General features: G+C 42.3%; 4 protein-coding genes across 12 annotated transcripts; 2 read left to right on the top strand and 2 right to left on the bottom strand.

The window, feature by feature from the left end:
- Positions 1-50,656: 50,656 nt before the first annotated feature.
- On the bottom strand, positions 50,657-105,013 carry arhgef28a (Rho guanine nucleotide exchange factor (GEF) 28a). Of its 9 annotated transcripts, none has more exons than XM_028974538.1 (36): positions 104,920-105,013; positions 101,419-101,462; positions 93,564-93,618; positions 91,487-91,996; positions 86,000-86,183; positions 85,684-85,873; positions 85,020-85,095; positions 81,329-81,372; positions 80,975-81,038; positions 73,830-73,930; positions 73,263-73,540; positions 72,811-72,997; positions 72,373-72,490; positions 71,025-71,111; positions 70,398-70,440; positions 69,346-69,447; positions 68,165-68,288; positions 67,532-67,667; positions 67,398-67,453; positions 67,205-67,259; positions 66,933-67,116; positions 66,697-66,818; positions 66,463-66,603; positions 65,662-65,912; positions 65,118-65,243; positions 64,786-64,903; positions 64,345-64,599; positions 64,149-64,225; positions 63,376-63,551; positions 62,986-63,077; positions 62,421-62,603; positions 61,767-62,020; positions 60,439-60,486; positions 58,926-59,435; positions 54,830-55,142; positions 50,657-52,903 (listed from the first exon to the last, which is right to left on the bottom strand). In XM_028974538.1, exons 2-36 carry the CDS (start codon positions 101,449-101,451, stop codon positions 52,755-52,757), a joined length of 5,442 nt encoding a protein of 1,813 aa, XP_028830371.1. In that variant the 5' UTR covers positions 101,452-101,462; positions 104,920-105,013; the 3' UTR covers positions 50,657-52,754. The 9 variants fall into 9 exon arrangements, with proteins under 9 accessions (XP_028830371.1, XP_028830369.1, XP_028830368.1 ...); XM_028974536.1 differs by having other exon boundaries at positions 66,697-66,815; positions 66,933-67,071; positions 93,468-93,618; XM_028974535.1 differs by having other exon boundaries at positions 66,933-67,071; positions 93,468-93,618.
- A 5,342-nt stretch (positions 105,014-110,355) lies between these two features.
- On the top strand, positions 110,356-114,676 carry ankra2 (ankyrin repeat, family A (RFXANK-like), 2). Its single transcript, XM_028974543.1, has 9 exons — positions 110,356-110,429; positions 111,047-111,429; positions 111,708-111,866; positions 112,320-112,385; positions 112,482-112,579; positions 112,697-112,822; positions 112,934-113,000; positions 113,096-113,176; positions 113,820-114,676. The coding sequence occupies exons 2-9, from the start codon at positions 111,171-111,173 to the stop codon at positions 113,873-113,875; spliced, it is 912 nt and encodes a 303-aa protein (XP_028830376.1). The 5' UTR covers positions 110,356-110,429; positions 111,047-111,170; the 3' UTR covers positions 113,876-114,676.
- Positions 114,677-115,205: 529 nt separating this feature from the next.
- btf3 (basic transcription factor 3) lies at positions 115,206-119,130 on the bottom strand. The gene is made up of 6 exons (XM_028974545.1): positions 119,047-119,130; positions 118,315-118,383; positions 118,109-118,222; positions 117,778-117,979; positions 116,955-117,011; positions 115,206-115,597 (listed from the first exon to the last, which is right to left on the bottom strand). The coding sequence occupies exons 2-6, from the start codon at positions 118,381-118,383 to the stop codon at positions 115,551-115,553; spliced, it is 489 nt and encodes a 162-aa protein (XP_028830378.1). The 5' UTR covers positions 119,047-119,130; the 3' UTR covers positions 115,206-115,550.
- A 3,168-nt stretch (positions 119,131-122,298) lies between these two features.
- foxd1 (forkhead box D1) lies at positions 122,299-123,402 on the top strand. The gene has a single exon (XM_028974544.1). It carries the CDS (start codon positions 122,457-122,459, stop codon positions 123,345-123,347), a length of 891 nt encoding a protein of 296 aa, XP_028830377.1. The 5' UTR covers positions 122,299-122,456; the 3' UTR covers positions 123,348-123,402.
- The last annotated feature ends 20,777 nt before the right edge of the window (positions 123,403-144,179 follow it).

A 144,179-nucleotide genomic window follows, 5' to 3' on the forward strand; every position in this document is an offset into this window, starting at 1 on the left:
TTAATCTCTGATAACCAAATGAGGCTCCTTCAGTAGCTCTTCCCCACTCACTGGAATGGCAGGTTGTCGAGATCAAGCATATCCAGTTTGAATGAACAATGCCATTTCTGAATTACAGGCCTGCTTTGAGGGTTAATGCAGTGCACCCTCCAAGTGTAACCTGATCTTCTCTGAGGTGTGTTGATCCCTGCATGAGTCAGCCCTGATCTCTCACTGTCTGATTGTAGAGCTACTGGAATAACCACTGACAGCGCGTAGACTGCAACTCGGATAAGTGTGCGAGGCAGAAAAATGCTTTCCATGCGGCAAGAGTTGTAAAAATGGTGGAAAGAAAGTGGAGAAGGAAGGTGAACAGTGAAGGGATGGGAGTAGGTTGGCATGGGCTATCTCTGAGGACACAGGTCATCATGCATTTCTCACTTGAGGTATTCACAGTCACTTGACTCCACACAAGGATCTACTGTTGAAGGCTTGGGGCCAGGACGTTGCCCAGCTGTCTGCCCAGGCAGGGGGAGACTCTCCTGGGCTTTCTGCTCACCCCCCACCCCCTTCCAGCTGTCAGGTTCTAGAGAAATGGCCAATTCAGGGACAGGACATTGGGTCAGTGTTCAAGGCCAGTGGAGAGATGGATGAGACATATAAACAGACCCGGGCACATGTGTGCACATGCGAAGACACACAGAGTGCACCTCAATTTAGCAGAGCAAACATTTGGCAGCTGAAACGCCTGATAGAACATATTCAATCAGGCATTCAAATACATAAATACACACACATACATATGACAAGTGCGCTCACGTAAGCAATACATGCTTTATGGTGTGAAATTGCATTCAGCGCTTGCGTATGACCTCAGTAGATGAATCACAGTATGATTATGTGTGTAATTCTATTTCCTCCAGACCCCTTGAACTCTCTACGCTGACTAAATATTTATGAGTGTGAAGTGGAGCCAGTCACTCTGGAGAACATGAGCCGAACGCTTGCTCATCGTCTCCTGCCTTTTAGATATCTGAAATGGATACGGAGGGGCAGCATGGAAAGAAATGGGAACTCCGTCACTAATACCCACGCGGCGCACGCGCCTGATGAATAGCCTGAAGCCGAGACGCACCTGTTTCAATTAGTGCATCTACCAGGAGGCCTCATCACCACTGGCAGATTCCAAAAGCGATTGCTTGACTCCATGAAGGAGCTTGTCATGTCAGATAGGCCCAGAGATCCTCCTGGAAGAGGGAAGATGGGTAAGCCAGAACAGGCAGCATATGCCAGTAGATAAGGCCGTAATATGCATGAGATAAGGATTAATTTATGAGCTCTAAATGAACATCTGCAGGATGGGAAGCAGTTTGTTGGGCAGGGTTAAAGGAGATCAATCATATCTTAGATCAGGGAGAAATGTGCACACACACACACACACACACACACACACACACACACACGAGCACATCATTTAAAGTATGATTTTCAGCCTGGCACTGAGCACAGTGCTATATGCTAAGTGCTACACATAAACAAAAAAAAAATTTGCATGTCTTGTTAGTAATATGTGTCTTGAAGAAGAGAAACAAATTACCATTTAACTTCCTGTGTAATAATTTTTGAAGATTTAACATTTTAAAATCAGAGGAGCCTGAACATTGACAGATTTCACATACACCATTTCCTCATCCTGGGTGAATTAAACTAATGCAATACATGCAAACGTCATTAAAGATGATGTGACCCTCACTTCCAGTTCAGAGATAGTGCTGATGTGAATGGTCATACATGCAAGCAGACAGAAGAGGAGTTCACCACTACACACACGCATTAACACAAATAGTAAAATTAATCACTTACAATGCACACACACACACACACTGTGGCAAGAGAAATACAAATCCTTGCACTGCTTTTCAGAGAAAGCCTTGCCCACATACAGAGAGCTCAGCTTTACCGAGCAGCACAGCATCCCACCACGATATCTGCATTTCCAGCGTGCTGCTCTCAGTGCCGCGGTGTTGCTTGCCCACCCCAGCCGTTTGATGGAATGCTTCGTGTCACAGAGACCCTTTCTGCACACAAATGTTGCAATTGCAAAGTTAATTTGCATCTTATCAGCAAGCAGACATCCCTCCCCAATGTGTTCTCTGGAGCATTGTAAGCCCCTGCCCAATCACTGTCAAGAAAATTGCTGGCAGAATTATTTTCCGCCTTCATCAACAGCCGCTCTTGAATTTTATGGACGCGGTTTATGCATCGTATCGGTATAAATAATCGGAGATGAACACCTTGCCTGGGCGTAGATGACAACCTTAACTGGATCCAGAGTGTTTTAACTAGCACAGATGGCTGTTTATAACAAAGTGGGAGCTTGGTCCAGGGTGTCCCTGTGCTTTTCTGGTCGGTGTGGTGATGTTAAGGCACAGGAATGTAAGCGATGTAAGAACCATGCAGGCAGTGACACGAGGAAGCCCTGCCTGGCCAAGTGTTATCAGTTCTGCAAGGAAATTCCCTCCAGGCTGCAAGCCATAGCTGGGCATGTGAGGTGCCACACAGGGCCTGCAGCGGTGCCCGTGGAGGGCAAAGAACTGTGACAAACGTGACCCATCCAAAACCCGAATACATGCATCCCTGTACAACTGTAAACAGAGGGGACACTGAGTGAAAGTCTCAATCATATTTGATTTATAACAGAATAAAGAAGATATATGAAATGCTACTATTCCATCACAAATATTAGCTCATTTTTATGGCAGCAAAACGACAACATGAAAATATTGATATTGGAAGAATAAAAGTGTGGAAAAATAAGTGAATCTAAAAAGAAACATCTAAAAAGCTACTTAATACAGGGTTAATGCAATATAAGTGAAAGTGAAGTGAAGACACAACGAAATGTGTCCTCTGCATTTAACCCCGCACCCTTAGTGAGATGTGGGCAGCCATGATAAGCCCCCAGCTTGGGATTTGAACCGGCAACCTTCCGATTACAGATCCCCTTCCTTTCCCGTTTGGCCACCACTGCATCTTATGAGGGGAGAGCGCGAACGCAGTCCCCCACCACCGGAGAGAGTCCCAAATTTGGGGAATTTGCAGTGGACCCCCTTCTATATCACGGTAACTCCCCTGCCAGGTAAGTATGAGGATTCTGGTCTTTAAGTGAAAGTGAAGTTTTTATTTTAGTGTGAAACAAAATGTTAATCACCCTTAGTGAGCAGAGGGCAGCAATGAAAGGGGCCTGGGGAGCAGTGTGTGGGGACGTCACCTTGATCAGTGGCACCTCAGTGGCACCTTGGCAGTTCGGGATTGAACCCACAACCTTCCGATTACAGGTCTGCTTTCGTACCCGCTAGGCCAATCATTACCCCAGTGGAATTGAGTGAGTTAGTGAGTGAGATCCATCAAGAAATGTTCAATATTTACGTATAAGAGTGCATGTGTGTGTCTGTGTAATGCTCTACTTGTTGAGTCACTGAAGCCTTCCTTGCAGGGACATTTTGCAGGTCCCCATGAGGGGGAAAAGACAAGACATTTAAAAATAAATATTAAAATAGTCACCTGCATTGCAGTGTCATTTTGCATGGACAATCTGCAGGCTTTTGACTGGATGCAAAACATTTCGTTTTGGTCAGAGTTACATGTTGGGGCTGTGCCTGTGCATTTGTGCATTGTGTGTGTGTGTGTGAATGTGTAGGAACGCAACAATGAGAATAAGAAAATGAGTGTGACAGTGTGTGTGTCTGGGTGGGTGAATATGAAGTATGCTCTCTCTTCCAGGTACCGGCCACATTATCTTTCATCTTGATCTTTGCAGAGATCCAGGATAAACACATGCTTCCTTTGAAATCTGCTCAAGCATGTTTGTTTATGCGGAACGCTGGCGTGTTTCAGAGATTACATCGCTTCTTTCTTCTTCCCTTTTTTTTCATTCCCCTCCGAGAAATTCTTTCTGAGACTTTTTTTCTTCCGGCAGTAGAGTGTTGGCTGGCGTTGACGCTCCAAGAATGGGGCACTAACACATCTCTTTTTGCCTCTTGGCAAGACTTTGGAGAATTACGCCGGCTAAAAACATGGACACACTGATTAACAGAGACCAAAACACAAAAAAACAAAAGCAAATCTGCTTTTTTTTTTTTTTTTTTTTTTTTTTTTGCTTGGGTGTGGTCTGCAAGCAGAACAGCAATATTTCTTCAATATTTCATTCTGGTTTTGAGGAGCTCCACAATATTGATATATTCTGCTGAGACTGAAGCCAGAGGTCCTGCTTTATACATTATTTACTTCCTGCTTCTGCTGTGTCCACAGTGTTCTTAAAAGGTTTTCACATCAACACACCTCAGTGCCTGTGTGAATTCGCTTGAAAAATCCTGTCAGCAAACTGAAAGCTGAAAAGGGCTGGGTTGAAGGGGGGTATACACAAAATACACATGGCATCTGTACGGAAGTCACGTCACAGTCACATTTTTACCCATTTAAGTGATGGCACGTCAGATGATAAGAACATTGTCTGCATCATTTTAACATCGTGAGGTAAACAACACCTTCTAGTGGAAAGTGAAATAGCCAGCATTAATGTATTCTGTACAGTTTTTAATTTCTTCTAATAAAATTTCGAATCTTTACAAAATTAGAACACTTTTGTCTCTATTCTGTTTCTATTTTTTGATCAATATTTCAAACTCTATATGCAAACCATGAGAGACAAATGTAAAAAAAATGTTCTATATATATATATTAATGTTTTTTACAGAACGTACCTTGTCATAGATTGTGTGTATCAATGTCATACTGTGTGCAGCTCTAAAGGAAAGACTTTGTTGCTGTTCTTTTACGGTGAAATATGAGGCTTAATTATCAAAGCAATGACCTCGTGCACTGAGTCAATGAAGGGGAACCTCAGCCATCATTTGTGTTGGGAAAAATTCAGCCCTGCAAATTAGACTTGAATTAGTTTGCTCATGTGGGTGTAAGTAAGTACCACTGAATCAACTCCTATAATTCCCAATTATGGCTACCTTTATTTACCCCTTTAATCATCATTTGCGAGGTGTGGGCCTGGGCTGGCACGGATGAGTTGTCACATTGCCACAGAAATGAACAGAACCTCCTATATGTGTGCTGCTAAATGCCTTCTGGTCTGTGCAAGTGTGTGTGTATGTGTGTTTTTCACATTTATAGCCCTGTAAGATGAGCTGCATCAGGTCAATAAAGAATATCCAATTAGTGTTTCTATAACAAAAACTAAACCAATTGTACTGGGAAAAGCATTCATCTGAAGATGACACCGAACAAATAAGCACTCCTGGGCGCAAGGCCACAGAGGATTTACATGAACTATAATCTCTAACTTTTATACAGCAAACACAGATAAACTATGGCTATTCAATACTGTAAAGCATGTGCAATGTGTTATTTTGCATCAGCTGGAAACATATGTAAGGGCCATTAAGCACCGCAGAACAGCATAGTGCCATTGAGATGGATTATCTGCAAAATGAAAGCTTCTCTGCAAAAACAAACTATTCAGTTACATTTACATTTATGGCATTTACGGCCTTATCCAGAGCGACTTACAATCAGTAATTACAGGGACAGCCCCTCTGGAGCTACTCAGGGTTAAGTAATGGTAGTAACTTGTGACTTGTGTTGAAATTCAGAAATTTAATTTGTTGTAATCTCTTGTATTGTTTTGCATGTTTTGTGTGCACCATACACCACTGTGGCACATGGTTTTGTGACTATCATCTGTTTATCCTGCAGCGGCTCTTGCAGGTCTTGCATGTTTAGCATCTGAAGGCTGGTTTCTTTTCAGCATCCTCCTGTGACAATACTGCAGCTGTGCAAAATAAAACCCAAATTCTCTGCAATGCCCTGAGCTTTGCCTCGTCCTGAGCCACGGCCCTCTGTTACGTGCCCGTCCTGTCATCGCTGCAGCGCCACAATCTCCTGATTGTGTGTCTTTCCCGGATTGCCCTCTGGCATGAGGCAAAGCAGTGTGGATTTCAGTTGTCCTGTGTTTCTATTATTCAGGCCATCAAGCCAGCGACTTGCTTTGCCCTCTGTTCTCTCAAGTTTCAGCCCTTGCACATCTTGCTGCATTATTGCACACTTGTGCACCGCCTGGAACTCGAAGTGTGGAAATGTGAAAAGGATGACGAAATACAAATTATATTTTTGGTAATATGTAGCATTAAGTAGTTGTCAGTATTTACATGTGGCAAGCGGTGCTGAAGCAGCCTGGACCTGCCGGGACCAGTTTTTACTCATGGCTTTGATAAGAGGCTGATTAGTTGAATGGGGTATTCCAATCAAGGATCAAAGCCAACATGCTGAAGGGCCGAGAACTGTGGAGTTGGATAACAAGAAGTCCAAATCAACCGGAGTGGCGCCTTTTGCCATTGTGTCTTCTTTAATGAAACTTTGCTTTATTACCACTTGTAGGGACAGATTGGCCGTTATTCCTAAATAGAGTATTTAACACCTTACGGACTCTTACACTGCTTATTATAATGTGAAAAGTCATGCTATAAACCTTTGGAAGCTGCTCTGTAGTGAGTTTGTTCTACAAAAAAAAAAACTTCATGAGAGGTCGAAATGTTCCATCAGTTTTATTCTCACTCACACTCATTATTATTTACTGCTGAAGTTTAGATTTGGGTGTTGGCCCGGCCCTTTTTACATATTTTTTCTCCTTCCCCCTAGGTTTTGAATGTTACTTTCAGAACTTGTCCTTCAGAGCAGAAGTAAGTATCACAGATGAGGCTTTCTCCTTGACATGCTTGTGCCAGGCCTCCAGCAATTCCTTGTTTCGCAACTTGTCATCTTCACAGTGCTGTCTCCGTTCCAGCTCCCTGTGATGAAGGACCAGCTGCCTCTTCCTCTCTCCACAGCTTCCAGTTTCTTTTCTTCTGCACATGTGCCTGTCTCCCTTTGTTTGAAGATGGGTTTACTTATTTTGGCATTACCCCTATTCAACCCCTTCCATCTTGACCAGTTTCCTTTTTTAACATTTGTGGAAGGACAATGCATTTCTGTGAATAAATAGAACAAACTGATCAATCTCTGGCTCTGATGTGCATCGTGTGCTGTGCTGCTGTGTATCACATGTGACAATCACTTCACTTTCTGATGTCTCAGTACAAAGCTAACAGCTTTCTCCCATCTTACTTTCTTTTACACACAGTATTTAAGATACCTCTCCAGCTCAGGGACTAATTTCCTTGTACTTGTTACAATGACAAGATATTCTGATTCTGATAACCATGGCCTTCAATGCACAGTGATGACCCACTCAGACCCCTATTCATGCATCACCCAGCAGCTTTTCTGCCATATTACTAATATATAGCGCACCAGCATCCCATTCTGCAGATTCTGCAGTCTGCCAGTAGACTTCCCTTTAGGTCATGGAAACTCAAATGTAGACTCCATCTCCCCAACGCCTTTTCCCCACCCCGAAGAAATCATTGCTCCACACTCCTCGCACTCACTCCTTTGTTCCCGTTGACTGCTGTGCTGAGCAGTGTCAGCTTGATCTAGATCTATTTCTTTCCTGTCCCAGACTGATCCTCAAAATTCCCACACCCTTCTTCGGCAAGTTTTGCTTCTGTACCCACATAACATAACAACACATCATGGCTAGTGTGGCCTTCCACAGATTTTCAGCAACACAGAGTGAACACTGGACTTTGTTTTACCCCCTGTTCCAGTTCTCCCCCTACCTGCATTTGTGCTTTTTCACCAAAATATCTGACAAAATATGTGACTTTGTCTAACGGATCTCAGTTTAATTACCTCAGTATCCCTTTGGGATTCTTAAATGATCACATAAACATTTTGACTCAATAACGCAATCACCAATGCATCAATACTATTACTGGTATTCATTAGACCACAGTTTGACCTTATTCCAAAAAAATATTTTGCCACCAAAAAAATGGATTAACCCTTGGTATATTTTGGATGTCTGACTTATGTATTGATGTCAGATGTCAGAAATTGTGTATAGTACAGGCCAAAAGTTTGGACAAACCTTGTCATTCAATGTGTTTTCTTTATTTTCATAACCATTTACATTGGTAGATTCTCACTGAAGGTATCAAAACTATGTATGAACATATGTGGAGTTATGTACTTAACAAAAAAGGTGAAATAAAAAAAACTTTGCTCTGATTACTGCTTTGCACAATCTTGGCATTCTCTCGATGAGCTTCAAGAGGTCGTCACCTGAAATGGTTTTCTAAGAAGTTCCCAGATGTGTTTAGCACTTGTTGGCCCCTTTGCCTTCACTCTGCGGTCCAGCTCACCACAAACCATCTCGATTGGGTTCAGGTCCGGTGACTGTGGAGGTGACTTTTGTTAAGTACATAAATGTACATGTGTTATGTGACCGTCCCCTGTCATGGATGCCCACTGCTCACCAAGGGTGATGGTTAAAAGCAGAGGACACATTTCGTTGTGTCAATGTGTGCTGTGCTGCAGTGTTTCACAATGACAATCACTTCACTTTCACTTTCATGTCAGTCGTTGCCCATGTTATTTTTTGACAAATTGGTTAAGGCATGGTAAAAAGAAAGGTCAATGTGAAGAAAGGTCAATCTGTAAAACTTTGCCAAAGTCTGGATCACTGTAGTGCAGGCACAGGTCTGATATCATGCACGGCTGGCCTGAAGGTCAATTGTTATTGCTTTTTCCTGAAATTGGCACAAATCACTATCACTATCATAATCTATGTTTCTTCTTTAAGAGAACCCCTGAACAATTGCATGCTTCTGGCCACTGCATACCATAGTTCTCTGCCAGGTGTGCAGAAGCAATTCAGATTTTTTTTTTTATGTCGTCTGTTACCTTAACCAGAAAATCTTCAAAATTCTTCACCTAGCCTCAGCATCGTGATGAACAATGATGCAGGCCTACCAAGAGTTTACAGCAGAAGTAAATATCATCTACACACACTATTAATTTTTGTCACGACCCAAACTGGTCCTGGCACTCCGGGACAGATTTTAATGTTTTTTTCTCCAATGTGTGTCTGATTGTGTTATCTGCTGTATAATACCTGCTGTATTGGTATAAATGTAGAAATGTATCCTGAAGGCCTCTAGTTCCATGCCTGCATTAGCTCGGTCACCTGTTGAGTGGTCCCTGCTGTGTTTCCTGTATTGTCATTTAATCCCTGTTTTCTGTGTCCTCCCTCCCCCGGGCCGTTGTGACAATTTTGTAAAGTTGGTTTTGAAAAACATCATGTTTAGTTAATTTAACTTCTTTTTTGCTCTCAATCACATCTCCTTATTGTATCCGTACAACAATCCAAGTCAGCAGGTGGTCGGATAGAGATCAGATTTCTGTAATTTTCATTACACAATGCAAAAGCATGATGACATTTGGCCTTAAATAGACATTTAAATAAAATAAATGTGCCTGAAAAACAATTTGTCTGCAGTGGTGTAATAAAAGATTTAAAAGATTATAACATTTTTTCCCCCCGTTGACATTAAAGAGCAAGCTGTCATCAGTTTTCTCTCCTTTAATTCGGTGAAATGACATGTTGAATCCCTGGTAATAGCCCTCCGGAGGCGAGGCTTTATGAGAGGATAGGAGTACAGTGTAATAAGTCTGGCCTGCCATCAAACACACATTGAAGAACTTCAGAAGCTCACAAGCAAAATGAAGCATTAGGCGCTGATAAGTGTTTGTTAGGCTAATGCTGTGGATTGCCCCATGCTCTCCTACTAAATGTCCCTCCTGGGCCTATTCCACTTTGATCTTGGGTTAAGAGCTGAAAATGTAATGTGTGGAATTTTTTTCTGACTTGCCATTGTAGAAAAAGCCGATTTTGTAATTTTGTAAATTATCTTATGATTTCTGCAGTTTCACAATGAAGAAAAAATCATTTAGACTTTTGTGTCTAAATTTATGTCTATCCATGCTTAAGCAAAAAATGGACATTATGCAAAAATGACTTATAAGTCTGCCCTGCACTGCCTGATTAGTATAGCACATATAGCACATTTTGCCCTTAGTGTTCATTATTTAGGCCTAGCAAAGATAAAGACCTTCAGCATAATTAATCACAGTCCAAATCATCTCAGCGATGCAGACTTCTGATCAATACACCTCAGAAAACCATTCATCAGACTTATTGAAAAATGAAAGAGCTGCTGTGGGCTGAGCTGTCTCATTATACCACCAAAAATATGAACCTAGGTGTCTTATTAGAGTCTCACAGACATGGTGTAGGGAAGTTGTTGCTCTTTCTCGAACGTCCCCTGAGTTTTCTTCCAGCATTCCATAATTCCTCTGGATGAGATTAGGTGTGGTTATGCTCCACTGCGTTCATTCCCATTAGCACACAACAGGAGTTTCCGTATAGACTGTCTGAGCCTGCAGTGGCTCTTGACCTCTGATGACCCTGGCTTACAATAACACCTGCTCTGCTGCAAAGGTTGAGCGTTTGACCAAGACCTTGAAAAGGACAGATTTATAATTCTGCTTGGCATGTCTCCACCATCTTGATGTCTAGTGATCTTCTCACTGTTGTTTGTAAGGTATGTGTGTGCAAATTTACATAAAATGAATTCTCTTTTTGTTTTGTTAGGTACTTGAAAAGTGCTCTGTAACATATTTACTACTGCTAAAAGCACAGAAAGGACACAACATTTATTTAGCTGTTAGAGCGGTAAATTATTCATTATTTTCTGTGATTAGTGTATTGCAGTCATGGAGGCTAAGATCATGAGCTCAGATTAATTACACTTCATTAGAGAAATCGCTCAAATTTGTGATAAGGACCCTGATATTTGTAAACACATGATGAGGTCTTAGGTTCGATAATTAGGCAATTCGAAACAAGTTGCTCCTAATTAATTTGAAATCGCTTGAAAAAAAAAAAAACATTCAGGGTTCATTGAATGATGACTTTGCAGTATGAGAGATATTTTTCCAGGGTGGTCCTGCGTTTTACTCACACTGTGGGTAATTCTCTGGTCCTGGCTTACTGCAGCAGGCCTGAGAATGTGTTTTTCCGTTGCTCCCATGGCAAATAAAAGAAGGGATGGTAAGAAGGAGAAAGCGTAGGTGGGGAAGTCACACGCTTGCGAATACTTTTGCAACCAGTATCATTGTCAGCAGGTCTCGCTGTGGTTTTTAGGGCCATCAGAGTGTAGACCTGCTCTGTTCTTCAGAGATGAACTGTTTTCGAACTTGTTTAGAGGCAGCCCTGTTATCTTGCAAGTAATCTACAGGCATCTGAAAAATGCCTAAAAGGAAGTCCGCAAAAAAAAAAAAAAAGTGTCCTCGTCTCACATTCGTCTTGCTTCCTAAGAATAGCTGAGAGGGTGGAAAACACCTGAAGATCAAGTGTGCAATCAGGAAGGAATGCAGGTAAGTTTCCTTCAACCTTTTTTTTTTCCCCAAAGGTTCAAATTCATTTTACCAAATTCACACCTCTGAGTAAGAACATCGGGACAATGTTGTTGTTGGTTTTTTTCTGATATTACTGAATAATTACTCTGTAAATCGACCACTACTGCAAGCCACATACACACAGCTGTGGACCCACACAGCATTTCAGAAACATTTTGCCGTATGTGCCCCAGGAGACTGCTGACATAATTAACGAAATGTTATTTAGAGTTCAATTTCAATAGTCGACACCCTCCCATATTTGACCTCATCCCATTTGCTTGTTTTGTAGACTTTCCCTTCAGTTTGCTAATGGATGCAATTTTACCAAATGCTAATTAACTTTGCTATTTGGTATAATTTGTGTTTATGCCGGCGAGGCGTTTGCACATTTTTCTGTGTAAAGTATATGGAGGCATGGTGCTCATTTTCTCACCATGCACTAGATGTGGTCTAGGCACATTTTTGGCACGCAATGCTCATTTTTGGCATTAACACCATGTCACAGCATGTTACACGTTATAACTTGTCACACCCAAAACACACCTCTGAATAATTAAGGGAGTTTGAACAACCACTTTCCAAGTTCTATATTTTTCACCCTCAAAGAAGTAAATTGTTCATGTACATGGCCAGACATATAATTTGTGCTTTTTGGTCTCCAGTATGTGGCAGATTGTCAGAATTGAGCCCTATATGATGGAAACACGGTGATCCAATGGACATGAAAAATGGACATGTACAGTCGTGGCCAAATGTTTTGAAATTGACATATTCTGGTTTTCAAGTTTGCTGCTTCAGTATTTTAAAGTCTTTTAGACAGTTGTTTCTGGGGCGTAATGATATATAATTAAACGTTTCAAGTTTATGCAAAGGGTCAATATTTGCAGTGATGGCACTTTTTCTCTGCATCTCGCAATGGCATGCTGTCAATGATCTTCTGGGCCAAATCCTGACAGATGGCGACCCATTCCTTCATAATCAGTGGAGTTTGAATTAGTCAGAATTTGTGAGTTTTTGTTTGTCCACCCACCTCTTGGGGACTGATCACAAGTTCCCTGTTGGTTCGGGGAGTTTCCTGGCCATGGACGCAAAATTTCAATGTTTTGTTCCCGAGCCACTTAGTTATCACTTTGGCCTTATGGCATGGTGCTCCATCATGCTGGAAAAGGCATTGTTCTCCACCAAACTGTTCTTCAATGGGAGAAGTTGTTGTTGAAGGATGTTTTGGTAGCATTTTCTATTCATGGCTGTGTTCTCAAGAAAAATTATGATTGAGCCCACATCCTTGAATGAGAAGCAGCCCTCAGGATGCTTTACTGTTGGCATTAGACAGGACTGATGGTAGCGCTCACCTATATAGTCCTGATGCTTTCTTGGGCACCCTGAAGCCTTCTTCGCAACACTTGAACCTCTCTTTTTTAAGTTTTGATAATCTGATTAATGGTTTAATTAGGTGAAATCTTACCTGTGAATATCCTTGCCTTTTTATGCAACGCAATAATGACTGAACGTGTTTCCTTGCAGGCAGCCATGGTTAAAAGACGAAGAACAATGATTTCAAGCATCACCCTCCTTTTAAAGCGTCCAGTCTGCTATTCTAACTCAATCAGCATGACAGAATGATCTCCAGCCTTGTACTCCTCAACATTCTGTAACAGGAGAATCAATGAAATTATCTGAGAAGGTGCTTTTGTGGTAGGGCTGAAATACAGTGAAAATTAGCTTTTGGGGATTAAGTTCAAAGGGTGACTTTGTAATTCCTCTGAACACTCTTCATAACATTCTGGAGTATATGCAAATTGCCATAATAAAAACAGAAGCAGCACACTTTGTAAAAACTTTTGGCCATGACTGTTGGTGAGTCTAATGTATTGAACCAATGTTACTCCCAAACTTCTAAAATGAAGCTTTCACTGAAAAGCTCATTTTCTGATTATTCGGCAAAAGGCATGTAATTATTTGAATAAACCAATTTGAACTTTAGCAGTGTATCTGCAGTCCTAGCCATGATGTCACCCGCATCTTAGCCACCCCCGATGCAGCGCTGAGCTCACTGATGCTCACTGAGCATTTGTTAACTCAGTCAACTCATTTAAATGCAATGAGTTTATGTTCCCGTGCTGACGAACAGTTAATTTATAATCTCATTAGGCTCCCATATTCTCCCACTGTGCATATAGAGGCTGTAAATCACTCTCCCAGAGGCCTCCTCACACACCATATTGGGTCATAAAATTCTGCAGTCCACCTGCCATGGGAACACAATGTGGTTTACACATTTTTAATATTTAAATCAATGTCATCTTTTGAGTGTCAATTTCTTCGTTCTGCTGAAGTGGCAAAAGTGAAGCAGTGAATGCAAAGCATGGGCAAATGATTTCCAAATGGTCTAGTTTGATATAAAGTAAACATTAAAATAGTTAGGATGCTCTTAAGTTTTTATATGTTGTTTTGATGCTATAAAAACTCATGGTGTGTGAATCAGCTCTAGCTCTAGGTGGCCTAAGGTAATGATTAAAGTTATATGGGAAAATAACTCAAGCACTTCATGGAGGTGGACCACCCGAAGTATATACTTTACTGTTGCTATGGAAACAACTTTAATGTGTGCAGCTAACATATGACTAAAGCAGAGATATGTATAAATGAAATTTTATTTAAATGTTTTGATCATACAGACTTTAGCCCAAGGCTATATGAGTGTATGAGAACACATTGCCAGGATGCTAAGGGGAAAAATCCATTGAATAACCATCGCTATAATATCTTGTGCAAATTACAGTAAATGTGGCTGTAATGGTAATAGACTTAATGATTCAGGCCTGTGCCATCATTGTAAGCGCTGAGTCAATAAGCACCAGATTTACGCGAAATCATTAAAAATCGAGATGTGCCATGAGATGCTAGTAATGGAAAACTATTTTATCAAGCCTCTGATAGTTGCTACCTAGATTAGAGAATGCTCTGTTTGAAAGAGAGAACTGATTGAGGAGGTAACATTGATTGCAGCATTTGGAGCCCACACAAAACTAGTTTTAATCAAAGAAGGAATATCTGACCATTTCAGTTTCAATTCTTACATAAAATGTACAATACATTCATTAATGATATTCACATGTACTGTTACATGTTACATATTTGAATTGGTTGGTGCGTCTGATTTGGCACTGTCTACAGCTACAGCTATAATGGAAAAAATACATGCATTTACACTGTAATCAATAATGACAAAAATGAGAGGTCTATCAATGACTTGCACAATAACTTACACACGCCTTATACACACACACACACACACATACACTCATATATATATATATATAAGAGAGAGAGAGCGCCGGCTCTCTACTATTCAGCATCCTCATTTCTCACAGGTTTCCAGTAGTTTTGCCTAATGTGGGGCTACACTCATGTGGTGATGTGGCAGCAAGACCAACTGAACACAAGCACACACACAACAGTGACACTCTCAGTGACACTCTCATGGAAACAGCTACACATCTGACATTTGCTCAAATAGCGTCTTGGCTATTTGAAGTGTGTTCATTAACAGACGTCTGACACTCACTGTGGGACGAGGCTGAGGAATTCTCAGCCCTGCTGTGATATTTTCTTAGCTGATACTCGACACACCAGTTCTAGGAAAAGCAACTCTGAAGCTGATGTGAACAGGACACGAAAAAATAAAAGAAGCAGTGTGTGTCCAGTGAATTACTGAATACTATTACTTTTTGGTGTTGAGGAAAAGCTAAAGGAGAAAACACAAAAAATGTGTTAAACAAAGTCCTGTCCACTACACAAAGAAGCCCATCTCAGTTAACTGATGCTTGCCTCCCCTCCAAACTGGCCCTTTTTTGGCAAAAATTTAGAAGCAGCTCTACACTGTTTCATTGTGCAATATACAGTAGTTTTGACTGCACACATGCAGCCTAAATCATACATGCACACAGACAAAGGGTGAAAAATTACAGTTGCACGCTTACAATATAGAGCATGTACAGGGACATGGCTGCAAACACACACACACACACACACACACACACACACCGTGCATGCATACACCGGGTCAGACCCCAGAGGGAGGTAGATTTGAGTGTGAATGGGCTTCTTTGTGGGTGCCGTGTGTGACTGATTGCTTTGTTTAAACAAACCAGTGCGCGCTCAAGGCCAAAACGCTGCGGAGCATTCACCAGTGATGATGCCCAGCTCTACATTATGCAGACGGCTGAAGAGAGAGAGGCAACTGGACGCATGCGACATGCTTTCCATCTCATTCTCTCAAAGAGACCGGAACCCAACCCCCGCCTCTCCCAAATAAACCAAATTCAGCCATTGATATTAAGGCTGTCATCTCTCCCCATGGCCATATGCTCCCCTATGCTACACCCCTTGTGCCTGATCAAAGTTCCTGTTGCAATATTCTGCCCATGCCTAGACATCAAAGCCTAGCACATTATCAACAGACTTAGTTAACACACACAAAATACAGCCACACCATTTTCGCCATCCCTCCACGATCAAACGCAAACACTTGTTCACAAAGGCGGTGATGAGTGCAGTGCCAGCAGTTCAACATCGAACTGGGCTCAACAGCTCCAGATGGACCCATTTCCTGTTCAGCCTGGAGGTTTAAAAAAAGAAAGAAAGAAAGAAACACTGGGGTGGTGTTTGTCTCGACCAGTCACAGAGCTGATCAAATAATTACTGCTGGATTGGGACAAAGGGAAAGAGCAGTTTTATGTCCTGCCCAGAGTCAGCGGCATCCTATAGGATTGTACAGAAGGTCCGGGGCAGATGATGGATGGGAACCCAGTGCGACTTTCTTTCGGGTTTGCTGGAGCATTGTGGAGTGGAGTATTAATCATTTTTATTATTAGCCATTAGACTACTTTTACAGAAAATGTACATGCTGATTTAAGGGGCCTTTGATATGTTGTGTGTGACTGTGTGTTTTGTGTGAATACTTGTTACTTGTGTGTGTTCGGTTTCTCTGAATAATAAATATTCCACAGCAGGCTGGGGCTTTGTAAAGCTTCAGGGTTGAGAGATCAGAGCCCTTCAGATCAGAGAACAGTTTACAGCCTATTCCTGTCACACACCCACCCACACACTACTTCAACAGACACACACACATACAACACAGATGAAAGATAAAAAATAATAAATACATACATATAAATACAAAAATATAAGAGATTGTTGATCTAAACTGATCACTAAAACCCAAAGACATACAGCAACACAGATAAAAGATGCTAATTGGTATTTGCCTTCACAAGAGCCTTTCATACAGAAACAAACTGACACACACACACATACTTAATATCATGTACAAATGTGTCTGCTAATAAGCTTCTATCAATGCAGCAGATTCTATTATCAAGCACTTGTGAGGCATATGTTCTCTACACCTAGGTCTGAATGAACATCTGAAAAAGGCACACACACACACACACACACACACACACTGATCCAGCAGCTGGAGGTTTTATTCACTCTTACGTGAGTGACTGAGACACTGTGGCCACATTACATTTTATCCCTGGAGAAGTGTTCACATCTGCTTTTGATCTATAACAGATTCTGGGCATCTTTAGTAATCACTCAGTGATCAGGACAGAAACACACACATCTAGACAGAAAGGAAGAGAATGGAGAGACTGGTATAGTCTTCCTTTCTTTATGTCCTGATATTCAAATTTGCTCATAAAAGGGGCAGAAATGATGCTCCTTATCTGAGTTATGAACAAAATATTTTCCATCTCAACAGAATTCTTAAGATGACAGATTAAACAAGTGAGAGAAAGGCATGGAATGGGTGTGTTTTTGTGTGTAGCAGTGTATAACTGGCCAGAAAGAGAAGCAGCTGATAGCCAGCCACTGCTACAGTTCTCTAAAAATAATAAACAGCCCACCTCAGGGTCAGCCACTTTAAGTGATGGCTGTGCAGAGACCCTTAAACCCATCCCAGAGACATCTGAAATTACCAGCAAGAAATGTAGAGACCTTCTGAAACAACATGGTCTTGAAAACACGCTCTGATCCTTAGTATGGTGTTAAGAAAGTGCACTTGAGTGTGCATGCTGTGAGGCAAAATATATTTGGGTCTACAAAATCTGCATTCAAAGCATACACCTCTGACTCTATATCGCTTTTACAATTCTATATTTATTAAAGCACATGAGCAGCTTTTATGCTGCTTTTTATATTTCCTGACAACTATTGACTGTTAAAAATTACACATATTGTGGCTAATTGGAAATGAATTAAGCATTTTAAAGTAATTATGTGCTCATCTTGCCACAGATTTCAATAAGCAGTTTTATAAAGACGGATTATGAGTAGGTGGATGATGATGGATCTATGTATGGATGGATGGGTGGCTGGCTGACACCCCATTCTAATGAAATTGTCATTGCTAAGCACTAAACAAATCATATGGACTGAATAAGTGGAATTATGTTATTGTATAATTCATGCCAGCAAGGTCCTGAAACTAGAACAGGTCCTGTATGTACAGAAAGAAAAGAATGTGAAAACTGCAGACATGCGGTGGAACTAGGGAGCAAGGGGCTTCCTCTGCTGAGGGGGGCTGTGCACGGAGGTCTCTTCTGGAAGCTGTCATCTGCCCCCTAGCCCACCATCCATCAAGCCTAACAGGGTCGGAACAGAGCTGCGCCCACCTCCTCCCCTCCCTCTTCCTCTATTACCCGACGAGTGCATTGGAATAAATTGCATTTTCAATAAACAAGGATTTGGGCGTGGCGGGGGGGGACTCAGCGTAGCCCCTTGGCAATTGGGGTGAGAGTGGGATGTTTTGATGAATGGCGGCAGCGTGTGTGGACCCTCTCCAATGACTTCACACGTCCACACATTTACACGTTCACACCTGGGGCGAGAGGGGGAGACCTTATTACACCTGGAGCACATTTGGAAACGTTATCCTCAGATATGCTTCCTCAGAACTACATGGTTATTGTTGGTGTGTGTGTGTGTGGGGGGGGGGGGGGGGGGGGGGGGGGGGGTGAAAGAAGGCGAAAGAAGAGGGAGATAAAGGAAGCACTCAGCACTGAGAAGGGATGCAAGTCAGTCTAAATGACCAAGCCCTGGTACATATTCATGAATGTTTCATTTGTTTTGATTACATTTGCCTATTGTTCACATTCATTTTAACGCTGGTCTGACAGTGGAAGGCTGGCGCTGCATGGAGAATCTTTGTTTATCCAGGCACCAGCGGCTACAGGAGCAGGTCAGATGAAAGAAGTGACACATGCCGCAATGAGCCAAACATTCTGGGAGTAAAAGGTAATTAAGGGTAAACAAGGAAACAGGAAGAGCATTTCTCCTGCTCGGGCAGCCAGGGCAGATTCCTCATGCAAATATTTTCTCACTGTGCTCAGATAACTCAGGTGAAACATCAGTAGGGTAAGCAAGTCCGTTCCATCTGAGAATCTTTGCCCACTCATTCAGGCCACAATAAGCTTAACCCTTGACCTCTAAAACATTCTGGTAGATCTGCAGTTCTCAGGTTTTCTGTTGCATAGAACATCACACCCAGGTATACTAAGGACTTGATGATGATCTGAATAGGTTAGTTGGGGCCATGGGAATTGTGAACTTTGATGGATAAGGTTAAAACCAGGTCAACCTCTAACCAGGCCTTTTACATGTAGTGACCTTTCACAATTTGAAATGCCTGGATGATGTCATGTTCCAGTTCTTTCTGACCCCAGATGTATGACTGGCTTCATTGTTTTTCGCAAGTTAATCATCCAGCATGGTGGGGCCTTGCCATGATTTCTCCAATACATCAATCTGTTTCTCAATTTTTCTCCCTCTGAATCGTGGGGTCAGACCGCCGTTCTTTTCTCTGCAGGGCGTAGCACTTTTGCACAGCATGTCAAACTCGTTTGGCGTGAATGAAGGCCCGCTTTATTATTTTTTCAGCGGAAAGCCCAATCAGCTCATCATGTTCCATTCTCAAGATCCACTCTGTTTACAATGACTTCATATGGCTGACATATCCATTTGGAGAGGTTCCCAAATAATGAAACAATGATTTAATCTAGTATGTTTTAAATTATCTAAATATTTCACAAAGGCGTTTGAACAAAGAAATTTGCAGATGGAGGACTTTGTGACATTGCCCATGTGTGACAGATGGGTACATCTGACTTTTTCATTCAGGCACCTCTCCCAGCCTGACTGTATATCTGTGGGCTGAAGCACCATTCTGTGGCGCCAGCAGTCCATTAAGAGAGCACCCCAGGAAGCACATAATGCTTTCGTAGGTGCACTGAATTTGTCGTCCCACGTTTGCAATCCATTTTCACACTGTGATTGGACGGGCCTGATAATAAACAATGAGCCCAATAAATGGCATCAAGACAACCATAAAGACTTTTTCTCACCATTAATATCCCAAGATGTCCTGTTGGCAGAGGTTAATGGAGTTTCTGAATTAAAGTGCCATATATTTCCTTTGACCTTGTTCATACCAACCAGACTTAAAATTAAATAGACCTTACTGACTTCATCTAGAGTAAAACGCCGTTGCTGTATATGTATACAACATAAATGTTTATCTCTCTATACACACATGAATGAAAATATAAAATAAAAATAATATGGGTGCATACATACACAGTGGGAACTGAAAGTATTCAGACCTCATTTAATTTTTGTTATATTGCTGGAGAAGGTTTCAAGTTTTCTCCATACATGCCACTTAGAATTAAATATCAGACCAGAGAATTTCTCACCATCTTTGTGTCCTTCAGGTGCACTCCATGTGGGTTTTCATGTGTCTTGCACCGAGGAGAGGTGCAGTGAAAATAAAGCATATGAACGCTTTAAAAAGTAAAATGTAAGTAGGAGTAACGTTTCTAATTCATAAATGCATTCAAGTAAAACATATAAAGTAATTTATATTCAAATGGTTACTCAAGTAAATGTAACTGTGACCAGTATCACAAAGATCGATGGAAATTTTTTTTTGACAAGTTGGACGCTTATTTTAATGCAAGTTTTCAGTAAAATAGTAGATGGAAACGTTTGGGGTCTACCATTTAAGACTGGTAAACCTGATAAGGTTCCATAAAATGACCAAAGTTTCAGTTATAAAGCAGCATGTTGATTTGGTGGAAAGCAAACAACAACAACAACAACAACATTTATTTCTTATATAGCCCAAAATCACATACAGTATGTCTCAATGGGCTTTGACAGGCCCTACAGTTGACACCCCCCACACTTGACCCTTCTGCACACAAGGAAAAACTCCACACAAAAAAACTCTAGGAGAGAGAAAAAAAAGAGAGGAAGAACCCTTGGGAAGGAGTGATACAGAGAGGGACCCCCTTCCAGGGTAGAGTGAGCCTGCAAATGGTGTCAGTGCAGGGTTGGATATGATATAATGATAAGTCCTACGGTTGTAGGGTTGGAGAAGTCCAGGATGTAGTCAGTGTCATGGTCTAGATTACGTCTCCATAATGATGTTACTGGTCCATTTGAAGATCCCTGAAGCTGTAGTTGTAACGGTGGTGGTGGCTGTGGTGACCCTCTGGTTTGTTTCATGTTTTGTCCTTGTAAAGCAGTTGTCAGTAACCAGGATTTATTTGCTGGTCTGATCACTGGGGTCTGCCAGTAGTCTGGTACCGGTACCCTAACTAGGACAGCCTAACTGGTGAATTTAACTGTGACCAGATGAGTGTCACAGACTTTACCTGTGCAGATACTTGGTTTTCAGGCCAGGCAGCTTTAGCACAACTCATGTGACCACGACTGGAATCTGGTGGTCATTGATGATGCTCAGAGGTCAGAGGAACAATGGTAGAGTAATACTCACCAATTGTATTTGCCTACCTGAATCATAAATAATTTGCTATAAATCATACTGTACCATTATAACATACCGTAAGTACAATAGACAGTGACAGGACAGTGTCTTGTTCTACCATGTTCTGTGATGTTTGGTTGTCTCCCTGTCTGGGCACAGATACCTGTTGTTACACTTACAGTGTAACAAGTGTGTGTTTGTGTGTTTCTCCATAGCTAAATCACAATACCTACGTGACATTACACAAATTATACTGAAAAGGCTGCCAGAGTGCTCTTTGTGTGTGTTACCATGGTGACTTCTATGGATAAGAGGGTATTTGACAAATCAGGCGCCAAGATTCCCATCAGTGTGGACCCGCTGCTCTTCAGCGTACACTGAGGATGAGCACTAATTTGTTGAACAAGGTTTAGCCCATACTCCTGCACACACTCACAAACAAACACACAGACACACACACAGATATGAAATATTAAATGGTATGGCAGGAGGTCCGTGATTGAATCTGGATCCAAACAAGTATTTTTTAATAATGTACTAGAAAGATGAGAGAAAGAGAAATGAGAGAAAGATGAATAACTTAACTTAGCTAGTGGTATCTGGTGACCTCTGAGCATCATCAATGACCACCAGATTCCAGTTGTGGTCACATGAGTTGTGCTAAAGCTGCCTGGCCTAAACACCAAGTATCTGCACAGGTAATGTCTGTGATACTTATCTTTGCTTTCCACCAAATCAACATACTGCTTATTACTGAAAATATGGTCATTTTATGGAACCTTATCAGGTTTACCAGTCATAAATAAAAACACTATCTGCAGAGAGCTGGATATACACAAAACTCAAACAGCTCCCACATACATTTTTACCAGAATATTTTCCACAACGATAGTTCTTTCTTTCTTGTTTTTTACAATATACAGTGCCTTCTGTGCAATAGAGTCTGGCTGTACTGTTGGTCCTGCATCTTCAGGCCAAAAACATCAAATAAAATAGTGACAGAAGGCTTATATATTGACCAGACAACGTTATAACAGTCAGTGAAGCTGCAGTAAATGGCTTACCAGCCTCCCCACCCTGGGCTCCAAACACAAATAAACTTGCAGAGCCACAGGGCTTCTGTTCACAGGCTGAATGCAGAGCCTCTATACTCCACTGACAATAGCAAGTTTGCCTCTTTAAAAGTATTCTATTTGACACACAGGAGCAAGATGAATAATTAAAAGTGAAAAGCTTGCCTTGGGGAAAAAAATAATGGAAAAGAGATTGGTTCTTCACAGGAGGATTGGGGAGGCGCTGAACGCATACTTTGTGCCATGAAGTAATTTGAATGTATAAACACATCGGTGTGTTCCCAGTGTTGAGTGACTTTCCCTTGAGCTGTGAAAAGTTATGTAGAAATTATTTCTTCTGTAACCATTGTAAGTTACCGGTGTAGGTCTTGAATATTCTGATGAAGGAATGGAACAGGTAACTGGATCTCGGAAAAACAAAGACAAAGGGATCAACTGTGTTTCTTATACCAATATAAAGTAGTGTCACGGCTAATGTACCATCTCCAGCCCACCAGAGGGAGCAAGATCAGCCGGGGAGACAGCGACCCCGAAGCGGAAGTGAGAGCGGGCAGTGCCCAGTATGAAAGTCAGGTGGCCAGGGGGACGCTGCCTGCTCTGTGTTCCCAGAGATGCTGGCCTTCTTTACAAACATCTGATTGATTCTGCCTTTTGACCACGACCTTTGCCTGCCCTCGACCTTGAGTTTGCCTGCCACGGCAATACCATATGCTACCCCACCTTCCTGCCACCCATAGCCAAGCAACGGCGTCCATCTGTGCCACCCAAGACGGCCTCCCATCCAACCCACGCTCCCGGACTGTCCTCAAGCCAGCCATCTTCCTTCTTCTGCCCCGGTCCACCCGAGCCTCATCCCCTCGCCTCCTTCCCCGCTGCTCCCCACGGAGCCAGAGCTCATAAATAGATAATAATACATAATTCTCTGCATACATTATTTGTCCACTTCCCACTGAGCAGTATTACACATTGTGTACACTGTGACGTCCCGTGGCGGAGTGTGTGAATGTTCTGTTTGTGTGTGTGTCTGTGTTTCGCTCTCTCTCTCTCTGTAATGTCGCAGGGTGGCTCCTCATCAGCCAATGATTGGACTCCTCCCCCTTCTTGTCGTGATTGGTAGGCAGAAATAGGGCAGAGGGCTCAAAATGGCATCTTTTGGGGACAAGAGAGAAGTGGTGTGTGCAGAAGTAATGTGACCAGAAGACAAGCAAGAAAAGAACTTGAAGAAAAGAGACTTGAATCACAACCCAAATTACAAGAACCGCTTTGTGTGTGTTTGTTTATCTACATTTTTTGTAAAAAAAAATTATAAAAAGACCAGGGAGGTAAAATACACACACAAGGAGGTGCTAAAATCAGACGATTGCAACCCTGTACATTTTCGCTGCGTCCAGTTGAGTGGTTCCATGTTCCGTCTATAATTCTTTCATTCATTTTGCTGAGTCAACATCAATGATTTACTACGCGCTGTCTTGAGGAACGCGAACATGAAGTAATCGAGAAAAGGTTGTGTGACGGGTACTCCTATTTCCTTCCACAGTCCAAAACCAGGCCAGTTAGTTTGATTGGTACATATGAATCGGTCTGTTTATTTTCTTGAAATAGGGTCCTGCTCCCAGAAGTGGAAAAGCGGGTTTGCAGAGATGATTGCCTAAACCCAGAATGTGTTATCTTGGAATCTCGAGATCATTTTGCTGTTTATCACTGGGAAAAAATGTTTTGTCATGCCACGTTTATGACAGTAAATAACTCAAGATCTGAAGAAAACAAAAGGGATAAGTCATCGTCATGAGAAGCTTTGGCTTAAGAACCGTGAAAATGCTTAAAATGTTAAAAGCACATGAACAAGCCCATTGCCTGGCCTACTACCAACTAATCAACATAGTTAGTTAGTAAGGCAGGTTCGTTATATAGAGTTATTTGGAGAACACAGACTGAACTCTAGTAAGATGCAGGTGGCTGCTCTGGTTACAGAGCAGAAACACATTCCTGCTTGTACATTCCTCACGGCCAGGCTAACCGCAGGCATGCAAATCCTCTTAGGTCATTAGGGACACTATCGCACATGGGAAACAGTGACAGTGTGCATGTAATAACCGCTCTCAACCCGAGCGTGGTATTTACTTTCAGGGTGCATCACACAGGTACACACAGCCTCATGCCTTCAAGTGTCTGTAATGTTGTCCCATGACCTGACTGCCACACGCAGTCATACCTTCAATTACCACCAGACCCATTTATGTCTGTATTTGGGGGAAACGATGCAGCCCTTTGGCACCCCAATTTTTTTTACACCCTGTATTTGTTATATTAACAATTTTTTATTTAATTATTATTTTTAAACTATGCATACATGCAAACATGAAGGAACAGTGACAGTATAATGGGACAAACACAAGTGAAGTATTGAGATATGGGGCATTATTTATCAAAACAAGCATACATTACGGTGGAAAAATCCAATTCATAAAACGTGTACCTGTGCCAATCAGTGCGTAACACATTTCCGTCTTGAAATTGTATGGCTGAAATTTAGTGTAATGGAAATTGAAGTTATTGCAACTGAGGCAGAGAATTAAAGGTCAATTTTTTCAGGTGGAGAGAAATAAGATGCTGCTGTTTGGCAGCTTAAAGAGCAGAGTAAAGGGGGATGATAAATTGCGTGTATGGATCAGATCACCGCCGCTGTGAACATAGCTCTGCGAATTCCAGTTATGAATATGCAGTTTTCTCTTGCGTTTAGCAGTTTTAACTGAATCCTAGTAATGTGTTTAGCTTAACTTGATTCAAAAGGATTTACATTTAGGTAAAAAAAGAAGTGGTCAGAATTAAAGATCACTATTATTAAAGATATTTTAATGTGTTTCTTCATCAAAGAGACAAATGTAAACTTGATCAATTTTAATTTTATTAAACCGGATGATTCAGCGCCAAGCACAAGTGGCCTCAAGCGCACCACCATTGCCCGTGTGCAACTTTGCATGATATCTCCTCTCCCATCAGACATCCGCGCAAGATCCACCATCGCTGAATATGATGACTGTCATTGCTTTTATATAAGTCGGTTGGTTAATATTTAACCTACAATGTTACATCAATTAAACTGTGATTTCATTCATCCTGAACGTGTACTTTTTGTTGTACACAATTACACTCAAGGTAGTTGTGAGGGAAATATAATGACATAAAACATGTAAAAAATAATGGTAGCCAATGGCATGTCTGTAATAACATAACTACGCGACCTATAATCTCACAATAAGATAAGTTGATAAAGCATGTTCATTAATCATATAAATGAAAGTGAAGTAATTGTCATTGTGATACACAGCACAGCACATGGTGACACCATGAAATGTGTCCTCTGCTTTAAAACATCATCCTTGGTGAGCAGCGAGCAGCTATGACAGGCACCCGGGGAGCAGTGTGTGGCATTGCTCAGTGGCACCTTGGTGGTTCGGGATTTGAACTGGCAACCTTCTGATTACGGGGCCGCTTCCTTACCTGCTAGGCCACCACTGCCACCACTGCTAGCCAGACACTGAACTAGCCAGGCAAGTCCTGGCTGTTTAACATCAAACTAGCTATGATGTAATTTATTCTCTGTCGACTGGATTTTTCCATCGCAAGCTCTTTTCTGCAAAATATACCCATACAGTGGTGGCCTAGCAGTTAAGGAAGTGGCCCTGTAATCAGAAGGTTGCCGGATTGAATCCCCAAGGTGCCTCTTAGCAAAGCAACGTCCCCACACACTGCTCCCTGGGCGCCTTTCATGACTGCCCACAGCTCACCAAGGGTGATGTGTTAAAAGCAGATTACACGTTTTGTTGTGTCACCGTGTGCTGTGCTGCAGTGTCTCACAATGACAATCACTTCACTTTTCACTAAATAGGTGGGGTTGTAACAGAAAAAGCGGTAATTCCAACAGTCACCCATATTTTTATCTCTCTTTCGTGTGACTGAGGTGCAGGTCTGGGTAACCCATCTGTGAATAATTCTGTCCTGCACAAACTTGCAGCCTTCATACTACTTACTGTTATCAGCCACTCCGACTGAAACTAGATGCTCCAACGGCAACAGAAATGAAACAAGAAGAATAGTTCAACCCACTAGAAAGAAAGGGCTGTCAAAAAGAATTAATATGATACAGATGAACGGCACAGGTGGAAACCACATGGCTAGATAAGGTTCCACAACCAATTCTTCAAAGCATCCAGCAAGTGCCACTACAATGCATTGTGCTATAGTGATGTGATTATGTTAATTATACCAGTTGCTGGATGTGAATGTGTAATAAAAATCCAGCGTTACTGGAGGCGACAGTGCTGTGTTACGTGAGAGTGCTTTTATAAACTGTGCAGGGTGAATTTATTATGCACAGGTTCACTAAACAAAATGGAAAATATGTTCGTTCATGGTCGGCGTTTCTGAAAAAAAGGGGTGAGTGACCGGCGATGAGCTCACATTACCCAGTTCCGCCTGAAGGAAGCAAGGCCATAATCAACAGCCAAACCTACACCTACAGTGATGCACGTGGTCCATGTGCGTGCGGCATCATTTGTGCTAAAGCATGTGATTGCTCTACGTGTAAAGAGTTCAAACACAGCGCTAGTTTGAGGTTTGTGTGCGTGTAGAGCGAGCGAAGCTGTCTAACTGTTCATTAGCACTCCGAAGATTACAGACATGGGTTTGGCAGCCCACGTTAATGAGCAAACTAACGCTTGCAGCAGCAGGAATACTAATAACAGGGACAGAACCTTTCACTGGAGTGAAGAGGTCATCGTTTTCTGAATGCAATGTCTAGGCAACATGTATTTACAATACTGTTAACAGGGTCTTTTAGGCAAAGGATGAAAGAAATGCTTTCACTGAGGGGGACAGAAAACTGGCATGGAAACATTATAAATGATGTGGTTTTGTAACAATATTGCCTAACTAAGTCTCTGCCTCCGTTTACATGGGTTACCTCCCACTGTGGTGGGCCGCAGTTACTAGAGAGCTGAAATGCAGTAATATCTTGTAAATCATTTCATTTTGTAATTATAATTCTTCCTTCAAGTGATGTTGTTAATAAACAGATGCCAGTTGCTTAGCAGCAAATCACCAAAAGCAACACGAATACATAAATAAAATGAAATGCAGTCACAGTCAGAGGTTATGAGCGAGTTTCTATTCTGTGCCTTTAACGTTTTTCAAAATGTATATGGTATAGGATTTAGTTTATAGGATTTAGTACTTTCTACTGAATCATTGTTAAATCTATTAGCTCTGTTGTCTAGACACCACACTGCTGTGTTTTGTATATATATCCATCTAGCCTTAAAAATTGTGGGCTTCCCTTCAGAAACCAGGAAAATCATCAAGGGGCCACCAGAAGTTCCTGGAAGTCACTGGAAGACAGCGTCATTGGGGGTTTGAACTTGCCTGAAACTTATATGGATCTTCTTCTCCATTATTCAGGTCTGTCTGGTCATATTGGAATCTTTCTACATGATCCAATCATCCTTACTACTCATAGTAATAGTTTTACTAATGTCTGTTGTGTCATGATTCCGTATGTCTTGTTTACACATGGAGAGCTCACATTCATTACAAGGAATTTCAACATAACGTCAGCGTCCCAACCTTCGCTCACTGGTCAGATCACATGATTAAGCTGGAAACAGGCATTTTAACATCTAATTAGCAAACATGAAGCTTGAGATTAAAATGTTCTCTTCTAGGATAAGATAAAAAACTCATAGCACCCAGCAGTGGAAACTGTAGAGAAAGCCGATATGGAGGTATAAAAATGTAACTTGGGTTAAGGGTACCAGCAAACAAAGAGACTTCAGCAGAGGATTATTTCCGATGTTTTATTCACTTCTGATATGGCCTTTAGTAAGAGCTTTAATTGCATCCCTTCCTATTACTGTTTAATGGGCGGAATTTCCCTTCTCATTATAAGTTGTGGACCCTGGTGGATTTTTTGCTCCAACTTGCATTTATCAGTACTTAGGAAAGCAAATAAAGTGCTCTGCTCTGCTGCAGTGTGTGTGTGTGTGTGTATATACACTTCATGAAGGACATACAGAGCACTGGGCTTTGCAGACACATACACATGCTCTCTCGACTTTTGAAACACACCCATACAGACACCCAAGGTTAGCCAAGGACTGGTGCAGGGGAACTTTCTGGTTTTGGGCTGTTATTTTTCCTGGTTGCGTTTTTGATTTACAGCAGCCTGAAAACAGTGTAAACCGGGCCAAGCAGCACAGGGAGATAAAGTTCCTGCAATATTACATCCTCTGTCAGACTCTGCAAATGAAATAGATTTATCCTTAAATCAGTAGACTATAGATCTAGGATGAGTCATTGCGGATGCAGCAAGAAAAGGCGTCTGAAAAACATCCATCACAAGCATTCACGTGTCTGTTCCAGCACACAAAAGATAAAAAAACACCTTTTGACCTCCTTATCCTACATTGGGGATCTTCTTTTGGATTCTTTTGTATTCAAAAACACTTTTTTGTCTTTTATGAAGTACAATCAGTGTGGACCACAGTTCTCCACACTGCATCAAACATCAGACCAGTGGAGGTGAGTGGCAGCATAAAATGGATGGTCCTATCTCCCTCCACCTCTCCATCATGAAATATGCGCCCACCACCTGTCCATTTATTCATTCCCACCGACCTGAAGGATGAACTCATACAGGAGAGATAAGCACATCACAGATGTGCATCAGCACCTGCATATATCACGAACGTTTGCCCAGCCGATGGCATAGGGAACTCACCATTGAACTCACCAAGGAACAGGCCACTTCAGTCCTTCCTGACAGAACAACAAGAGCCAGGAGTTTTGACAATGGAATAATGGGACGTAGACATTGAGGCAATTGACATGCAGGTCATACATGTCCATCAGACAGATTTCACACAGTGTTGCACTGAGAAAACCAATTTTATTCCAAGACAGACTGTGGCTTTAATAAAATCAAAGGTAGGTTGATAAAAGACAGGGGGAGAGAAAATGGGAAAAGCAAGTTAGAGAGAGAAAGGAGTCAAGAGAGGGTACATGACTGCAGCGATGATATCTTTAATCTAATTGGCTGAATTGACAGAACTGTTCTGGGTGGAATAGTCTTTTGAAGGCGATCTGCTCTGCTCATATGTCTTTGGCCATATAATACAATATGTGCTTAATGGATATGAATATGGATATGAAAAAATAAGGAACAGAGCCCAATTAAAACTCTTTCTCCAAAACAGCATGCTGGAAGATTAAAGGTTAATACACCCAAATCTTTCTGCTGTCCGTGTTTTTTTTTTTTTTAATCATTGCTCATATGTCATTTGACCTTACTGTATTAATGGCTTCTAAAGGTATGTTTCTCATGCAATCGATGTCCATGTACTGAGATATGCGCTTCTAACTGCTGCTTACACGTTTGACGGCTAACTAAGGCAAATGTGGCTGGAGCCAGTGTTCCTAATGACTACAGAAAGTCTTTCTGCTATAATTGCCATCAATACTCAGAAGGAATATCCTTTTAGTGCAGACTGCCTATTTTTCACTTACTTGCAGAATAATTGCATCAACCATAGGCCACCACACCACCTTGTTAAATCAGATTTTTTTTCAACAGGGAGAAAGACATTTATAAAAGGTTGCAGCATAGGGCTTATATTCAATCTCATGAAGTTTCTAGCCATGGAAATTGCTGCATAAATGTTAGAAGAAGTGTTCAGTTAAATAGTCAGTCTCAGTTGAGTTGTGAAATCTGAATGATGAAACCATAACCATTGTATGAAGTCAGAATATTATAGAGATGCAACAGTTGAAGTAGGTGCTGACCTTGAGCAACCAGGAGCAGTCTATTTGCAAATGTTTACATTGTTCTGGATATATTCAAATATACCAATATCAAAAGTTTCTAAAAAAAACAGTTTACTGAAAATGATGTACAGCACCTGCACCCTCTACATTTTAGGATCATTTTTTTAAGCATTGTAACATTTTGAAAAATCTGATCCTAAAAATCTGAACTAATTATAATTTGTAAAGAACAAAATACCCTATTTAATTCTATATTATTATTAACATGTACATTTTTTAACATGCCCCAACATCACCAAATTTCACATGACACATTGTGACTACGACCCGTTAGGTAAGCTAGCATGCTAATATGCAAATTAAAGTCCAAATATCTACATTTTCGACCAATTTTACAAAATTAACTAATTTAACAAAGATTTCACCTTTTCTCTTCATCCTTTCTTCTTCTCAACTCTTAACGTTTAACAATTTTACCCATTCCACAAAATTATCTAATTTAACAATGATTCCACTTTTCCAATTCATTCTTTCATCCTCTTGTCTTTTGACCTTTACTGCTTTACAAGCCAAAATCAAACTTTGTTCAAAAATTTCCTTTTTCTAGTTATTGTTGTCATATTCTGAACATTGTTTGCCAATTGTTAATGTAGCCAATGCAGAGAAGAAATAACACATATTAGAAAAAATGATTATACTAAGCATTTAAGTTAAAAATAAATAAAATCTAACTGTAGCTTTATGGTATAATAAAGTGTGCTTCACTGTGTGTATTCTTACTTGTAATACACTCATATCAGGAAGGCTTGCAAGTTGTAAACATTGTTTTTAAAAACAGGATTATGGTTCTGTCTATGAACTGATTTTGAAATTATTAACTGGGATTATTAACTGTAAAATACATACATTCTAGACTGGAAAATTATTCATTAGATGTCTGCAATGATGTTCCTTTGTATGAAAAGCTCAAATGTCTAGACTTTGAACAGCCTGCTGTCATATAAATATCATAATGACTATTTTTGTGGAAACATCCATGAAGCCAGACGCCCTTGGGGAGGCAGACCCTGGCTGGGTCTGAGAGTGTGACTGTCTGCTGTGCTGCTGTATGAGGGGACAGGCTCTGAGATGAGGCCATAATACGGAGATCATCAACCACGTTGTCTGACAGGCCGGTGGGGCTGTAATCAGTCAGCAGCAGCAGCAGCTCCGAGCATCCCTGGTGCCACAGGCAAAGATGCCACAAAAGCCCTCCTGCCTCCTCCATTTCACTGCCTCCCTCTGCATACTTGCTGTGGCTTCGCTTCAATGTTGATTACAACATATGTTTAAATATAGTGTGTGTGAAATTGAAATGAATTGAAATGTAAGGGATTCCAGAATAAATGTCACCATACAGTTCAATATCTGATAATGTGTGGAAGGATTTTTTTTAAACATTGCCTAAAGAACACATTACTCACATTACTTAACACTGCATAAAGAACACTGTACTCACAGGCCAACTACCCTCAGATTGACAAAGTTCTGTGGATGCAGAATGAAACGTCTCTGCCTTAAAGAAAGAAGTCCAGTTGCCATGACTCAACTTTCAGACAAATTCACCTGAATGACTGAGAATCTTCACAGACATAAAGAACACACTGTGTGTATACAGATATAAGCAAAAATATAAGCGTTCTCATTACGCCAGTAAACTAGTCACCAAAAATTTCTGTTTGAAAAATGGGATGCAATTTTTGAAATACTCTTTTCTTACACCGCTACTGTTTACTAGCAGATACAAGCAAAAAAAGGAGCAAATATCCATTTGAACTTCTGTAGAAAATTTCCACCCAGTTCAGAAAACACATCAAAAGTGTTCGCTCCAAATCCTGACCCCGAAAATGATGCTGTATCTGCGGTGTGAGTGACGAGGAGGGGGCGGGGGTTGGGATGGGTGGGGGGGTTGGTGATTGACAGTGGCTGGATAAGAGGCATGCTCTTCCTTCTCTCTGCTCTCGTCCTCGGTGGATTCGCTCATTAAGCGGTGTTGGCGTGACAGATCTGCGGTGATCTACTGCTCAGCTCTGACACCCCGGCACAGTCACTTGATTTATCGAGTCATAAAAAAGGTCTTCTTGCCCCGTCTCACCTGTGGAAAAAAATAGCGGGAAGGGGGGGTGTTTGAATGAAAGCGAGAAAGATGAATTAAAGTGAGTGGGAAAGAGGTGGAGGACGATACGGTCTCAATAACAACGAGGGCAAGCAGGAGACGGCAAGTGAATTTAACCCTCCCTGCGCCCGAGGAGCGTTACTGATTTTCAAAGATCAGAAACTTTGAAACAGATGACTCTTGGCCACGGTGGTAAACAACAGAACTGAATCCCATCTGTGGTTGCCATGGTGACTCATGTACTGGCCTGGCTGTTGTTGTTGTTGTCTCGCTGGACTCGGGAGTGATGAGGTGACAGACGTGTCAGGATAAAAGGCTCACGGGCCTGTTGCTGCCCTACAACCACTAATTACAGGCCTGAGTCTTCCTGTGTCCTCCTCCCTTCCCTTCCTTGTGAGAACAGAGCGCTGAAATAAGAAGGCTGAGGCCCTTCAAGAATGAACATATGGCCAAATGCATCAAGAGCTTCTGGAGCGCGCACGATTACCCACGATGCCCTCAAAAATGGCAACTGAATGTTGATTCCTGAAGGCTTTAGCGAAGGTGGTAAGTAAATGAGGCAACAGTCACTCCGCCCACTAACTCATACCTTAACAAAATCATTATTTTTCTCCAATATTCACTGTTTCCCACCCACAGCCTGCTGCACAGTCACACATCATATCCAAAGGAGACCGGCAAGAATGACAAACAAAGAACTAAAGCAAGTAAAAATTACTGAAACCACAGAATATACAAAAACAAAATTCTTATATTTAGGTCTGATATTACCAGTGTGGGTGTTTTTCAGTTATACTTTTCATATACTGACATGAAGATTCAGGTTGGAGACTGTAGGAATTGATATTCAATATTATCCACTCTGATTATGGTGCACTGTTCATGGCTGCTTGTCCAGAGTTTGTCCCTGGAATGGATGTCATTCATGACTGTCATACATTATGAATAAAAACGCAGTCACAATTTGTATTTGTGTTCTCTCTGGCAATTTATGTAATGCATGACCTTGGAAAAAGTTCTTTTCAATTGAACTGATGTACATTAAAGAGAAGCTTAGAGTTTCATATGGCATGAACATCCTGGTAAGGGTGCAAATGCAGGTCTTTGCAGACAGCTCAGTATAAGCTCCCCTGGGACTGGTTTGTGATGTGAAACATGGTGATGTGAAACAATAATGCAGTGAACAAAGGCAAGAACTCAAGAACAACCTACTTGTTCTTGAGTTCTTGTCATTTTGCGCTGTTCCCTTTTCCTTGTGTATCATCAGTACATATGAAAATGTTTTGCTCATGTCCTTCGGATTAACCTCATTAGCCATTAAGCCTGCTGGTGCACCTATGGCTAGTTTGTATGTTAATGTGTTCTGCTTCTCCAGGGATTTCTTTGGGCAATATTTAACTCCAAATTATTAAATGTTTGCATGGTGCAGCACTATGTATTTTCTTTTCAGCTGAGAACAAATATTGGGCTCATAAGAGTTTGTACCTGTTTGTACCCCTCCTTTTGAAATGCAGAAATTATTATTATTATATTTTCTTTGTAAGAGCAGGTTGTCATTGAAGTCACCATATATTATACTAAGTGAGCTTCCAAAAGAGCATTCAGATTTGGCATAAACTCTATTGAGCCCATAATTGGGTGAATGATAAACAGTAACAATAACCTATGTTTGGGGGCTTCCACATTCTAGCCCAAAAATTCTAGATCTGTTATATTTAGTATGTGATACACAGGATTTGCCTGAAAAATCCATGTTTGTCAAAGTGAACTTGGATTTTTCAGGCACATCCTGTGGTAAATGGTAATGGTAAAGACCACTTTTTTAAATCCTTATTTGCACTTCAATTTACCCCCACTCATTTGTAATCTTAAACCATTAATCTCTTTTATTGTGAGTGCAGGAATATTTACTCGCTTTTGAATATTTTCCATGAAAGGTAACTAACTGTTACATTTATTATACTTTAAGATACGATGAGGCTGTGCAGTTATAAGCAATAAAGCAGTTGGACTGATTGTTCTATTTTTATTGTATATTTGCACTTCAAAAAAGCATGTTTCGGCCAACCTGAATTTCGTAATATGAAATTGACTTTTATCTAGTTCTTTTTCAGGGTTACAATTCTCAGTTTTTCTCAGGACAGTGGCTGGAAAACAGAATGAAGACCTTGTGGTGCCCTGTAGTCGTTGGTGATTGGGTGGTAATTTGGGACTCAGGAAATGGGCAGTGGCTGTTTGGGAGACACTGTGGGGGTGAACTGGGACACGCCTGAGGGAATTTAGTCTTGCGGGCATGAATGGGTCATCTGAGTTGACCTTTGGAATGTTAAGGGGACAACAGGAGTATCGAGTAGAGGCAGAACTGTGGTAGATGCACCTGTCCCAGGTCAGAATGGTCTGAATGTGCCTGTGTTGGTAGGGTGCTCTCTGGATTGGCCTCAGTGTATTTTTTCACCTCTGAAATGTTCTAATCCCCTGCCTAGGGATATGCTTAATGCATGTTTGTCAAGGTTTGTCACCAGCCCAATTTTATATTTGTTCTCTACAGGTGTGGGTACTTTTACTCCCCTCCAGTCCAACTGTCACCTGGTAAAGTACGCAGATTACTCCTGTCCCTGCTGTCAGGCCCCTCTCTTAACCATAGTCCTTTTATGCAGGAGTTTGTGTACTCGTGTGACACTTCACATCTGGAACTGAACGTCAGCAAAGCCATAGAGATGGTGGTGACCTTCCCCAACAAACAGAGGGACATGGCTCCTCCATCCACGGGCAACCAATAGAGCTAGTTGAGGAGTATAAATACCTGGGCACCATCTTTGACCACGTACTGAAGTTCTCCTCAAACAGAGGAGATCCTCAGTAAGTGTCATCAGCGGCAATACCTCCTTAGGAAGTCCTTTGGAGTCAGAAAAAAACATTTTACAGACCTTTTACCACTCCTTCATACAGAGTGTCATATCATTCTCCATCATCTGCTGGTTCCATTCCACTAGTATACAGAACAGAAATCGGTTACAGAGCACTGTCAGCGTATTATTAGACTGCCTGTGAGATCCTCATCATACATCTGTGACCAGCAGACATGCAGGCTGGCACTAAAGATCATTAGAGACCCCTCACACCCTCTGAGTGGCTCCCCTCCAGATGCCGGCTCTGATGCCCCAGCTGCAGGACACAGAGGAGGAAGGTCACCTTTGTTCCTAAAGCTGTCCTTCTATTGAACTCTGGACATCCCCCCAGAACAACCATTATCACCTCACACACTTTTTAAATGATGCAACTTACTGCTCCTGTAATGTACAGTTATTTATCGTTGTTCATAGTGCAATACAAGGACCATTTTATTCTGTGTCATGTGTTGTATCTATTCTAACAAGTGTTATGTGTGAGCTGCTCCACTGTGCCTTCTAAATTGTCCCTCCGGGACAAATAAAGTTCTTTGAAATTGAAATTGAAATAGAAATTTTATGCCGTTTTACTGCCGCAATGTGCAGTCTGTGATTTATCTCCAATTGTCATCCCACTCATCATCTCCCATCTCAATGCCAAGGTCAGTTTTCCATTCATCTTTAATTTGAGCTGTGCTTTCTTGTATTGTGCCAGAAAGTACTACATAAAATCTTGTCATCATCTTGGCTGAATCCTTACTATAAGTAAAAATTTGTTCCAAAGGGTGGTAGATTGCAACACAAAAATTACACTGTTAAGCACAGATATATTCTGCATAATTGGAAGTTGGAATTTAGGACCAAAACATTTCCTAGAATATCCTTCAGTGTATTAATACCTTTGTCAGACTAAAAAAATCTCTGCTCAAGACCAGGAGGAAATAAATAAAAAGAAAATAAAAGGGCACTAGTGGATATACCACAATATCTAGGTCCTCCATCTTCCATGTCATGCTCTCAGTTAACCTCAACAGCCAGGTTGACACATTTCCTAGAAAGTAGCTCTATTGTCAGGGCAAATATCAAAGGTCACAGTTTTCAACCTTGAGCAGCACCTTGAAGATCATTTAACATTAGTGATTACAAAGGCTTTTGGAGAAGCATAAAGCTACTTTTTTCATTTAGAAAAATTATCACCAAGTCCAAGGTTCGAGAGAATATGAAATAAGTACACCAATTTTATCCTATCAAATGCTTTTTCAGCATCCAGTGTGACCATTAACACCTTGCCGCCAACACTGGCACCACACTGTATTATATTTAATAGCCAACATATGTAATTGCATGTATTACATCCTTTTATAATCCCAGTCTGGTCAGAAGACACGAATTGTGGCATCAAATTCTCAAAGACCTCACTAGTATTTTGGTGAAGATTTTCAGTAATGGTTGAAATGACCATCCTCCCCTTTTAATAAATCAAGAAAATGCAGGCCTGTCCTCTTCAAAAGCCCACCTCCTCTTGTCCTCTTCAAAAGATTTATACAATGCATCCAGCAATTTGACAGTCTTTGAATTCTTTATAGAACTTTGTTGCTCCGGAACTCGCTTATTGCAATTTTTCTACGGATACACATGGTAAGTAAATTTTTGATATGAAGTTTAGCATATTTTCTTTGGATTGTTGTATTGTCTCAGATTTGTACAGATCTTCAAAAAACGACTGAAATGCTGCATTGATATTCTTATTGTGCCATCTATTACCAAGGTGGTTTAGAGTTAAGATAGCTTGAGGTTGCTATCTTTCATAAATTACACTGGCAAGGTGTCTGCTTGGCTTATTTCCATATTCATAACTTTTTTGTTTGCAAAAGACCAGTGACCTTTCCACTTCAGATGTAAGAATGCTTTATGGAACTGTTTTAACTGCCTACAACTGCCTTTAACTAATATCAGTTCATCAGATGAATTGGCATTATGTTTCTTTTGTAAATCTAATAGCTGTGTCTAACTGTTCCTTGTATAAAGGCTGTCCCAGAGCAGATATGGTTTTACCTGGGGAATTTTCTTTTCAGTGATATGTGTGGGTTGCCTGAAATATGTTCTGAATGTGGGGTCTTTTAGTTAATCATCTTTAAATCTCCAGCTACAACATTGTCACTCTGCTGAATAGGACAGATTAGATAAATATATGTACATGATCAGAATCATGATGTTATCAGTGGATCATGAAACCACTCTGTTTAGTGATACCTTTGGTCAATTCTGAAAGAAAGTCAATTCTGGAAGAGGTCTTGTGGACTTTTGAATAAAAAGCAAAATCTTTATTATTGGGCTGCAAAACTCTCCAGGTATCAATCAAATCCAGCTAATCCTGACACTGCCCAAGGGACTGATTTAGCTTTTAGATGAACTGTAATTTGGCATGATATTTATGCATGATAAGACGTGATAAATCAATGGTGAATGATTTGGAGCAACATTGACATTCATAAATGATACATATTCCCCATATACGACATGTTTATCCTCTTTAATCTTGATTTTGGTTAATGGGAGTTATTTATGAATGAGAACTTTGTTTAAAAAAGCATAGAAAACTTTGCTTATCCAATCTCTTTTTAGTTTTAGACATTCCAACTCAGTTAAGTGAGTCTCTTGCAGCAAAGTTGAAGTTTAGGTGTCCTCAATAAATTTTTCAAAGAGGCTCATCAGATTAGCCAGTGTCTGTTCTGCAGTTGCCACCTTCACTCATAGTTTCACGATCAGAAGAATCTTTTTTTTTGTTGCAGCAATTAATTTCAATAATTGGAGGATTTGGTCTACATATTTACATTTACAGCATTTGGCAGATGCTCTTGTCCAGAGTGACTTACATAAGTGCTTTAAATATCCACCAATTAGAAAGTGTCTGTAAGAGCTATTTTAGTCTTATTGTATTTGTAAGAGTTTTTCTAAACAGGTTTTCCCCCCAGTGGGGGAACGTAGCACGGGAGTGGTGTGGGAGAAATTGGAAGAAAGTCGTGCTGCAGCGTTCAGGATTGGCTGAGGGGGTCGAGTAAGAGGAAAGGGGGCGCTAAGAGGAAGACAGAAGTGAGTTACAGTAATCCAGTTTGCAGATGACCAGAGATTTGACAAGTAGACAGAGAAGACTGAGTTGATAGAAATGGACAAATCCTCCTAATGTTGTAGAGAAGGAATCCAACCGCTCTCCATGCTTGACAGCACTCCAGGTTTCAGATTAAGAGAAAATTCTTGATTTTAATGGTGATTCTGTGGTATCAAATGAACACAACTAAATAAAAATGGTCAATTTCTTTGATAAATCTGTTTTTTTTTTCTATTTAAATCAATTTTCATAATATTTCTATTTTGCCCAGAGAACCAGACAGTCTTCCTCAGCTCTGCCAATGATACTGTAACTTCATTCCTAATCTTCTCTCAGACTTCTGATTTTGTAATAATGCTTGAGATCCCAGGCCCTGATATGACTCGTCTGTTATGTATGTGTAATGTACAGAGACCTACGCGCAGCTTTAAATCAAGAGCATGACCTCATCTCTCAGTCAACGTATCTTCTCGGTTCTTAAATGATACACAGCCACAACCACACAATAAAACAACACCCGGCAACAACTGAGTCAAAACCTTGTAATAACTAAATGAGAGTTACAGAACTCAATGTGGTTGTGGGCAAGTCCATTCTTCAAAAGCTTGTTTTAGGGTTCTTTATGGTGTTTCCCACAGTAAGTGCTAAGTCTTTTTTCCCCCACTGGTTTCTGGACAGCACAAAATATGACCCGGCGCTCCCGTGACTCACACTGTTTCACTCACACGGTTTCATTGTGTTTCCAACACCTCCAAGCACTTTCCACAATAAATCTCCACAGAAGCAAACAAACGTGCAGGCATAAAGCAGGCGTGCCTGAAACACTTGCATGTCTTAAAGCGCTTTCCCACCACGGAAAATGTGCAGCTTTAAAATGTGCAATGCTCTTTCAGTTCCAAGGACCATCAGGATTTCATTATCACAAAGCACAGATGCCTCAACCCTGCTTAATTGTAAGAAAAAAATCTGTAATACCTTATTGTAAAGCTCAATTACTAAAAGATTACATTATGTATTCTATTTAGTTTAAGGCTGTCAAATGTAACTTCTTAATCATGGCAAATTGTCCAGATGAACTGTTGAGAAACCCAGAGTAGCTTGCATTTAATATTTGAATTTAATTTACCATCAGAGTCTGCAGGGTGATCTATTTTTTAAAAAAAGAGATTGTCAGAATTAATTAGTTGCTTAATTCTAAGCACTAAATTAATAAAAATGTATTTATTAATTGCATTCATATTACAGTTAGAGCAGCAGTCAGCATACTGACCTGTTTCCTTTCATGTTGCTGCAGAATTCTGAGGACCAGTTCTCTATGACAGCGTTCCAATTTTCACAGTATTTCAACAAAAAAGGACCTATTGTCTCATGTTCTGTATTCGTATGAAATATTCATCAGAGTTCACTGGGAGAACTTTGATAGTGATGGCAAGAGACTAAGGCCTCGCACGTCTGTCACCATTAGCACTTAGTGGTGACAGCCGCCGTACAGGCGACTGATTCAGGAACCCCTGCTTTAATTAGGACCTGAGCTGCTTCAGGCTTCTTAAAGAGTACTGCTCAATGGGTCACTGATTTTGCTTGTTTACAGCTGCTGGGGCTTTTATTAAAATGAGTTAAAAGAGAGATTTTATTCCTGTCCAAGCTTGTTTCTGCTCTCCTGAACAGGGCTAAGATTTTTCATTTTCTCGTTAACATGTAAAACACGCAGTCTTTTTTTAATGGGAAAAAGTACAACAGACTCCTGCTTGCTGCCTTTGAAGTGTGAGTCTTCGAAGTTCAATTAAAGCCACGGCATGGAGGATGGTGTTATGCAGTTTGGCAGGAACCACAAATGCAAGCTGGAATGGATTAATGCTACCACCTCTGCCCCATAAAAAAATCACATGCTTGGCACTGGGTGTGAACTCTATATTTCCATATTAAAATTGTTTCCTGTTATGGGTCTGCAAGGAAGATCGCCATACATCGGTTAACATTATGTTAACCGATGTATGACATATTCATGCTCATGCACTCTGCTTTTACTGTTTAAAATATTTCAATATTGAAAAAAACTGACTAATTGAAAAGTTCTACCAAAGCAGCATTTCACAAATCAAGAATTCTGATCAGATCTGATTTATTGATTTATTTTGGCATATTCTGATTTGTCGCTAAAATATATAAAAGTATTACATCAGATAATTCATAATCATTCATAACAGAACATTTAGAGCCATTGAACAATATCAGCCCACCTGCATGAAGCTTAAGGGGTGGGGAATGACGTTGCTGTGATTTTAATGCGTAATGACTGTTTGACAGCCATGAAGACGGTGCTGATATTGTTGTAATTATTGTGTAGATCCTCAAGTATCCGTAGACAGTCAGTATGGGGCTGCTGTTTCCCATTTCCTTCTCATTTCACTAGACTCGCCACCCAATGACAGTCATGGCTAGAAACTATTCAGAAGAACAATGGTTCACAGGAACACAAACACAAACCTTGTTTCATCCTTGTTGTCTCCCAGCCCCCTGCAACACAAACATGGCCCAAACTGGAATGGGTCAAAATGTGCCGAAGGGCCCAGATTGACCTTTTGGCGGACCCGGTTTGACTCCTTCCTGCTCAATCACTCCATACTGATTTAACATTTTCAGCAAACTGTTTCCTGACTGGCTCTTTTAAGGGGGAGTTGAGGCTGCTGACTAATTTCTATGAAGTTGCCCACACAATACCTCACACTGCCAGGAGACAAGGCAAATATTTCCCCTGTCCCTGTCTCTGGTCTTTCTAAGATTCATTCGCCTTGAACTGCAGCTGATTTTGTAGTTCATATGTAGAGATACAAAGCTTGTATTATACTTTCTGCATCTGATGTTCTTCACTTTTCTCTTTTTTCCATAATGCTGTATCCACTGGATGCTGTCCAATGTATCTTTGCAGCCAGCCTAAAAATCAATTTGCATTTACTTTGATTTATTTTTGATACCCTGTAAGGAGGCCAATTTTGGTGTAATTTGCGTTGCTTATAAATGATGTGCAAAACATTCCTAAACTAAGACAAATGCACAGACATTCAGGTGTGGTATTAATGTATAAGCTACTTCCAGGAAATCAATGGCAAATTACTGCTTCATGCATCTGGTTCTTTGTGGGATGTGCATGTCCATATATACCCATAATTGTATGATTGCTGATGAATGATAATAGTTTGTCCATACTTTAATGCCAATTGTGAATTAAGTTATGATGAATGCACGTAGTGTAATGATTCTACATTTGTCATACAGCTATGAACCCCCAACTAGTGGTTGCAAAGGGAAATGAAATTCCATTGATTACTATATTTGTATGTACAAGGGCATTGTCTTACCCTCAGACAAGCGTTAAATAGAGCTATTGCACTCAAACATAATTTCTGGAATTTTATTTGTGCTGAAGAGGTCGAATGTGGTGTGCACGTGTGTGTCTGTACAAAGCTGTGTGTACTGAAACAGGGGAGCTGACAGCAGCGTTTTTTCTGCCTTAATCAACATTGTACAGCCAGAGGCAAGTACTAACATCAAAGGTTTAAACCACAACCATCATCAGCATTAGCCATAATGATCATTTGACACTTGGGAAGAGTGTAAAATCGAGCATCAGAAGAGACTTGGCCGTCTGGCAAACTCTCGCAATGATTAGTTTGGTCTGTGCATCAAATTCACCAGCATCTTTTCAAACATACTGAGTGAAATGACCAAGTAGAGCAAAAATTAGAGCAAAAGTTTCAAAAGACATTTTTTAGCATATTAATCAACTATAAATATGTAAGAAGTACCACAAGCACTGAGTCCTGGTCTATTTATTTATTTATTCGTCTACTGGTCTTCACAAAGTCTTTGGCTCTGTTTGATGAATCATAGATAGCCCATGGATCTTCTTATCCAAACTTTGTACACTGGTTGTCCACAGCGTATTTTGGATGCATTCTAAAATTTGGGAAGTTTCGTCTGCAGGGGAAACTACAACCCATATGATCTGAAGACCTGCTTTACATGAAAGTTTTATATTTTTGACATCATCCATGGTCAAAACATATGCCAATCCCCAAAGGATGCAATGATCAACTGGCAAGCCATTCATTTTTTTTTAGCAAAAGCAAAAGACCTACTTAGTAGGACGTCAGTGTCCATGTCCAATGTATGTATTTAGCAAACCAAAAAATGTGGACCCAAAAAATCAGATCAAAGTTGGAGAGTCAGTGTTGGATTTTTTGTGAGTGAGCCATTGTAGAGACATGGGCAGTTGTGGCCTAGCGGGTAAGGAAACAGGCCCATAATCGGAAGGTTATCGGTTCAAATCCTGACACCTGCCAAGGTTCCACTGAGTAAAGTACCGTCCCCACACAGTGCTCCCTGGGCACCTGTCATGGTTAATGTGCTGTGGTGTGTCACATGTGACAACGATTCACTTTCACAAATCACTTTCACTTCACTTCACTTAAATAGCGGTCATTTGTATTGGTTCTAGGTGAGAGCCCAGAGCTATAGAGGCTGGGATGAAATAACAGTGAACCTCTCAGTAGAAAACTGTTCTTAAGAAAACAGGTCCTGTTTCTGTTCCGTCTACCCCCCTCTTACATAAGCATTTGCGAGCTGTCAGTCACTGCTCAGCACCACATCTGAGTCACACAAGGCTACACGGGGGATTTTGATGTAATATTACAATCAAAGCATCTTTACATAAAGTAAACATTCAACATAATACACAACATATTCAAACAAAACCAGAGCACTGAAGTATAATTTATAATAATTTATAATACTATACTCCGTGGTATACGAATAATCACTTGTCATGCTATACTTACTCAAGTCCTACTCTTTGTTGTTGCACATACACTGCACAATGAACATACATTGTTATGATCTTGCTAATACTATTAATATCAAGAGGCAAATTGACATTTTGTTGTATAACCCGCCTGTTGTGTGTTATTGCATTGTTGACCTTTCAAGATGTCGCAGAAGGTGAATGATGAGGCTTTGTGAAGGTCACAGCATCCACAGGGATGAGCACATACATTCACACAACCTGACCTAAACTATATATAATGTGATTTTATTTGTACAGAAAATGACCCCAAGACATACATTTTCATTTTTTGGATTTTTGATCTATAAAAAGAATGACTACATGACTAACTTTAAAAGTCACTATCAAAATAATATCATTCACAGATACTGTATTTTAAAAAAATAGGTAAAATAAGAAAGACTCAGTTGCTGATGGGAAAATTTCCCTCAGCTGCCGATAGAAAAGAAAAATGAAAGTGCCTCACCACAAGTGGACAATCCTTTATACATTTGGCTTACAGGAAGTTTTCACTGACCAATCAGAATGTGTTGTTTCTGTCTTGTCCTGCCCCTGTGGTCTCCCGTCTGGGGCAGACAAAGGCAGGGCGGGGTATCACAAGAACCTGTGGCAGTCATTTCACACCTCTTGCCATTTGACAAAGATATGGAAAACGGGGGTGTTGAATCTCCATGCACAACAAAAGCACAGAAATGTCATGGCTCGGCGATGTCCCACCTTACAATTTCATTGAAGGCATTTCAACATTCAATCAGTAGTCCCACTGAAGCAACTCAGGTACACAATGGTAGTAAGCAATGTTTGAACCTGTGACTTTGAGTTCATCCAATTTGTAAGCAAGAGCGTTATCTGCTAGGTTACTACAACCATTTACATGTAAGGCTGACAATGACCATTCTATTTAATGCTGACGACTGGCTTTAATTGAACAGAGTGAAGGGCGGGTGAAAATCTCACAGTAACACAAACACTCATACTCAAAAAAATTCTCTGAATTTAATATCAGACTGAATTATACTAAAATTCGCCTATCTATTGTTTTGTACACTGAATAAAATACATTTTATAGTGATACACCTATGATAATATAAACATGATTATTAGATGGATGAGAGATGTTGGTTCAGTCGTAATAAATCTGTGTTTGTGAGTTTCGGAATCCCATCAAAAGGTCTTTCTACAAGATTTCCATGTGAAGAGACTTTTTGCACCAGCATGTCTGCTAAAGGGGCCATCTGGTTGCTTATCAGTGGATGACGGTTTATAATTCTTGGGTCCTTGGTTCTTTGTTTGGGAAAGATCACCCCTGGCCAGAAGGTCATAGGAGTGAGGGCCTTAAGTGCTCTGGAATGGTTCCAGATGCAAGATTTTATGAATAAAGAATGCAAGTAGGGCTGGATGAGCTGTGCAGGCTTTTGATCAGATTTAACCAGCCTGTTTGTCCCCTACAAAGCATATGTCACAGTAGTCTGATGGCATGTCACAAAAGCATTTAGGAGAAATTTCAGTTTGGAGACTTTAACTAATAACTACATTTTTAGTCAAGGCAGAATTTTACAAAAAACAGAATGGGCATAAAGTGGTCAAATGTTCAATGTATTACAATAATCAAATGTTTGCACTACAAATGCATCATTTGTTTCTGCATTATTGTGGAACGTTGCAGATATATTAATATTAAATTAAAATTCGGAAACGCATCTAATTTTCTAACTGATTGTAAACTTACTACGGTTTTCATGATTAGCACTTTGGAGGACAACGTCAGGATAACTCAATTTTGCCTCAAATTATGGACTTCACTGGACTAAAAGTCTACATTATTGACTTGCACAGGCTTGTTTGTGCAAAACTTCTTGGCAATCCATCTTGTTCAATCATGATGTGAGTACTTTCTTCAGTGACAAAATATTGAAATCTGACCAGTTAACATGGTCGGCATTGCAAGTGTGTCAATCTCCATGTTTAACTTAGGAACCAGTTATATAAGTGCTGCTGCCAGGCACGGCCTACGGTTTTTTAATGAGGGAGTCGTTGTCATGCTGACAGCGGCATCCTGACAGCGCCATCCTGCAGCATATTGTCAGTTGCCACTGTTGATGCTTCTACAAAAAATCTATTATCTGCATCTTCTGATGCAACCCCTGTGGAAAAGACTGGCCACCTACTTAATTTAATGGTGCCAGACAGCATCACAAAGGCGGACACGCATAGGAGGATAGGGGATAGGGGCACCGTCTCTCACACACACATTATTACACAGAAGGACATGTAATTTAGTTACACAAAAGACCCCCAAAAGGCAGATTGTGTTTAGAGGCAGGTGGTTGGGAAGGAGTAATGAGCGTCTCTGTCCTTCAGCATGAACCCGGTGTCACTGGTTCAGACCAACTAATCTTCCCCAACCATTGCCTCTCTCTCTCTCTCCATCGCCTGTCCTTTTCTCGAGTCTCCCCATCACAGGTATTTTCTTCTTTCAGCCCCAAGCCTTTTCAAACAATAGGACAGACTCCCGCTCATCGTGACAAAAACACCCCCACACCCCCCTACTGCTAGCTGTTGAACCTCACTTCCTTTAATCCACCCCCGCAATCAGCCTCTTTTATGAAGAACTCCTCCCACCCCTTAAGCGCTGACACACGCATAGTTGACTTTGACACACCGGCACACACACAGCCCTGTCATTATTTCCTAAATTGCTGTGACCTTCAAGTTGCTTGCATTGTGATGGTAATTTACTCAGCTACACACACATTCTCCTCAAGCTGTCGCCCCTGTCCCCCCACCAACCCCCCGACTCGCCCCGTGCTCCTCACCTTTCCCTATCTGTCTCTTTCCTCGGGCAGCTGTGAGCCTGAGTGGCATTGAGATGTGCTACGCTTCACCTCTCTCCACTCCCAAAGGCCCATTAACACACACAATGCAACAATGACAGGGCGCTGCACCGCTGTGTGCTGTGCACATGAGCTTTTTGATACCCCGAAACAACTTGGCAATGCTCTTTTGTGTGTGTGTGTGTGTGTGTGTGTGTGTGATGGTTATCAATTTCTCCTCTGCTCTCTCGGTGTATATCACTGTGCCAGTGACAGGGGCTGCACATAACGTGGCGCATTGGCTGGTGACATTTCCATTCCCCTCGCGAATAAACTTGCAAAGGCAGTGTTCCATAATGGAAAAGGCCATGAAGTGACAGCCATCGGCTGATGCTTTACTCGGCGTCAGGACTCGAAGACGCAGGTGCACCGTGGACCCGTGCTAAATGAATATTTCATTACATTGTAGCAAATTCAATACACATCTGCCTGTCACAACGTTTCAGCAACAGGGAAGCTGCAGATGGACCATTGGCAGTCTGATCTCACACTGTGGCCATGCAAAATTCATCATGTGGCGGTATGATACTTGTGAACATCCAAGTGAGGAAATATTTCTGATTCAGAGTTTATTTCTAATTTACATATGTTAATTACAGAGTACATTATCAGCAGGGCAGTCAAAGTCAATAGCACTTTGACTCCAACTAGCATCCAAGGTCTGCTAGACTATCTACATACTATTCACGCCCTAATAATAGATGCAATAAAATAATTTTATTCTGTTATTTACACACAAAGGTTTAAATAATAAATACCCATTTAAGTGTAGTAAATGACATAGACGTACACACTTTCTTTATAAGTAGTCATATCAAGATGAAGATCAAAAAAAAGGTTTAGATGCATTTCCAAATTTCTCCGTGCTATGGTTCTTACCTCTGTACCATGGCATATTAGCGTGTGTTCTTCAGGGTGTGTGTGTGTGTGTGTGTGTGTGTGTGTAATTCTAATGTGTGTTGCGGCTATGGTTCAATTAGAGAAATGACACGCACTGATGAAATCAGCACGGCTTTAGAGCTAAGGGGGTTATTTTTCCCAGGTGTGTGCGTATGCTTAACCACACGCTCAGCCAGCCCTAATTACTGTAATCTGGCGTGATTCACGGCCGTTCCTGCTTCCTCTGTGTGACACTGGCATGTTGGGACACTCATGCTCCAGCTCACACATGTTCTCACCTGCAGGAGAAATTGAAACACTGGCATTAGCCTCCATTCATCTCTCACCTATTATTAGCTTTGCCTCTAAATCTCTGGCTTTTGTGTCCCCGACTCAGGTAGGCGGTTCGGGGACACTCGCGCCAACAAACACGCACGAATGCCACTGATCCCATCACGGCCACAGAAACTGCATTATTACCCTTGCTGATGCAATGCACTGGACACAGAATGGGGGAAATCTTTGTGTTGAGAAAATGACAGAAGGATGATTAGCTATGCAAAAGCGTGACGTCCGATGGTATCGCCCCTCTTTGATTTTGAAAGACAGCTAAGAAGAGGTGATGAGATGAAATGAAATGAAATGAAATGAAAGGGTGCGGTTAGACAAGTCCAGCTGGCTCTGTTCAGTGTTAAGGCATTTTCATCTTTTGTGCCATCAAAGGCAGTGGATGTGTATATCATTACCCTCTGTTTAGTAAACCTATCTGCACCATGCGTTGACAGCTGATGAAGGGTGCCTGTGTGTGTCTGTGTGTGTGTGTGTGTGTGTGTGTGTGCATGTGTGAGAGAGAGAGAGATTTTCAGTATTCATGGGCGAGTGACATGAACTCTGAAGGACAAAACTGTCATCTCAGGTTCGCATCTGGGAAAGACAGTTCCAGTCCTCGATTCTCTTATACTAAGAATACCTAAAATGCTGTTTATTACTTCTTATAAACTAGGACCAAAACAAACAGTTTTGAGTACAGTTATAGTTTAAATGGATCTCATATTCTGTGGTGTATTTGAATACATCTAGCCCACATTAGTTTAAGCATTTTGAAGTACTGAAATAAGTAGTGATGTAATACAAATACTGGCCACACAGTGGCCCACTGTGGTATCACCATGGCCCAAAAACAATGTCTCTTGGTGGACTAGTGACGAGTGGGACTGGTAGAGTCCCTGCCCTGCATCTAATTTCTCAGGAAGTTTTCTGGCACATACGACCATGGCTGACTTTGGATATTGAGTGAAACAGTCAGTTCAGTGTTCTCGAATTAACACCTTTAAGTACACTTTAGTTGAAAATTAATTAAACATTGACTAGACAAGCTAACACCTATAACTACATGCCAAATACACATAAAGTTAATGATACTTTCTCCAGGTTATATCAAAATATTTATTACAAGTATTGACTAAATATACCTTTTAGTATAAGCCAATTATAATTTTGGTTTGGTATGTCTTACAAATAAATTAAAATCATAGACTATTAGTTTAACAGAAGAATTCTCACAATACATTTTGACTCCACCCTTTTAACTGTGTGCTCATATTGGAAAACTTTTCTATGCTGTGGAACTCTTTAAAAACAAAATAATAAATGAAACTTAAAAACGTTGTGCCGCCAGAAAGAGCTCCTCAGGCTGGAGGATGATTTCTGTGGCACACGCCGAGAAGGAGATAAAGTGTGCCGCTCTGTTACCGTAATTCAGAGCTGGAGAAATCCAATAAAGACGGTATACTCTGGATATTGAGGTTTCCCATAAAAGTGCGCCGAACAGGATGCGTTTTAATGGCAGTTATATATATTTGGGGTTGACAGCTTTATATTGCGATGCCCACTAAAATAATTACTGTACCCCAGGGAGAGACCTTGCACTTTTTATGGTGCCTCTCAGACACTTTAGTCAGCACTATTGTACATTTACACTTGTACCTCTCTACCTTGTGTGTGTGTGTGTGTGTGTGTGTGTGTGTGTGTGTGTGTGTGTGTGTGTGTGCGCGCGCCCATGTATGTGAGGGAGAAAGAGAGAGATAGGGAGAGTATATAACCTTAGGACTTTTTTTAATAAAAGAAGAAATGTGAAGATGAATAAAGTGGCAGGAAAAAGAAGAAAGAAAGGTGTGAACGTTTTGACAGCTGGAGATGAGATGAGCCGAGACAGCGGCTGGAGGGAAAAAAGACAGCGTTACGCCAACAGAGGGAGAGAAATTCAGGTGAGAACGGAGTTAGAACGGCTAATGAGGGAGCATCGATAATCCCATTACTCAGACAAAACAAAGCACTCAAGTGTCCTACTGGGACCTGAACACAGAAGAGGACAAACTGAAGAATATTAAAAAAAAAAAAAGAAATTCAGCTTACTCCTTACTGCTATACAATACAGCAGCACAGCCTCACTCAGACTTGCGATCTATCATTCTACAGGATTTAATGAGCTGCAATAATGTCACTCACCTAATGCCACTTTTCATTTCCTAATGTGTTTTCGGAGACAATTAAGTGCAGCAGAGCTGTAAGGGTGATTGAACCAACACCCTGTATGATGGTAGAGCATGAGGACTGGGCCTTCAAAACTTATGCATGAATTAAATTTTCTTCTTTGGATTCTTAATTCACACGAGGGATTGTTCTACTATTGTGTAAGCAACACTAGTGTGTTTTGGTGTGCAGGTACCAAGGACAAAAGGCCTCGTGCTTGACCACACCATCAGGCCAGTGAGAGGAGAATATGTACTTAAGGCAAACAGATGAGCAAAATTGGCTCCAAGTCTCATGGGTAATTTTTGCTGAGAAGTGCGAGAAGGCCAATTTGACCCTAGTGATGTGAGTCAATATATTAATTACATGAATGAAATTACTTAAAGACCAGGTCACATGTGCACATGTGCAAATTTCATCTTTATTTATATATTTAGTTGTTAATAAAATACTTGTTAAAATTATCCGTTTCGTCTTAGTAGGTTTACGTTTGTGTCCTTTCTTTTGTTATGGGCCGGAGCCCCTAGACCGGTTCGTAACAAACGTGATCTGTGAATGAATGGGTTGTAGTAGCCTAGTGGGTAACACACTCGCCTATGAGCCAGAAGACCCAGGTTTGTATCCCACTTACTATCATTGTGTCCCTGAGCAAGACACTTAACCCTAAATTGCTCCAGGGAGACTGTCCCTGTAACTACTGATTGTAAGTCGCTCTGGATAAGGGTGTCTGATAAATGCCGTAAATGTAATGCGTCTGAAGACGTTTCTCAACATTTCATTTGTGGTCCTGATTTTATGCATGTGCAGAATGCACAGCCTTGAAGACCATTGTTCTTCCAGGGTGTGTGGGTGTGTGTGCATCTAGAGCTCATCCACAAACCCTCTTTGTACAGCTGTTCACCACTTGCACACCACCGCACCACTCCTGACACCTGGGTTACCATGGTGACAGCCAAAAGCTCGGACTCAGTTACAGACAGGGAGTACTTAAAAATAACCTTTTTCTCAGCTCCCCATCGAGATGCAGTTATGAGTAATGTAATAACGGCCACAGCGAGAGGTGAAATCGAATTCCTTCAAAAATCAAAATGCTGTATTATGTCAGCAGAGTTATATGATCCATACAGCTACAGATTTTTGAATTCAGGAGACAAATTGGTATATCAAGAGAAGGACAGGGACAGAGATTTGAGTGTGGGAAGGTTATGTATGTTGTAATTAACTCGCTGAGTCACAAAGAACAAGAACATCCACAGGTTTCAAGCATAATACGGTCATGTTTCAACAAATTACATGAACACACAGTTACAATTGAATACATGAGTAAACAAAATACCCCAACAATAAAATGTTCATCATCACACATAACCGGATGTGCAATAAATAAAAAAAAAATATTCAGAACAATATTATCCATGAGCTGACAAACACATCCTATACATAGATTTTTTATTTAAATTACACAATTATACACATCTGAAAAGGAAATGATGCGACAGATAGTGTTCATTACAAGGCAGAGACAGAGTTACACCAATCATCCAAAGGGTGCAAAATGCACTGAACCTGTCAAACATATGTCCCCTAATGAAATCAAACAAGGACAACTTAACCAGAAATTAAGCCAAATAAACCCAGATGGGCAGACATATGGGTGCCGTATATTGTCAGGGCTGAAATGTTCGGTTAGACGCATCTGGTGTCAACAGTGGCAGGGCCCACCACGGCTGCACACACAAACACAGACAGATAAGATGGGAATATGTACAGTGCGTTACTGAAGGCAGGCTTTTCTTCACCCAGAATACTAGTGCATCTAAAAAAATAGTAAAGGTTCTATTTCTTGTAATATAATTCAAAAAGGTGAACTTTCAACCCTTTCAGGAGATGGAATTGTTTTTATTGATCGTAGGAAATATTGTAATAATTTGAGATACTGCATTTCTAAGTTGAAATAGCTAAAAAGATCAGCCATAATCATTAAAGTAAAAAAAAATAATTAGCATGTAATAAATATGTACTTTATGAAGGTTTACCTTTTTGAATAAAATTATAAACATTTTGGAGAATGCACCCTAATCCTTAAAAAGTTTAGTTGAACAGACAGCAGAGAGGCAGAAACAAGCCTTCAGCGAGGGACAAGAACAGAAACGAAACGTCTCTTTCCATCTGCAGAAAAACAGACCCTACATACACTTCACCTCACTTACGCTGCCTAAAATCACTTGGCTGCGCTTTTAATTTGTCTTTTTGTTGTTGTTGTTGTCACTAGCTGGTTCTGCCAGGATGGCATCAAAAATGGTCTGAAAAATGACATGTCTCCAGCTCATATCACAGGCCAATTATGCAGAATCACAGCACAATTCCACAATTCCACTGAAAAAATTACCTAATTATCACATACATTCATTTACAATATCCTGGGCATGTGAAAAAGGCACCTCCTACACTGCATAATGAGATGGGCAGTGCTCTACAAAATATCATGGGATGGTGAATATTACTGACATTTTGAGGGAGTGATATTTGGCTCAGACGCCCTTCAACATGGTGGGCATTAGGCTGATAGGGGACTGATGTGTTTAAGCCTGTGTTAAGGCACCGTGGCCCTGTGGAGGATTTTTATTTCATTTTATCCAATGATTTCCCCGAGTCAGACACCCTCTGGATCTCTGGCTACTGTAATAGAAACAGCCAGAGGCTGAGTTGGCCAGAGAGCAGACAGACGAGAGAGCAAAGGCAGAAATAAGGGGGAGAGAGAGAGGGACTAGGAGGCTGAAATGGAGCAACCTGATTCTGTCACTTAAGGCTGTAAGCACCGAAGCACAACGTCCAATGGCGAGCCAAGGCTCGCTTTCTATCTCTCTTACACATGCACACACACACACACACACACACACACACACACACACACACACAGACACACACAAAATACATGCATATTTAAAAGACTATTAAAGTACAAAAGAAAAAAACAGTAAAGGAGGGCATGGTGCAGACAGATGCAAACATCCAGGGGATCATTAGAATATTTCTCCTTTCCTCACATTTGCATTTTTGTATTTTATTACCCAGCTGAAGAAAGGATAACTGCTCTCACCCCATATCTCTCTATCCACATTCTGAATACACAATAATTCAGCACTTCTAATTACAGTGCTCTGCCACAGGTACATAGAAAATGTAATTTTTTGTTTTTCACAATCATAATCATTTCTAACGATCCCCTCCTCCCTTAGATTCTGTTATGCCGTGATGTTCATCTCTGATTAGAGTCCATCTCAACAAAGAGTCATTCTGGACCTTTGGTCCAAAGTTGTTTTCATTTCTTACTTTTTTTTTTCTGCCTATGAAATCAGAGATACACAATGTTCTCCTCGCCGCCATCTTCTCCGGCCTCTGTCTCCATGGTGTAGGAGTGTGGTTGTAACGGGCCATCGCCGGTGACAGGGTGTGTTGTCCCTGAAGGCCAGGGTTCCCTCATGTAAATATTGCTGCCCAAAACTGTAAAAGAGAAACACAGAGATTCCTAACTCTGGACAATATTTTCAAATCTAAAATCAACTGCAAATGGATATCAACCAAACAATGTGCCACGAGACACTGGGTTGTGGTTGTTTTATGGTTATGACACAAAATCTATCAAAATAGCCAAAATGCTATAGTCTAAAGAGCAGCATGATTAAATTAATAAATAATCCATAAATATTTATATTTCATCACAATAAAACAATTCTTCCATAAAGTGATTAAGTCCAATTACAGGTTTTGGTTACCTAATAACACGTGATGGGGAAAGAATAGCAGAATAAAAGCTGTTCTTAAAAAAAAAAACATCAGTGGAATTAAAGCAAAGTGTGCATTTATGGAGGACATGGCTCAGCCAACCAGAGTTCTGAACTGGATCTAACCCTTAAGCATGGCATAATAAGGATTTCTTGACGAAAATATGTTCTTGAGATTGTCTGAAAATAATCAATAAACAATTAATAGTTAATATCTAGCCACTGTTAAGTGGTTTCTGTCACGGCTGTGGTCATTGTCACAGTAAAATGCATTTTTGGGTGGATGCTGTGGACAGATGAATGACAGGGATGACTGTAAAACATCCCTGATACCTCGTCACCCAGCATAATTTGACTGGGTCAGAAGCTAAGTGAAGGTTAACCAGCCAACCAATGAGACTGACATGGCTGTCGGTTAAACAGAAAATGGTATCAAACCACCATACACAGCGTGATGCTGGCTGTGTACAGCAGCGGCGACATCTTTCACTACGATCAACAAGTGGTGTTATCTTTTAAAGAAATGATACTGTGTGTGTGTGTTTCTGTGTTCGGTATATGACAAAGAGCTGTTGCTGACAGCTGAAGTATGGAGATGAGATTAATGTGTGCGTCCGTGCACTCCCATCCCCACCCCTTCCTCCTTATCTTGTGTGTGATGACAGATCTGGCTGTAATGAGTTTTGTAAAGATTTTTCTGATCGATGTCCCAATCAGTCTCCCGTTGCCTGTGAGCTGTGATTCACGCACTGTTGTCGACCAGGGGGCTCAATAGATGGAGAAGCAATTGATTCTGGAAGCGTGCGGCGGCTGTGTTGCCATTTAGCAGTGTTCTGTGGGTTTGGGGAGGTCAGCGTGTACTGATTAAACAGGCGAGAGAAAATAACAATAACTATATTCAATCATGACATAGAAAATACTTTCAGAAGCCACCAAAATCACTGAGATTTACAAACTGGATTCATGGACTACAAAACACTAGCTGGTTTCCGAGCATCCCTTTTCCATCTGGATGATTAACATTTATACAGAGTATGAGGGATTCTTGGTTTGACAACTCCATTGCACTTCTGTCTTCTACTGATGTGATACACATTGTTGTATGCTGTTTCTGTCAGTATTGCATCACAATGACAGGCATGCTAAATCGCAGAATATGGGGCAGCCCATATTTGCAAAGTTCAAATCATGTGTATGCAGAAAACAGCGCTGTAATCTCACTATTACTCACTCACTATCCCTCTGACTCACTTAATATCCTTAACCACTGAATCCAGATCAGGACACTGGCCGCAGGGCGGGACACCAGGCCACCACAGGACTCACACACCATCTACACACTTACACCTATGGACAATTTGGGGTCGCCAGTACACCTAGCAAGCATCGCTGTGGGTGTGCTCGACACACACAAACCCCAGGCCATGTTAATCTTCTCAATCCACATTTGTACATTGTAGCAAGCTTTAATCTTAAAAATTGATTAATTCCTTGCAAAATGTCATATAATTTTCAATATTTTTTTTTTATCAACAGCCCCAGTCTAAATCAAGTTTGTTCAGTAAGGAAGGGTTTCAGCCCTGTGCATATTTGGAGTTTAAAATATAAAAGTTTGTGATACTGCAGGAATGAATGTGTGTCTCACCATTGTTGGTCCACTCAGCCCCTTGTCCTGCTGTGGGTGGAGTGTACGTGGTGAGCCCAGAGTGGGGTTGCAGATGGGATTCCGGGTTGGAGGGATGCCTGTGGTTGGAGCGCACCAGCAGCGCGTTGATGCTGTTGTGTGCATTTGGAGAGGTGCTTCGGCCAACCGAGGACGAACGTGGGTGCATGTTATGTAGATGAGGAAGATGGTGCTGGTGAAGATTATGAAGATGCCGATTGTTAAGGGATGGCGTATGGAGTGCTGCCTCATTGACAAATACAGAGCTGTCATCCGTTAAACCATGGCCCCCATCCTGCAAGGAAGAAAATATATTAAACACATAACACAAATGCAAAAAAATTATTACATTTAAAAATATATATGTATATGTATATAGACATGGCTTGCCATGGCCCCCATCCTGCAAAAAAAAACACACAAAAGAATTCCATTTATTAAAAAAATTGATGTAATTAATATATAGACCATTTTGTTAAACTGCACTGCGGTGCACAGGTAATGGAACAATTCAAACTGATTACAAATTGAAACAGTGCAAACTGCAGAATCCATTTTGCAACCCATGTATGACGATCAATGTGGAGCTTATTCACTCGTCAGGATTTATGCAAATAGATAAAACAAAAAACTGAATTATTATACATACAAACTTACATCAGAGGACCCTGATGACTCTTCAGATTGTGTTCTTTTGTTATTTAATCAGAAGGATGCCTTTGATGTTACAAGCCCCACACCTACCCCAGGGCTGCCATTTAAACTGTAATCCTCATCCTCACCAATCAGGTGACTGTGAATACGTTTAAAAGAAGAAAAACTGAGTGGTGAACACCACTGAACATGATGCAAAGTAAGTTATGACAATGGAGGTTTCATAAAGCATTCATGTTTTTTAATGAACCGCTGGCAGTAAGCACACTACAGCCTTGTCCATCTCTCTCAAGTAAGGTTATGTCCTGTCACACACAATGTGTATCATTCAGTGTTTGCTGAACTGAGCTGTCTGATTTGCAATAAAATCATTTTTATTGTGTAGCCCCGTATCATGTGACACAGTTACAAATCAAATTCACTGACAGACAAATATGCTTGTAGGGAAAGATGATAATGTATGAAATGTGTTTACTTGAACCTGATCTGGCATTTTTTGCAGTGCGCTGAGTGGTGGAAAGTTTCACATTTTACTTTCCATTAATTCAAAATCTGATGAAATATGTAACAGATCAGTTCAGTTTCTGACTAGAGCTGATTTAGTTAAATTGCAAATGGCTTTTCAATACGAAACTCAAAAACACACACGCTCATCAGACCCAGTGATCGTGCTGCAAAGGCTGGGAAAAATTCCATTTGCCGATTAGCGCCTCTCCCGTGTCTCTTCCCTCTTCTGCTCGTGCCTCAGATTCACTCAGTTTGTTTAAACACAGCAGTGAAAAATTTACTTCACTCAGCAGGATCACCGCTGATGCTATTACCGCTAACAGGGGTTAAGAAAAAGAGGAGAGGTCAACTCAAGGGTCACCAAAAAAGTGTCGTTTTTTCCTTTATTTCTGTCTAAGGCCCCTAGAACACGTTTTAACCCCCCTCCACACCTGTAAGTGGTGCTGAAACTCCCTGGTCTCGCGTCTAGTTCTCCTCCACGGTCAGTTAAATACGTTGATGTTGTTCTCCAGCCTTGTCTTTTCATTAGAAATGTGCACCGCAGAGAGCATTTCTTGTTGCAGCACAACAATGAACATTTTATCTGCCGTTGCTGTATGACAGGGTTGTGGTTATAGGTCAGTTTGGAGGTTCGGCTAATACGTCAGATTTGTCACAAAAAAAGCCCCTGAGGCAGGGGCAGTAGTGGCCTAGCGGGTCACAAGGAAATGGACTGGCAATCAGAAGGTGCCACTGAGCAAAGCGCCATCCCTACACACTGCTCCCCGGTCGCCTGTCATGGCTGCCCACTGCTCACCAAGGGTGATGGTTAAAAGCAGAGGACACATTTCGTAGTGTGCACCGTGTGCTGTGCTGCAGTGTTTCACAATGACAATCACTTCACTTTCACTTTCATTACACGGGGCACCGGGGGGGGCCAAGCGGTCAGTGCCACTGTTTGCTTCCCTCTCCCCCAGGCCATTGCTCTATCCCAGGCCAGAACATCACTCTGCCCTCCAAAGCCAGTGTCCACATGAATAATTAAAGTGTGCTGGGAAGGACTGATTAGGCTGGCGTTTTTCGCCACTGGTTTTAATTATTTTGTCTTGGCTTTTATTTCAACAACTTTAATTATCATCAATCATTAACTTGTTTATTAGGGAGAAGAGTGGGGCAGACACAACGACTGATGAGGCAGAAATTGCTCTCATTATACCAGGTAATGAATCAGTCTCTGTGTGCGTGTGTGCTGGCCTGTGTGCTCACACGTGGACTCATGAATCCGTTTTGTTTGTGTGTGGGCGTGTATCACACCACCAAGGGCCTTGTGCACCCCGTTTATCTTTGAACCGCTCAGCTCTGTCTATGAGCCGTTTCTCGGCACTTCAAAGGGGAATAGGAGAGTTCTTTGAGTGCATTTTAATATTCATGTTCATGTAAGCACGACTCTTCCTCAGTGGGAGGCACAGATCTGTGCAGATTGAATCTGTGTTGGAGAAAGGTTTAGAAATGCTTAAGCACAGTAGTAATACAGCAACAAAAAAAATACATTAGGACCCAACTGCTTGAGCCATTTGGATAACGAATGAAGGGCATTTGGGTTCAAGGGTCCTGAAAAAAAGCGTATTTTTTTTTATACTGTATGTATTTGTCAATGTACAATTTATTATTTGCTTTTGATATAGGTGCCAAGATTGAAATGTCACAAGCTATTTTAGAAGACTTTTTTTCTTCTCAAAAAAGAACAAGAAGATGAAAGGAATGTCAAAGTGAAAGCGAAGGACTTCATAAGACTTTTCCACTATATGGGATATGAGGAATGCTCTTATGGGGTTTATGACAGGTCCGCAGCTCATAATGAGCCTTGAACACAAAGCCTACAAACCTCACACAATATGCAGACAATATGCATTTTCTTTTGCTTCGGAAACACAGTGGTCCCTGGTTTCCGTCCCTAATGTGCAAATGAAGCAATTACACCAGGCTGATTGGGTAACAAAATGCTTTCCAGAATACTAAAGTAGACCCTATTTGCACCTTTTCTTTTAAAATGCGATCTGAAGATTATATTGGATATGTGCATGTTTATTCAAGCTGTAAATCTTAGTATGTGATCCCAGGTGGAACTCAGGTATAAAATCCAAATGAGATCCTATTAACAATGGAAACAACCAGAACACTGTTACAAGGTGTAAATGAAAATGATGTATTGGATTTATTCTCCTTGTTTTAATATATGTGTAGACACTAATGGAAGGTGTAAATTCATACAGTAACATGAAAAGGAATGTTAATGGAATCAAGAGTGAGGATTACACCTTGTGAGTGATGGATTAGTGCAAAATACTGAAAATGGACATACAGTACAGGCCAAAAGTTTGGACACACCTTCTCATTCAATGTGTTTTTTTATTTTATTTCCATGACATTGGTAGATTTTCACTGAAGGCATCAAAACTATGAATGAACACATGTGGAGTTTTGTACTTAACAAACAGTCACTGGACCTGATCCCAATCGAGATAGTTTGGGGTGAGATGGACCGCAGAGTGAAGGCAAAGGGGTCAACAAGTGCTAAACACCTCTGGTAACTCCTTCAAGACTGTTGGAAAACCATTTCAGGTGACGACCTCTTGAAGCTCATCGAGAGAATGCCAAGAGTGTGCAAAGTTTCTATTTTGAAGAAACTAGAATATAAAACATGTTTTTAGTTATTTCACCTTTTTTTGTTGTTAAGTACATAACTCCACATGTGTTCATTCATAGTTTTGATGCTTTCATTGAGAATCTACCAATGTAAATGGTCATGAAAATAAAGAAAACATTGAATGAGAAGGTGTGTCCAAACTTTTGGACTGCACTGTATAGTGGGCCGTACTGTAACTAAAGAAAAGGGTTTTGGTAACTCTGGAATCCTCCCAACATTTGAAATTCCCACCTGGTGGCCGTCCAGTGGGATGACCATGGCAGGCAGACTTCTCTGCCGGCTGTGCCTCCAGTTGTCCAGCTGCCTCTGCTGGGTTTCCAGCCGCTCCCGGTCCCGCTCCACGGTCCGCTGGCCCTCCCTCAGCCTCTCCAAGCTCTGCTGGTACTCCTGCAGCTGCTCGTCCAGCTCCTCGCGCTCGTGCTGCAGCCTCTGCGCCTCCAGGTGGCAGTCTCGTTCTCGCAGTGCCAGCCTGCTTTCAAGCTCCTCTTGTTGGAGCTGCCGGGCGTGGCACTCCCGCTCCCAGCGCAGACGCTCATGCACCAGGTGGACCTGAAGGCGTGCCACGTCCGCCAGCTCCTCGCGGCGGCGCTCTGCCTCTCGCTGACGCTCCTGTTCCTGTAGAGCATTGCCACGGGGACCACCAGGCAGTTGGCGAACACGGTGGCTAGAGGGGGTGGAGCGTGAGTCAGATAGGAGGAGCTTCTGGACCTCATAGCAACTGTCCTGTATCATTACTGCTGCCTAAAATAGAGTGAGAAATATTACAACAAATTAAATAACAGATACACAGCAAACGTATAAAGCCTACACTTACAACCGTATCAAATGTCTATGAAGGACGTGTCTTCCGAACAATACAATATACCTTAGCTGACAAATTAGCTAGGACACATTTCATTTGATACGGTTCATTTGTGCACCATTTCCTGTGATATGCTGTGTATCACATCGATTGTGACATTTGAATGCTAACAACAGTTTGGATGTTGGAGTGTTAAATGCTCTACAATCTCGGTACAATTGATATTTTATAAAGATTAAATTGTAATTTTAAACCATGGGATCATAAGATTTAGAAGTTAGAAAAACTTGATGCAGTATTACTGATTTCTCCAATATTGTAAATGTTAAAAGTGCTTTTTATTATTATCAGATAAGTGTGGGACTTGTTCACTATTGTTATTTATTTATGTAAAACCTTTACCCTAAGACTAGTGAATAAGTCCCACACTGATAATATACATTCACTAGACTAGAGAGGATAGGGAAGAGATGACAGTCAATCATAAATATCAATCATATTAGAATGCTGTCTGTGAAAACTACATATGTTGTTAATAACTGTGGAATTTAGAAAGACAAATATTGTACTGAACTGATTGTATTCAAGCAGAAAACCAGTGCTTTATGGAAGGTAATATACTCCAGTAAAAGCAAAATTTATTAAATGACTTTATGATGGTTGGGTCAATCCTTAAACGGATATGCATTGTGTTTCAGTGGGCAGATTACTGTCTAAACAGGCTATTACCTGCTTGGTTATGTCACACCTAGAAGCAAACAGGCCACTGTTTACAGTTGCTGTGGTGGGGCACTATGAACAGCACAGAAATGCCATCTGGGCTTGAGCAAATGGAGCAGGGCTGTGAAATGAAATCCCTCTGGCAGTGCAGCAGGATATAACAATCCTTGGCCCTCAGGGCCCGTGGCAGTGGAAGAAGTCGACCTGCTGCAATGATCTCACCTGTAGACTGTACAGCAGCTGGGTCAAACTCTGGACACTCTCAGACACCTGGGGTGGAATGGAGAAAGAACAGAGTGTCAGGGTGTGTTCAAAAAACGTATGTTATGCAGAAGGAGTGACCTCTTGTTAAATGTTCTAGAATGGACAGAGAAGGAAAAAGATCTGTGGTGGTGATACAAGACTAATCTGCACAACATTTTCTTCCACAGTAGCTGAACAGGGTTGTGGTTACTCATTGTTCAGTAATATGCTCCAGTACAATGGCTTAACATGGCAAAGCAAATATATTAAATGTCTTTAGTTTTTGTTTTTTTTTTTACATGAAAACTGCACACGCACACACATACACACACACTACTGATGTTAAGTGATGTTAACCCATAAAGATCCAATTAGACAACAAACAATACATAGTGTATTTTCTAATATATCATTACCTCACCTCCCAGAGCTTCAAGTTCTATCAAGTGCTATCATACCATTGCGTTCTATGAGCTGTGTATTCATGAATAGTAAATTGGTTAGCTGCAGTGCCATCTAGTGGTCTGAGGCTATCAACACATAAACAGTGCAAAATGCCTTAAATTCAATATGACATCTCATCAAGGTAAAATACAGCACAGGGCAAAAAGCTGCCCAGCAGAGGCAGAAAGGGGAGAGCAGGAGATTGGGGTAGAATGACTTGTATACATTTTTAATGAAAGGCAGCCCTGTCTAAACGGACTCTTTCATATTCCACCCACATGAATTATTCCACACATTGAACTAATAATTGTGATTTCAATACAAGGTTATGAATTATTTATGAAATAGCACCTGCACCTGCACCTCAAGGCTAATGGATGTAAACTACCTCATGACTGCTGGTTATATGGCCACCACTGCACCACTGCCGAGCATCATCACCATAGACCATAATATAATGTGGTTAGTACTGGTATTGATCTGGTAATTTGGTCACACTCACAGACCCATAGTCCTTATATCTACAGATATTCTGTATTGGCACAGTATTATTGTCTTGACTGGTGCCGACAGCTTGTTTTTTCATCTGACTAAACAGAAATTTAAATATAGACCCTTTATAGTAAATTAATTGTTTCCAGTTTTAGTAAATAAAAAGATGTAGATATGGGAACATCTTTTAATACACGTTTTATTATTGTTGTTTAGAATTTCCAGTCCCGTCACACCCTCCCAACATTCATTTTTGCTGAATATTTAAGGGTGATGTTAGTTTTATCAAGATGAAAATGAATACAGTTGCACCTTTATGTCACAATTAATACGTAATATCTAGCTCAGACCAGCAGGGCGAGTGTTCTTACCGTCAGATTCACATTGGAGGTGTCAGTTGCCGGGAGTGGACTGAGATCCTGCAGGTTGAAGTCATCCTCCCCTGAAGACTCTGTTATTCTCTCAGGTATTTGGGTAGGTGGAGGTTCATTCTCTGAAATGCAGAGCTCCACTTCAGACCCTGCACCTACACCAGGACTACCGGGCGGGGTGAGCTCCAGTGAGGATCCCTGCTTCAGGCGGGCTGGGTTGCTGCAGGAGGCCAGCATTGCTTTCAGGTTCTCCACTAAAGGAGTAAGAAGAAAAATTCCAAGTTTACTGGCTAGTCAGACTTAGTTTAGAATCTTTAGCTCATGAAGAAAGCCTGCTGGTACAGACCTTGGACTTTTTCTATTCTAATCTTATTATTACTACTAACACTTTTTTTTTACATGAGAAACATCTATTTAAAAATAAATGCATATTGCAGAAGCAAATTATACATTTTAAAGATGACAATTTAATGGTAATCATTCAATGGTGAAAAGAATAAGACTGTGTTGGATGCACCCAGATGAGGAGCACTGAGCAAGGAACAGTTCTACTGAGGAATTTAAATGCCAAAATCCATCAGGAGACACATCAGATAGAAATGAGATACATGTCACAGAATGGCAAAAAGGGTGCATGGACCACAAAAACAGCACCTTCTCTGAGTGCGGCAGACAGCAGGTCTGCTGCCAGTGGGACCTCCTCTAGGTGGGGCCTGACCAGCAGACGGGGCTCCAGGCCCCTTCCACCACCACATGGAAGACTGGAAAGCTCAGCATAGATCTGTAGTTTCTCCTCTAGATTGGAGCAGATCTGCTGGTCCTGATTCATCAGCAACTCTGAAACACACAAACACACACACATTATAAAATCTACATTATCTTTTTATGTAATTAAGATACAAAACAAAATACAGACTTCAGTTCTATGGATATAAACATCTGTCTAGTATATCTGCTGTTTTTACAATGTAATGCAGAGTGTGTGAATTTTGACAAGGACAAACGCCACTGGCAGCAGGCTGAAATACTGCTGATGCTTGGGGAAAAAATATGGCTAAATGAGAACAAAAGTGGAAATAATATCACATTTTTCACAGAGCTTTGCAGCAAAGCCAACTCAGATAAAGCCACTGGGGTGGTCGATAATTCCGTGGCACCTCTGCACAGTATTTCATACTCTGCTACAGTGAGCTGGAGTGAGCATTGTTCAGTATGCTACCTTGCAGATGATGGATTTTCTGGACTCTGGCTTCTGAGTTTCTTCTCTCTTCCTCTGATTCGCTTGTGTGCCCTTCGTCTTCCTCCGGGCAGCTTTGAGAGAAACAAAACAAAAAAAAGAAAAGAAATTATATATTTTTTTTACATAGGTGGTACCTGTGTTTTTTGGGCAGTTGGCAGGGGTCTGAATTATGGCCAGCATTACGGTTTTCAACAATTCTTCTCATGACTAGTCCTCACATGCACCCATCACCCTGTGGCTGGTTCACCTTTGCTAGGACCACTTTTGATCAGTTTAGCATTAACCAATGCAAGCACCAATGCAATGTCGATCATTATTAGTATGGTCATGTGGATTTCTATCTCTCTCACACATATACACACTACACACCTCTCTACAGCCTCTCTGATAAGTCTCATCCAGGTATTGCGCTCCTCTTTGGAGGCCGTGTGTACTTCGTACATCTCTGGCCCCACTGATGCACTTATGAGGAACATCCCTCGCTCCTCATTGGCCACCTCGCGCACAATGAGCTTCTGTAGGGAGATCACTGGCGGTTTCTGATCCTGAGAAACAGCACACAGCAATTACAAAAGCGCAGTGATAGAGGAAGTCCTAGAATATAAAAGCATAAAAGAAAGCCAAACAACCATAAAAGATACTGCCACCTCTGAAGCAATAACCCTGTAACTGTTATATGCACAAACAGTGGACTTTGTGTCATATTACTAGGTACATGATAAGATACCGTGGTATTTTTATTGCAGTTCATTTCTATTCATTAAATGTTTCATTTTCATTCAATTTCATAGACACAAAGCAGCCAATTAATCAAGCTGGGAGAGAAATACATTATTAGATGACCAGTTTTAGCCTTACGTGTAGATTTTAAAACTTCTGACCAAAGCACACCATTTTGACCATAGCAAAAAGCTCAAATTGTGTTGTTTTCATTGTATTTTTCCAGCTAAACCCTCAGCTCCCCAAAAAGAACAATAATACTGGATAATACTGGAGTATTGGATAATATCTGAAACATAAAGATAAATAACTACCTCTTAATATTTCTCTCTGAATATTTTGTGGGACTGACTCACTAGAGCAGCTCAGCTAAGTTTGACAGCGTGACAGGTCCACATCAATCAGCCGATTTGAGGACCTACCACAGCAGCAAAGAGGTATTTCTGATCTTTCTCCTGCAGGAAGACCAGTGTGTCCGTGAGGAGGAGAGCTAGTACGTCTGAAGAGAAAATTGAGTCGGAGTTAGTCCCATTTTTAGTCCCATTTTTCACTGACTTTTTGTGATTCCTTAGCCACTAAAAAATTCACATTCCCTCAATGGTGGTCTTATGATCTGACCTTTCAGCCTCCCTGTGGCTGTTTTCCACAGGACGAGGCCCTGATGCATGAGCATCCGGCCACCGCTCTGGATGTCCTGCTTGCGGAATGTGTGTCCATTCTTCAGCTTGGCAGTGTTCTTGTTCTCCATGCGGTTCAGCACCTCCTGCAGCTTCTGCTCCTGTTCGTACCGACTCACCCACTGGTCCACCGCGACTATCACCTCCCTGATGGACAGCAGAGCCCGAGAGATGGAAAAGTGCTCTTCTGTATCATCTGGAGAGAGGAGAGATACATGCAATTACTTATGGCATGTAGTGCCTGGTGGCATGTCTTTGAGTATCTCTGATAGGTGAATGACTGTAAATTGTCAGGGTTTGGGTTGAGGTGTAATAAGCAGCCTTTTTTTCACTTTAAGAACATTTTGATTATGTTGTCATAGCCACAATACATTTTGCCTACCTGGCGTGTGCTGCAGGATTCTCTCCAGCAATACAGGGTACTTGGTGATGCGTTGCGTCACCAGTAAAATGCATTCTGGGATTTCTCTCCTCCGCACTAATGAGTTGCTACTTTGTTGCTACAGGAGTAAAACATGTAGGAGTCAAATAGTAGTTCCACATGATTCAAATTATGGATGGATTGTTAATATAACACTTTAATCAAGTATTTTAATCAAGTATTCAGTAAACTCTACTGAAATTTTTCAATATTTGAAATATTTCTAATGAAATTGCCCTCTATAAATATAATTTAGTGAGTAGAACAGATTTAAGGTGCATGTTAGGTCTTACCCTGATGAATTGCTGGAACTTCTTGTTCTGTTGCTGAAGCTCTTTGAAGAAGCTGACTGCTTCATTGTGGCGGCTACAAAATTGGCCATACACCTGCTTCATCTTCTCAGCGTTGTCACTTGCAAACTACATGCACAAAGCCAAACATGAAACAATCCTCTACAGGTATCATGTCTCATTAGCCAGACATGCAACCTGATAACCCAAAAGAATGTTCCTTTTGGTCTACTATAAATGTTATATACAGATGTGTCACAAATTAAATGAAAGCCTGTTTCATTTCTCCTTTGATAAAATATCCTCTCATGTAGGTGGTGGATGCACTGTCTAGGATAGTGATCCAACGTTTCTCATTGTTTTTTCATATAATGTGAGTTAAATCATTTTCATATTCATCAACCATTTCTACAACATCTTTCTTGTCATCTTTGGACACTTTAAATGAAATCAAAAACCACATGGCCACATTTTTGTATCTATGTAGTTTTCATCTATAGGTTTAAGGAAGGTGATTGCATAAATTGTTCAATTTTCCTGAGCCCACCTGCTGCAGCAGGATGTCCCCGATGTGCTGGATGATGTAGTTCCTGTCACCGTCTTGGCAGACAGAGCCATGGCGCCGCTCTCTCATGGCAGACAGGAAGTCTCGGTGGAGGGGGAGAAGTTCATCCAAACAAGGGAAAATTCGATCGATTGCCTCAGCATCTAGCTGCACCTCCTCCCGCATGCCCCGCCTGAAGATCTCCGCCATGACGGTCAGCGTCTGCATGTGGTGCAGTTCTGTCTGCATGAGTTCTACCAGATGAGAAAAAATATGCAGATGAACATATGCACCATTCATCAAATTAAAATCCACCAAAGCATAAGTAATCTGATTCAAGATAAATTATGTTTTTATTGTGCAAGTGCTGTCAGATAACATCTGAAGCAGGCAGATGTACTGTAAAATAAGTAACATCAGATTATAAAAGTATAATAGTAAAACAACAGAACTATTGTGCAATAAGTAGACTAGAATACAGAATATATGTACACATCCAGAATACATAGTACACAGAGTAACTAATATATGAAGTCAAATAAGATAAAGATAAACTCAAACACACACACAGTGCATTAATATTGCAGATTTGGTACTGAGGGAATAAATAAAACAAATCAGCCAAACCAAAAAAAAATGGAATTCCTTTATTGAGATTATTATAGGCCTTCTCCATTGTTTTTAATATTAGCTGTGCTTCAGTCTACATCATGGAGGTGTGTATTTTGAGTGTCTTATTGTGATGAAGATTTTTGAGCATCAGAGCATAGTTTTTTCATTGTCCTTTTAACAGCTGAGACTGACCATATATGACATCCTGTCTCTTGATGACATGTTTGTCCTTGCTCTTGCAGAAGTGCCGGTCCATAGCCAGGCTCCAGGACTCAGCCTGCAGATCTGCAGAGTCAACCCGTAGCTCGCTCTGGAGTGGAGAGTCCACAGTGTCTGTAGAAGAGGACAAACAAGGCTTCACAACTCACGTGGCTCAAGCTTCTGTAAGAGGAACTACTGAGGAAACTCCTCTAACGAGTCTCTGACCTTCCATGATGGACGAGTCAGTGGAGGTGGACGATTCAGCAGCCTGCAAAATCTCTTCAGCTAGGTTGTGGTTCTTCCAAAAAGAGGAGCCAGCATCCCCCTCAGGACTCTCACTAAGCCTGCTGGGAAATGCGATTAATGAAAGTGTGATTTATGTGTCGCTGTCACCAAACGTGGGAAACAGAAATAGGAGTTCAGGACCCAGACAGATTTTAATTTAAGATGTGCGTTCCCACCGTTCCGTGCCAGAAGGGACACTACGGGAGATGGGGCTGGAGAGTGAACTGACGTCTCTCCTGTCCCGGGACGGCATCACAGGGAGGGACGGAGAAGTGGGAATGATTGGGGCCGTAGAGCTCTCCCGGACGGTAAAGTCTGACAGCAATGGCACAAAATGAAGATCCGTCAAAGATGTGCAATCTAGATTAAAGTATTTTTAATTACTTTATTATGTCATATTTCAACAGCAGAAACTCCCATGAGCCCCCTGGGTCAGACAAAAACTCACTCTGGGGAAGAGAAGCTGTTCTGGACTTGGTGAGACTGTATTTGTCCTGAGATTTCTGCCAACAGAACATTTTCTGACTCAGACAAGTGTGGTGCAAAAACTCAGCACACACATACACTTATTACACAATCAACATTTTAGCTAAATTGATGGATCATTTTCTATTAAGTCTTTTTAAGGTAAAAACCTGTACCTTCAGACACGGAGTAGCTGAGTCTCTACAACCTTTATGGACAGTGAGAGTGCAATCTGCCAAAGATATTTCAGGAGAGAATAAAATGAATAAAAGACATACAAACGCTTTACGTTTGTAAATTGTGTACTCACTGGAACAGAACAGAAGGTCTTTCCCCGTCACTGGCTTGTCACACACCAGACACACTAGAGGACCAGTGCAGGGCCCCGAGGAAAAGTGGTGTCCATTCACTTGCCTGTCTTTCCCTTCCCTGTCCTTCCCCTTTCCCTTCGACAACCAGGACAGAGACATGAATGAAATAAGCTCAGGGAAAAGAGGTTGCACTTCTCATCAACGTTTAGACACAAACCCGATTTAAATATCCCAGCCTTTTCCTGCAATCTACATAAAAAAAATTGAGGCAGAAATTCCGTCCTACACAAACAAACTGTGAGAATTTGAGTTCAGTGATAAAGCCGATCAGCTTGCAACAGGTTAATCATTAAAGGGTTGCATGGCAATTCAGCATGGGACTTTGATGTCTGTGTGTGTATGTGTGTGTTTGGTTAGTCATCATGTACTGTGGTTGAAACCAAAAGCCTAATGCGGTGTCATGTCCTCACCCGGTCATTGGTTGGTTTCCCCTGGCGCTGTACGTGCCTTGCGTTTTCGTATTAAATCTCCTTTTGGTTAGTCGTACGCTTACGTCCATATTGCATCCTGACCTGACTTCGTTAGCTACTCTACCTATGCACCAGGTTCTAGAACCACCCAGATGCTCTCACCTTATTTTTGTTGCGGGTGCTGGACATCCTGCTTTTCAGGAAGCTAAAAGTCCGACTGACTTTGTATTTCTCAGATTCGGTTTTGGGCGGAGTGATGTACTTATCCCATTCCTCCTCTTCAATTCTGAAGGCAGATAAATGCGACATAATCACAAATAAGAACATCGCCATTTCTCGCACGTTATTGGGCCAAGTCAGTGGCAGTGGATGGTTAGTTACTGGTTAAAGACCATGCACAGTATTAGTGACTGTTGTTATAGTACAAAACGCATACATGGAGATATAATGGAGCACATTTCCAGACATGCATCATTGGTGGCCACCATGTCCAGCGCTCCAGCAACCACTCTCCAGACTCCTTCAGGCTGTGGGTGAGTGGTGATTTGAGTGAGGGCTGAGATGTCTCTGACAAGTCTTGTCATCAGAGGCCTAGTGAATGTGTGTGAGAGTTTTTAGCATAAGTCTCTGCACTCTGGGAATGTTAATTAATGAGCTGATGGGTTTAATGGTGCATTCAAGCTGTTGATTCAAAATCAAGTCTTTCTGTAACTCTTCTTTAATTGGTTCTTCTGACTCAAGGCATGTTGATAAATGTGTTTCGCAAGACAGGACTGAAATGGCCAGGTGTCCAGAAAGCATCAAAAATACTCCATAACATTCCATTGCATTCAAAACTAGCCAGAGTTGATTCCAGCAGTCTGAGACAGTCTCACTTGATTTAATTAACCTGCATGTCCTTTGACTTTGGATGGGACCTCATACCACCCAGGAGAACGTACAGCCTCCACACAGAGAGAACGCTGTTCTCCATTCCAACCTTGATACAGAAGAGGCTTTCAGAAAGTAAAAAGCTTCCACCTTTAGAGTCCTCCCTCACAGATTCAGTACTTCACTTATCAGCTCACTGAGACTTTATGCCAAAGACCCGAACACACACACACACACACACACACACACAGACAGACATCAGCTCCAGATTTAAGACTCCCTATGTTCATACTGAAAACACGTATGGGGTAAAAGGTGCATTACTTAAGGTGAGCTGGAATATTAAGATATTCAGTACAGTTAGAAGGAGTTGCACAGTCGTTAGGGTGTGTTTGTCATGCTGTCCGGCCATCAGGGAATGGGACCTAAAGTGCAGCATTATGATACCAAGGCTAGGGGGCGCTGTAACATACTCTTTGAGGAACTCGGAGAGTGTGAGGTGTTGGAGGGAGTCGGCCAGCTCGACACTGGACTCGTCTTCAGCGGACTGAGCTCTCCTACGGAACTTTAGCTCCCTATAAGGATACAGCACATACCGCTGAAATACACACATACACACACACACTCTCCCTATGCATAAACACAATTTACATATGCTTACAATAGCACACACAACTTGACATACACACAAACTATTATCTCCTCTGGATGGTGCTGTGGTGCTGTGGCTGTAATTACAGAACACAACAAATTGCCCATATTGAACTGGAGAGAAGAAAGAGAGAGACTTGGTGGCGGTCCTAAAAGCCACAGAAACAGACAGAAAGCAAAGCAGACAGACAGCTGAATTGCCATAAGGTAGCATGCTAGAAGATAAACCCAACAACTGACTGATACACACACACTGCAAAAAAAATGGACCTAATTACAACTGTGTGTCTTGGGCTGTTTAAAACAATTATGGGGAATTAAAAACAAAATAATATTTAAAGAAATCTTTTTAAATTGAAGTCTTTTGGCCAGGAACACAGTGCACACAGAGAGCCTGGATCAGAGTGAAGGTAATAGTTTATTTATTTATTATATTATGTCCAAACCAGATCCGCCACACAGTTTTACGAGGGTTCCAGAGAAATTACAGTCAAACAAAATCCTTTTGACTTCTTAATGAAACACTAGTCGATGTGAAAGCGGAGTTTAAATTAATTAAAACCAAGTTCGCATGGGAAGAAGAAGCAGAGATGTTCCATCTGTTACTCCGAGTGCACCACAAGGATTTCAGAAGAGATATAAATATGCAAAAAGGAAGCGGTGGGGGGATGTTCTAGAGAAAAAATATATCTGATGTATTTCCTATTTGAAAAATGTCACTATATTTAGCAAAAAAGAGAAAACAAGAAGTTATCACACCAGACATATATCTGGTTGGTATTTCTTCTGATAAACCACAACAGGTAAAAATGAACCACAATTGCAACTATTGCAACTTTATTGCAAAACGAGCAAAAGGCAAAACGTTTGGTACCTTTTTTCTTGTGGTTGCTCTGTGAGACTGAATGCTCGCTGTTCTGTGGACAGAAGCAAAGAGAACTTACACTTAGTGATATGTTTGGCACAGAACCGACCCAGTTCTGCACAGTCAGTGTTCAAATGGCTTCCATCTCCATACACACAGACCTCTTGAAATCATTTACAACTTCCTGGACAGTTATTTAAACAATAATAACATTAAACATGCAATGTTTTAGAGAAGAAATAAGGTCCAAATACAGTTTGGAGGGGAACCCACAGATCACCAAGATACCACAACTTTTATAAAATTATGACCAGCACACGGACATCAGAGATGCTCTTTGCTCTGGCCAAACAATAAGTACATGCATGTGGCACTCACCTGGATTTAGCATTATTTATAAAACTGGTTGAGATATTAGCAGGCCCTTCTAAGCGTTACAGACTGCAGCCCATCACATAACAACCAACACATCCCAGCACCATGAGACAGCAACAACACAAAACCGAGAACCAGGGGTAGACCAGCAAGCAGGCCAGGCGCTGCACAAGCAATGGAAGGATGGATTCACACACACACATACACTGAACCATCCCATGTTGCTGATGTTAGGTGGTAGCTCAGGTGACCAGTACTTACTAACAGGGTTGAGTAGAGACAGAGATTTAGACAGAGACAGAGCCTGCAGGAGAGACCTGCTCCCACTGCTGCTGGGGAAGACGGCATCTACAGCACAGACACAGTATACACGTCATTCACTAGAGTCCAATGTGACACCCATGTGGTATTACAAAACCATTTAAAAGAATGAATGTTGCAAGCTGCCCCTGTCCTCCATCCTGTCTTCCTCTCAGATGAATCACCACTTTAATGAATAATCAAAATTCAGAAAAGTTCACAAATGTCAGATTCACTAGTTTGCCAATTAGTATTTATTATTAAAAGTGCTGAGAATCTATCTGCATGTTTGTTTTGGTTTTCAGAAGTGGTCCTGAAATGACTGTGAAAAAGATTTATTATGAGAGCAGGAACTGAAGGTAAACTGAGAAGGAAGGAGCTGACAGTCATGGGCAAAGTGTTGCCAGATTGGGCAGTTCTGTGTTAATTGTTTTAGAAAAGCTTGTTTGTTGAGCTACACAATTCTTATTTAGGCAAGAAGTGACAAACGACAACAATAATTTTCAGCAGTTCCATATGTGTTTTGTAGCATTTTTATGTGATTTGGAGGTGAAACAATCAGGTATGTTGTAACACTGTTTGTGCTACTTTGTACAAAAGGTGTGTTGACAGGCATGGGTTTAAATCCTCCAGAATGAGGAAGTAGGGGATGAGAGAACTATCAATCATCACCTGTCATTTTTAACTCTATTTCTAGAGACATAATAAAAGATTCAAGAGAATACAGATAACTACAAATTAAACTTTTCTTACACATTGCACCTTTACATTTCCCATTGGTGAGCTGAACACAGGAGACAGAATTGACCAGAGCAGAAGACTGTGCTACTAAAGTGCCTTATGGCAGGAGCACCACTGACAAAAAAATAAAAGAAATACTTGGAAATGTGAACCACAGGCATGGCTAACAGGCTGTCTGCTCCCGGGAAAAGAATAATAAACCTTCCACAACCACAATAAGGCCACAGGACCCTGGAAAATCAAAAACGATTTAATTCACTGCAGAAAAGAGTGAAAACAGTGAAGAGGCACAGAGGGGCCGTTTATTAAAACTGAAAGTCTTAGCAGTCTGGAGATATGAAACCATAAGCACTGAGCCCTGGAGTTCAGGCCAAAGGGTCCCTGTGGACCCAGTATAGAATGAAAGCACAGTGGCTGCTGCAGATAGGCTGATAGCACTATCTCCTCCTCCTCTGAGAGGCAAAGAAATGGATGCAGCGAGCCACACACGGGCCAGCAGCCGAATGAGCTAAATGAAGAGCTAGATTAGTGCATAAGGTAAGAGGTGACGGAGGCGGAAGGGGCTGACCTTGCACCACCTCTGGGGCTGGTGGCTGTGTGTCTCGGCTGAAGCGTGAGGGCAGTAGGCTGATTTTGGGAGATGAATAGGAGTAGGAGCGTAGCCGTACCCCCTGATCTGAGGCATTCTGGAGAGAAGTTTAAGTTTAGTATTAAAACACTCCAGTTCTCTATATTTTGCATGGTTTACTTCAATGATAACAACTGACATTATAAGTAATAAACACACAAATATCATAATTGTCTTTCTATCTCCCTCAAACATAGGCATTTACATTCACATGCTGCAAAAAAATGAATTTTATTATAAAAAAGTTATTCACAGAACCCATCTGTCACATACATGGCGACTGCTCTTATGTAAACTGTATCACAGACACACAGAGTATTTTAGTGTTTTGGTATGTTCTCCATCCCACATACATGTTTTATGTGACAGGCAGAGTACCTGAGATGAGGTGGGGCAAGGTGCAGAGGAGGACGAGAGTGTCCGGGTGCAGGGCAGGTCAAGGGTGGGGTCAAACCTGTCCTTCTCATCCCCACTGGGGTCAGAGTTGTGCTGTGGGACCAGTGTCTTCATCAGAACAGCATCTCCTTCTTCCTCACTATCCACTTCTAGGGCAACCAGGCTTGGACTGAAACACACAGAGACACACAAATTGATATGACAAAGACATTTATTACATTTATTGCATTTAGCAGAGATTTACATCCAGAGCGACTTACAATCAGTAGTTACAGGGACAGTCCCCCTGGAGACACTTGGGGATAAGTGATACAATGGTAGTAAGTGGGGATTAAACCTGTGACTTCTTCTGGTTCATAGATGTGAAGGCTCCTACCATCCTAAACCCTAAAGGTCATAAAACATTCAAAGCTGAGCAATCATTGACTTCCTACCTCAGTTCACATGATCCTGAGGGTGAAGTCTCTCCCTGATTGGACAACTCGGTCCGGGAGCAGTGGAGAAGTCTGGCAAGTGCCATATCAGCAGGAGACAGGGAGAGGGGAGAGACAGCGGGTGAGGAGAACAGTTTCCCCTCTTCGTTGGGTGGGGGTGTGTCAGTAGCCCCTGGCTGTGTGGTCACTTCCTCTGCACTTGACCACGCTCCACTATCTGTCGCAGAGCTGTCGCTTGTCACCCCAGCAATGCTGCACTTCATGGCATGGCCATCAGTCTGTGACAGGTTAACAAGGAGGACTGAAGATCTGACTCATTCATTAAAGACTAGGTTACTGGCCATTTTATTAGATACACGTTACCTAATGGAGTGTACTGTGTAATGAAGTGTACTAGAGTCCATCAGATTCGGTTCACAGTTCAGCAACAATCAGAGAACTGCTGAGTGAACAATGTTTAGGCTGAGGTCAAATTCTACCACAGCAGTGTGTGTGTGCGTGTGTGTGTGTGTGTGTGTGTGTGTGTGTGTGCATGTGTGTATGTGTGGAAAAGTAACCCATTGGCACCTGGCTCTTCCCATTGAGCAGGGCAGTCAGGCGGGCTGCAGCTGATGCAGTAGAGTGGGTCAGTGTGGCCCTGGATGAGGCTTGTGTGAAGCAGTTCTTCTCTGAGGAACAGACAACACACAGAACCCTTCAACACCAGTTGACACCATTTCTACTCAAAAACACAGTATAATCATTTATTCTACACAATATTTAACACAATATAATCAAAACTGCATCATTCTCAACACTCTCAAGTCACTTTCATCTATTAAAGTACAAACATCCTGTGTACTTAGTGCATTATAAACGTGCAGTTTCTGGTTAATGAAGGGGAGCTGTCTCTGGTGCTGATTCCAGGAATGTTAATTGGTTAGGAAATTAACAAATGAATTAATGGTCTGTTCAGGTCAATTGTCATTCATTTAGAAACATCTCTCCCTTATCTTTCATGAAGTTAATAAAGGAGTCACATATCCAACTACATCAGCTACATTAATGTTAGGCTGTTTAAATTATTAATCACCTTCATATTCCTAATCACTCTCTTTTTCTAAAAAGTTACAAAAGTAAGGTGGGCAGTAGAAGATGACGACTCATTTTAATTCATTATTACCCCCAAAATCTGTCCCTGATAACATTTGGTGGTTTGTCACTAGATGACAGTACAGGTAAGAATGTAGTAAAAAAAAAAAAAAATTTTCAACATACAAACCAAGTCTGTATGGTTTTGATTTCTTCTATTTGTACATGCTCATCTTTATTTGCATGTCCAGTTGGAAAATGAGATCAGCTGTGTGACTACATTTTAATGCAAGTGTATGGATCACACTAAATCTTCACCTCTTTATCTAATGAGCCCAGACGCCCATGCCACGTCTTTGTCCCACATATTAACTGCATTAATTAAACATTGTTACTACTAAATAGGTGCTGCTGGGCTGATTTGTGAAGTGAACAGGGTCAAGGGGGTAATCCAGTAAATATGGGGCAGTTTTTAGGTCTGGCAGGGTGAAACTATATTTGAATTTCCTCGAAAATGTTAATTGTTCACAGTTTACCAGACCAATGATCTAATGAGCAGACGTGGCGTGACTCGAGGTGGAATTCAGCAAGGAATCATCAGGGACTAACAAAACAAGCTATTCTGAGCATTAAGTATTCCTGGAGAGATTTACAGCCATCCGAAATGAGCATTTGAACGATGGCCGAAACACGTGCTACCTGCTAAACGCAAACATGCTCGGTTTGGCCATGTTGGCCTTGTCACAGCAGGCCAAGTCTTTTCAGGCCTCTTTCATGTGTCCCCAGTGGCAAGGCGTCTGGATGGAACTGAAGAAAAATAATGGCAAAAACAGCAGAGGAGACCCTAACTACTGTTTTCCTACTCTGTTTTCCTGAAAATGGATGTTGCTTGCAGTGGAACACATGAGTCTTGTTTTGAGCTTTTTGCCCACCTGAACAGAGCAACTGCAGGTCAGTTTAACTTTCCCTCATTAGAGTCGTAAAATGTAGAACCAAATCATACATTTTATGGTAAATGTCAGTATTAATTGGAAATACATGTTTTGGGACATTTTCATGGGACTAATATGCTTTTTAAAGATCTGTATCATTAAGAGGAGACTCTTAACTATCCAACTCCACCCAAACATTTAAAATGGGAGGAGCCCGTGTGGAGGATTCACAGCTCACATGCATCTTCCTCACTCTGGATGATTTAATCCCCCTACCATTAATAGATCACACATGTAGGGTGGTAGTAGCCTAGTGGGTAGCACACTCGTCTATGATCCAGAAGACCGAGGTTCAAATCCCACTTACTACCATTGTGTCCCTGAGCAAGACACTTAACCCTAAGTTGCTCCAGGGGGGACTGTCCCTGTAACTACTGATTGTAAGTCACTCTGGATAAGGGCGTCTGGTAAATGCTGTAAATGTAAACGTAAATGCCTTCCTCCTTCATTGCCCTCCATTGTCTTTTATTGTAATGTCCACAGGTGTGTCAGCAGACATCAATAACTTGATCATCTTGGGACCCAATACTTCTCGGAAACAGCCACGACATTTATTTCAAGCATTTTAATGGGCAAGCTGATGAATGAGAGACCCAGTGTCTGTCAAATATGGCTCTCTCTGTGAGACTGATATATACAGGAGTGGCGAAGTGTTTTTGGTTTTGTGTTGAAATGAAAGTTACATGACACATAGCGACGTGGACTTTATATGGTGAAACACTTTCCCATGTCCAACACACAAATACATGAATAAACAGATGTGCAAACCCACTTCCTCTCAGCCAGTCTGACACACAGTTGGTGGGAGGGTTGGTCTCTCTTTGGCTAATGTATGGGAAATCCTGTTCATCTGAGAGGAATTTCCTCTATATATATGTATATAAATTATAGCAAAACCACATACATGCACATACACACATTTAAATGCACACAAAAACTGTGGTAATAATTGTATAACTTACAAGTCTGAAGCAAATGGAAATAATTGGGGTCTCTTAGGTTTTTAGCTTTTGTGTATTTTTCTGTTTATGTGTTTTCTCTCAGAAAAGAGAAACTCGCTTTCACAAAGAATTCATAAGATTTCCTGCCTTTGTGAAGACACTTGATAGAGATTAAGATGTGTGTCTGCAAAGACAATCATTCAAAAAGCACAGTAAGTGCAACAATGGAAAACTTTCCTTTCATGTACATACCCAGTGACTCACACACACATACACACAGTGCTGTGGTCCATTAATACTGTTTGTGTATGTGGGTGTGTGTGTGTGTGTGTGTGTGTGTGTGTGTGTGTGTGTGTGTGTGTGAGAAGGGGAGCTTTTACTTGCACATCCAGATAACTGATGACAAAGTGACATCAACAAGCAGAGACTTTCCCTCTGACGTCAGTGTAACCCCCCCCCCCCCCCCCCCCCCCACAGCATAAAAGTGTCCACACTCAGTGACCAAGAGTTTAAATATTACAGCACATCTATAATAAGTAACATGCTGCCTTGCATGTACATGTTAATAACCTAAAGAAGCAGGCTATCAGAAAGAAAGAAAGAAAGAAAGAAAGAAAGAAAGAAAGAAAGAAAGAAAGAAAGAAAGAAAGAAAGAAAGAAAGAAAGAAAGAAATAAGGAAAGAAGGGGTTTAAGGACAGAGCAGCGCTGAACATCACATTAAAATTTCCTTTGTTAACAGCAATGAGCAAAAATGATCATAACTCAGCCAGGCCCAAATAGGAACCAGACAGTAAAACTATGAGAAGCATCTGGCCATCACCACCACACTGTTAGACATGTGGAAACATCATCAGAAATTCCTAGATCATCGACACCATGAGCCATTAGAACCCTCACTGAGACAATGGAGCCATAAACTAATGTCTGTTACATAACTCAAACAGAAGACTTCCTGTTTATCCTCTGTTACCTGGTGTGTTTGTCCTCCTGCGGATGCGTATTCTTGGAAAAGAAGGCCAGGAGTAGTTGAACGGAGAGTCTGAATCGGAATCCATGACGGAGTTCCTTCAAGCCCCAAATGGAGTCCAGGAAGATCCTCACATAAGAATCCAACGGTCGCAAAACAACCGCACGGCGGAACAACCAGTCCTGGTCTATGAATGTTTATGTGCGTGTGGGCGTGTACACATTAGTAAGCGTGTGTGTATGTATAGGAGGGTCCAATAAACACACTTTAGCTTTCCCCCCTGGAGAATCTGACCTCAGATCCCCCGGCCTGGGAGACAAACAGGGAGTTGAGAGACAAGGTGTCCGCAGGAATCCAGGAGGTCAGCCAAGGCTGATGAATCATTAACGCACCTCCTCATCTCTATGCTAATGCCACCACTGGGGGGGCAAGGGCCGTACCGCGGCTGAGGAACCTCCAACGACACACGTGCACTGATATTACACAGCACTCTCAAATAGGTTTCGCCAGTGATACGCGACACACACACACACACACACACACACAGAGCACTCGAACACGCCCACAATGTATTTGCAATGACCCTGACCTACTGACACACATACTATTCAAACTAACTTTCAACGTCAAGCTACACCCTTTCCATCATGCAAAACACTGGACATGCAAAAGTACACAGGAACCCGCCCTCAACGGCAACTGACAGCGGCCGGTCGACCCCGGCTGAGCCCAGACACACTTCTGAAAACTTCATCAGACATAGTCACCGAGAGATCAGAGCCCACACAGCAGGGGAAGCCTGCCAGCCAGGAGTCTGTGTGTGTGTGTGTGTGTGTGTGTGTGTGTGTGCGTGTGTGTGCCGTCAAATGCCGTCAAAGATCCTGTATCAATTCGATATGCAAATGAGCACACAGATACGCAAACAGGGCTCCGGGAGCACAAAGCGGCCGAGGCTTCGGCGTCCAAAACTTTTTCGAGAGAGTGTGTTTGTGTGCTGCCTCAACGCGTGCCAGTCTTCCTTTCTCGGTCTCAGTTAAACTGCCCCAGGCATCCGGCTCAGCGCTTTACATCTCCGCTTCATCCCTCCTTCTTCCCCTGCACCTCCTCTAGCCTCCATTTAACTCCTGTGACAATACGACACGCTTCCCTTTACCCCGCTGCTGCGGCGGTCAGATAAGCCGAGAAAAGTCTTGTGACGTCCTGCTCGTGGTCCGAGCTCCGGCGCGGCACAGCGTGAAAAAACGAGTGAGGGGGAGAGGGGGAGGTACCGAAGGAGAGAGAGTGAGTGAGAGAGCGAGAGCGAGAGAGAGGTAGAATAAGTGATATCCTGTCTGGTGAAAGGGAAGGAGTTTGTTTTTCTTGGGTAGAGCTCTACTACTTTCATCACAGCGCTGTGTCCCCACCCCTCGCACCACTTTTCCCCGAAACTGGAACACTTTTAGCCACCCCAGGAGCTCCTGGGTTCATGTGTGCGCTCGGTCAGCTTGTGTGTGTGTGTGTCTGTCTGTGCCTGCCAGTTCGGGTATCTGTTGTGTCAGCCTGTGTTGCTGTCTGTCTGCCGGTCTGTTTTTATGTCTGTCTGTTTGGGTGTGTTGGGTGTGACTGTGTCAGACTGTATTGTCTGCTTGTGTCTGTGTGAGCCTGTACACCCATTGTTATGACTGGCAGGTTTCTGCCCTCAGCAACAACCGACCCCGGTGGTGCATTTTTATGACACAATCTCTTTTCTTACAGCCGGGTAAAAGCCCACGTGGTGAGTGTGTGTGTTCTTCTCCTATGTGTGTGTGTGTGAGTGAGAGGCTATGGGTGTGAGTGTGTATGTGTGTCTCAGCTTACCTGGCTATGTTCCTACACACACACGTGAATGTTTTTGTCTGTGAAGTATTTTTACCTCTGCAGCTACATCTGTCCATATGTGTGTGTGTGTGTGTGTGTGTGTGTGTGTGCGCACCCTTACAGAGAGCCCGTCTGTGTCTCTGTTCTATGTTTGTTCATCAGGCCCACTGCTGTGGGAGGATGTGGTCCTCTGGAGGTGAGTGTTGAAAGGGTGAGGAGCTGCTCCGGTGTTTTCGGGGCTGTGGAGTGCAGGGTTGGGGAGGGTGTCCCTGTGAGTGGATTATCTTAAATGCCAGCTTTTGTTGCCGTCTGACATTTGAGCTTGTTAACATTCCTTCCTTCACTTCAATTACAGAGCCTTACAGTCCAAAAACGTGGAGCAAACAGAGAGAGGACGAGCAGAATTGGGGGGGCAGAGGGGGCCGAACCTCATCACCATTCCTGCCTTTGTTTCCCTCAACTGACTACAGAACCCTCTCTCTCTCTCTGTAAAAAATTACTCCTTCTGTTTCAACAGGAGTCAATGGAGGAGAGTGGAGCTGTGAACTAAAACAGGGGGTTAAAGCAGTAAAGGCACTTCCTGTCACAGGGACAACATGGGCGGTTAAACTTTCCGCAGCTCTCGAAGGACTTGCATAAATTATACTTGAATTCTGCTTATACATTAATTCTACTCACATGTAATGTAAATCATTGATTTGAAGAGTTTTAGCATTGACTGATTAAACCAAGAGTCCCCCTGGAGAAACACACATTTGGCAATTTACCACATTAATAACATTAACGACTTCAGGGATTTACAATGTTTCCATGAATCAAAACTTTGGGATGAACATAATTGAAAACCAGAGCATGAAATTAAATGTAAAACAACACATACAGCACAAAAAATGTACATCTGTGATTTGTCTATTTCAGATCCTCACTGAAATGAAAGGTTCCCTCCCCGCTTCACCGTTGGTGGGCTCATGCTACACTTATAGAAGCAATCGTTTTTAAAATAACATTATTAGCCATTATTCTTTGCTGTTTATTAATTCGACTACAAACTTGACAACAAGGCAACAGAACGTAAAAAAAATTCATTTTTTGAATGAACAGAACACATTCCTGACGTAGGCCGAAACAAGGAAGAAGGAGGAATTGGATTGAATGACCAGCTGTCACTTGTCACGATTTGGGACAAAGAGGCGCAAAATTAACCAATTTAATTGCACCAGTGACAAGATACATATCTAAGAAGTAATCCGAATAATACCCATTTACAGCAGTTACAGCTTCATTTATGAACGGAGGAATTCGGAACATTTCGCTAGCGTGTGCCAAAAAATAAAACTTTTATGTGGGTATGTAATGAGCTCCTGTCTGTGCCTTTCCCTTTAATCAAATAATTAAAGACAAAACACAGATCCCTGATACGATCATGCCTCTCTCCCCCATCGGCATATGTTGCCAGTTCCTTTGCATGCTAAATATGGGCTGTTTTGCATTGTGCTTCTGGCCACTCGCCTCCCCTGTGTTTTCTACTTTACCCCCTGCTTTTCTCCCTTTACTCTTGGCCTCTGCCTTCTGTTACTTGCAATTTCATTGTGTGACATCTGATAGATGACAAAACAGCGCTCTGAGCCACAAAAAAAAGGTGGAACTCACACTACATTGACACTACACATTCAAACAGGATACAGTAAGATCCGGCTGCCTGCTTTCAACCACAGACTGAGAGGACAATAATTGTGGTGCAATTCTAAAAACGATCAGCAGATGGCGAAAGCTCGCAAACTACAACCAGGATGGGCAGAGAAGCAATATGCTGCAATATGTACTGTATATATGTACTGTACTGCAGGGATGGATAGATGAATGAATTGATAGATGGATGAATAGGTGGATGGATGGAGGGCTACCTGAACTGAAAGGAGTTAAGTCATCATCCTCATCCAGGGAAAGCACAAGTTGATCTTCAAACACCTGTCACAAACAAAATAAGGACAAACATAAAAATGATACAACCCCCCCCCTTGATTCACACTCACAGAAACACCTCATTTATGGGTGGAGTAAGGGTACTTAAGTGGTCCATTAAGATCCCTATAAATCCCCTTCTTAGAATCCATTACGGCAGATGTACACACATACACACGCCATGACAACTTATTCAGTAGAGACGTACTCAGCACATGTGAACAACAGCACTAAAACACAAAAAAAAACACACTGTCGGTCACACACACACACACACAAAAAAAGATTATACTCACACTGTCTAGAAAATGCTTCTCATTGGGCAATGGGTTATGCAGCTCTGAAAAAAATGGAAAACTTAATTACATTTCTAACCAAAACCAATCAATGGAATACGGCCTTTCCAGGAAAAATAAGAAGCAAAGCAAACCCCCTCCTTACAGCAAATAAAAACCTTAAACAGACCTGCTGATCCAATGAGCTTTTCATGAAACTCACAGGAACCACATGTTCTTGTACAGTATTAGTACTAAAAAAAACTACACAACTGCAGAACTGTAGGCAACAAAATCAAATAGACAGGATTGTGGATCATTTTTATAACCCCCCATTATACAGTTACAGAGGGAGCCAGTGTAAAAATGCATCGGTGGAGCAGAAATACATTATGGGAGTTGATGTAACTCCACAGCAGGCAGGTAGAGCAGTGGCTCCAGGTCCTACACACCACACACACACTCATTCAGCACAATTGACAAACATGTACATGCACTCAGCACACCCCCAAAGCTAAAAGAATATTGAGCAGACCACCATCACTACGGTAACCGTAGGAAGGAAACTGGTCAGCATAATGGAAATTACAGGAGAAATCAGAGGAGAACTTTTGCATTAGTTTTTGTCTTCCTTCAATTCAGAAATAAAAAAATTGAAGGATAACCCCCAACCTCTTGGTCTCCCCCTCTGAGCCCACCCAGAAGAGTGTGAATGAGTGTCTGCTTTCTCACAGGAACATTTTTGGGAAATGCAGGCTGGAGATCTCACAAAGGACTTTCTGTATGCTTTCTGTGTGTGTGTGTGTGTGTGTGTGTATGTGTGTGTGTGTGGGCAGAGAGAGGGAGTGAATGTTGGAAATGTGGTAAAATCATTGCATGGTTAACAGTAGCGGATTTATCATCACGTTCATTAATGCAGTTCGTAAAAAACGTTCCCAATACAGAACTGTTGAACAGCTGAAATGAACCCTCGATGCTGGTGTTGATCCTGGTGTTATCTGGTCAAAGAGCTGTAAACCAGTGAGCTGCCTGGAGTCTCTGCATTCATGATGAAGAGCAATTCTTCACTGAGGTTTAGGAGAAGACACCCAGGATGTACTGGAAGCTTCATATTCACAATCCTGGAGCTCATCAAAGAGGAAATTTGCTGTTTAACCTTCTACCACATGATCTAGGCCTGGTGAGGACAGTTCTGACCATGAATGAGGGAATAGATGAACAGACAGACAGATAAATTTAACACACCAAGCATTTCATTTCCAATATAATATGCAACTGATAAGTACGCTGTGTTACAGGCAAACATTGACCCAACATAGGAATTCAATAGGAACTGCTGTATTACGAAAACATGCAAGCATAAAGGCACATCATGATTTGCAAACCAATGGTGAAGGAAATACATTTCAGTCATAGTCACCCACATTACTATTAGGATGTGTCATCACCATCAAACACACACAAGTACACCCACAATTTCTAGATTTTCACACGGAGCACATGGGAATGTCACATCAATAATAGAACTAAACAGCAACAGAGCAGAAAGGACTGCTTGCTAGTTACCTGCATGTTAGAGAGGAGAAACTAACTAGCAATCCAACCATTATCATTGATATACAATTTTTTCTGACAACCAGAACTTTCTTTTTTTTTTTATAAACGAAGGCTTTCTGATTATGGATGGTTTAAACCCACTCCCGTTTATATGTCACAGGCACAGGCAACCATTCAGATAGAAGATCATAATTAGTCTAATGCTCCACACATGCTATATATCTTACATATAGTCGAGGGACAATCATCCCACCATCTGAGAAAATGTCCTGGTAAACAGTGCCAAATCACCAAATGCCCCCATATGGGAAGGAGAGACTCTAGAAGCGAAGAGGAAAGCCGGAGGCTGAGCAGCAGATTGAACGTTTACACAAGTGGAACAGGGAGGCTAAATACAGCAGGTACGGCACATCTGACTTCGCTCAGCCCACATCCTGACTACGGCACCTCATCCGTCTGAGATGTGGCGCATTCGCTCGGACTCCATGATGTTAGGCAGCCTCCTGTTGCTCAGCTGCACGTACGCACATGCTCACACACTTATGCACATGTGCATGCATATGAAGACACAACACATGCATGCACACAGGAGCAGCAGAGTCACGACTCACACTAACCACTGTGCATGCACACACATGTATGAACCCACACCACACCCTCTTCACAAAATCTTGCGTGGCACTCACACTTTCAATTAGGTGCTTGTCATTAGTGCACAACAACATTAATACACATGCACACATAAAAAAGCATAATACTTATTACAGGAAGCCTGTAATTACAGGCAGAACTCCAGTTCCAGACACTTTGTTTCGTGAGACACTTGTTTTTTCCTTTTTTTTTTCTTTTTGCAGCTGCTTCAGGATTCAAACATCCGGCTCCAATGGACCCAATGATCACTGTGACTGCTTGTCTCTGTCTTGGATGTCTGTCCTTTGTCATCTGCACCATTTGACATGAAAACATTTTGGTGTTTGGCTCCCCAATGACATGTCATGATTCTACAGCTACTGCATCTCTGCATACCACACAAGGACAAAGTAATATACATTTAGTGCATTTGTGTCTAGAGGACAAGTTATAGCATACATTTACATTTACATTTACAGCATTTATCAGACGCCCTTATCCAGAGCGACTTACAATCAGTAGTTACAGGGACAGTCTCCCTGGAGCAATTTAGGGTTAAGTGTCTTGCTCAGGGACACAATGGTAGTAAGTGGGATTCGAACCCGGGTCTTCTGGTTCATAGGCGAGTGTGTTACCCACTAGGCTACTACCACCCTTATCATACAATTTACACCAAAAAAAAAAGAACTAAAAGGTTTAAAGGTTTTTGATCACTTGTAGCCCACCGATCCCAGTCGAAGCAGCCTGGTGAAACTGAGATACCCTTTTACAGCTCCTCAGGCAGATTAAAAGGAGTGCACTGAGCAGTCTGTGCCAGCATGCAAACACTTCAGAATCCCAAATGAAAACGTTTTGCCACTCGTAACAAAGGACACTTGTGTGCTGAAAGTGGATTTCTGTTTCACCCCTTGTGCTGTTATCCATATGAGTCTGGTTCAAGGTCAGAAATCGTAAACCTAGAAGAATTTCTAAAGGATTTCTGTCCAAAAGTGTTCTCCTGCACAGACTAGAATTACAGCATCTTTATAAGCACAGTCGTGTACACAGTAACTGAGCTCCATTTACACTCTATTACCCTATTAAAGGTCAGCCATACGAAATGTGCTGCAAATGTGCCATGTTTTGCAGTTGGTGGAGTATGAATTAGCTAAATGTTGCACAGATGTTGGAAATGAATGCACTGCAATGATTGGCATAGTGTGTTTTCCATATTGTGTGAAAAACAAAAAGAGCAAAAGAGATTTTATTTTAAACACAAAAGAACCGGCATGAGGGCCAAAACCTGGGAAACAGAAAAGGAATAAACGAAAACAAACCCTAAGGCGTGTGCCGATTTCCAGGAAGAGAAACACAACTTGCACATCAGGTAAGGTCCACATCAATGTCGCAGCACCTACTGGGTGCTGCCGACATGCTTTTCAAGGAGTCCTGAGTAATCATGCTTAATTTGCTCTAGCTGAGGACTCTGTGATTAGGTGCCTTGGCACTGACTGTGACAGTCCAATGGCCCCGAGGGAGCATTTACCTTCATAATTATGGAGAGGTCCAGGTTCCTCCTTTTCTTCATCCACTCCCAGTTTAACTTCTGTAGGTTCTGCAATCTGAAGAATTCGAGTGAAATGGAGTGTATAAGTTTAATTAAGCATTGTAAGAAGATATGCTGATGAAAGTTCATATGAGTTATGTGGACTCTTACTGTATTCTGACTAAATAATGTCCCCATGAATGCCATAGTAAATATCTGTTGCTCCACTACAATACATGATCACCATGACCAAGCCCCTTTCAACTTGGTCCTTAATTGTACAATTCATTTTACGCACTAAAACACCTTGTATCAGTGCACGTGCATCAGCCACCCAATCATAAATCTGACTGGTTTCATGAGCTACTGTGGAAAAGTTGCTCATGAACCACATTAGGTGTGCATGAGACAGTAGTCAAAGAATAATCACCATTATATTCTGGACGTCATCGTATATAGTGTGGTTGTGGGTTATATTTATATGTATTTTACAGATTAAATAGGAGTAAACATGACAATTAGGAAAAAATGGTTCCTGATTTTAAGATTAGGAATAGTGTTTTACAATTCAATATACAATTCATAGCTCCTTGCAAAATAGAACATAAAAATAAGCCTAAAATAGTGTCTGTGCATGTGTGTGTGTGTGGGTGTGTGCGTGCACCTGTGTGACAGTGGCATGCTCCTTTACTCTCTCTCTGTACAACAGGACTGAGGACCGGATGTCTGCGTCTGAGCTGTGTTTAGTTGTTAGCGCCAGCGTACCGCTAACCGAACAAAACCGCAGCACACTGGAATCATCATCCCATACCGGGGACAAGGTGGCCGAGGGCACGCCAGAGGGGTCCGGTGACCTGCCCAGCAACAATAGCAGAGTAAAAATCCTTCACAGGTTCACTTACATGCATATTCGGATTAGAGTCTGGGGGAATCATTCGTCTGACTTTTTTGTAAGTGGTTTTGGGTGACTGATGACTCACGTGGTCAGTGCCCTGAGGAGCGCCTGGTCTCCTCTTCTCTCTGCCAGCTCAAGGGGAGTCACTCCGTCCTCATTAGGCAGAGTCATGACCTTTCCACCATCACGCTGTTGGAGAAGGAACTGACAAAGTCGGGGCAGACCCAGCCGCACAGCAACATGCAGGGGTCTCTCTCTGGGCTCCAATTCTGGAGAAGAGGAGAATAACATCATTCAGCTTAAAGTAATATTCAACTAAAACTCACTGGTCTTAATGAGGTGAAACTCACCCCACGTGACCATAGGCAGGGAGAGAGTGTGAGACATAAACTGATGAATTCCACACGTGATTTACTTTCTAATTTGCACGACTGTCCAGAACTCAGTCAAACATCTGCAAAAATTCTACAGGCTTAAACTGAGAGCCAGAAACCTGACCAGGCCTGTCCAGCTAGACAAGCTTGTGTTACACAGTATGGGCTAACACACATGGCCTGACAAGCATGTGCACAACCGTTCATGTTAACTCTAATTTATATTCACTCTCAACACATACAACACACACAAATGTAGACCAACATACCCACACACACCTGTGAGTCTTTATATTTTATAAATTTTTCTATCTCATTCATAGTGGGGACCAATGAAATGTCCACACTTTAGCAAAAAATATGTCTAAACCAATAAATACCTGCTCATAGAAAAGCCGTATTTACATTTATAGTAATTATCAGAGTGGCTTACAATCACTAGTTACAAGGACATTCCCGCTGGAGACACTCTGGGTTAAGTGTCTCGCTCAGGGTCACAATGGAGGTAAGCTGGGTTTGAACCTGTGACTTTGTAGTTTTCCCGGTTCATAGGTGAGTGTCTAACCCACTAGGCTACTACCAAATAGCACACACAACATGCACATGCTAACAAGGGTACACAAAACAAAAACACCTCTGTGCACATGCATACACACACACACACACACACACACAAAAGTGACCAGACAATCTGCTCTTTCTCCGGCCCCTCCAACAGGCACCGTCTAAAAGGTCAGGGTGTCTTAGCTTTTTCTGTTGACTCACTTCGAAAATCAGAAAGCGGAAAGGTCATCAGCTTATCAGGCTCTCGCTCTCAATCCAGTGGGTGCAGGTCTGAGTAAACATGAAACCTTACCAGTCAACTTCACCACCTAGCCACAATCAGACCTGCCCCCAGCCTCCATTGACCTTCAGAGGTCTGCTACACAACACAAGTAGAGAAACAACATGCCAAAGGTTTCCATTCTGAATATTCTGAAAATCATGAAGTATCCTAAACCAGTGGTTCCAAAAGGTTTCATGATGACCGCCATTCAAAAAATATGGATATATAACTGGTAACTGTGGCTTTTATTACAAATATTAATATTATTTATTATTGACTGTCACTGACAGTAGTCAAACACACAGCCAGTGAGGATAGTAACTGTACTATATTGAGGACATTAAAAATAATACAAGCCATAGTACAAATTAGTAGAAGCCAATTACTGTTTAATTCATTTGGGTTAATAATCGAATGAAAAGGGGGCAAACGTATAAAGCTTATTTCGTGAGAATACATAATGAATGTATTTGTTGAATGAATGATTTAGTAGTGAACACTGCATTAAAAAGTTGTGAATATAGAAAATAAGAGAGCAGTATTCTTACATTCATTACAGGTGACCAATGCAGAATATTTAAACAAATGGTTGTTTTCCTAGGCTCACAATCAGTGTTTTATATATACAAAATTATCATTTGAATCCATTTTTCTACAGAAGGCAAATCAAACACTTGCAAATTGAATCCAGCACCAGATGCTTTAGCCATTTCTACATACTAATTTTTAGTGCTTATTTTTGTTTTATTTTTATTTTAAAGTGAAGTGATTGTCACATGTGATACACAGCAGCACAGCACACAGTGCACACAGTGAAATTTGTCCTCTGCATTTAACCCATCACCCTGAGTGAGCAGTGGGCAGCCATGACCGGCGCCCGGGGAGCAGTGTGTGGGGACGGTGCTTTGCTCAGTGGCACCTCAGTGGCACCTTGGCGGATCGGGATTCGAACCGGCAACCTTCTGATTACGGGGCCGCTTCCTTAACCGCTAGGCCACCACTCATAAATGCATGTCTGTCTGCAATTGTAGTGTAGCATAAGCAATTTCATGAAGTATTCTGATTCTGATTCTGATTGACAGGTGCAGAATTTTTAGTAGGTTGTTGTTGCCAATCTCACCACTAAAAGTTTCATATTGCCCCTATTCATTTGAAGTTGTTTGTAATATTTGAAAGATACAGACCACACAGTTTACACCACTGATTCAGCATTTAAGTTTATTTTATATTTATGGTCAGCATGTACTTTCTTAGGCAAGTGAAAATGGAGGCAAAAATGTCCTGTGCCACGGTGAAGGTGTGGCTTAATCCTTCATCTGGATAATGGAGTTTGGGAAAGGTTGTGGGTTTATAATGTAGTCTTTGTATTCCTCTCCCCACTGGGCCCTTCCTCCTTTATGTGCCCTGTGTCTGCTGTCCAGGTGAGCTGCTGCATTCTCCCTATAGCTGCACACCAGACCATGGTCTCATTTACCCACCAATCAGGTTCAACCACCGGCTTTCATTTCCACTGTTTCCTAATTTCATTGTCACAGTGCAGAACCAATCACCCTCACTCGTGTAAACAGTGTGAAGATGGAAATATGCGGACAGAGCAATATCTAAATGTCACTCTTTGAAAAGTGTCAGGAGCTTTGTACCTGAATTATTTTCAAATGCTAATGAACACGAACAAAGAGCAGGCCAAGCGTGAGAGTGATGTACAGTTTATGATGGAACCAGCTCATCAGGTCTCTCTGAGTCACTGAGGCCAACCTGTTCTGCCTTAATAGAAAAAGTCCTAGCGGCTGTATCCCAGTCGGATGAAAAGCTGATGAATGAGCCTCACCTCCTCACGTTGATTCAGGCTTTTATTGCGGGGTAACTGCAGAACCAACGTAGAGAACCGGTTCCTCGTGCTCAGGAAAACACACAAACTGACTCATTCACCATTAGTTTTGACGTGGGTAGGTGTGTCGTGGCTCAGAGGTCCATGTGCTCTGTATTTGTGTGTCCATGCTTTGTTTTTTGCCGTTTGTTTTCTCATAAGACCCGGAGCAACAGACCGAATGAGAGGGAGAAAGGGATTGTCATGAGGGCCATTCTTTCCTGGAGGGACAGGCTGGGGAGACACCGTTGCCATAGCAACCCCCCGTCTGCAGCTTGTTTACGCCCTCCTGCTCACCTGCATGTTTTCGAATGCGGCAGCAACCCGAAACAGACTGCTACACCACTGTGAATATCTCGCTGTAGTTTATCCTGGGTCAGAAAGAAAAGAATCAGATCATTTATCCGCTGTTTCATCGCTGATGTTTATCGTATCATTTCCAAAGCCAAAGGCCAAGATCGTTATTCAACTGTGATTCTATTTCAGGGGGTACACAAGGTGAATCTGAAGTAGGGAGTGCAAACCCGGCTGATGTCCTTTCTTTCAGACAATGGCGCTGTCAGTTAGACCCGAACCCAGGCAATTTTGCCCATTTCTGCGAGCTAAAATGTAGCGAGCAAGAAGGCCAGTCCCTAATGTGAGCTGACACAGCGCCGCACAGACAAAAGGAAAGCCTCCCCGATGAATTAGACTGCACAATTTAGAGTGAACAATCGCTGCTGTTATGCCACAAAGCCCCCAGGACAACTTTTACCATGAATCCAGGAATCCCTTTAATCACTTAGTTCCTCACGCAGCTCGAAAAAAAAGTTATGTCAGAAAACCAGCATGTTGTTTAAAGCTGCTGCACAAGAGATAAGAAGAAAAGGCAACAGGGACTAGAAACAGGGGGCTTCTCCTCTTTGAAAATGTCAATAGCTGTGTCCAAAGCAGCTTACCAGCCCTATGCAGCATATTGACCAAAATATCTTTATTATGCTTACAAAGTCATATCCTAAAAAATCATGGACAATTCAATTTACTCTACATCTGCTCGTTCACCATGCTCCACATGGCAACATTAAAATCCTTTGCTATTGTGGATAATGAGATTTTGCCATTACGATCTTGAGGTCCTTATGTACGCACACACACACACACACACACACACACAAAAGAGAGAGTTAGAATGCCTCCTACGTATAACAGACCACCAACTCAGGAAGACCCTCACTAAATACATTTACTGACCACAGTCTGGCTTTTTAAATGCCCACAGTAGAGAAACCTGTTCCCCATGGCTCCACAAGTAACAGAAACATATCTTGTTGCACTGTGATAATGATCAAGAAATTAGATGCAATTGGAAAAAATACCATAATAAAACTAAATTCTAAATAGGAGAACTCCCAAATTCATTAAGAGCAGGTCCAACATCTAATTATAATCTGTTCAAAATACATATTAGTTGGTAGAACTGCACGTAGTTTTGTGTAAAACTAATGCATACGAGTGCAAAGATTTTGTATTTTATCTTTATACAGACTAAGTAGAGTGTGCAAATAACTACTAAAATCCTACCATAATGTGCATAAGCATAAGCTGCTGTGTGAGTACTTTGAGGAAAAGAGTGTATTTACTGTAAACATCACGAGACGTCTGTGTTGTTACCTCAGTGGAGCAACATCCACTATGTTCATCTCAATCTATATGGAAGAGTTTGCTGACTGCAAACTAGAACACATTCCACTGATGTTTATGCCTACACTACAGCACATGACACCTCATGCATCACTGACCCAATGCAAAACCACTGCGCTGGCAGGTATTAAACATCAGATGAGCTTTCTCACGCAGCAGAACATGGTGTCCTGTTCTTGGTTACGGTATGGTTCCTGTTTGGCAGGCTGTCAAACTATTTCATGCCAGCAAATTAATTTGCACAATGCTGCTGTCATTTATGGCCAATTTCATGGCCAATTCTGGAATTTCATGGCCACAGCACACAGTGAGGTGTGTCTTCTGCCATGAAAGGCGCCTGGGGAGCAGTGTGTGGGGATGACACCTTGGCGGGTTGGGATTTCAACCAGCAATCTTCTGATTACAGATCTGTTTCCTTACCTGCCATTTCCCCCTTGAGTCTTCCTCAAGACCCCCCTTGAGTCTCAAGACCCCCCATTTCACCAAATTTTAATACAGAAGTATTGCAGAGACATGGGAAAACATATAACGTCTGGAAGTCTGAACAAGTACACAGAACCAGATCTGAATTTGACATGATGGTGATGCTAGAGTGAATAAAAGCACAGTTAAACGTCATTTTTATCAGTCCTAGAAGCTGCCATAGAGAGAGAACTCCTGAAAAAAAAATCCTGAAAAATGTATAAGCTTCCCAGAGGCTTACTTCATACTTCATTTTTTATTAAACTTTGTAGACAGACCATATTTAAGGAGTACAACCTTAAGGTTGCCAACAATTATGGTTGTTATACAAATTTTCCAAATGAGCCAACATGCCACACTCACCTTCAACTTTCTGTTTTCCAAGGCCGTTCCAGTCATGAGGGAAATCCATGTTGGAAAGAGCCAGAGTCAGCAGCTCATCCATTCTACACAGGTCAGACGCTGAGGGCGGTTTGATTTCATACTCTGTGCACGCAGTGTCTGCACTGGTTTCTCCTTCTCCATAGACCTTCTCAGCTGCACACTGCTCTCCATCTGATTGTGTGGAACAAGAATCACAGTGTGCTTCCATCCCTTCCTGTTTGGAGGGCTCTGCTCCAGCCCCATCTCCAGTGTTATGCTGAATGTTTTGGTGGGCTTCCTCTTGGGTCAGCTTCCCTAGGATGTCCATGTAACTGCAGGAGTTCAGGAGGTCAGGCGCAGACATGAGAAGCTCAGCTGCCTCCTGTGGCCCGTCTCTCACATACTCAAGAGAGAGTGTTCCAGAGGTGGTTAGCGGTGCAACTTCCACCCCTTCATTGGTGCCCACACATCGGAACAAGGTTACAGACACACTCTCCGCCTGGTTGTGACCTGGAGAGAAGAGGAAAGGTCCACTTTATTCATCATGCTTTGCTATAGTCTAAGTGAAAATCTGTTTTCCAAAATGCATCTAATTTGTGCTGCTGCTAAGGGGTCAATATCAATCTGGATAAGAGGCTTTGCCAGATTAACTAAATAAACAGTAAATTAAAAACCTGTTTAGAGAACCGTTTTTTCAAATGAAATTATTTGTGATTCAAATCATTTTACTGTAAAGTTTACATTTGATATCCTGAGCCACATCCTGGAATCACTCGGCGTTCGTGGAACCACTTAGCTCAATATCGGTCTGAATAATCAGAGCACCAACCGCCCCCAGCAGGAAGCAGGAAAAGAGTGTCCTGGTTCTTCCTAAATTTAGACACAATTCTAGCTACGGGCTTTAAAAGACCTGGGGTCTCATCTGTAAAACGTTTTACAAATGAACTCATACGCAAAGAGAATGTCAGACTCATGAAAACGTGCGCATGTACACATGCATGCAAATATATATTTATAAACCGTGCTCTACTAGGGATTGATTGCACTTAAGATTTGAACGTAGAACATCCCCCATCTGCATCCACACCCTTTTCTCGAGAACCCCCTGCGGCCTCCTGACACTAAGCAGTTAATATCGAGGCTTGTGGGCTCTTTCAGGAATCCAAATTCTTCTGATTCTATTAGAGTAGCTTGGGCCAGATATGTGATCTCTGAAATATCACCAGACCTTTGGGAGAAGTGTCACTGTTGTGGATTCACGGTTGTTCTAGTAATTCGCACTGGCCAATGAGGCAAAGCCCCGACAGCACGAGAAAATTGTGCCAGAAGTCCAAGTCTCAGGCAGTGTAAACGTAAACCGGGGCGGAACAGTGAACTGTAAAAACGAGTCCATGCAATTCCAGTTCAGTGGTTGCGCATGCACACTAAGGACCAACCTCACGGCGGGCAGATTTCAAACAGGGAAAACTCGGCCGGACTCGAGGAATTAATACAAAACACTATTTCCAATCACCGAAATAAATTTACATGCAGCGAATCACTAAAGCCCATAAATTCGTGTTTGCAGACCAATCACCGGTGTAGATTGAGTTTAGATTTAATTTGAATTCTACGTTTTACTTACAGGTTCACGGACCGATCACATTTTTGCTCACCCCGGCTGAGTTTTCCTACTTCCACTTACTATCTTCTCAACCTTTCCATTTTTCTCTAATATTGAGTAATATCACGAATTTCACCATGAACTGTGCATTCGCCATTTTTTGTATTTTAACCACACAAATGTAACTTTGCGTAATAAGATTACCAAAGTGGCTCACTTTGTATAAAGGTCAATAGAGAAGCGTGACATACTATCTGACTGAGAGGCTGACCCCAAACCTCAGTGGCAGTAATCGGTCTCTCAGGCGATATTTTTGTCACCTTTCTCCATAAAAACGTCCATACTTCTTGAGCGTTCAAGCAGCCCTGTGGATCTCACCAGGTATAGTAAAGTGCAGTAACTTCCCATCAGCAGAGCTCTGAGCTGAAGTCACATGGCCTAAAGTAGATCCTTCCAAAGCCACGTAGTACTCACATCCCTCTGGAACATGATCTGGTTCCTGCTGTAAAACACAGGTCTCCACCTGACCCTGCAGCAGAGAGAGATAAAAAAAAATTATATTACTCTCCTTTGCCTTGCAAAGCATCTGTTTAATTTCATTTGTGTTGGGTATAAAAGACACAGAGTCACTTGACAAAGAACTGAAGGCCCTCTAGGGCATCAACAAGAAAACCTCAATCAGTATCTATATCTGACTAGACTTTTTACTGACGCAACAGAGCAGATGCAGAGAGAGACATTTTCAAAGAATGCATTTAATGTTTTATAGATAGCATAATTCATAAAAAGGCCTTTATATTTGCCCATTTAGGGACTTTTCATATAAAATCTTTAAAAAAAACATTTATGAATGTAATAAGCACACTTTTTGATACTTGTTATTACGTTTTGTATTTAATTTGTATTTCATTTGGAATTTAAATGAAGCCAGGACTGGATCTGGACCTGGTGGCAGTACAATGCACCAAACTGTCAGTCCCTCCTAGAATTATGTCATAATCCACACAATTAATGCAAATTCCACCAACCCTGTGAATTCTGCACAGCCTTCTAATAGTCTCTTGTGAGTTTTAGCAATCATAGCAGTAGCTGCTTTGACTCTTATGCCAATAAGCGCATATGTGCATGCATGCACACTAACTGTTCGATTTGCAAAACCTTTACTGATTTAGCCTAAGCACTATTTAGATAAGAATCACATGATCATATAGGTCTGCTTAAATGTGTCTTAAAATGAATGTACATTTTAAAAGTCTTGTACACATATTTACATTACTGCTGTTTTATACTCACTGGAACAAGTTTGTCCCCCCACAAGCTTCACTTGCTACTGCAATTTCACAGCAAACGTTTTAGGACACAACAAAAAAAAATCAAAAAGCAATCAAATTCCCAGAGGGACTGAACTGTGCTGTGGTACTGTATTTTCCACTACCAAATAGAGTACAATTTCTTCTAATTGATAACACTGAAACACACAGAGCAAAAGTAACACTGCCTAGTGCATCACGTGGCGTCTGATTGGGGAGCATGGGTTCTTTTTCTTGTACAAAACCAAACCACCCCCACTCGCCTTAATGCAAACCTCTCACATCTGTCAGCCTGCAACATTTCAGGTTGGGACGCCATTGCCGCCATAGCAACAGAATTCATCCACTGTTCACGTTCAGTGTGGGGTGCAAGACCAGACGTATAGCCTCGCCACTGCACTAAAGCTTCTGAAGGAAATCCATCAAGCTGATAGCTACATGCAAAGTGAGTTGTGAACCAGTAACTGGAAAAACAGAGTCAGCTGGTCAAAGGAGGCTCTGTGTGCAGCCCAGTGAAAAACATCACGTTTCTTGTGTGTTGTTTCTGCCGAAAGTGGCTCAAAATAACAATTTGCAAAAGACAAAAAAGACCAGTGTGCAGCAGGAACAGCCAATAACACACACTGGTTCCTCATCAATATGCACTTTCACCCAAAGGGTCGTGGAAATAAGGTCCCACTTTATTACAAGCAGCTCAGAGGATCAAAGAAGCATTCCATTTTAAAAAAAAGTCTGACAAGGTGCTATTCTCCTAGTGAACAACCTTTTGATTATTTTCATTGGTTTCCAGGCGTCTCCCCCACTTCCTGCTGTTCAAGGGGCTTTTAGAAAAAAAAAAAAAAAAGGTCAGGGGAGGTCTCTGTTCATCTGGCCAGGCTTCGTTCATTTACCACATCTGCCCTTTAGCTGAATGACATGGCAACATCTTCACCTTTTATTCATCTATTGTGGGTTTTGTATTCCTCTCTCTCTCTCGCTTTCTTCTGGTGGGCCATCATCTTCCAACATGCAGTGCAAATCTAATTTCTGTCCAGTCCCTCTGTAATTATTTCCTATACAGCCAGCGAGAAGTAGGTGTGTCCATAATTAAGGGTGTAAAAGAAACTGTGCACAGCTCTGTAACCTTTCATACACATCCACTTTACCCACTGATTCCAGTTTAAATGCGCCCGGGGAGCAGTATGTGGGGCCGTTGCTTTGCTCAGTGACACCTCGGTGGTACCATGGCAGATTGGGATTCAAACCCCCAACCTTCTGATTACGGGGCCACTTCCTTAACAGCTAGGCCACCACTGCTCCAAAAGCAGCTGTGAATATGAATATTTCACAGCTACAGGGACCCCAAGAAGACATAAAACAGCTTAGATGTGTACTTATGGTTAGAACTGGAGTATATTCGATATTTTTTGATATCTGTAACAACTGTACGGGTTCTGGAAGTGTTAATCCTAAATATTATTGCACTTTCCTTGTATTCCCAGCTTTGAAGATCAAATTGTGACTCCACTATAGTACATTAACCTTAAGACATTAAGGAAACTCCATCACCCAGCATCCACTGTAATCATTTCTGGTGGAAACCATGGTGACCAAGCAAACAACAGCATAGTTTCCAGAGACTGAACTTCCTAAAAATATTCTTGTCTTCTCACACCAGCCCAAGAATTTCTAAATCTTAACAAATGGGGTGGCCAAGGGTGCCAACAAACCAGAGAGGAGGAGCAAAAGAGGCAGCAGTCCACCACACCAACTGAATACCTGCGAGACGGATTTCTTCTCCATCTGAGGGCTCCAGGCAAAAGAGTCAGAATTTCAGACTCTGAAAGTACTCCTGTCGAAACGGATGTTTTCTCGAGCAAATACATTTCTACACTTGGACATGTGTGGAAAAATAAAATCAGAATGCAAAAAAAAAAGAGCTTTTTGCTCTTTCACCTTCTTCCTTGTGACAGATAATGGCAGGACAAAGGGATGGAGTGACACTAAATTATTCACCCACTCTCTCTTCTGTCTTCCAAGTCCCCTGCATACACAATGGGCATTCATTGTAAAAGCTGCAATGACAAAAGTTTGTGCAAGATATCTGATGCTAAATTTTTAAAAAGAATCATTTTTACCTTATTGCACGTTGTATTTCAGAGCTGCTAGTTGTACTAATATGTCTTCTATTTGTTTGTGACGTGTCAGGTAGAGGCATGTGTGGTGGAAGTTGTTACCATGACTGAGGGTCGTTCGTATGTAGACAAAAAAGCTCAGTTCCCTCTGACACTGAGGGCATTATACAACTTGCCTACATGAGAAAGCGAGAGTCCCGTGTATGTGCATGGCTGTGGGTTTTCTCCTACATATAGCATAAACACAAAGTCATCTGTACGAGGCCGCATATGCAATAATAGCCACAAAATATTCTTCAAACTATTGCATTTAGCAATATGCACTGTGACAGCAGACATGCACATTTACCGAATGGGAAACGCAGAACAGCCCTGATGGTAATAAGGCAAAATGTCCAAGCCTCTTATCACCCCATCAGGATTTGAAATGCAGCTAACAAACTAAACGCCGAAAATAACTGGGAAAACAGCTCAAGCCCGCCGCCCGGTCTAAGCCCAGCAAAGAATTCAGCTGGAACCACACATCACTGAATAATCAGCTTAGAACATTTAAAACGCGACTGTTATTAATGTCACTTATTAAAAATAATTAGCCATAGGATCGGCTTTGATCTGAGTTCGCCTCAGGACTGCGCGAGAAGCTTTGCGGTGTGACGGACAGAGTTATTTCTGGAGCTGAAGTGAACACTTCAAGTGGCCTTCAGTGCAGGGGGAAAAAACGGACACGGGTGGAGCTGATAACACCAGTTTGCTCTGTGAGTCACAAGCACTGGCACCGGTTTTTAGGGTCACACTGGGTTGAGGCTTGACACCATGACACTACAGCAAAGCATAAAAATAAATGTCTAAGACATTAGTAATATCAGTAATGATGATATTACCAGCAGTTGCTTTTAATGAATGCAACTGGCTGCGAGTGTAATGAAGAAAATTGTAAAATTGTAAAGAGTAATCGCTGATGATTATTAATTAAGCCAAACGTTTTTGTTACAATAGTTGTTACAATAAAAGAGAAATAAGGATTAAAATGTGATGTAAGACCATTGCTCTTTGTGGAGGGTTTTGTAAGGACACATAAGCAAGTTCTGAGTTCTCTGTGACAAAAATGTCATCTGAAGCTCACTGCAGACAGAGATCAATAGATAGACTGATAGACAGAGCGGTTATTAACCAGAAAAGGCCAGGAGTTTCCAAGTACAGATCAATCACCACACCGCCAGCACATCTTGTGCTTTCATTGAGCACAGCTCGCAGTCGTCCAGAAGGCTATCTGAAAGCCCGATCAATCTCACAGCACCCCCGCCCCCACAAACACAGATTAATGACGCAAAAATGAATTATCCCTAAATTCTCAATAAGGCACAGCGTGAGTCACGACATTCCAGAATAACCAGGAAGCTCAAAAACAATAGAGTCTGGAGTTCTGGAGACAGAATGATATAACATAACCCCTCTGGGGTAACTGAGAGAGAGAGAGAGAGAGAGTGTGTGTGTGTCTGTGTATTTCAGAAAGGTCACGTCTTCACTTAAAATGCAGAAATGTACATATTTCACTACTAGTGATGGTTAATGCATTAATCAAACCAATGTCTTCATGTTAAAAAGTTCTTCATAAGCTAACTTTAATTACTCCATCATCTGCTCTTTATCAAAGTGTCAGTTTTTTTAGACCAATGTGTATGAGTACAACAATTCTAATGGAAAATACATGTAGTCTCATGCAACTGTCAAAATCCAAATTTTAATTAATCAGCTACTCATTGTATGCTCCACACACTAGAGAGCAGTAATGGGTATGCCAGTAATGGCATATTCAGGAGAATATGCAATATATAAGACTCGTTTCACATAGAACCTTGGTTCTAAAATTGTGTCACCTTTAGTGGAGTCTCTGAGATTACAGTTATTTTTCACAGTATGTTCTTCAATGCAGTATAGTTATTCTACTTAATAATCTTAATGTAGTACAGTTAATATCCCCCCTTGCTGTGTGTTTGCAGTATTGGCAGTGCCAAACAGATAATAATATTAGGAAAATGTATATTCCTGTATAAACTAGTTGCTTTATGTTGCTTTATTTCAATGCAGGTCATAATGGAGGTGCCTGGACAGGCAAATATTCTTGTCGGTGGTACTCATTGTCAAAAGGCTGAGAACGCCTGACAAAACATAATGACAATGTATTCTGATTCTGGTACATCAAACCCCTTTGGAGATATGGGTTAGTACAGAATTCAGTTCCATACTTCCTACATTGATTTAGCCATGCAACAAGACTACATGTCTCGAACTAGACTGATTCCGTGCATATGCGATGTCAGCCTTAAACGAAATGAATGGTCAGTTTCACAGCCCTGTGTTGCTAAGTTCAGTGACACACACACATGAAACTGTTTCCTTAATCGTGTTTACTCGTGTCACTTTGAGCACCTTATCAACCCCGTTAAAGCACCACACAATGCAGGTTTGTCTGTAAGGCTCAGGCTGGTCAACAAGCCTATCGAATGTATCCGTATCACCACTCTGTCAGTGCTGGGGAGCTGCAATCATTAACCTACGGTATTAAAGGCCATTCTGTTTAAATCACACTGAATTTTTCAAAACCCTTATCCAACCACGTTGCCTTGACATCTCCAGCCATTTTCAGCACTTTCCCTGTCCATCACTATATAGTTCATTGTTTCATTTAAGAAAAAAATATCAATGAAACACTTTGTGACAACAGGCCAGGGTGTCCACTAAGCATTTCTGGAGGATCAGGAAACACAACAATTGATTAATTTGCTTACGGTTGATCTCTCTGTCCCTGTGCAAAGTGACCTGAGAGTCACATGTGACCGCACATCCCTGGTCTGTACAGAGAACACAGCGCTGGCAGCATGTACCCTGATGCTGGAGGTTTCGTGCTGACTCCACAGTTGCATAGCGTCATTGTTGCATGAAAGACACACCTTTCTCCCCACTGCATGACTATTCTATTATGGTAGATTTCCTTCTCAGTGCTGCTCAAACTGTAATTTAATACCAATGACATTCAGTATTATTTACTGCTGTCACAGTCACAAAGTCACAAAGTCAAAGGATCACCTGTGTGGCTATTGAACGGTACAGCGTTGGAGCAATTTCTGTGACATCATTTTAATATTTGAATTTAAGATATTTGTAATTGAATTCTCCGTTACATCTGAATATTTTAATATTGCTTTTTGCATTTGTTGCAAAGTAAAAGTATGAACATTTATATTTAATTGTTGCTTTAATGCGATGTTGTATAATGTAGTATTGCTTTAAGAAAGCAGAAGCTATAGGTGTCGCAGTCCTTTGCAGATTTATATTTTGCTTTGTATGGTTTTAAGTTAACAGTACAGATACAGACGTTGAAGACAGTTCTGATACGAGTCACATGTAAATGAGCTTTGAGGTTTGCTGAAAGCAGCCTTCGCCATTGTGATCCCTGCTACACGATAAATGTCAGTTACAGTTATAATCTCGGCCATGAAGCTGCATTTGTGAATGAGTCACAAGCTGAATCCACCATAAGATAGGCCTGTGGCTTATAGCCATGAGCTCCAGACACATTCTTCTCCAGGCCACTGGCAGCCGGAGCTGCACCAGGTGATGTTTCCTATCTGGCCAACAACAACACATCACTGAGTCGTTCCCTCAGAACACACACACACACACACACACACACACACTCTCACCCCCTCGCACAGACACTGGACACAAAACGGGATGACTGACACATGATCCTCACATATCAAACAGCGTGTTTCAATTCATTATTAAACACCGACTGAGAGAAATTCCGCATGAATACAGCGAAAATAGCACACAGATGCCCAACCGCAACCAAAAATCTCACACCGTCTATACACACCACTCGTTCTTCTATGTTGACATGCGTAATGAAAGAACACCTGAGAACATTTAGCACAAAACACATCACACACACACACACACACACACAGACAGTGGCCATATAACCCACAGGCTTGTTAACTCGCATTCAATGAGGGGGTTTGTCCATTGTGCAGAACTTTCCAGCAGCAGCAGGAGCGCTGGTGTGTTTACGTTATACTGGGCCACCGTAAAGCTTTTTTAAAAACGTCCACTCACAATAACAGCCTCTCCCGCTATCGGACAGGCACATCGGCGCCTGCAAAAGCAGCATGGCCACACGAAAAGCTCCTTCCATTTGCAGCCAGGGCCCGCGCTCACTTGCAGTGTTGCTGCATTAGAGAGGGCCTGCACTGTGTTAGAAAGGGCGAACTCTGCTGCTATTTCTGCCAAGAATAAGTCCAGCGTCAAGTGGAGTGGATTAGGGCGGGTGTTAAAGCACGACCCTGTGAAAAGCAGCCGTGATCAAACCGTGTGTGTATAATACAACCGTGATCGTTGGGCAGCAATATAAACTATTTACTTGAAGAGACACTTTTATTTGCATGAACGAGGGCCGCGTTGCTGCTCTTGTTGTCGCAGCCCCACAGCCGTGAGGAAGAACGCAGAGGAAAACCTGGCGATGGGCGAGCGAGGCACGATCAAACACACAGTGCATGTTCACACATGCAGCCTGGATGAGGTGGCGTACTGCAGCATGCTGACCGGACCACCCAGACGCTCAGAACCCGGAGACTTCAACACACGCCTGGAAGTAAATAAGCACTTTTGTGTTTACACTTCAGAGAGTAGGATGTCCTCTCACCTTAATCTCCCACACACGCACGCACGTTCATATTTGTTACGATAACAAATGTGCATGTGCAAATGCATACAAATGAATCAAGGCGCTACCTGCACACAGCCAGACCCGCTGGTAACGTCTGGAGCAAAGGAAACATCCCGAGATCGCGAAACCAAAGACGTGGCACCTGCAAGACGAGAGAAAGGCCATGCAGTACTTACATAGACAGGCACTTCTCTTCGGCTCAGCTCCATCCTCTGTGCATCTGCAGAAAGAACGAACAGCCTGATCACACACACACATAAAGTAAAACAGTAAAGACTATTGGCCTTTTCTACTGGTTCATATAAACAAGATTCATTAAATCATCTTGTGATAGACCTCGACCTATCTTTTAAAGTGTCAAAATTCTCAAATATGATGTCAGTCAGAATTCTGCACATCAAGGGCAATGTTAAATATCTATTTACTTTTTTTTAATAGCACCTTACTTTGGACGTGTTTTTGAGCCACTGATTTATTAAAAGTGCCACCTCATCAGACATTTACCGCTGTTATTCAGTTGTCTAAATCAAGCTGGTCCATTTAGTGGTAGTTCCATACATCCCACTGAATACCAGCGAGCCATCGCAGCCTAGACAAGTCTGTCTTTTTACATTAATTCTGTCTATTTATTTCTTTATGAAAAATGCCGATACACCGTGCATGCTGTAAACCCATCATCTTCATGGAGATTTGGAGATTTAGCCCATAAGCTGGGCTGGCCAGTTTCATTCAGTCTGACTTTAAAAATTGTATATGTGCAGGTCCTCTACTGACCATCACTGCACAATATCAGAGTATATTCAATGGTGATTTATTCGTTTTTGGAGTACAGTGAATTTTTGTTCATTAGCTGTGGCCAACTGCCAGCCACAATATAGCTCCTCTTCAAGACCTCAGCAAACCCAAAGACACATTAATCTCTTGATCTGCTGCATGTCAGAACACAGTATCATCAACACGGTCTCTTGGGGGAGGCCTGAACCCTTAGAAACATGAAGCAAATATATTTTAATTCAACTTTTTTTTGTATTATGGAAAATTAGGACTTTTGTAGAGGGGACAAGCATCACGCACGCATGTGTTATGCGGCGTGACGTCATGGTGCACCGTGTTCTGTAACTCCAGACGCCCTCGCACACACACCTGATACTGTGGGTCCCTGCTCCTGACTATGAATACTGCATGGTGCAACAGCAGGGCGGAGACGCCAGCCAGAACACACGCACTGTTCTTCACATCCATAAAGAACAGGGTCCTACTTAAGCCCTGTGGAATTAACTCCAAATTCGGCTCATTCATGACTGAACTCCTTCTGCCGAAAGCCAAAATGGACTCTACCAGCAGAATGTGGTAGACTGGTAATCATTTGTGTGGGTTCACATGATTAAATTCGACCAACTTCAGTTTAAGGCCTTTGTCTCAGTAGAAATGATCCCTCAGGCCAAGGAGTCTTTCCACACAGTCTGGAGTTATTAGATATGAAACGCTGGGATTTCAGGACGGCGCTTTGTACTGAAGCCACAGCTTTGCCATCGACCGAGCAGAGTTAAGACACTTCAGCGGGCCTGCAACATCACACATGCAGGCACTTGAAAATGTATTCCGCAGCACTTCATTTCGAAACTATCAAAAGAAAAAAACCCACTGCGCAGTGATCCCATCCTGTTAGACGATAAAATGCGGGCAGCACCGTGTAAAGCAGAGAGGAGAGGAGAGGAGAGGAGAGGAGAAGAGAAGAGAGGAGAGTTACAACAGAGGGCTGATGCGAACGTGCAAAATGGATGCGACTTTGGCCAGACTCGCTTTTAAAACACCCAGGCAGTGTGGACAGTAAACTGTTCCACGGAGACCTCTCTGAGACCTCTCTAATCCACTTCCGTTCCATGCCAGGAGGTCCGTGTTTATGTAAAGCAGTTTTTAAAAATGTGTATTGTGAGATAAACAAACAATAAAGAAGTGCGTTACTAACTGTTAACTTTGCGTTATCAAATTTAAATTTTCAGCAATAATTTCCCGAAATGTATAAGGTGTTTAGAAACTAATCTTTAGCACAAACTTAAAACATTGATCCATGTATTGTATGTTAGTTAGTGTTTCTATAGCTACCATAAAAAGGTTTTCAGAGAATGTTTTCCCATATTTATTAATTTTATATATTTAATAAAATGCTAATGATCAGGTGGTAATGTGATAAGTGATCAAAATGATATTTTGTATGATAATTCGGGATAGTTCAGTGTAATTCAGATTCCCTGGTACAGGAACAGTTTCAGAAGAGCGACAAAAATCAAATGATCAATTGCATCTATACGAAACCCTCTGAAATAAAATATTGTAATATGAAAAGAAATGACTTCTTCAGTCCAGATACATTACATGTGGAAATTTCAGGACATAATCTGGTGAGTTTCCCAACAGCGCAGGGAACAGTCGCACGTTTACACCGACCCTCCTCACACAGGTTGATGTCAGGAGTTTCGTAAACTTCACCTTGTGGTGCTACTCTTACTTTCACTCTGCTTCTCGGCTTGCGGGCGTGTTCTGGGTGTGCCCAATGTACTGAATTCCCAGCAGCACCTGCATGAAGGCATGCACACAGCACAAGGAGTGTGTGTGTGTGTGTGTGTGTGTGTGTGTCACGCTGTTTAAGCATGTGCATGAACACATAAACTCTTGCAAGCAGGTGCAGCGATGTGGAATGATGGCAATGCGGCCTCCCAGCGGAGGAGACTCCCGCCTTGCTGCCCCAGGTAAATTCCTGGCCGGGAGCAGCGGGAGCCGCGTCTTCCCTCCTCGTGACCGCCGCGTTAGAGGACAGGATGCAGCCCCGCCCCGCTGTTTAGTCTGTTTGAGGAGTTTCCAGCTGGGAGGAACGCACTGGTCACGCGTCCACTCTCTACAAGGCCTGCGGCGAAATGCAGTGTGAGAATAAAGGTAACGGACTAGTTATTGACAAAGCCCAGTAAGAGAGTCGGCTCCTCCTAAACAAGGTGCGGCCCGCCTTTTTAAAGGCACCCTCAGTCTCCCATGACAAACCAACCCGCCGAGCGCTCCGTCTAAACCTCCTCTCCAGACGCCTCGCAGGCCGTACGTGTGTCAGGGGAAGGAGACCCCCGTGGAAACCAGCACACAGCGCCTTATCGCCACGTTCTCACACTCCCGGACAGAGATGCTTATCCCGGGATAATGGCATGATGTTGGCTGCCTCCCTCCCCCTTGCCACACGTCCTCCGCCTCCTGCTCGGGGTCTGGCCTGGAAGCCGGGGAGAGTATTTTGTGTGTGTGTGTGTGTGTGTGTGTGTGTGTGTGTGTGTGTATATATATATATATATATATATTTTTTTTTTACATCTTTCAGACATTTTATTAGACACAAAATTCTAGTGTTTACTTCTAAATTCTAGTTTTTACTCCTATTCCAGACTTATTCGCGCATCACGTGATCATATTCGGCTCTTATTGGCGCAGATCTTTACTTTATGTAGAAGGGCAGCGGGAGGGTGGCATCGGTGTCGGTTGTCCCGGCCGGGCAGGAGTTAAACGCCGCGGCTTTATCCCCGTTCGTGATCGTGAAAGATGCGCGCATCGCGTGGACGCGGGGTGCAGTTTTGATCCCCCCCCCCCGAATAAGTTCCCGGCGGGCGAGCGGAGGGCGGCGAGGCGGGGGAAACACTCACCTCCGGGATCTCCGGGGATCTCACGCCGGGACCTGCGAGAACTGCGCGGAGCCTGGAGACCGTCGCGGCTCCGGGTTTCCCACCCACTCGGGTCACCTAGGAGCCGCGGCGGCGCGGTCACGTGGTCCGCCCCTTTAACCCTTCGTTCCCTACAGGTGAGAAAAAGGCGCTTTCTTTTACAGCATTTAGAGCAAGAACAATAATTCTGCTCGGTATTTGCTCTTGTTTTCGATGCAGATTTTATATTATACCGTCGACATATTGTCTGCTACAGTTTTACAATGTAAATTTCCCACTTGTGGGACTAATAAAGGATCATCTTATCTTATCTCTTATCTTATGTAACACTGATGACAAACAAATAAATCAGAGGCATTATCTGCATTCTCATGATTGCATGTGCTTGTATCTCGTTTTCTTTATTGGAGTTAATAAAATAAAAAGATGCTATTACTGCTATTAACACTCGAAATCTACTGCTAATAAGTAAAATGATAGAACATGTTGTTATTCTACTTAATTGTTGATATAAATCCTAATGACAAGGTTGGAGGAAATCACTTTGCTTGCTGTTAAAGTCACTTTTTACATGCTCCTCTCGGACACGGACACACACACACTCACACACACACATTTACCCTGCAAAGTCCTGGCAACTAAACAGGAAACTACAGAAATCCCAAACAAAGTGCCCACCCTTCCTGTGCCCTCCCCAGCGACCCAAATCCAAGCTCGGGGCTGGAGCTCCTCCAAGGACCTGGGATCACCAGCAGAACTGGTCAGATTATTCCCAGTGGACAGAATATTCCCTCGCTGGCCTATCCAGTAACACGTCGGCCGAGCGCCACCTGCTGCACGTCGCGCTGCATTGCCACGGCGCGTGCTAAAGCATTGGTCAAAAATGAATTGTGTATTTCAACGATTGTGTAATTCTGAAAATGTAGATGTGAGTAGCCTGAGCTAACAACGAAGCACTCTGTGGAGGTCCCCTATGCACGGACGGTATGTTTTATGTCGGTAAATGTGGACTCTGAACAAAGGTGGGAAATTACTCCAAAGCCGAGCATGTGCTGCCACCATGCGGCCATGACTGCTCGTCACGTGGTACATTTATCTTTACAGCATTTATCAGACGCATTTACATTTACAGCATTTATCAGACGCATTTATATTTACAGCATTTATCAGACGCATTTACATTTACAGCATTTATCAGACGCCCTTATCCAGAGCGACATACAATCACTAGTTAGAGGGACAGTCCCCCTGGAGCAACTTAGGGTAAAGTGTCTTGCTCAGGGTCACAATGGTAGGGTGGAAGTAGCCTAGTGGGTAACACTCACCTATGAACCAGAAGAACCAGGTTCTAACCCCACTTACTACCATTGTGAGCAAGACGCTTAACCCTAAGTTTGTGAGCAGTGGGCAGCCATGACAGGCGCCCGGGGAGCAGTGTGTGGGGACAGCGCTTTGCTCAGTGGCACCTCAGTGGCACCTTGGCAGATCGGGATTCGAACCGGCAACCTTCTGATTACAGGCAGCTAGGCCACACTGCCCCCGAACTCGCAACCCTTGGTTTACGAGTCCGCCTCCTTACCCGCTGGGCCACCACTGTCCATTTACACTGCTTCTGACTGTATAAAATATGGACAGTTCGCTTTTCAAGAACTAGTTCTTCTAGCATTAAAGAACAGTAAATTGCTGCAGTGCCTTTTCTATCTATGTAACTGCAATTGTTCTTTCTTTCTATCTATCTTTTTAAGTGGTCTACTGAGCAAAACCCAGTCCCCACACACTGCTCACCAAAGGTGATGGTTAAAAGCAAAGTAAAGTAAAGTGAAGTGATTGTCACATGTGATACACAGCAGCACAGCACACGGTGCACACAGTGAAATTTTTCCTCTGCATTTAACCCATCACCCTGAGTGAGCAGTGGGCAGCCATGACAGGGAAGCAGTGTGTGGAGACAGTGCTTTGCTCAGTGGCACCTCAGTGGCACCTTGGCAGATCGGGATTCGAACCGACGACCTTCTGATTATGGGGCCGCTTCCTTAACTGCTAGGCCACCACTGCCCCTGAAAAAGGACACATTTTGTTGTGTGCACGGTGTGCTTTGCTGTGTATCACAATGACAATCACTTCAATTTCACTTTAAATAATTTACAGTGTAATAATGAGCACCATAAAAGGCTCTTGATGAACACATCAAGAGCCTTGGTATGTAGTAGGGGTGGTAGTAGCCTAGTGGGTAACACACTTGCCTATGAACCAGAAGACCCAGGTTCAAATCCCACTTACTACCATTGTGTCCCTGAGTAAGACACTTAACCCCAAATTGCTCCAGGGGGGGACTGTCCCTGTAACTACTGATTGTAATTCGCTCTGGATAAGGGCGTCTGATAAATGCTGTAAATTTCAGTCAAAGCGAACACAGCACAGATCCATCCATTAGAAACCTCAAGAACAAACTAATGCACCAACCAGAGCTCTTTAACAGGTCTGTGCTTGTGCACAAAAACACACCATCTCTCTTTCTCTGGCGACTGCTTGTTTTGTGCGATGTCTGGACATGTGCCGGGGGTCACTACATCTCAAACCAGCAGGGGAGCCGGGCAGGCACACACATGGCACAAAAGGCCAGAAGTGGTGGGCACTGCTCCTTGGGAGGTCTTACTGACCAGAATAAATGGCAGAACAAACCTCTTGCTGCGTGACATGACCTCCTCTCCTTCATCCAATCTTCATTTCGGACAGTCACAGCCACAGTCTTCTACAGGACAGACCCAACCTTTGCTTTTCTTGCCACGCTTTCCCAGCAGCGGGACACTTGCTAAAACAGTGTTACTAACTTCATAACAAGGGCACCCATACATTTTACTAGAGTGAATAGAATTAGCGGGACAAATTTGTGTTTGTTTGTGTTTCATTAATCCCTCACATTTTCCTATCCGTCTTTGTGGTAAAATAACTTAAGCCTGTTTATTTTTCCTGATTGCAGTAATGCTATGCATAGAATGCAATAGAATGATCTACGTTCATGAACTGAGCAGCAACACTTCCTGTCATTTCATGACAGCTGTCAGTATTAAACAAGATAATCGATCCTATATGTGGTGTGGGAACTGTGCCAATCAGGCTGATTACAGCAATGAGCAATGTGATTATTATTAGTGGATTAGTGGGTTTATGAGGCGGCTGAGCACCAAACAAGGACTTGAAACGTTTTTCATCCTACAAAAGCTTAATCACGGAATTAAGAAAATCTCCACTTTGCAGGTCCGGGCCATGTGTGTCATTTAGCCCCATGCAGTCACCTCAAAACAAACAAACACTTAATGCCAAGGACCGTGAGGGGCAGAGGTCACAACTGTGACTGAAACAGATCCAGTCCTTAAGTAACACACAGAGATATGAGTTTTAAAATAACTCGAAGCAAAGTTGTTTCTCCTGTGCCCCTCAAACAAAGAGCAACAAGCTTAACAGTCCTTCTACCTTTATACAGAATATTCAGAGATGTGCAGTAACATGTTCCCAGGAGTATACTGCAATGAACAGACAGGAGCCGAACAATAGATTTAATCACATAGATTTAACATGTATAACATACAGAACAGCCCAGTTTGGGCATATGCATTTTTTAATGAATAAAGTTCATGGTACAAAGACTTTGCTTTGCTCAGGTGTTTCCACTAGAGGCTCAAATTGTCCAAGTTTTCAGTAGCTCTGGAAATGTGGAGGGGTAAAGTCTGTTTTACTTGCTGCCCCAAATTCTTTAATCAGGACGGAGGTCTGTGAAAACAATTCACAGGAGGCAGGGCAGAACACAAAAGTGAATGGGGCTTACAGCCTCCTAAGGCAGGACTTTGACAGATTATGGAGAAATATTTGGCATATCCTAGTAAATCAGATTAGTATTTTGCAATTCTTAACAAGTGAGGCTGAAATCCGCAGTTGAGATGAATTATTCATAATTGCAGATAATTCAAGCAGAAGAAAGGCCATGGAATGGTGAGCTTGCACGACACAAATCAGCCGCAGACTGCAAAGAGAGAAAAAGGTCTGCTAATCAATGACTTTGGGGCCATTTTGTTAATGCAAATGTAATTAAAATGTTGAAACTCAAACCAACAAAATGGCACTGAGGTGCCACTGAGCAAGGTACCGTCCCCACACACTGCTCCCCAGGCACCTGTCATGGCTGCCCACTGCTCCCTCAGGGGATGGGTTAAATGCAGAGACCACATTTCTCTGTGTGCGCTGGGAGCTGTGCTGCGGTGTCACATGTGACAATTAATCACTTTCACTCACTTTCACTGGGATCAGTACCATTTTTCCAGCATTATATTAGTTGACAATCAGTTTCTAGTCTCTAGTGTAACTGATAAAATAAAGCAGAACTACTAAAAAAATAATGTGCAATATGTAAAATTTTGCGGGCAGGTCAACAGCATAGATATAAAAAAAAAGAAGCCCTCATGCCCACCTTTTAAGAGTCGTCAACAGGCTGTATTCTAATTACTACCATAATTACATTATCAAATCATACAATCCTTTGTAACTTTGTTACAGAGCTGTTGTGGTTTGTCTCATTTTAACAGTGTACTGTGATATAGTCACTCCTGCTCTTTAGAGGTTGCACATGAAATTCCAGGCTGTCAGATTGGGATTTTCTTTGCTGCTCTCACCATTTGTCTGTCATCAGTTATTGTTGTTTTCTCAGGACGACCTGTTTGATGCCTCCCTCTCAGAACACCAGTGGTTTCTTTCTTTTTTTTAAGACATTCTAAATGGTTGGACAGGCTAATGTTTGAGAAATACCGCTAATGGATTGTCCCCCTTTTCTCAGCTTCACAATGACATGCTTTTCTTCCATATTTGGCTCTTTGTGGTCTTCATGTTGCTATACCCTTAACCACAAACTAAAAAATACACTCACATTTGTGAATCGAGCGCCGTCAGGGAAGTTTCAAAAAGCCACGAATAAAGCCACGGGTGTTCACAAATATATATATATATATATACGGTGGTCGGTAAATGCAGGGTTGTCGGTTTGTGAATCCCCTTCACTACCATTGTGTCCCTGAGCAAGACACTTAACCCTAAATTGCTCCAGGGAGACTGTCCCTGTAACTACTGATTGTAAGTCGCTCTGGATAAGGGCGTCTGATAAATGCTGTAAATGAATAAATGTAACTGCACTGAATTGCCTTTGTGAATGGTGTTACTTATTTGTAAATCATCAATTACATATTGTGAATCTTGTTACACTGAATGATCTGGTGATTTGGTGAACAATTCTTTTAGAGAACTGATTCATAAGATTCAGTATATCTAAAAGAACTCACTAGCCTGGGTCATTGCTTCTTTGCACTGTTTGAATTAAACTTTATTATTCACGACGCGACGAACATTTGAATTAACTTTAACCATTTACAGAAGAGCGTGTGACCAAAACAACAACAACCACCGGGCGAGGAATCGCGCTACTTACAAACACGTCAATTTAAAGAGTATGTACAACGTAAATTATAACAAGTATATGATAACGTTATAATCCTGTACTTGTCTTACAATCGTAAAAATGTTAGCTGCTTTATATGCTGGCCTCAATCCTATGGTGACAGACGCCTCGCTTTTCTGACTAGCTGGAACTAAGTAGCCAGCAGTGGTCTTAGAATTGATAGATATTATGTCCTTTGGTTAATGTTCAAATAAATAAAAAAGCTGCAGTCAAATAAATCGCGCGTCTGTCTTGAAAAGGGTATTGAGATACGGGGCTAAGCGCTGCTAAGCTAACTAGCAAGGCAAGGCAAGGCAGCTGCTGACGCCGGTATTCCTGCTATTCTGTATTTATTATTTGCTAGAGAGTTCATATTAACCCGTAACTCTAGTCATCGTAAGAGACAGACATTTATTCTCTTGATCAAATGAAACGATAACACGTGAGAGAGATACGTTATACCCACAATAACAAGGCGTGATGTATAGATGAAATACGATACCTATTTTAGTCTATATTAGTGGAATTGAATGTGTGGGTCCTTTATAGAAACATCCTATATCTTTCTGAGCATTAAAATGTGCCACAATTGTTATTGTGTTGTAATGGTTTTCATTTCTTTTTCAGATTCCACAAAGATATTTCCTATGGGGGGACAGGCGTTGCGACTGTAACTTGGGCAAATTACATAGGATTGGCCCTTGGGGCTAGGAGCTCAGTCTCAGTTAGTGATATCACTTCCGAGTGTGTGATGGCAACAGAAGAAATAGAAGGAATTTGCATGATCCCTGAGGTGGCTGGAATCAAGGCTGAGCCAGTGAACGTTGGCATGGGCACTCCAGAGGAGACCCAGTCGCAGAACATGGCCATGGGGATAAAGTTTATCTTGCCAAACCGCTTTGACATGAATGTATGCTCACGCTTTGTCAAGTCGCTTAATGAGGAAGACAGCAAGAACATCCAAGACCAGGTGAACTCTGATCTTGAAGTGGCCTCTGTCTTGTTCAAAGGTGAGACATGATCCTACATGTACATGTCTTTGGTTTTCACAGCAATTGAATTAGTTGATTTGATTTAGTCTAGATGTAGTTGTGTCTAAATAATAAACGAAATACTTTTTCATTATGTGTACTCATACCCACACATGCTACTTGCATCTTCACAATTTTAATTGTTTCTTTCTGCTGGTTTATTCAGAAATTAGAAGAGGTGTGCCTCAAGGGAGAAAAATAATAATAGTACTTTTTAACAAATTCAGTGATGAATTGTTACCTGTTTTTCCTTTTAGCTGAGTGCAACATCCAGACTTCCCCCTCTCCTGGGATACAGGTGCGGCATGTGTACACACCATCAACCACCAAGCACTTCTCTCCCATCAAGCAGTCTACCACACTTACAAACAAACACCGTGGCAATGAGGTCTCATCCACACCCCTACTTGTGCACTGTAAGTCCTTCTGTACAAGCAAAGGACAGACTGACTCATGCTGGGATATGTTTGGCAAAAAGTATTATGCATTTGTGAAAGCAAACCTTCAAAACTGTTGGCTTCATTGTTCAAATAGTGAATTAAGAATTCTGTTGTGTGGTTTTCATAAGATATTAGGAATTTCTGGATGTCATTTGAGATCATCTGACATTTAGTTCAGTCTGTTGCTTAGACTGCGTATAACCAGTGTCTGTACAATAGTTGGGGGAAAAGATGTGTGTGTGTGCTGTTAAGCAAATAAGGCAATTATAAAAGCAAAAACTTGCCTAGAGTTCCACTTTTAGCTGCTTTAGCCATTGAATCTCTGCAGTTGCTATGTTGCAGTAGGAAACGAACATTTTAAAAAGGAAAGGACATTGAAATATACGCAACAGAAGAAAGCACAATATCTTTGGTAATCTTTCATTGCAGCCCTGTCTATTCATCAACTTGCTGCTCAAGGAGAGATGGTGTTCCTCGCTAGCAGGATTGAGCAAGGTATTGTGTTTCTGAAATGACTTTGTAAACGAGTTAGAGTAGACGATGGTGAGATGATTAACAGATTAACTCTGTCATTCTCTTTTCTCCCATTAGAATCTGTGATAAACCTGCAGGATGAGGAGGGCTTTACCCCTCTGATGTGGGCAGCGGCTCATGGGCAGATAGCTGTTGTGGAGTTCCTGCTTCAAAATGTAACGTGATCAGTCAGTGGGGTCAAATACAAACTAAAAAGTCTTGAGGCCTTTTGTCTCGTGTATGGTGAACGAGAAGAGGCAGTTCAATTAAACTCATCATTCTTTTGTTTTTAGGGAGCTGACCCGCACCTCCTTGCTAAAGGGAGAGAGAGTGCTTTGTCACTGGCCTGCAGTAAGGGCTACACAGATATTGTAAAGATGCTGATTGATTGCGGAGTGGACGTCAACGAATATGACTGGGTGACAAAGACATATTTATATTTCTGTATAAAGCCTTGTATTTAGTTCCAGTGTACAGTGCTTATTGATCGCATAGCTTTTTGTTAAGAATCAATTTTGTATGTATTTCAGAACGGAGGGGCACCATTGCTTTATGCTGTTCATGGTAACCATGTTCGCTGTGTAGAAATCCTCTTGGGTAAGACGGAGCTCGCCCCTGTTTGATGCATAACTATGCAGGCGCAGTCCAGTGAGTTTGTCTATATGTATGTTTTTGTGTTTTTGATTTGACAGAGAGTGGAGCTGATCCAACTATGGAGTCCGACTCTGGATTTAATGCGACAGATATGGCTGTGGCAATGGGCCACAGAAACGGTAAAAGCCAAACTTATTGTTATTGTCCAACAAATAAGGCAGTTTAATTGTGCTTGTGAGTCACGTTTCAGAAATGTACATATTTAAACATATTTTGGTTTTGACAATTTTCTGTGGGGCAAACTCAGACTTTTCCTCTACCACTTGTTGCTGCGGAAGTTGCTGCGGATGTTTACTGGAAAAAAAAGAGCCCTGCAGTCCATAATGTGTCAGTGCACTCTCTCTGCCTTTCTGCTGCAGCAATCAGACCTTGTGTCTATGTTTTGACACAATTATTCAAATGTGGCGACTTAAAGGATTTCCTTTCGAGTTGGAAGGCACACGCGGCCTGTTTAAGGACAAACATCAAGCCCCTCAGTGAATTGGACAGTATACAGGGCTCCAGACATGATGTCATGTGTTTAGAAACCTGACTGCAGCCAGGAGCCAGGTGCTAAACTTAATCACAGAGCCGCTGTGAAATTAAACAGGGGGCGATTTGCAGGCCTCGAATGCACTTGTACTAAAAAATGCTGCACCTTCCAAAGCAATCGGCAGGGTGCTTTTACAGGCATAACTACCGATAAATAGCCATTTTCCAACATAACTAAGACATTTGACATATCCTGAGTGCATCACTCATGTGCGTTTGCTTTATTTTTAGTTCAACAAGTTATGGAAGGGCATCTACTCAAGCTGCTACAAGGAATAAAAGAGTGAACGGCGGGATTAAGGGCAATCCATCAAGAGGGGAATTACAGAACGGATACTGTCCCTACCGAACGGACAATCAAAGATTTCTACTGTAGGAAGAAGCTTCCAATTCTGCACGTTTACAGGATATAAACAATGGTCTCACCAGCGCATCAACAATGGTTTTTCTACGTTCTCAGTGTGGTGTTTTCTTCTTGTGCAACAATTAGGCTACAGCGAAAACCATCAAGAATCTTTAGGCCTATGAAGGCCTGCTCTGGCTTTGACTGAAACATTTGTTTAGCGGCCATACCGCTTACCAAGTGTAGAGAATTGTGTCATACAAAATGTACGCTTAAATGTGTATAGATGTGGTTGTTGTGAAAAGTGTCATATTTATTTGTGTGGTATGTACCGTTTTAATTGAAAGGGTTTTAATTAGGGTCTGATTTTGCTCATTTTAACCGCTCCGCCTTCTTATTTAACATTGATATACATGAAGTCCGCTTTTATTCCGATTAATCACGGGTCTCACTAATGTGATTAAGTGAGTTTCCCCAGTGTGTTGCAACGAGGGAGTTAACCAGAAACACCTCCTCCCAGAACCTGCCAACTGTGTCCCCAGAGACGTTCGCCTGGGGACAACAAAAGAGCCCACTTCAATAGAGTTCAACATGTGTTCAATATTTCAAGCTTTCGTTGTATAACAGTGTAAACACAAGGAGCTGAATGACAGATTACAAAAGAACATTGTGTAGAAAAAGCAATGCAAATGATGCTTGAGTGTTTGGTGCTATTTGTATTGTAAATAAATCCTCATGAGTGCCACTCTTGGCCTATGCTTGCCAGATTTTAATGTAAATTTTAACTAAGATTTCACCTTGTTACGGTTCCCTCAAAAAAGGTGAAAGTAAACTACTTTTAAACTAGTTTTGCTGTTCATGCAGCCAGTATTTACAGCGCAAATAAGTTCCAGAATTATAACATCTGACCTGTCAATATTGCGCAGGTCATTAGAAAAAAAATCTTTGTAAACCACTAATTGCCAGCTAATATGTGTACAGCAATCAAAAGACGTTTTGACGTTCCTTTAGAGGGCAATCTCAGAGCTCAAGCTACAGATCCAGTCCAACAGGATCCCTACCGGGAGACCTGCCACATTCTTACTGATTGTTAGAAGTTTGCCAGGATTTAGGAGCGCCCAGGGGGGAAAAAAAAGTAACACCTACGTGTTACTTTAAAATGTTATAAAGTCAGGGTGAACTCTTTAATCTAGAAAGTCATCCTAGCTGTTGAAAAAGTTAATCTTCAATCTCACATTCAGGTTAGCACAAAAATAAAAAACAGGACCAGCGAGTTTTCAATAAGCTCATTTTGATGGAAAAAATTTATTCCAGATATCTGTGTGTATTTCATACAGGCTGCAGAGGAGTAGGCCTCAGTAACACAGGAGACACTGTTAAGACTTCCTCCATACATAGAACACACACACACCCCTTCCCCTCTAGCACGTTCTCATCTCCATTCGGGACACGCTCTCACACTTCCACAGCCCACCCACAGGAACAGCAGTGCACGTAAGTAAGCAAGAGTTAGGTGACGTTGTAAAATATGAAAAAAGAAAATTGAGGTGGGGGGAGAAATGGTCCCTTGTGAGCCAGCCAAGCGGAGAGCGTAGACACCGAACATCCATCCACCCTGGTTAGTTTGCCTCGTTCTTTGAAGCCTCGTCAAAATTTTCCACAAGATCTGAGGGGAAAGGGAAAAAATTAAATAAATAAATAGCCTTGTTTGTCATACCAATTTCACAAGTTTTCCTCATGGGGAACAGCGATGAGAAAACGCTCTTTAAAAAAGGCTGCAAGCATTTTTATGAAATGTGATCACAGGGATGGGTTCATGCTCTCACAGGGAACGACCGCTTGGGCACACGTAGTCTTATTGATCGGGGCATGTGAGTGATAAAGCAAGCAAGAGAAACCATCAGGGGACTGGAGGTCCACAGCTGTAAAAATGGTCCCACTGAGGATCAAAAGCACTTTTGAAATCTGATAAATGAGACTTCTACAGCAGAGTGGGAATGAGAAACACTCGCTGAGGTCTGTGCGTAATTGCTTTCAGCAGGAAACGGAGAGGGCTGAAAAGTAATAAAACACAATGGCATAAGCAGTTAACCCCTTGTCATCACTTCCTGTTCATTTAAATAAACGTCAGTGATAACTTGTAACATTTCAAGAAACTTGGACTACGGTGAAGTAGAGAGGTGAACCGGCTCTTGAACAGAATGGGGGTAATTGTAATGGCAACCGCATGTGTTCACATCATCCACCTTCAAAAAGAAAAGCAAACAATGCCTTCAAGTGCAATAAACACCGAGCCGGCTTCAAATGATGAAGGCAGACAGTTGAACTCATGGACACACCGCATCTGTAAAAAATCAGGCCCTTTCACATAGTACAATGGTATTATCCCACTAAAAAGCCACAGATGGTGCCCCCTTCCATATTTGTACCTTCAGAAGAGGCATCTGAACCTTATGAGGTAGTTAACTAAATATGAACTAGATATAACTAATATCTGGTTCATAAAAACAAAAATGGTAATGTCAGATATGTGTGTGTGTGTGTGTCCTAATACTTTATCTGAAGTCTCTTTCCAAAGTTCAGCCTTGGTGCAGAATTAGCCATTTTAATCCAGTCCCACAATGAGATTCCCCAGGATGCACCATTTCAGTGCTTGTAGCCTTAAATGATGAGGAGAGCGGCCTATTGAAGTGAGTGGGCGTTCGCGGAAATGACCAACCACAATTTACATTTACAGCATTTATCAGACACCCTTATCCAGAGCGAGAAAGGGGAGGTAACCTTTCCCCTTATGATGACATAAGGGGAGACATTCAAGATCAGATTGTCTGAGCTGATGCTCTCTGAATGGCCAAAGCACGGTTTGGACCTATTTCTAGCCACTGCAGGACCCAAGACAGGCTAGGGGAACTCACATTAATGTTAAATAATCTTACATAGTGAAATATTCATAATATGGGACCTTTAATCTATGAAGGGGAAATGGACCTCCAGTGTTGAACAAACAGCATATTAACCCTCACCTGGAACCTCATCATCCTCCTCCTCTCCAATGGCTGTTGGTGCTTTTCCATCGCCAGCTGTAAAAGAGGCAAAGTATGAAGCAATCAGGGCTGGATCTTTTCAGAGATTCGTTAAAGTCACACGAAGACCATGGTAAAATGCGAAAGACCTATAAATTAAGACACTAGTGCAATTATGCAAGAAAATCACAACAATTTGAAAGTCAAATTGCTGACAATATTGCAGATAATTCCAATACAAACTAACAGATCACCAGTCACAAAAATTGAATTATTCATTGGTTTGGTCATCTTGTTCAAACAGTATAAGTCTTTACAAATTTCAAAGTCCATACCAAATCCCCTATTTAAATCACATTTTTCAAATTGTTCACAAATTATGCACACTGTTTAAATTTCTAACACTTTTACTGAGTGGCCATAATGTTTTCTAGTCTGGTCATTTGCTAAAAGGAAACATGACTGGCAGGCTGAAGTTGTTAAATATGCAACAGGATCTGTATGCAACAAATAGTGAGAAACACTTTTAGACATAAATATGCCATTAAAAACCTTTGTGGGAATCAAAACTAGTTCATAACCAGCCTAAATTATAAGAGTACTACTAAACAGGTTTACACTAAACATGGGAACGGCGACAGCTGCAACGCTCTTCATAACCCTCCCCCCACTGCTGCCCACAGACTAAACTTCACGGCAGCCATCTCCCCACCACCAGGAAGTACCTTCAAAACCGGGAGATGAAACGCCCTGCACAGGTTAGTGGCATCAAAACACAGTGGTTAAATTTTACTCCCGTGCTCCCTCACACTCTCAAAAGTACCTTGTTTAGGCAAGGCTTCCGCGAGTCTCCTCAGGCTGGTGAGACTGTCAGCGCCCAACTGGTTAAGAATGCTGGGGAGCATCTCCGTGAGCTGCTTGGTCTCGGCGTGGCCAGTAATGGTGAAGGTGTTAGCTGCCAGCGAGGCCTGGACTTTAGGGTTGTTGAAGTGGATCACTGTCCCCTGGTTTGTGAACATGTTCACCTGGGATGGAGAGGCAGCGCAAAGTCGTGGGAAGTATAAAAAATATATAAAATTGAAATAAGCATTTCAGATTCATTTAAATGATTCCTCCCTATATTACCAACACGTCCATGATAAAAGGAAAGGTACCTCCTCAATGCCAGAGATGTTGTTGACGCCCAGTTTCTTCAGAGAAAACTGCAGCTTTTTATCATCAGCAGTCGCTGTTCTGTGGACGACCTTCTTCTTTCTGCGGGCGGTGCCCTGTAGATAGAAAGCGAAAAACAAGTTTATACGATAGAATCTTTATCCACAGGCTAGCAAAATTAAAAGAAACAAGAAGTGTCTTGACCCACCTTTCCGCCAATGCGGACTTGTGCCTGAAGCTTGGCTAATTTCTCCTGATTCATAATTGTTTCTTTCATCTGTTTGAATGAGGGGGGAAAAAACCGCACGTTAGTGATTGCAGAACACGTGTAGCCAGTAAAGCGAGTCCCGCTCCGGCTGTTACAGTTAACTACGCGACGCCGCCTCACCCGAGGCCCGAAACAACGGGCCCGCGTGGTAGAACTCAGCTCACCCCGACCACCGAGCCCGGAAACATTTACAGCAATCGAGCCGCTGCCAAACACGACGAGTTGAGCCGAAACGGGAACCTTTTCTTTTTTTTTTAGGTTCGTTGAGAGTCACTGTTTGAGTGAAGTAGCCGGCGCTGGCTAACGCGTGGCCGTAACAGGAGCCGAGCTAGCAGCGCAGCGTCTCCGCGTCCTTCCCCCCCACCGTCCGAACGAGACGCCGACGCGTCTTAATTGAACCGCGGACGGGAAGCGTTTTTCGAACCGAGACACGGACCGCGACAAAAGAGCGCCGCCGGGGCCTTCGGTAGCGACGCCGCTAGCGGCTAGTCGGCGTGCTCCGCCGGGCCCGTCACTCCGGCGCCGCCCGTCCGCCGCTTTTTACCGGGCTCCGCTAGTCGCCCTTCTCCCCTCCAGTTTTCGAGAGCGGGGCTCTACATTACCCAGCGCCCGGGACACGGGGTGCCTGTGCGGGAGAGAGAGAGAGAGATCGCTGGAGAGCTCCTGACTGACCTGCACGCCAGCGGCGACCAGCACGCGGAGACCAAGATGGACGCGAGAGAGGAAGGCGGAAGTGACGTAGGCTCTGAAATCCGGGGCTGCAACCCGAAACCCGGGTGATCCGCGTCGCGCCTCGATCGCGAACAGCTACCGCGGCCGATGTGACCTTTCTGTGCATAAACTCAGGCGTGTCCAGATGTCCGCGATGCTGCTGGTTTTGAGCATTTCAATGCCATGGAGAGTTTTTTTTTTACAATCCAGATTGTAAAGTTACGCTTCTAATTGCACAGGGCAATAAAGCGACCACTGTAAATCTGTTTGAAGAAATGTGTTCAGCTATGGATAGAACGGGGTGGTAGTAGCCTAGTGGCAAACACACTCGCCCATGAACCAGAAGACCCAGGTTCAAATCCCACTTACTACCATTGTGTCCCTGAGCAAGACACTTGACCCTTAGTTGCTCCAGGGGGGACTGTCCCTGTCACTACTGATTGTAAGTCGCTCTGGATAAGGGCGTCTGATAAATGCTGTACATATAAATATAAAAATTACAATGATCTAATGTCCCCATATGGGAGCCCTCTTGGTGAGCAAGGCATGGTGCAATGTTCTAAAAAAATATATTATTCCTGAGTTATTCATCTAATGGTCTTTGCAGCCCTAGTTAATTAAATATGGGATAAGAATGATTGTCTCATCCATTTCTGGACTTATGGTTACACATATTTAAAAAATCTAAATAGTCTCGACTGCTGCTGCACAACTTATACATATAAATGCCACATTGCACTAGGAACTGAAAGCATTGAAAATTGCATTGATCTATTTGTAAACATATTAAAATTTTATATAAAAATACAGTTTGTAATCGTCAGGTTGAAATAAACACCTAAAAAAATTAAATCTCTCTATTTGCTTTTCTTAAATGTTACTAATGGCATTCTAAGATAGTTGCAGCCTAAATGAATAAATAACAGTCCTGGGTGTGCATTCTAGGTGTATTTTGGGCTATGGTTTAACTCTGGGCCACTCTCTCTCACACCAGAACACTGTCTTGCATGTGATATATATTAATCACATGGGACCCTCCGTGGCGTCCACGGGATTAGTCCTGTGCCACAAAAATTAGAAACACTTTAGATGTGGCTTAACCCCACGCAGGCCTGGGAAGGCGCTCTCCCAGGGAAAGGAACAGAAAAAAAGATCAATTTTCCTCACACTTAAATCACACCAACCGCCCATAATGTAACGTGGAGGTGACGCGGATGGAGATAATTTTTTACTCGAACAGTAGGTCTGGAAGGTCGGTGCGGCGGCCTATATAATATTATAATATAAAAACGCATTTATAATAAATACGCAATACGTATACCTACATATGCAGTTGTATTGGAGCGTACATTGGATAATAAGGAGAAACGGAATTCAAATCACAGACGCTCAGCGTCCGTCGCGTAAATCGTGTAACCGAGTCTGGCTGGAAATCTGTGAAATTGCGGTGAAAGTTGATTTTAAAGTCGTGAAATCGGTGTAAACGGGTGATGCACGTTCCCAGTTTGCGCTCAACTTTATGAGCAGAAACTTCGTTGGTCTCCTCAGGAAATAGAACTGTCGAGTGATATGAACCTATATTTCCGTTTTATTGCGCTATTATTATTATTATTATTATTATTGGTAGTTATTCTGGCGAAACGGATTACAGTGCGCATCCTGCACCAGGCTGTATTTCGCTGCTTGTTTTTCACGGCCACGTCTGTACGTTGACCTGCCGTTCCGAACCAAGTGCGTCACGACGCGACTTGTTTTTCCCGTTTTATGTACGAAATGTGGAGGGAATTGCAGCGCCTTTCACGACAAAACACCCGTTTCCGCGGAAAAGGAGATAATAAAAAGCGTACGTACCTGCAGGGCACACGGGGATCCTGTCGCTCTCGGGGTGTCGCTAGGTGGCGCCCTTCCCCGTTAAGATGCTTTCCTCCTACACCAAATATCCCACCAGAGCCAGCAACACCAAGAGGCGATAAAAATATCATTATTATCGATTTTGTCTCGGTGTGCGTGCTGCCTTTAACGTAACTTGTTTATTTGCTTCGAACTGCAACTGGACGTTCAAGTCTGGGTCTTAACAGGTTTTACAACTACACGCAAGCGGTTTTTAATCATTTCCAAAAACTTTTCAAAAATGCATTTATTCTGTCCTACTGCGGCCAACACTCGTTAATGGAACATAAAAATATCAAAAAAAGTAAAATGTAAATCGAAGAAACCCCGCCAAATGTAAACATGTTTAGATGGTTCGAAATGATTGTGCGTGTAAAGATGAATTGTTTTGTGTATTATGGAGGTGCCCAGAAGCGGACGGGTATTTACACGGTAATTACGCTGTAACCTGGCGTAGAAAAGTCGTCTTGACGACGGTCCGCGGATTTTCACAACGAAGTAGAAGAATTCGAGAAAATATACAGAGAACTTTTTTTTTCTTTTAATATTTTTTTGTCTGGGGAACAAACAGACGGGCCCTCAGTAAAATAAAGTTAATAAAGATACACGTGGGAGTCAGATACAGATTAAATATATACATATATATATTGAACTTTGCACACTGATGGCGGATAGAAGAGAATGGCGAAACGACGTCACAGTGTAATTAAATATAAAAGCTATTTAATATTTTATTATGGGCATAATGCTGTACTTGGATAAGTCGTCAACACAATTTCCAATTAGTTTGTTTTCGTGAAATTCAATTGTCTTAAAAATAACTATTACAACAAGTATCGTAATAGCCTACAGTCGGTAGAAATACAACAACAACTATATATATATATATAATTTAAAATATAAATTATTTATTTTTAATAACGTGTCTGTAATTATTTTACGCGCCCGCGCCGCTCCCCGCGTGACCGATGCGCGTGAACAGCGAGCGGGAGCGCGTGGACGTTGTGGATCAGATCCGGCGTCACGCAAACCTCTGCAATTATTCAAATAAATCCACCGTCGTGCACATGACAACAACCCGCGACGGTAAACGAGGGAGTTTCCTCCGAGCAGCTTTATGCTTTTGTTGTTTTTTTTCTAGAATGAAAAAAAAGATCCCAGAACCAAACGGCGCTCAAAGACGAACTTTTTCTAATTCACTGTCGTGACATTTTTGATATTTTTGACCCCCTCTGCCCGACGTCGGTGACGTACCGCGGCCACGTGACCACCGGGCTGGTATATAGGGGCGTGATGGTTCCGCCCTCTTTCGGATCCTGGTGCCCGTAGTCCCGCCGGACTCTCCTGAAATCGGTCGCCCGGACGCCCCGCTTCAGAGTCGAGCCCCCGTCCCCGGTCCCATGGCCCCGGTGTGACGGTAAGGCGCGCGCGCGAGTCGCTCCGCTGGAGGGGAGGGGGTGGCGGCGGGGGGAGTTTGAGCCATGACTCTGAGCTCCGAGATGTCGGATGCCTCCGTGCTCTCGGAAGAGACCGACATCGACGTGGTGGGAGAGGGCGAGGACGCGGATGGCCACGCGCGCTCCTACGCGGACGAGGTGGCCCGCATGCGCGACGACATCCTGCTGGCCGCCTCCCCGCCGTGCGTGGACGCGTCCGGCGCGCGGGACCCCTACAAGCCGGCCAGCAAGAACACGCTGGTCAAGCCCCCCTACTCCTACATCGCCCTCATCACCATGGCCATCCTGCAGAGCCCCAAGAAGCGCCTGACGCTCAGCGAGATCTGCGACTTCATCAGCAACCGCTTCCCCTACTACCGCGAGAAGTTCCCCGCCTGGCAGAACTCCATCCGCCACAACCTGTCCCTCAACGACTGCTTCGTCAAGATCCCGCGGGAGCCCGGGAACCCCGGCAAGGGCAACTACTGGACCCTGGACCCGGAGTCCGCGGACATGTTCGACAACGGGAGCTTCCTCAGGCGCCGGAAGCGCTTCAAGCGCCAGCAGGCGCCGGAGCTGCTGCGGGACCACGGCGGCTTCCTGCCCGCCGCCGCCGCCGCCGCCGCCGCCTACGGCTACGGACCTTACGGCTGCGGCTACGGGCTGCAGCTGCACTCGTACCACGCGCACTCCGCGCTGCTCGCCTTCCAGCAGCAGCAGCAGCATCAGTCCCGCCACGCTCACGCCGGAAACCTCCTGCTGCCCGCGGCCGCCGCCGAGCTCGCTGCCCGGGGCCGCTATTACCCGCCGTCCCCCGTACAGACTGCGGCCAAGTCCGGCTCCCCGCCGGCGCACCGGTCGCCGTTCTCCATCGAGAGCATCATGGGCAGCGCGCACTGCGCGCCGCCGACGTTCGGCGGCGCCGGCGGCTGTTAATATCGCGAGATTTCCCCCTTTTTTTCTCATTGCTCTTATAAAACAAAATGAAACACGCGCCTGTGTAAAGGTAGGATTATTTTTGTATTGTTTCTGGGTTTTTTTGTTTTTTTTTTTTTTGTCTCGATGCGCGCAGCTGAATGGCGGGACCTTAACACTACTCGTGCCTATATTCACGCTGTGAGGAAAAAAAATTATTATCAAGATGAATATTTATCTTACCGCTTTTAGTGTTTTACACGCCCCCGTCGGCAATTTTTGTTTATGGTCCGGATTATAATCCCGGCATAGGACGCCTCAGGATGACGAACACGCCGAAAAGCGATGGGTCTTGTGTTCGAGCACCGCCACCGTTACTCCACCTGAAAAGAAACTTAACAAAAAAACTCATGTTTCTATTTTTACTTTTACTTTTGGGTTCTAAAAACTTACACGAGAGTGGGGGGGGGGGGAACCAAACACCAACAAAAAATAAGAATCAGAATCCTTTCGATGCAGTGTGTTTTTCTCAGTAATGAAGCGTTGTACATTATTTGGCAAGTATTGTATACTCGGAGTGTGATATTTTTTACACGTTTTTTTTTAAAAGACAAGAATAAATATCGTTTTACAAAAGTATAATTTGCTTGGAGATTATCTTATTGTCGCATCCGTGGGATTTGGATTTGGATCACTTAAACAGCAGAATACATTTGAGAAATTACGGCCTGTTTCCTAAGGGTTGTCTTAGCTGGCTGTAGTGATAATACTGATCCTACTTGTAATTACGATACTGATCTTAATGGTAATTACCAGTGGTAACAATGATGAAGTAATACGCACATGAACGTGTAGTAAGGGGTTTAGATGATGATAATAAAATAGTTTTCTCCTGTCATCTCTTTAGTCAGGAACATTTTGAAGTCGCGGTCTATCATCTTATGACCAACGGTTGGCTTTTTTTCGGGTCACAGTCGCTATTCTTAAATATGGAGTCATGTCTGACATGCTAAGTGTGGTGAAAACGTGAAAAGTGGTTGGGAGTTTGTGCGTGGGTTTTGGCCCGGCCTGGATAAAACACCGCCACACCGTGTGAAGGGAGCCGGGGTGGGGGGAGTGTTTCTCACTTCAATTTTTTATTACTGGCTGATGCTGTTTCCATTTTCCACAGAACCCAGGAAGAGCTTTCGTGAACCTTGCGGGGCTTCGCGCCCTCAAATGAAGGAATGTAATACTGAGAGACGCAGGCTAGATAACGGTGCAGATGATGCCCCAGCAGTTCATTACTGGGCCTGGGGGTAAAATAAAGTCTAAAACCCTAAATAAATGCCATTATAAAGTGTGTGTGCGTGTGTTATTGTATAATTACAATAAGGATGGGGGTCATATGGTGGAAGACTAGTGTGTATTTTATGCAGATCATAATTCAATTCCTGCAATGTAATGCGGGTAATCTGATCGGGTTTTCTTGTTACGAGTCCCACTTTTGTTAGTGCAGTTGAGTGTGTGTAACCCTGTCCCACATCCACCCTCGACCTCTCCGCTCCGCACCTCGGGGTCGCGGGACGCTGCGCCTGCGCCCTCGGCCTGCTCCGCGCTCGAGTCGGTGGGAGGAAGAGTCCGGTAGTGAGGAGGAGGAAGAGGGTGAGGGAGCACCATGCAGCAGGCAGGCAGGCAGGCAGGCAGGCAGAAGCAGCCGTGGACAGGACAGCAGCGCGGGACGCCGCGGGTAACCGTGATAATTACACGCTGGAGGACCTCCACTCGGGCCAATTATTTGTAATTGGTTACGTCGCTGAAAGGATAATAATTAGGAGCACCTTGCACCCCAAAACGCAATGATACACACACGGGATCATTAGGATTGTTTACCCCAGATGACGTCACGCCGTCATATACATACCCACCCCCCGGGCATACGTGCAAAAAAGAACAGAGTGTATATGGAGAAATGTATTTTATTTTGGCTACTGTGTGTGTGTGTGTGTGTGTGTGTGTATGTGTGTGTGTCTCGCGTGCTTCCCCTGATGCGGAGAAAATGCGGTAGCGATGAATGGACAGTTCAGTAGGCCAACAGAGGACACACTCCTACACACACACACACACACACACAGCGATGGGTCGACCTGTTTTTTTCTTCTTGTAAAAATCGCGTGCAAATGGTTTTGTCCTGAGAAAGTTCTGATCGTGTTAGCAGGTGCGTGGAAACACAATCAACCACCATCAACTACATAACTGCTACACCACTGCTACACCACTGTGTCCAAACTCTCTCCATTGTGTTTCCTCGCGAGATCATCGAGTCCTGACCCTGGATCGGTCGCGTCGCGTGCTGCTTCTCAACGTAAAGGCCGTTACGTCGGATGATTACTCATAAATAATTCTGCCACGTCCACTATATCTCTTACCTATTCAGATATATAACTATTCATAATCTCTCTCTCTCTCTCTCTCTCTCTCTCTCTCACACACACACACACACACACACACACACCATATGCTGAATTAGTTTTTATCATGGTACACGTATGAATGTTTTCTTGAATATATTTCATTAAATATAACGTCTAAGCGCGATGACTAGGAAACGCTGAATTCGGCATGGAGCACAGAGTCGAGACTCGTTTTATTCTTTATTCACAACAGCGTTTATTTTTCCCAGAGGCTTATTGTGGGTATTCCTTGAGGACGATGATGATGACGAGGCTTTGCTGTAAAGAAACAAAAAAATATTCGTTGAGCTTCGACACACAGCTCGATCAATACACCGATATGAAAGCGATTATTGATTATTATTGATCGTTGCCATAAAATACCTGTTACTGTAACGCCTACTACTACCCTTCAGACACTACAATCCCGCAGAGGAAAAAAATCCTCTAATCTATATATACTTATCATATCAGGAGAACGTTTTAAATTTGTTTGGCTAAATATGGTCAATAATATGCTCCGAAATAATACAACGGTCAAAAGAGCCGTGAAAGCACTACCTTTTCTTTTAATGGAAATTATTTTTCATAGTGCGGCAAATCTAATATTTTTATGCGACAACCAGCTGTGCATTCGCATATAATTTTTTTTTTAAATGACAGTTTAATTTAAGGGTAACCAGATCAATTACAATGTGCTAATTCAAACTTTTTTTGTGATTCTTCGTTTTCTTACTAAAACGATTTTGTTTATAATTCGTTTCCATGAAGCTGCCAGGACGCCCGTGAAACTGTAAAAAACAGTAGTGGTTAAACTAAGATACCTTTCCTCAAAGGAATAATTCAGAAGGGGGTCGTTAGTTCATGTTGCCTTCCACACACCATTATATTAAATGTGCAGAATGTCTCGTGTAAAACTGCCTCGCTTTGTCTGTAGCCCCTGTTGGAATTAGAGCGTTATTTGTGAGGAACAGAGAGAACTGGAGGGTCCACACCAGACCACCAAATAAAAAAATAAAAAAGAACTCCAGACCAGCAGTGAAAACTCGAAACAGAGCTGCTGCATCTTCAAAAGTCCCATTATAAGAGTGACAGGGTGAGCTGCAGAGCCAAAACGGGCCAAATATAACATCAGCAGCTACACTGCCAGACCTTCCAAATTTAAAAACAGGAAAAAAAAAAGAATCGAAGCGTTTCATTTTTGCCTTCACGGCCTATTATCTGAGAAGAACTTTCCCCTCGGGTCTCACATGAGGCTGGCACTGGCCACGTTGAGCTGCATTTAGTTTGTCCTGTTTGTGCCAAAGTCAAACTGGTCAAAAAAACAAACAAAACAAAACAAAAAAAAAGGCAGGAAAAAAAAGAAACATATTCCATATTCCATTCTTCACTCAGTTACTTTTCCTGGACATTTTCAAAGAAAAAAAAAAAAAAAAAGAAATTTGACATCCCATGGAAGCACAATTTAAAAAAATTGGAATTCCTACTGGAATTTATTTTATTGTTCTCATTACTAATAATGATATAGTTAATTTATGTTACAGAACAGTAAAGAATACACCACTTGCACACTTTGATGGTGTTTATAATTTGTGTTGGTGTACGGGAGGGAAAGAAGTCAGTCAGTTGTGGTTGGAGGCACCTACGTAAACTCGTTGTTGAAGCTGTACACTGTGAGCGAATGAAACGGGTGAAATGCTTGTTATTCATATTCTGAACTATTCTGGCAAGGGTTCAGCCTGCCTTTCACACACACACACACACACACATTTAAGCAGTGCGACCCTCACACACTGATCCCCAAAGATAAAAGTGGAAGCGATTGTGATGAACGCGATGATGTAGACACACAGACACACACAGAGGCTATTTGGACTCATAGCTTTAATTCTTTGTCAGCAGAACGTGGACCCATTCATGGCTTTCTAGGATTTCATTGGCACAGAGAGGGAGAGCGAGCAAAGGATGGGTCTCTGAAAGTCGTGACAACGCCAAAGAAAGGAAGTGTTTATTTCGGATAAAGAGCAGAGTTTCCGTTTTTGTCCGACCAAAAGAGAAGGCTGAAAAAGTAGGGAAGGTGGGGCCGGGAGAAAGAAGTAAAAAGGCTGTGAATGCCCCCCTGTGGAGATGCCAAATCCCTCCCTGCTCCATTCACACAGAGGTGGACTGGCTACACTTGTGACATGGCTATATAGAGGTGTGTGTGTGTGTGTGTGTGTGTGGAGGTGTGTGTGAGAGAGAGAGAGAGATAAAGAAAGAGAGCTCCGCTCTCCGCTCCATTGGAGAGTTTGGGAATTAACAGTGCCGTTGAATGCAGCTCCAATTAGAGCGAGCGTGTGCTCACGCAACCCCCAAATCACAGAGGGGGTGGGTGGGGGTTCTACTGATCACCTCTCATTCTTTTCTACCCTCCTATCAATATGTCTTTCTTTTCCGTTTTTTCCTTTCTTTCTCGCTGTGGTGGAAGGGTTTGCCACGCCCCCCACCCCAAATACCGCTGCAAGGGTTATGAAAATAGGATTGCCACTTTTTCTTTTCTTCCCTTCAGAATTGTACATCCCTCACTTCAGGAGGTGTTGAGAGGGGAATAATCCGACTGCTGCCAGAGGAGGGGACTGACCAATAAACGCCTTGATAAATATTATGCTCTGTCTTTAAATGCGCATTAATAACACGCGCCTGAAGGAGCGAGTGGTGCTCCTGGCTCCTTCTGGGCACCTTATGTCTGATTACGACGAAATCCGTCATAACAGCTGGAACGGCAATGTTTGCGTTCGGCTCATATAAAAATGACTGGTGGTACGTTCAAACTGTTCCTATCTAAATCACTTTCCAGACAAAAAGTCTGTACTTCAGGGCCCTGAAGCGAGGACTGGGTTTTCTGGACGTTAGTGGTACCACTGATCCAGGCCCAACATGCTGCCTGTTTGCTTGATTGATCGATTTGTCATCCAGACCAAACTTTCAAATAAACATCAAACTATCATATCAAATATCAATTCAACTCCAACGGTAAAATTATGGTAAATGTAGGCTAAAGGGTGCTCAGAACAAATCACCTTGCGTCCTTCCGCCATTCCTTCATCCGGACCGTTTACGAAGCTCTCACCTCCGCATGAACCCACGTTGCCCCCCATGTTTTCCTTCTCCCTCGTCTTTTTCTTTGGCCCCAGTTTGCTTTGGCGCGCACCGTGGGCCAAGTCTGCAGAGTCGTGCGTCCCCGGTAAGCATATCCATCACGCCTGCGCACAACGTGACCATAAAACAACACGCAGGCCTGAAGCGAACCATTTGTTACACCGGCAGAGTTGTGCCGGCGTTCCTTTGGACCAACAAATATTTAAACGTTCAACAAAGATTTGCCTTAATACGGGACTTTTCAGCACTTACCTGATTAAAATGTTCTCTGCACCACAACATGAAGCCGACAAGACACAGGGCAAACAGAGAATGATGGGAACACGGGGAGACTGGAGACTAACCCCCACTGGTGGATCATGGGATAGCATTAATCCTAGCGTGTGTGGTGCCTGGGCCAACACCGACCAGTATGTAAGGCAGACCATGTCAATATACTATACTTTTTTACCCCACGTTCACCCACGAAAGCAAGGGACTGAAAAGAAGTGGTTTTTCATATGACATTTCGTGCCTTTACTGATCAGTAACGTGGTACAATGCTGTAAAGCTGCCAAACCCATTCATTACGGCTCTAAATGCTTTTAAACACAACAACACCACAGCATTACAGCTACACTACTGCAAACATTCTATTCTATAATTTATTAGTGCTGTATGTCATAGAAATGGCAAACAACTATAAGTAATTTTTTTAAAAAAACGGTAGCAAACAGCAAAAAAAATGTTGAGCTTTACTGAACTTTTAGTTGACTTCAATGCTCATGGAAGAAAGGGAAGCTTTTCGTTATAGAAAACATGGTTAAAATCTTTCACCGATGATCTTAGCGGACAATATGTATTGCGGACAATGTGCTGAGCAGAAAATACTGTTTTTAGCATGATGCCAACTGTCTCTTTTCTACCCTACGTTCATTCATCTAACATTGTCTACCAGGATAAACAAATAGCAAATAGAACAGAAAAAAGAAATGTTCGACCAAGGCCTTACTTTGTATTTATGCTATGGCAGAGAGTCTAAAGTAAAACATAATGCATTTCATGAAAGCATTCTAATTTCAAACCAGTCTGCCAAAACAGCTGCCTGACGGGCATGGGTGGGGTGGGGTGGGCTGTACCATCGGAGACTTATAGTAAAGGCCATCAGCGTTCAGTGGAGCTCATGCCATCAAAATGCCTCTTTTTTTGCTTTTGAATTAGGTGGGGTTTTCCTTTCGATGTTTTTCTCAGGTAAGGTTCGAACCCTGTCAGAGAGAACATGGCATGTATCTCAGTCTGTCTTCTTAATGAGCACGACCCTCTGGCGTCGCGACAGCGCCCCAAACCGGCACCCAGCCCAGGATGACGGATTCGGGCAGATATGGCAGCGAGCACTGAACCGCTTTCGGACGTCTATGTTTTGCGGCAGTTACATGCTACAACGCCACCGGCACATAAACACTTCATCGCGCGCACACGGGCCGTTCATCATTGTGACACCCACAGGTAATGGAAACCGCTAACTGTGCGGGATGTAAACCAGAGCCGAGATCCCACAGGGGACAAAGTTGCCCCTGTAACCCCCGGTCCTAAACGGGCCGCTTTGAAGATCGAGACCCGTTTGGCCATTTACGCGCTTTGTCTGTTTTGACTTTTAACTTTCTTTGAGCAATCAAGGGTTAATTAGTCTGTGTGTGTGTGTGTGTGTGTGTGTGTGTGTGTGTGTGTGTTTGTATGTGAGTTGAGCAGACTGCTTTGTTGGCTACATTAAAGTCTCCAGTATAAATAAATGTCCCTCCTGTCCCGGGTGTGTGTATAACACATGTGTATGTGTGCCAGGGACTGGCGGGACGGAGACGGCTAGAGCTGCAGCCTGCGCTCTCTGAACTATGTCATCCATTTGCATGACGCTCCTGTCAATCACCGCGGCGGAGGGAAAACACAAGAAACACAAGACAGCGAGCCACCCATGAAGACGCCGCGCTCGCTCTTCCTGTCTCTCGGCGAAGGGCGCACTTCAGACAATGTGAGCAGTCAGGGCCCCCAGAAGCGCAGGGCGGAGTGAGGAAGAGCGCGTCTGAGAGACACCCGGGCCCTTGGCCCCACTCACAGCTTGACTGACAGGGCGCTCTCACAGCGGCACATGTGCGCCACAACAAGATCCAGAGATACGCAACCTCACTGACCAGCCGCCCCACCACACACACACACACACACACACACACGGAGCCACATCACAGGCTGCAGCGTGGCGCTCGGCTGCAGATTTGAGGCTTGGGACTTTGATACCCCGTTAGATAGCGATCATAAACCAGGGGGCTCCGTGTGGGATTTCAGGGATAATGGGGGGAACACTTAAAGCGCCGCGCTTCCATGTCACGGCGGTGGATGGCGTATGATGGGCCTGGAGATCGGGGGAGCTGCTTCAAGCTGCACCAGCTTGAGTCAGATGGTATAAGCGGGCGCGTCGCACAGGAAATATCTGATAATGAGGGACTCTCGGAGCTTTGTTCCAAGAGTTCTTAAGAAAAGTGTGGTGTGAAGAGTTTTTATTTCCCTCTCTGGTTTCGTAAAAAAAAAAAACCCTTGAGGAAAACCCCTTGTGATCGTTTTAAACACTATGTTGATGATGCCTTTAAAAAGTATTAATCTCATATCCCATTTTATATCTCAATTACCTATGATCAATCAAAAAAGTATTAATAGGTCTTCATTGATAAAGTCAGAGAATCACTGACCTGTTCCCATCATGTGGTTGAGCAGGAGTCGTTGAAGGTGATACCAGTGTATTTTACACAGATTCTGTCACCCAAGCTTCCCAGAAGAAGGGGCCAAGTTTCAGGCAGACGGAAGGAGGGACACAGTTTCCCAAAAGCTGACTCACACGCCGCAAGAAGAGTAATTTTGTGCATGTGTGTTTTTGTTTGTGTGTGTATGTCTGCCACAAAACGGATATCCATTCTTTCAGTGCACGTGTGTCTGGGTGTGTGTGTGTGTGAGCGTGTGTGTGTGTGTGTGTGTCTGCATGCATGAGTCAGAGAAGAGAGAGAGGACAGAACTTCCACTCTGCGCCGTGTGTGGCTACATCTGGTCCTGGCTGTCCCGGCCAATCACATTTCAAAAAACTTGTGTCTGGTGTCCTTGTGACAACCAATCGCAAAGCCTGCAGACTGTGGTGTTTCTCAGACTCCTGAAAAGTCTCCGGCCTCTTTTGCTTCTTCTGCCCAAAACCTATTCATTTATTCCAAATAATTCCTGTAGTAGTAATAATAACAACAATAATAATAATAATAATAATATTAACAAGCCCCTCACTTCTTGGCACTCTCGTGCACCAATGTTGATTCTCTTGTGGAGAAACGCCGGTGCACTAACATTATGTTTCCTCACGCTGGCCGGATGAATGGCTGCTTTTGTTTGGAGCCCACAGATCATCTCTCGTTCCAGCGGGCCAGTAAACGTCAGCACAAAACGGGTCTGACCAGAGCGAAATCCCCCCAAAGTGGAAAAAGATGGCGTTTGATTTGATACTTCCTCCACGGGCGGCGAGCACTTCCTGTGGCCTGTCACAACATGGCTGGAGTGCCGCCGGAGTTTGGGATCGCCATGGCGACCGTGAGGCCCGCGCTTCGGGGTGGTCGGCGTGTAAGTACAAGTGTGTGTGAGACAGGGAGAGAGAGAGAGAGAGAGAGAGACGGACAGACAGAGGGTGGTGCAGATCCTGAATGATTCTCAGTTGGAAACACGAGTTGAACGTCGGAGAGTAAATGGATAAATATGTGGGCCAGAGTGGAGCAGGAGGTGCGGGGTTCGAGTTTCGGCCCCTTGACGCTGCCGCTTCAGAATAAATCTACAAACTAAAAGTGGCCTGAACTACTCACACACACACACACACACACACACACAAAATCTTCTATGAAACTGCACCAACACCAACAATCAGACATTTCTCTTCCTCTCCCCTGATACCTTGACCACGTCTGTATCGACTCATGCTCCGCCCTCAGGCACGTAGCCAATCAGGCCGAGTGGCACTGAAAATTTTCAAACGCACACACGTGCTTGCTCAGTTGCTCGCTCACACTCAACACACACTTTTGAAACAAGAGGCTGGAGGGCTCAGTGGGTGGTGGGCTGTCAGCATTGCGCTTCTGTCCGGCGCTCAGCTTCCATGCAGCAGAAGGCAGACAACAGAAACAGAAACACACAGCAGACAGTTGTCTTCTGCTGTAAATCAAGCTGGATTTTAAACATTCAGAGATAATGAGCAAGCTTTTTAAATTAACACGTTTTTTATTTTATTTCAATTGACCACTCTAAACAGAGCAAGTGTAGCAATGCAGTGAAAATACAGTACCTAACTGCACCACCCTGATATACCCAGATGTACCCACCTCATTTACATTTACAGCATTTATCGACGCCCTTATCCAGAGCGACTTACAATTTAGGGTTAAGTGTCTTGCTCAGGGACACAATGGTAGTAAGTGGGATTCGAACCCGGGTCTTCTGGTTCATAGGCGAGTGTGTTACCCACTAGGCTACTACCACCTCCAGCCTCTGGAATAGAAAACACGCAGCCCCTGCACTTGAGCAACCTAATCTTTTGACAGACCCAGTAAAAGGACTGTTTATTGGCTGAGTGCTCGGGTTTAACCAGGTTTAGGATTGATCACAATTACTTCACTTTCAATGTAAAACATGGCCCACGTGTCAAATTGAATTCATCAGGATGTAATGCTATCTTGGGGTTCACGTGATGGCCACACGAGACTGAAGTGAAAAATATGGCCAAATTTTTTTTCTGTGCCAGCAAAGGTCTCGTAAAATGAATAACATCACCCTTTTTGGTGCAAACCCATAAAAAATATGACTAGTAATACTGGGCTTGATTTTTTTTATAGAGGAATGCTCACTCAGGAAAGAAAAATAGTTTTTTGCTAAAAAAAAAAAAAACACTTGTGTAATGCAATATCTTTCACAAACACTGGGCTCTTCACTGTCCCCCTACATTATGAACATTCAGAGTTGTCCCACTCATTTAGAAGAAGGCGGTGTTCGCAGCGGTTTGCATCTCCTTTGATTTACCGCCAGACTCAATCTGATGTGAATTTATGATCTTTTTCCCATTGTCGTGTTTCTTTAATTATGGCCAGATGCCTCCATCATCTGCCAGCACACTTCTTCCTATTCATCTTAGAAATTATGATAATATTTGCTCAATGCATCTGACAGCTTTTGCAAAGCATGCGCTGTCCCTTGCTAATTGCGGTGCGCTGTGTTTCGCAGCCCAAGAAAACATTCTCTAGCTTTTGTTTGAGAGGAGTGTTTGTTGCTTTAGCCAGGAAATAAGCCTGTCTGGGCAGGCACAGTGCAATCTTTCACCGGGTACTGGAACCCCCCTCATATTCCTGTGCAGCAGGGCCAAACCAAACAGAACAGAATAATAGTTTTGGAACTATTAAACAGCCCTCCTGGGGAATTACAAGTTAGCCCAGTTCCACTTGTATTTATCCATGGACCCGCTTATCTATTTTTAACAGGCACACTCTGGGATTATTATATCAGACGTCATTGGGTACCTACCCACAGTCTGCTTTCCTGAAGTACTTATTACACACATATGCATTTATTATGGACACATGCAGACTTGTACCCTTACCCACATATACACACACACATATAAATACATATACACAGACCCAGAGGAGCAGCAAGTTGAGTCATGCTACCTATGCACAAGCGTGGAGGCAAAACCAGGACGCAGCAAAGGCGATTAAATACAATTAACTCTACGTGCATTTTATCTAGTCAAAAACAATAATGAATGAAAGGATGTAGCCATACATTAAACATTATATAACCACAAGTTATGATGCTAAGTGTAATCCTATGATTCTTATGGGTCCCCAGAGCATCCAACACATTATTAATGTTATATAAATAGGATTATTTGTTAAGGCTCCATTATTCCACAGTTAGCCCAGACCTGGTATTTTGCTTGGCTGAGAGGAATCCTGGGAGTGACAAAATCTCATCATGGCCGCACTCAGGTTCATTGCTTTAAAACTCCATTCCTCTGCGTTTACAGTGGCAGTGTCATGTGACCTGGGAATAATAAATGGAACTGTCTGAAAGTTGAGTCATGGCAACTGGACTTTCTTTCTTTAATGTAGAGACGTTTCATTCTGCATCCACAGAGCTCTGACAAGTCCAGTTGCCATGACTCAGCTTTCAGACAAATTCGCCTATATGACTGAGAATCTTCACAGAAATAAACGGAACTGTTTTTTTTTTTATTGTTGCAACAGCTGTAAATACTTCTTTTAAGTTAAACTGCTGCATAATCCAAATACTATACTTGAGTTTGTACTAGTGTACTTTTTTATGTGATATTTTATGCTTTTAAATAGCTGGCAAAGTTGTTCAGTTTTCAATGTATGTTCAGCTGTTCCAGCTTGGCTGGATATGAACTGTCACATCAGTTCTTAAATATTTGATTGCTATATTGTCTAGCTGTAATATGCAGTATAACCATGGTTGTGTGACCAAATAAAAAACCATAAGAGAATTTCCTGGAAATGCAGGCTGAGCAGATCACATGTAACCTGGTACTGGAAAATACTGCATAATTGAATAAGGCACAGTCTTTCCTTTAGAAGATGGAAACACCAACTTTTGCTTTTGATGGACAGGTCCGTAAAATGAGTGTTTATTGGCTAGGCGCCGTGGCTAAAATGACCATAGTTTTGGTATTATCATGCATGATGTGGCATGTGCATACTAGTGTACAACAAATAACAAAATTGTTCTTTTGTTTTTTTTGTAATCCTGTTCAAAAAAGGGGATTTTCATATACCTTCATCACAGGTAAAAAAAAAAAAAGGTCATATTAGATTATATTTTTTATAGGTCATATTATAGAACAACAGAACAATGAAATGTATGTTAATATCGACAGTAAAATACAGTAAAAATGTACACAAAAACAATATTACAAAGATATATGTGATCTAGTTTGATGTATTTTAGTGTAAGAGAATTTTTTTTTTTTTTTTTTTGAGAATACACCAATCAGGGAAGAAAGCAGCCAGCTATGAAAGCTGCTCATAGCAGCGCCGTGGTGGCAGTAGCAGTCAGATGATCCCGCTGTAGCCTGCAGGGCCGTGTGCATTTATTATTATTTTTTTCCACTCTGTCTCTCGGCCTGTCTGCACGAGTTGCTTGTTTTTTCAGGCCGTAATTGATTCGTTCGTGTTTCCTCCCTCTGCACTTGATCTCTCTGTCCTCCGCTGTCAGATTTTCACCCAGGTGGAACGAGGCGGGCCGCGTCCACCGCACATATGCTGCACACATTAGCCCGGGCCCCGGCCGGACCCTGCAGTCTGCTGGGATTGGATTTCGAGCGAGGTGAGGGGGGAGTTGGGAATACAGTGTGATCGGTGCCTGGTGTTCAGATGTCACAGAGCAGAAGTTATGAAGCGCTACATCTTGTGCGCAGTTTGTTGATTTAGTTGATTTTTTCTTCTTCTTCTTCCTCCTCTCTCCCAGTCCACATGCGTGACTGCCATTCTTGAGCTCATCCACTCTTCGTTAATTAGGGAACTGGAAATTCATATTTGGACACAGACAGAGGTAGGGGAAAGGCTTAATAATTACATACAAAACAAATAGCGCAATTTATCACACTGAGACGCCGCTAATTAAGTAAATCTGATACAGCAGAGCCATAAAACTTAGTTCCTCTCATAATTTGATTAATGTAAGTAATTGCATCAGTGTTAATCATCTTCGGAAAATTTTTTGGAGGTGAAGAAAAGATGTGTAATGTTTGGAAGATTGCCTGAGGCCTGTGTGTGCCACAGTGCACACAATGCATGTTCTGTCAACAGGGAACCAGAGAACATGCCTCCTATCTCTGTCACGTAATGACTTTTGCAGTTTAAGCAAATATGGGAGTTCTCAGTAGCAGCTCAGGGGACTCTGGGACCGTCAACCCCCCAGCTTCCAGGCGGGGGGCCGCTTCAGAGATTTTCGACTCCTTCTTCTGGACGTTCTCCAGCTCTGTCACTCCCCAATGACCACTCAGAGAAGTGACCTCTCGCCTGCAAGGGTGTGCATGCGTAGTCAGAATATACCCCCTGCCCTACACACACACACGCAGTCAATGTGAGCTATTCATGCTTTTGTTTTTGCAAGGGACACTCTGCTGGGATGCCTTGATATCCACCATAGTTTTATAGACTTGCTGAAAGAGGGGGAGAGGGTTGTGAAGGAGAGGGAGGGGAAACCAACCAGTCCGGGATTCTGGGACCGGTCCCCCAAATCAGCCACAGTTCCATATACTCCATATACTACATGCATGTAATTTTTTTATGTACACATGCGCAGGCAGTACCGTTCCACCCACACACATGCATACACATTTCATATCGTGGTAAATAGATAGATAATCAAAAACTAAACCTCCAGGGCAAATCAATGCGTTGTATGAGGTCTGAAGCTGGTGGCTCGTATGAAATGTATATCCAAATCACACATACGCTGAAAAAAAAAAGGTTAAATAGTGAAAACACACACATTTTTTTTATTTAAACCAAGAGAACCTCCAGTGGGTCCTGCAACCTTTGACCCACTGAACCCTAAGGGTGTTTGGCTTCCTTAAACCCACTCCAAGATCCACAAACATCTGAGTGACAGAAATACACCTCATCCCTCCCCTGGGCCTTTAAACACACACACATGCACACACCCATATATATATATATATATATATATATATATATATATACACACACACACACACACACACACACACACACACACACACACACACACACACACAAATACACACACTCCCTTCCATACCTGCTGTTAATATCTGTGAAGTGTATTAAATGAACATTTGCCACACACACACACACACACACACACACACACACACACAGGACCTCCAGAGTGAAGAACTGTTCGTTTTCTTGTGTTTTAATAGGAGACGCTGTTTGTACAGCTGAGCAGCTCCAGCATGGAAGGTACAGGAGCCCCCTCTCTGATATGAGTCATGAGGCTCATTTCCACCAATTACACAATGTGCAGCCTACAAAATCATAAAACTGAATGTTATACACGTTATAAACACACACTTGAACTCAAGTCATGAACCGAATAAAAGGCTCAAATGACAGAGAATGTATTGTCTTCTAATAAAAAATAACTGCCATACAGTCCCACAAATACACAAAATCTGTAATGACATCATTGGTTGGTGGGGACAGGATTTTCAGAGCTTACCTGTAGCACAAATCAGGCATCTTCAACCCGTACAGTCCTACCTACCTCGCACCAGGCTTTAGGTAACAGGGAGATTCCTCTCCAGGTTTCCGGCGCTCACATCTGGAGACTGTGTGCAACCCTTTTGTCTTTTTGATCTTTTATCGTGTTACCAACAGGATACTGGTCAAATGCGAGCACATGTGACCCCAGAGTCAGTACTGCTGCCTTTTCTATTCTTATTCAGCCTGACTGATGTATTTGGACTGACCCCCAATCAGTGACATGTTTCAAGGTTGTTTCTGTGAAATTTGGATGGGTCAGCTATATTCTACTCTGGTACCTGTTTTGACTCTGAGAAGCTTCAGCATTAAAATGCATCCTATTTCAGGCATCAATTCCCCCCTTTTCCCAATGCTTGTGTTCCTTTTTTTGGCGACTGAAATAAATGAAATGAAACTGCATAGCAGTGAAAAGAAAGCACCTTTGAATTAGCTTTGAATTTTTTGTCACCCGTGCCAAAATGCCTGAGCTCATTGGACCCACCATTTATGTATTTTTTACATCCTGTTCCTCGCCTCAGTCCACTAGGCCACCTGTTGACTGTCCCTTCACATTCTTTCTTATTCTCACATTTACCGTCATAGAAAAATAATTGTGTATCACTTTGTTGTAAGACCCCTGAGATAATGAAGGCGCATCAAGAAAATAAACACATGCTCACACACACACACACACACACACACACTTTCTCTCTCTCTCTCTCTCTCTCACACTGGCCATGTTCCGGCCGGAATCCTCATCTAGTGATTTTCATTGTAAGGGTTTATTGGAGCGAGAGGAATTCCATCCCTCTCTTTCTCCTGAGGGTTTTTCCTAGAGAGGGAAACACCAGTGGCTCTTTCAGAGTGCAAAATGCATGTCTGTGGGTGTGGGCGTGGCTCTGGATGTCGACAGAATCTAAAAGTCAGCTGACAAACACATGGAGAGGAGTGTCTAATTCTAATTAGAATGTCAAGACACCCAAATGAATGAATGCCATGCAAGACATTCTGAAACTGAAGGAAAACCCAGACTTCATTAAGGAACCATAATAGTCAAATGTTCTTTACTAGAACTCCAGAACATGTGCAAACACCGTGTTTGGCTATAATTTTTTTGCTGTGGTTCCGTCTGGATTTGCATGATTTGACCGTCTGTCTTCCTTTTCGTCTGGCCCGCCATTAAGTGCTTCCTGTTTGTAGCTCTCAGAGGTTGTTTTTGCCAAACAAACAGCAGTAGGAGGGGGTGGGTGTGGGCGGGGTGGTTTTGTGATCATTTTCAATCACTGTAAGCATGTTTCACACAACAGAGCTCAATGGCCAACAAATTTATCACCTCACGTCAAGCTGCGGCTCTGAGAGACTTTTGTTTTATTGGGTCATTAAAATCAGATACAGTTACATTTCATACGACTTTCATGGTTTTGATGATCTTATATATATAGTAAAGTAAAATCTAAGTGGTGCATGGTGTATGACCACTTGTAGATAAAAGACATCGGGATTTTTCAAAACAACACACACACACACACACACACACAGCCTGATAAACAGATAAAAGTGGAGCATTGTAGAAATGCCAGAGAACACATATTGTCTCATTTACTTGGGTTTGGTTTTGTTTGTCTCAAAGGGACTGCCTCAGGCAGGCAGGTCCCACACATCTGTTAAAGACAGAGTGCTACAGCGAGAGAGAGGGAGATGCTCATGTGAGTAACTTCGGATCTACCCATCACTGATGGGGAGGGGTGTGGGGCAAATCCGCAATGACTGTGTGAGTGGCGCTGATAGCATGTGCGGCAAATTGGAGGTGAAGCACAAACAGACAGATCAGAGTTTACATTTACATTTTTACATTTACATTATCAGACGCACTTATCCAGAGCGACTTACAATCAGTAGTTACAGGGACAGTCCCCCCCTGGAGCAACTTAGGGTTAAGTGTCTTGCTCAGGGACACAGTTGGAAGTTAGTGGGATTTGAACCTGGGTCTTCTGGTTCATAGGCGAGTGTGTTACCCACTAGGCTACTACCACCCCAGAGTTGTTTATATTGTCATATTATCATCATACCACTAATATTACATTCTAATGCAGATACTATACTGTAAACTGCTCTGAAACTGCTCTTGAAGGCAGTAAACACACATGAATTAATGATTAAAAAGTGAAAATGGCAATAATTTGTCAATATCTAGAGAACTGGGTGAATCTGGTGAATCTATGATCTCAAGAAGTCTCCAAATGGAGAACAAATTCAAATTTTATTTGTCACGTACACAGTCATACACGATATGATTATGTATATATTTAATTATTTTATATATAACCTGTAGATAATAAATTATATATAATGAGTAGAATAACAATAGAATAACAGAGTGTCTTTCACTATACATGTTATGTCATTGCACCATGCTGCTATAAATCGTTTAGCTAAATTAGTGTTTGATTCGTTTTTTTATTTGTTTTTTTCTTCCGTTTATTTTTAATTGCTTGCAGCTTAGAAACAGTGATTTTATTTTCATTGATTCCGTCACGACTGCTGCTCCACTGCCAGGCCAACAGGGGGCAAACAAGAAGCAGATGGGGGCGGAGTCAGCATTCAGTATAAAGCCCCGGTGGCCATCTTGGATGCTGCAAGCTCTTTGTTGTTTTCATTGTAGTTGCGAGTTGTTTACCAAGGATTGTTACAGCCTCAAGCCAACTGACTGCCCATCACTGTAATTTTTGGGTTTCCCTTGCCTGTTCTTGTCTTTAAACTGATGTTACAAACTAGGGCTGCAACAACGAATCGATAAAAATCGATTACTAAAAGAGTTGGCAACGAATTTCCTAATCGATTCGTTGTGTCGCGCGACGCAGAGACATTTGATTATAAAAAAAAAAAAAAACTTTATTTGAGCGCGGAGCGGAGTGAACACACTTGGTCTCTCTCACGCACAGATGCTAGCAGAGTTTGCCGCCTCATAGACAGCACGGAGCAAAAATTAAAAAAAAAAACAAGCGGCGGTAGAGGAGAGATACATGGCGGAAGCAGAGAAATCGGCGCAAAAATATGCAAAAGCGACATGGCACGGCACAGGAGCACCACGGCAATGATCCAGCACCTGAAACGCAAACATGTTGGATTGTTTTAGGAGGAAGAAGGGAGTCCAGCAGCAGGGAAAGTCACTACAGAATCCTACTTTTGTCTGATAAATGCTGTAAATGTAAATGTTTACTCGTGATCCAGCTTGACAAGCATGACAAGTTAGCGTTAGCTCGTTAATAACAGTAGTAAAGCAGGGGTGCTATAGTTACTTTGCATTAAAAGACTAAAGACATGTTTTTATTCACTAGCCTTTTTTGGACCATTAATTTTTCAATCTGTTGTCAATTTTGTCTCGTTTCCAGTCCAAATATCTAAAATATCAAAAATATCTAAATATCAAAAAAGAAAAATGGCATGAGAAAATTAAGTGATGCTTAAAACTTCTGTTTGAGATTATATCTCATTAAGATTAGTTTTCTTACCCCATTGGCAGATAATTTTGCTTGTTTTAAACAAACAATCACTTAATTTTGAGATGTTTTTTCAGAAAACAAGACAATTTCTTATGCTATTTCATGTGTCTAGTAAATGTATCTTGATTTAAGATTTTTTAGATATTTGGACTGAAATCAGGACAAAGCTACTAAGTTAGAAAAGCATTTTTTGCAGTGTGTGTCAGTGTGAGAGTTTGTGAGTGTGTGCGTCTGCGAGTGTGTGCATCTGCAGTGTAGTGTAGAGAACAAGTTCTGACATACAAACAAATCCTGTTAAATTTTCTGATTTGTGTTGTTCTTTATTTTTTTATAAATTATTCATCGTTCTGGCAGCTCAGGTGGCACTTTATTTAAAAAAAAAAGTCTATATTTGGCAGATGTAAAGCATACATGTGTATGTTCTTTGTGTTAGTCAATTTTTATTTTATTTAATTATTATTATAACAGCTCAAGGAGCAACATGTTTGTGCACTTTCTAAAGATTTTGGTTCTGTTTTTGAATAAAGGGTTGGAAATTAATGTTTTTCTTTTCTTTTTTTATCCAATTCTGATTCTATGATTAATCAAAAAATAATAATCGATAGATTAATCGATTATTAAAATAATCGTTAGTTGCAGCCCTATTACAAACAAACTGCAAAGAAATCGCATGGGTAACCAAAGTCCTCTAGTCTTGCAGCTATATCCTCACATGTGCCCCAGAACCCTGGCATTGACAGGTTCGTATTGGTGCCTAAGACCTTTGCAAAGTACTGTACATGTATGTATTTGACAGTCAGGCTACCTGGGGAGGGTTGTGACGCCCCCCGCCCCCCAATGAAATGCCACCCCACACCATTACTGACTACTGATTCTATGATTAATCAAAAAAAATAATCGATAGATTAATCGATTATTAAAGTAATCGTTAGTTGCAGCCCTATTACAAACAAACTGCAAAGAAATCGCATGGGTAACCAAAGTCCTCTAGTCTTGCAGCTATATCCGCACATGTGCCCCAGAACCCTGGCAACAGGTTCTTATTGGTGCCTAAGACATTTGCAAAGTACTGTACATGTATGTATTTGTGTTTGTGTGTGTATATGTATATAATACACAAAAATAAGACAGATATAAATAAATGAAATATTGTTATTAAATAGTTTGTTTTTTACATAGTTGAATGTGCTGACAACAAAATGACACAAAAATGATTGACGGAAATCAAACTTATCTGGAAGTGGAAAAACACACTACAGGCTGATCCAATTTAATGTCCTTAAAACAAGTCAAAATGAGGCTCATTATTGTGTGTGGCCTGTATGACCTCCCTATAATGCCTGGACATGCTCCTGGTGTGGTGGCTGATGGTCTCCTGAGGGATCTCCTCCCAGACCTGGACTAAAGCATCCGTCAACTCCTGGAAAGTCTGTGGTGCAATGTGGCATTGCTGGATACAGCAAGACATGAAGTCCCAGATGTGCTCAATCAGATTCAGGTCTGGGGAACGGGCGGGTCAGTCCACTGCATCAATGCCTTCATCTTGCAGGAACTGGTGACACACTCCAGTCACATGAGGTCTTGCATTAGGAGGAACCCAGAGCCAACTGCACCAGCATATGGTCTAACAATGGGTCATCCATCCTGGATGAGCTGCACTACCTGAGCCACTTGTGTGGGTTGTAGACTCAGTCTCGTGTTACCACTAGAGTGAAAGCACCTCCAGCATTCAAATGTGACCAAAACATCAGCCAGAATGCATAGGAACTGGGAAGTGGTCCGTGGTCACCTCCTGCAGAACGGCGCCTTTGTTGGAGACGTCTAGCTAATCGCCTATAATTTCCATCTGTTGTCTATTCAATTTCCATTTGTTGTCTATTCCAAGTGTGATTAACTTGGAATTATGTGTTCCCTTTTTAAACAGGGTAATGTTTTTTCATTTGTTCATATTCAGATATGTGTATGGGATGAGATACAGGGGGTATCTTCAGTGGTAAAAAGTCACAGCCCTGACCTGAAGTGATTGTCTTTATTATTGTAATATTTAGATTTTTTGATGCCTGTTCTGATCACTGAAGGAACGAGAGATGTAATGAGGAATCCCGAGATAACAAAGAGCGGTTGAACAGATCACAGACTGAAAGAGAGGACGAGGATGGAGGGATGGGACTGGAGGTAAATAACTTTTGGAGGGGGGGGCAAGAAGATTCCGTGTGCCCACTTCTTTGAACATTTGCGTGAGGCAGCTCAATGGAAGGCCGGGCTGTTTTTCCACTCGGCTGCATCTGGACTGAACTGTAAAGCCAAGACGACATGCGCTCATTAGTCCCACCGCCACAGCAACCACATGGCCACTTAGTTTACCCAGAATACCATTGTTTAATTGCGGGGGTCGTGTCAAAGGTCAACCAAAATATTGATGAACTTTTCAGAGGGGCAGTGAGGCCTGAAGCTACAGGGGGCAACCGGGACACACAACACAGCTGT

The sequence above is a fragment of the Denticeps clupeoides genome, chromosome 3 (assembly GCF_900700375.1).
Source record: "Denticeps clupeoides chromosome 3, fDenClu1.1, whole genome shotgun sequence".
Taxonomy (NCBI): Eukaryota; Metazoa; Chordata; class Actinopteri; order Clupeiformes; family Denticipitidae; genus Denticeps; species Denticeps clupeoides.

Coding starts and splice junctions, on each gene's coding strand:
- arhgef28a (XM_028974533.1), bottom strand. CDS start 101,451: ATGGAGCTGAGCCGAAGAGAAGTGCCTGTCTAT. Junction 91,997..93,467: donor ACTGCACTTTACTATACCTG/GTGAGATCCACA, acceptor TCTTCTCTCCAG/GTCACAACCAGGCGGAGAGT. Junction 60,487..61,766: donor CCTCCAATGTGAATCTGACG/GTAAGAACACTC, acceptor ATTCCACCCCAG/GTGTCTGAGAGTGTCCAGAG.
- ankra2 (XM_028974543.1), top strand. CDS start 111,171: ATGGCAACAGAAGAAATAGAAGGAATTTGCATGATCCCTGAGGTGGCT. Junction 112,386..112,481: donor CGCTAGCAGGATTGAGCAAG/GTATTGTGTTTC, acceptor TTCTCCCATTAG/AATCTGTGATAAACCTGCAG. Junction 113,177..113,819: donor GGCAATGGGCCACAGAAACG/GTAAAAGCCAAA, acceptor CTTTATTTTTAG/TTCAACAAGTTATGGAAGGG.
- btf3 (XM_028974545.1), bottom strand. CDS start 118,383: ATGAAAGAAACAATTATGAATCAGGAGAAATTAGCCAAGCTTCAGGCA. Junction 118,223..118,314: donor AAGTCCGCATTGGCGGAAAG/GTGGGTCAAGAC, acceptor TTCTATCTACAG/GGCACCGCCCGCAGAAAGAA. Junction 117,980..118,108: donor ACATCTCTGGCATTGAGGAG/GTACCTTTCCTT, acceptor TCTCCATCCCAG/GTGAACATGTTCACAAACCA.
- foxd1 (XM_028974544.1), top strand. CDS start 122,457: ATGACTCTGAGCTCCGAGATGTCGGATGCCTCCGTGCTCTCGGAAGAG.